Genomic DNA, 142701 nt, shown 5'->3' on the forward strand with positions numbered 1-142701 from the left:
TCAAGATTTTCATTAAACAGGTACTTCTTTACCTTTCTGTATGGGCCCTAGTCTGCCGGTGTTGTTCAAGCTCCTTTGAAAACTGCAGCTGCTCTCCTGGAATCCGTGAAATCACGTTCGGGGTCGTACCAATTGTTGGTTTGTGTTTGTTGTTCTCGCGTCCAGGAGGAAGTTAAAATAAGAGACAATGGAGTCTCTGAAAAGGTTCAAATTGGTACTTTAATTAAGTAACGTGGTTTCAAAACAAACAGAGCGATAAGGGACAACAGCTGTGGTCTGGAAGATGCGGCGGAGAAAAGAGAGGGATCACGTTCTCTCCCAGCCTGTATCTCTTTCTTGGCTCCTCCTTTCAATGGCGGCTGTGACGTCTGTGTCCGATGTCCCGCGTAACAGAGGGTTTAGACGTTGTGTGTTCATTATATAACTCCACACGCCTTTTCTCCTCATACACTGGCCGTTTCTCAATCTCGAGGATACTGACTTCCAAGCCAATATTTCAAGGATGCTACGTCGCCGAAGTACTATTCCAATCTCCAGCATACTTGGAATTCCACCGAGGCCGCGTCCTTGGTTTGGGGGAAATTTCGAGGCAGCACATGGGTAGACTTCGCGTCCTTAAAATCCCCAAAATGCTTTGCGCACGGACCAATTTCAAAAAACCTTGCGGAGAATGGCTGAACCGACGCAGCACACATTTAAATGTAAGTATGTAGTGGCGTAGAACATGTGTTGGTAAATATGTTACTTTGTTACATTTGTTATCACCAAAAATATGTTCTGTGAAAGTAAAGCAAGTTCATAATTAGATAGACATCGTGAAGTATTTATTTTCGGAGACTGGCACACTTGTTAGCCTGTTCCATTCTTCTTCATTTTCCGAAGCCGTGGCTTGGAAGCATACTTGCTTCGTTTCTGAAGGAAGTGACTTGGAAGTACGCGACTACCAAGCCAGCATCCTTGAGATTGAGAAACGGCCACTCATTCATGACTTTTTATTTAATGCATTTAAACGGCTGTAATCGTTGTCAACGTAAAACCGGATGTGGTCACTGTTGACAACGGCAACACCTTTCAATAGAGCTTTTGAAATTAAACTTAACCGGAAATGTTTTCAGAATAAAACTGTTTTAAGCTTACTGTGTGTTTAAAGGACACCTATCATGCTATATTTAAATGATATATTGTAGGGCCATACCTATATAAGGTATATTTATACGTTTCTGTTTTCAAAATACCAAACAGATCATGCATTTTAGCCATGCCTCATTTCGCTCTATTTGCTGTTCTCCAGTCCTGTTTTTGCAGGGGGCTGATTCTGTGAGCTGCAGCTGACCACGCCCCCCTGCAGGAGAGGGGAGTGTGCTCTGATCAAGTCAGAAGAGGGGGAGAAAAATAGATCTCCGTCCTCCGTGTTTTATTATATTATTCTATAGAGTCGTTATTCATTTGTTTTAAAGCTCAATAAATAACAAAGAAGACCTTTGACCGGCACTTTTCTAATTTTGTCCGGAAGATTTAAACTTTAACGGACATCTTGACCGGCGAACTGAAACTCTGCCGCACGGTCCCCTCGTTCCTTGGAAGAGGCGGAGAGGTGAGTGTTTGTCATCTGCTGGTGGACTAACCGGAGAGAATTACAGTGCTTGCCTCGACGGGGAGGGATTGCATTGAATTACAGCAGCGGGAGCAAACACTTGCCTTGGGGGGGGAGAAAAAGAGCCACAGCGGAGAATAAACAGAAGGGCAACCATGGCAACCATGCGCGGGAAGTCTTCTTCGCTGCTTTTGTGGCAGACTACAGCGCCACTTACAGGCCTGGCATATGTACTAGAGCGTCTCCAGCGCTTTCGAGCGGCAATGGCCGGCCGTGGCCCAACCCCACATTCCCCTGATAGGTGGAGAGTTGGCCCAATAGCCATAGCGCCACCGTCCTGACGTCAGGATAGTGTTCAAATCTGGATCAGTTTTTATCAGATCCGTTGCAGCCCCTTTTTTAGAGGTTTGGGTATGGAGGAGGGTTTTGTTTTCTGCAACTTTGTGAGTTCCCGGAATACCGGGGACACATATTCATGTATAAAAGACGTACAAAATTGCATTTTGCATGATAGGTCCCCTTAAGCTAAATTACGTCATTCAATATTGATTTTAATTTCTTACAACAGCCAACTTATGCCTATAAACATTCAGACACCATGGCACTTCGAGCATCCAGCCAAGTAGCTTTTTTTACGATGTGACGGAAAGGCACAGAAATGCCACGAAGAAACACAATACTCCATTTTGGTGTCCAATGACCTTTTCAGACACGCATACAGATGCCGTGACGTGTTGGTGCGGAGTGTAATAGGAACCGGAGGGCTTGGCAGAAAGAATTCACCCAGGGTCATGGTGAAATGTGTTGTGCTCACATAGATGTACATGTAAAAAAAAAGGGTGGCATTGGCCACTAAGTGATAGTATCTTGCAGAAAAACATCTTCCAATAAATCCTGACACCTAGTGGCCTCATGGAAACATTTAGTAGTCTAAGGCAGGGATTCCCAAACTTTGATATGCCATGGACCCCCATATAGCATTATCCTCTGGCGGGGACCCCCCTGTTGCAATCTTTTTTTTTTTAAATGATGAGTACATTATGATGGAAAATATGAAAAATCAATCATATAGCTCAATACATTTTTTTAATACATATTTGTATTAATAATTAATAATCAGTTATTCTTCTAAAAAATGTTTGTATTTATCTTTTGTTTGTCATTCATTATATTGATTGTGTTTTCTGTTATAAACATTCTTAACACAATATTAAACAGTAATATCAACAGTAAACATATTTTTAAAGCATTTTTAAAGTGATTTCTGTCTTTATAATATTATATAATTTTGAACAGTATATGAACAATTAACATATATTTTTAGCATTTTTGAAAGCTTATGCCTCAATAATATTATTGTATTGTATTAGTAATATTAACAATAAACATATTTATATTCATATATATAAACATCAATATTTGCTACATCTGTGCTCTCATCCAGCTGCAGAGCGAAATATTCACAAGCTCTCACTTGCTCCAAAAGCTGAGCAGATACTCAGTTTCACTCTCAGTAGCGGCAGCTCGATTCTGATTGGCTTGAAGGGCGGTCGCGAGATTTAAAAACAATAAAATAAAATATTAATAAATAAAAAATATTAAAAGATTGGCATCAAAGGAGGACACATAGATTGATAGATATGCAGTTATTAATAACATCTAAAAAAAAAAAAAGATTCCCCTTTCCCTCAAACTTTGTGTGGCACCCCCTGGCGGCCCCCGGGGGGTCGGGGCCCCCACTTTGAAAAACACTGGTCTAAGCCACCATGAGAGTGGTGCCTTCAGTGGGCTTAATTTAAATGCTAATCGGGCCTTTTTCTCTCCAAATACAAACACCAGAAAATAGCAGATATTATTCAGAAATTGTTCTCTTTATTAAAAAATAAAGACACCCACGTGCTGTATTGTAGTAGTGAAAGCATACGAAAGAAGACAAAAAAGGTGACAGAAAAAAAACACATGTAGACCAAAACCCTGAGAAATGTATTACAATAATTCGTTTTGTACCATGTATATAAAATGTCTATCAATTTCATTCTGATCGTTTTTTTTATGAAACTACACAAAATGTGTCATAATTGTGTAGTAATGTGATCTGATGTGAGTCCTGCTGTATGAAGCTTGTTTACCTGATCGCACAGTGTGATTCTAGGCAGAATTCTTTGCCTTCTTGTGATGACCTGCCTTAGCTTTTATGTTCTTCACAGTATCAATTTTTTCCTTCTTAATTTTTGTTTTCTTGCCTGCTACCGTCAGTTCCTCTTCATCATTTTCCTCTTTCTTCGGCCGCTTCATATGTAGCGTTTCTTTCAGATTTTGGAACTTTTTGAGGTCAGCGCAGAACAACACCTAAAACAAATAAAATACTTAGTGGATATATATCAGACGGATGAAAAGATACAAGACAGAAATTCACAGAGAGACAACACTCACCGAATGTGCCCAACCAGCATAAGGACCCCACAGTTTTCTGAAAAAATCCCCTGTGCAAAAATATTACATATAAACAGAGTTTTCAATAAAAAAATAACCATTACTATGATGATAATGAGTGTGGCACTACAAATATTCTAACGAAGTACATGACTATCTACCGTACCAATATCTCTATGAAGTTTATCTGTGATAGTCTTCTGTCCGTTGCCAGATCCATAGTTGTAGTCACGTTTAGCAATCTGCCACACGTGAGTGTCTATGGGCACGGCCTCTGCCTTATCCAGGGACATCAGACAAACACAGTCTGCCACCTGAAGGAGAAACATTGCCTTAATTGTATCGAAATAACAAAAAAATATGAACTAAAAGATTATTTGTATTGCAGTACGCTACTCTACCTTGGTGCCGACACCAGGAAGGGTGCGCAAAGCATCACGGGCCTGCAGATATGGGGCACTGCGCAAACCTTCAAGCCACTGGATCCCATGAGAGTCTAAAATCTGCTTAGCGCTCTGCTGAAGGAACCGAGCCCTGTACCCAAAACCAAGATCCCTGAGCCGTGCCTCTACGCTGGTGTCTGCCAATTACAGAAAACAACACAAGCATTAGACCGATTATCGGCCTGGCCGATTATCGAGGCCGATATTCCGCATTTTACAGATTATCGGTATCGGCCTTTTTTTAATCAAATTGCCGATACAACTTTGGCTTTGATGTGGCCGTTTCTCTTCTCTTCACCACTGTTCACCAGCGCCATATAGACTGATTCTATCTATATGGCGCTGCTGTTCATGAGCAATGTCCCTCCCACAGCGCTATCTGATAGGCTATTACTGAAGTGTCAATCAACACTGAAGATTCTCCGGGCTGAAGCCATCCATAGAGGCGGGACCTTCTCAGATTACAGGCAGGTGCGAAGAACGCAGACACAGGCCGTTTCTCAATCGCGAGGAAACTGGCTTCCAAGCCACTATTTCAAGGATACTACGTCATCGAGTGCTGCCGAAGGACTGTTCCAATCTCCAGCATACTTGGAATTCCACAGAGGCAGCGTCCTTGGTTTGGGGGTAATTTCGAGGCTTCACATGGGTAGACTTCGCGTCCTTCAAATCCCCACAATGCTTTGCGCACAGACCAATTTCCCCAAATCTGTGGTGGAAAAAGTAAGGCGGGGCCTCTTATATGACGCACACCTGCACACTTGCTAGCCTGTTCCACTCTTCGTTTTCCGAATGCCAGGAAGGATTCTTGCCAAGCTTCTGAAGGAAGTGACTCTGAAAACATGTGCAACCAAGCAAGCATCCTCGCGATTGAGAAACGGCCACAGACAGAGGCAAGCAGAGCATTACATTACATTACATTTAGCTGACGCTTTTATCCAAAGCGACTTACAATAAGTGCGTTCGACCAACGAAATACAAACTTGAAGAAAACAGAATCATATAAGTACATCAGGTTTCATAGAGCTAAAACATTTCAAGTGCTACTCAACTGGCTTTAGATAAGCCAGTCCTTTATTAGTATATAAGTGCATTGTTAATAATTATATCGCTCGAAGTGGAGTCGAAAGAGATGAGTTTTCAGTCTGCGCTGGAAGATGTGTAAGCTTTCTGCTGTCCTGATTTCCATGGGGAGCTCATTCCACCATTTTGGAGCAAGGATAGCAAACCCACGTGTTTTTGATGATGGGAACTTGGGTCCCCATCGCAGTGCGGGTGCAGCGAGCTGTTTGGCCGATGCAGAGCGAAGTGCACGTGCTGGGGTGTACAGTTTAACCATGTCCTGGATGTAGGAAGGGCCAGATCCATTCGCAGCATGGTACGCAAGTACCAGTGTCTTGAAGTGGATTCTAGCAGTTACTGGAAGCCAGTGAAGGGAGAGGAGGAGCGGCGTGGTGTGGGAGAATTTAGGAAGGTTGAAGAACAGACGAGCAGCTGCATTCTGGATGAGCTGCAGAGGTTGGATGGCACATGCAGGTAGACTAGCCAGGAGGGAGTTGCAGTAGTCTAGGCGTGAGATGACGAGAGCCTGGACCAGAACCTGCGCCGCTTTCTGGGTCAGCTGGGGACGTATCCTCCTGATGTTGTAAAGAGTGTATCTGCAGCAGCGGGTTGTTGCAGCGATGTTTGCAGAGCCTTACATGTGTTTCGAAGGCAAATCAGTTGAAAGCCGAAGTTCAATAAAAATCCCAATCCCCTATGCTGAAGTTGCAAAAAAACCACGGTCTTATGACAATGTAAGTATTCAGCTAAATGGAATATAGAGGCATTAGTAGGAAGAAATAAACACAAACAATATAGTAACACATTTGGCATAACGTCTAATTTATATACCACCCAGTAATCAACCATAGTACATCTTATTCATCTTCATGCATGCAACAGAGGCTGTTTGGTAGTGAAAAACATGTTAAATGTGGGGGTTGCATTGATGCTGTTTGTGAGGACATGTTTGTCTATTCTGCAACATGACTGAAGTTGAAAATATTGTGGCAATGCAAGAATAAAAATCAAACCTCCTCTTTGGATGTTCTACCATTGAACCAAAAATAATATAACAAAATTGAAGGGACAAATTATCTGAATATCATATCACACAGGGGCATAGGACTGTAGGGAAATATAATAATAGAGTACCTGCGAGCGCAGACAGGGAAGGAAAGTTGTGGTAAGAGGTTTGATCCAGTTGGCACAGCGGTGCGCCCAGAGACTGACACAGCCTCTCCACCATGCCCTGGATACGAGTGATGTGGTTGTTGGAGGTGCAAATGAAGGAAAACAGGCATTCTGTTGGGTCCTGACGCAGCATCCTTATACCTGGGGAGAGAAAAACAATAGGTGTTAAGATAATTTATTTTTTCTTACTCAAAACACAACCACTGATAAAGAAAATAATATTTATCTCTATATTTTTAGGTGAACTTGGCTTGAAATACGGGTACTGATTTTAATATTATTTACATTTGTGTTAGAATTATCAAGTGTTTTTATTTCCATATTACTTTCCATTCATTATTGCAATCTAACCCAGTTTTTTTGTTTGTTCTATATCTTTTTTACTTTGTGTAGTACATGCTGTGCTGCATCTCTTGAATTAAGAATGCTTTACAAAACTGTATTATTACATTACTTCCTTTGCTAAACAAATACTGTCTCTGTAAAGGCCTTCTGTGTAATAAGTGTATAATGCATGCACGGATTGCAAGCACTCTGACCTGTGAAGGTGTCTGCAATGTGCTTAAAGTGGTGGTCTGCTGCTCCCCATTCCTTGTAAAGGTCCCCCAGCTTCACATTCAGCTGGAAATAATCCCTCAGCATCTCTTCCTCCTCCTTGGTGTCCTGATGCACTGGAGTCACAGCCACTGGATGCACTGAAGTCACAGCCACTGGCTCCTCTTCCTCCTTCTTCACAGCTTCTTTGAATCTGTTGTCTGACTTGTTTTCCAGCTGAAGAGAAACACCAGCTCCCTTCTTCCTGCCACTTGTCTCCCCTTGCCTGTCTAGGCTTTGGTAAATGTGGTACCAAAGAGTGTCATCTGTCTGAGTCAGAGTCCAAACCCTTCCTCCTATCACTCCTGTCCAGTGGCCTTCTGCAGTTTCTCTCCACCTGTGGATAGAAATGAGTTAAAGAGCATCTTGCAGGTTGTTTTTTGTTTCTACATTTATGCTTAAACTTGCTTGAAAATTACAATTAAAAAAGTGAATATAGGATTTGATATGTTTTACGAGACATAAGGGCAGGAATTCAGAGGGAAAGGAGCAATTTTGAGCTCTGCTCTTAAAAACGGCTTTTTTTTAAGGTCAGACGTCAAACGCGTCATATTACATCACAAAGGGTAAACATCTCCGCTCTCTGACCGCGGGTATAGTTAGTAGTTGCGTTGAGATGAGCGGTTGTGTTTTAGTGAGCTGGTATTTTTCGGTAGTTTTACATTGTATTTCACCATTTGTAATCATGGTGCAGTATTGTGTTTGTGCAGGTTGCACAAATACCAGCCTCTCAGGACATCGAGTCCACAGCTTCCCTCATGGGAAAAGGACCGGAGCCAGCGTTCGTTCCTGGGTGCCTTGTGCATCCACCTCCCTGCAGCACATACTCTCCACAGCTTTATCAGGAAACCGTATTACATTTCTCTCCCCCCCCCTTCGTTGCTCTCTCTCTCTCTCTCCCCTCCGGTACACGGCACCGTAAGACATAGTGTGGAGTTGCATTAGGTAACACTGTGGTGGCTGTACTGCTCCAGCTGTCTCCTTTGTGTTTGTTTGTTTCCCCCTGTCTGTGTTGTTTGTGTGTGCGTGGTGGCTGTCACTCCTGGCTCCCGGCTCAACCTCCACTCACCTGCTGCCATCAGCTGTGCACCCTCCCCGACTACACACCTGCTTTCCATCAAGCCATTTACAACGGCATATCAACGGAGGCTCCACAACCTTTCTCCGCCAGATCGTCAAGTATCAGCCGTATCTCGCGTCTCCCCTCCGGTACACAGCACCGTAGTGTGGAGTTGCATTAGGTAACACGAGATACGGCTGATGCTTGCACATTAGTTTCTGTTATGGATCAGTATCAACAGTCCTGCCAGTAACGTTACTATATTATCAATGCTACTTTAGTTATAGCCTGATATATGATAGCTAACTTCACAATGTTGTGATGTGGCGTTAGCTACATAATGTTAGCTAACGATAGCAGCCCAGTTTTCCACTGGTTCTCCTCACACCGCAGCTCAATTTCTCTCCGATGGCCGTTATTTCTTCTAATCCTTGGATGCTCCTGGTCTCTTGGACGCCCAGCAGGCTCATAATTATAAGGTTGTGGTCCGTCATATGCATTTGAATATTCATGTTCAACTTCTTCTGTTTCTTCTGTGTCGAAACTAGCATTGGGATCCATGTTTATTAATACGTTACACCGGCTGCTCTCCCCCTTGTTTCCCCCGTGTTACGTCACACGCGGGAGGTCACGTGCCGAGGCTTTTTTATGCGGAAGGGAAAATTGCTAACAAAAACGACGCCAGATGTCACTTCAGTGTATATTTTTTTGAAAATCTAGTGTATTCATCATTTTCCTACACATTTATTCAAAGGTGTCTTTAACCTGGAAGTTGCTCTTTAATACAAAGATACACACGAGGATTTCAACTGTATTAGGTCTGTCCAGCAAGTCTCATGTTAATCATGATGCTGACAGACTACATCTGAGGTAGACAAAACTTACCGGAAAGATTGTCCGCATGCAAGAGTAAGATCCAGACGCAGCTCTGACTTTGCACAGGCCAGAGATCTCCACAACTTCGTCCCCGATGACAGCACTGTATGTTTAGCCATACCTGTTGTTGTGATGCTAACAGTTAGCGTGATGACTGTTCAGAGGTAAACACAACTGAACACAAACCTACCATAATGTCCGAGCATTACAAAACCAGTTAACTGTTATTCAGTATATGTGCCTGCTCGAAAGTAAGACTACACCTTAGTGTAAACTAATTGTAAGCGGAGCTACAACTTCATTCATGACTTCATTGCGCGGTTAATGTTTGGTGTTTACAAAAATCAGGATAAACTTTCGCGGAGTTGTCTCTGCGAGCGTCGATCCTGTTGGACAACAAAAACCTTACACCGCGTTACAAAGGCCAAGATGCTCATATTTCAGTGCAGTTTTTGCGTTTACGTGCTTGTATTCTCTAAAACAAGAGCTTATCTGACATAAATAAGAGGATTGGGTACTTGTGGGTTATCTGTCGCCACTTTTGTTTTGTTTTGTTAGACTATCTAAATACGCACTTGTTTTGTTTTGAAAGACTCTCCAAATAACCATAACCCTAACACCTAGGATTAATGTTTGTTCTTTTGAGAAATGAAAAAGTTCGTGTGGAGGAGTCTGAAGGAACATGAATGGGAAACGGGTCTGACAACTGTGAATTAATTAATTTCAGTGATAGTATCTGTGCTCAATTTTAAGATGAATTTCTTTAACTTAATTGTATATGAAAATTGTCTAAAATTCTGTTAAAATTCCTGCTTATGTCCGAAAACATAACTTTCCAAGAATAAAAGGAGTGGGACTGAACTGACTGAAATGACCAACTGATGCAACATTTCACAGATCTCGTTAGCCTCTCCTACACTGCTGTCAACACAACTGCTGATTGGCTCTCTCGTTCATAGTGGGCGGCAAAATCAATTGAGCTCATTCCCAATTGGTCAAGGCTATCCGTGCTGCGGTTTCCTATTGGCTAATATTTGTGTTCGTCATTTTTACTTTGAGGTGTACAGGAAGTTTCCCCCTCCCTGGCTCTGTCTCTCCGAGAAGGAAAGTCTTGTGTTGCTGCAGCGTGTCAGATCGGTTCTGATCCAACCGGTTAATAAGGTGGAAAAATGGCGGATACTTTAGCACTTTTCACTTCAATAGGTCTCAGCGAGCAGAAAGCGAAAGAAACCCTAAAAAATGAAGCGCTGAGTTCCGCTCTGAAGGAGGCAATTATTCAGGTATGACTGTAATAGGGGAACTGGATTTCCTGGAGAGACAGCTGTGAAATGACACTTGCATTTATTTTTAAGCTAACTCGTAGTATCTACCCTTTTTATCATATGTCGTTTGAAGCTGCTCTATTTAATGGTTTAGAGTTACCTACCATTGTGCACGTGTCTCATAACTTTTGAGTAGTAGTAGTAGGTCATTTTTCTTTCATTTTCACATTCTTCAGGTTGTAGGCAGACACTCCTCCCAGGGTCAAGATAACACAGGCCATCTACTGGTCATTCCCACTTTTTGAAGGATTAAACTAATCATTCTGATCTTTTTCTTTTTGTTTACAATAGGCCCATCGTGTCCGTGGGGCATCAGGAGTTGACAAAGCCATGGGTACACTGCTGTACAGTATGGCATCTCGCCTTAAAGACCCTAAACGCGTGGGATTTCTTTCAGACTGTATAGTTCAGAGCAAAATCTGCACAGAGCTGCAGCTAGCAGGTACATTCTGTAAAGTTGACGCAAGCTGACTGGTCAACAAAATGTAAACATGCAACATTAATCACCTCAAAAGGATTGTCATTTTTTCAGACTGATCCCTAAAACAAAATAATAATTGTAGAAGTTAATTGCTTTGGATTTATTAACCACTGTGCCTTCCTGCTTCATACATTTTTCTTTTTTTACAGCTGCACTGGAATTTGTTAAGAGTCACCCTCAGGACCCCATCAACCAGAAGGAGTTTGAAGACATATGTGGAGTAGGCGTGTTCATAACACCTGAGCAGATTGAAGAAGCAGTAAGTCCATGAGCTCCAATACCCCAAAGTCTTTTTACTTGCTTTTCTGAGGGTGGTGTGTTCACTGACAGTGTGATCTTGTGCAGGTTGAGTCTGTGATCAAGAAGCACAAGGAAAAGCTGTTAGTGGAGAGGTTCCACTTCAACATGGGACTGCTAATGGGTATGATGTCATATTTGCGTAGTTATGTTTGGACAACATTAAAGCTTTACAAACGGATAGAATATCTCACCAAGCATTTTTGTGTTGCAGGAGAGGCACGTTCTGCCCTAAAATGGGCTGATGGAAAGGTCATCAAAAATGAAGTTGACTTGCAGGTGTGTTTTAAAAAGAAAATATTGTTAGAGGTAGTTTTTTATTGTGATTCTTGATTTGCTTCTGAGGTTTGGTGATTCTCACTGTATACTGGAACTTAATACGACTTTTGTCCTGAAGGTCCTACACCTCTTAGGACCCAAGACTGAGGCTGACCTGGAGAAGAAAGCTAAGGTAACACACATAAGAACATTTCTGTGACAACAGTTCAGCATTAATGGAAATGTTCTTACTTATTTTCTTTCTGCATCGAACTCAGTCAGATACATAACCTACATGTTGAATCACTGCTAAATTAACACAGCACTTCCCTTTTGTGCGGACTAAACAAACTTGATACAACAGAGATTATATTTGCTTTATTTGCCCTAGTATTATGATTTTAATACCTTTTGGGTGGAGCCAGTCTAGTTGTTTCTTCTTGTTCCCAGTCTTTATGAAAGCAAATCATTTTATATTCCAGAATGTCTTATTATACTATTAGTCACTGCTTGTACTCTTTGGATTTAATCTTAGGTTAATATCTAACTGTTTTGCAGCCTCAGAAGGCTAAAGTCACAGAGAATGATGTAAAGGCGAAGAAGGAGGAAGGGGCGGTGAATGGTAGGTGGCTAGTAATGTAGATTGCTGTTTGAAGTGACATTTACAGTATTCTTTGTTTGTGTTTGGCAGTTTGTTTGTTTTTAACTGTGCTTGTTGTTTTTTTAGCTGAGGTGAAGACTGGGGAGGTGAAGTCACTTATGGAGCAGCTCCGAGGAGAGTCACTGAAGTTCCATAAAACAGGTGAGAAGAAACCACCTGAACAATCAGAAGCAGAAGCATCTCTGCTACACTCCGTGAAGAGCACATTTAGGGATTTACTTACCCAGTATGTTGATCACCCCTGCTTTTCATCATACAGGAGAGAACTATAAAAGTGAGGGCTATGTGGTCACACCAAAAACAATGGACTTGCTTAAAGCGCACATGGAAATCACTGGTGGACAGGTACAAACTTTACATGTCTTGCTGTGGAGATCAACACCCATACTTTAAAATGGTGTATATTGATTTTTCTCCTTTCCTTTTATAAATTCCTTTAGATACGTACTCGTTTCCCTCCTGAGCCAAATGGTATCCTTCACATTGGGCATGCCAAAGCCATCAATTTTAATTTCGGTTATGCAAAGGTACGTCTTTATTTCCTATTGTAACCACCACGTAATATTGTGAAGCAGTTTCGTTTAAAATAAGTATTTTTCATTAGGCAAACAATGGAATTTGTTTCTTGAGATATGATGACACAAATCCAGAAAAGGAGGAGGAAAAATACTTCACTGCTATCAGAGACATGGTGGAGTGGCTTGGTGAGTTGGATGCAACGTTTTGTGATTTAAAGTTTCTATTACACTCTACATTCCTAAAAGTTTCTTATTAATATTATTGTATGGCACAGGATATGAACCTCATGCGGTCACACATGCATCCGACAACTTTCAGGAACTCTACGACCTCGCTGTGGATCTCATTCGCAGGTGATTGTATAGACTTTGTGTATATGTTGTTAAATGTGCACTAGCTGGTTAATGATGTTGTATTTGTTTATTTGTCTTCATTCAGAGGTCATGCCTACATTTGCCACCAGAAAGGGGAGGAACTAAAGGGCCATAACGCTCCTGCATCACCCTGGAGAGATCGACCCACAGAGGAGTCGCTGGTGTTGTTTGAGAGGATGAAGAAGGGGCTGTTTGCTGAGGGAGAGGCTACGCTCAGGATGAAGATCGTCATGGAGGACGGGAAGATGGATCCCGTGGCATACCGAATCAAATACAAGGCGCATCATCGCACAGGAGACAAGTGGTACGAGAACGGTTGTACTTTTACATTGAGATTTTATTTAAATATGTGTTTTCTCACAACAGGCTTTGTTTTTATTTACATGTTCCTTGTGTTTTTCTGCAGGTGCATCTACCCAACTTACGATTACACCCACTGTCTATGTGACTCTATTGAAAATATCACACACTCACTCTGTACCAAAGAGTTCCAGGCCAGGTATACATTAATGCTCTGTCGTAGCTAAACTATGAAAGCATCTTTTTTGGAACATAAATGCATTGTTATGTTTACGGTCCTTTTTGTTTGTGATAGGCGTTCATCATATTTCTGGCTGTGTAACGCTTTGGATGTGTACTGCCCTGTCCAGTGGGAATATGGACGCCTAAACCTCACATACACTGTTGTGTCGAAGAGGAAAATCATCAAACTGGTAGAGACTGGCGTTGTCAGGTAACATTTATATTTCTTAATTACTTTTAAGAATAATCTGCCTTGTAATAAATGGGATGCAGAAACAGAAACACAGAAACATCAGATTTCTTTATGGGGAATTAGATGCCTTTTATCTTTTTTTTTCACGTTACAAATAATCGGTTTGGTAACTGTAGAAGACATTTCTTCTAATTACAGTAACTGGGACGACCCTAGACTCTTCACTCTGACTGCGCTCAGGAGAAGAGGTTTCCCACCAGAGGCGATTAACAACTTCTGTGCCCGGGTATGCAGAATGGACTGAAGGATCATTTGTTGGGTGGAGGAACTAGTAATGAAATGCATGAGAACGGTGCGGTAATGATATGTTACATCTGTTCTGCAGGTTGGAGTCACAGTTGCTCAGACTACGACAGAGCCCCACCTTCTGGAGTCGTGCGTGAGGGACGTACTGAACGAACAGGCACCCAGAGTCATGGCTGTGCTGGAGCCACTCAAAGTCACCATTACTAACCTCGCTAAGAACGCAAAGGTTTATAAATGAATTACTAATACAGACAGTGCACGCTAAACAGCACCCTAAGGACTTGTTATATTATGTCCTTTGCATATTTACTATCTTTGGTGCTGAATATTCCTGCGGTTGTCTTCTGTCTCAGTCAGACGTGCGAGTGCCAGACTTTCCTGCCAACGAGGCCAGGGGCAGCCACACGGTGCCTTTTACACGCACGATCTACATTGAACAGAGTGACTTCAGAGAGGTCAGAGAGAAAACCCCAAATGATCCCTACAGTTTAGTTTGCAGACTTTCTTTGTGCAACTTTTGAATTGCGGACAGAAGTTGATGATGGACTCCTCCTTTTTGCAGGTGATGGAGAAGGGCTACAAGCGTCTGACCCCAGACCAGCCTGTAGGTCTGAGGCATGCTGGGTATGTCATCTCTGTCCAGAAAATCATCAAGGTAAGATTCTAGATATGCTGAGGTTTGGTCCAATTTGTTTATTCTGGTTGAAATATAGCTCATAGTAGGGTATGAACAAAGAAGTTGAAAATACTTTACTTTAACTGTTGTGTTTTGAAAGTTAGAAATATGCTTGATTTGAATATAGTTATGCAAAGTACTTGATAATTAATGTAAACCGAATATTTTTAAACAATGAACGGGTCAATAAAAGTTGGTTTTGTGCAGTCCAACTTGATCTGGGCATTTTACATTCTTAGCAGTGTTTGCTTCAATTCAAGTTTATCTAGCCCAATATCACAAATCATATATATTGTCTCAGAGGGCTTCACAAATCAACAAACACAATTGACAATGTAAAAGCAATGTGAAACAATGTAAAAACAACAAACATATCTTACAAGATAAATGTGAAAATACCAATGAAAAAGGTACATGACACAAATACAGTTAGAGTACAATAATTAAAATTCTATAAAACGAAGGGTCCATGAGGATGTTTACTCTGTTGATGTCTTTACTTCCTGGTCCACATCCTCATAACATCTCAAGCTGACTTCACCTTTATTTCCCAGGATGCTCAGGGTAAAGTGGTTGAACTGGAGGTGAACTGCTGCAGTTCTGACACTGCAGAGAAACCAAAGGCCTTCATCCACTGGGTCAGCCAGCCATTAGTGTGTGAAGTGCGCCTCTACGAAAGACTGTAAGTCACAAAAACAGCTTACTGCCAATCGCAACCAATATTCCATTTTCAAAACTCGCTAAACCAAACTTCTTGTTGTCTTTGTAGATTCCTGCACAAATATCCAGAGGATCCGTCTGAAGTGCCCAATGGCTTCCTGACTGATATCAACCCTGTGAGTGCACTCCTTTGACATAATGCCTGTTTAAATCAACAGATGTTTTAATGAGTATAGAAGTGATGTTTAAGGTTTTTCCTCCTCTTGTCCTTTAGCTTTCCCTGCATACTATCAGCAGTGCCTTAGTAGATACTTCAGTGAAGGGAGCAAAGGTTTTGGACAAATTCCAGTTTGAGAGAGTTGGCTACTTCTCCCTGGACCCCGACAGCACAGCAGATAAGGTACAGCAAGAACAAAAAGACTACAGCTGTATGTAGCTCTATTCAATAATGTATTTAGACATTTAGAAACATATTGGCAATGTTGTCTCTTTCTCCCTGCAGCTCGTCTTCAACAGAACAGTCACCCTCAAAGAAGACCCTGGGAAAATCTGATTGACTGAGAACAAGCCACACTTCCTGCTTCTCATGAGCCCACTGATACATGTCCACATTGTTTGCATCCTTTAATGTGTAACAACAGCAAGGGGACAGCTTAGGCTGAGATTGACTCAAATCAGATATTGTATGCCGATATCCCTAAACTGAAGTTTTTTTTTTTTTTCTAAAAACAAAAATTATGTTTCTTGATTGTCAGCTGTGAAAACAACTTTCTGCAGTGTCACTCAGTCAATGTCAGAATCCATTTGAACTCTTTCTACAATAGCTGCAATAATATGTTTTCTTACAGTGTTTGTTCTTTGATGAATGTATGCATCTTTGACCATTGTTCAAAAAAGACCTGATGTTCTTTAGGTTAATATTGCCTCTAAGCTGGTGTTACACAGAAGAGATGCTCACAATAGCGTACATGACTTCCTTGCAAAGATGGTATAACACTGCCAAACCATCATGTTTTTTTTAAAGACTCAGGGGGTAACATGTGTCCTTTTGACAGGAGAAAATAATAAATAATACCAAAATTACCTGCAATGTCTCTGATCTTCTGAAGTTTCCAAAAATTATTTTCACATCAGTAATAATTTAGATATTAAATCTAAAGGTAGAACACAGCTAAAGGTAATGTGTGTGCACTGTCACTGAGGATTTCAGTAAGAAAAGTCTGAGAAACAGTAAAATAAATTAAAGTAATCTTTATTGCCAAGTCGATTTGAACATATAATAACAAATGTTGCTGCATTGGTGCCATATCATCAGACAATTAAATAAAAATATAGCAAGTATTGCAACAAAATCAAGAAACATAACTATTGAATATACGAAAAGTACAATACAATGTGTACAATAAATCGAATCTAAAATGAAAGAGCTTTACAGTTTCCAGAAGGGGTATTCTTTTGCAAACGCAAAGCACGCTGAAATGTAATGCGTGGGAATTAACCCTGAACTGCCCAAGGCTCACTTACCACCAGTCAAACATTCAGCGCATCTCTTTGGGACAACCTTAAAAGATTGAGAATCCAGTGAACCACTAGGAGCGTCTGTCTGGCATAACCGGGTTTTAAGGTGGTCTGACATCTACCTGATCTCGAGAGCTACTTTGCCTGTGTGTATCGCCTTTAACGGACTATACTGTCAACACCAGTTATCGCGATATCATCTGGTGGAAACACCGCGATAGCTCGACAGAGCTCCAACTCGCTTTCCGATTGGTCTGAGGGAAGTGTTGTAAAATGGCGCCCTGTGAAATATGAGTGGTTAATAAAAAGAAAAAATATAGTCAGCGATCTTACGAAAATAAAGATAAATAAATAACACAGCAGCCACAGGGGGATGTCAGTATACGTGTCCCTGTAAGAAGAGTGCAGTTTTTTGAGGACAGAGTAGGACGGGTGGGCGGCTCGAGTCTTTGAGGAAGAGAGGTAACGCGCCTGCTAATGTTAGCATGCTAGCTTTGGTAATAACATGTAGTCGGTGGAACGTTACAGACAGCAGACTAACCCCAGTGCCTTCTGGTTTTGCTCCACCTGCTACGGAGACATTGTGTTGTTGATTGTGCTCATGCTCGCATTATTACACAAACAGCTGTGGCGTGTTATGTTTTGCAAACAACACATGGCTAGTTAGCCATGTCTGATCTAGTTTGTTGTGTAGCTTCAGTAGGATGCATGTCATTCTAATTTCATTGCACAACTTGCATGTTTTCATTATGCAGCAGTTTCCTTCACTGCTTTTGAATACTGCATCGGATTTGGAAAGTGGCCGCGCTTTTGTCCCTGCTCGCACACAGTCAGATAGATTTAACCCTTTCGTATTACCCTCTGTCAGTGGTGCCACTTTGCAGTGATCTGTAGCTCTGTTTGTAAACACTGTACAGTGTAAACTGCACAGCATCACCCGTTTTTTGTTACATCAATAACTAAGTAGCTGTCTTCTTAACTTTCAAATGTATTTAAGTTGTGTTATTGAATTCATGGTCAATTTCTTTTGATACAGACATAGAGCGTTGCTATGCCTACAGCTAATTAAAAGCACTTATTTCCTGTCATCCTGCCAATAAAGGAAGACACTGTCAGCAGCAATGAATAACTCCCTTGATGGTACGGGCTCCTATGAGGAGCTTGTGAGGCAAAAAGCTCGGAGCATCCCTCAGCATCGCATGAAGGAGTTCCTGGAGTCCTTGGCTAGCAAAGGCCCAGATGCCCTGCAAGAGTTCACCCAGCAAGGCGGAGATGCTACGGCCACCACCACGACTATGGTCTACCAACAAGAGCCCAACTGCATCTACACAGACAGCACGGAGGTGGCAGGGTCATTGTTGGAGCTGGCTTGTCCGGTAAATTAGCGCACTAAATGGACACAAATCAATCTGTTAGCTATATCCATGAATCACTGCTCTCTGACAATGACTGTCCTGTCATGCAGGTTCAGGTTCATGTCCAGCCGCAGCAGCAACAGATACAGGAGTCTCAGCAGCAATCTGTACAGCAGAATACAGAGCAACAGATTGTGCAGGTTGGTACTTTTTATTATACCTTTGTGCTGTGTTAATTACTTGTTCCACTTAATCCTCTACTAACATTATTTTATTATCACTATTTTCTTCAGGTGCAGATCCAGGGTCAGCAGCAAGGTCAGATGCTTGGCCAGGTCCTTCAAATGCCCTCTGGCTCCCATCAACAGCTTCAAGGTGTGACAACGGCACAGCTGATTCAGCCTGGGGAACTCACAGAGGAGCAGCACCAACAGGTACACATAAGCGCACACGATCACAGTCAGCACCATAAGTCACTTTCAAATGTTGCAAATGGCCAGTTTGAATTTAGTTACCATCTATCATTTCTCTTTCTTGTGTTTTAGCTGCAAGCCCAGTTAATAGCAGCTGTTGCAGGAGGTCAACAGATACAAATCCAGACATTGGGAACTCTCTCTCCGACCCAGCAGCAGGACAATGTTGAGAGGAGGGTACTGGGTACAACCGTTGCCACATCACAGGGAGCAGGGGTCCTCCAGCCAGCCAAGAAGCGCAAGGTCGACATGCCCATCACTGTGTCCTATGCCCTGCCTGGTCAGCAAGTAGCCACAGTGCTGGCTATCCCTCAGGGACAGGGCCAGCAACAGAGTTACGTGTCCCTGCGGCCGGACCTCCTCACTGTGGACAGCTCCCACCTTTACAGTGCTACAGGCACTATCACTAGTCCCACAGGCGAGACCTGGACAATCCCTGTTTATTCTGCTCCTGCTGGAGCGGGAGGCCGTGAGCAGGTCACCCATATTGCCATCCCCCAGGAAGCCTATGGAACAGTGCAGGTTTCAGGGCCAAACACTACGACAATGACAACAATGCCAACACAAGTTACTGTTGAAAATGACAAGCTGAAAAGTCAGACAATTCAGGCCGTTTCCAGCATTACAAGCTCGGGAGGAATGGGAGGCCAGGAAGAAGTGGTGCACACTCTGTCTGCAAACACGCTGTTCCCTACCCAGCTGATGAACGGAAACATCCACATCCCAGTGGCAGTACAGGGCTACTCCAACGCGACACAGTCCCTCATCTGGGATCCACAGCAGCAGGTGCTGCACACCCAGGGGCTGTCGGGGCACGATGGACAGCAGCTTCAGGTACTAACACAGGTGTTATGTTGGACTATTTTGGCCAAATACACATATTGACTTTTGTTGATTGTTTGCACGAGGTAAGAGTGTTGGTGTGTTTGTGTCTCTGCAGGGTCACACAGTGATAACAGAGGTAGATGGCCAGCACCAGGTACAGGTGCAGGAGCTGCTGCTGCCCGCAACCCTGAAGCCAGAGGAGGGGCTGGAGGTGTGGCGGATATGGGCTCAGAGGAAAAACGTAGAGTTGGAAAAATCCGACACAAACAAATTGGCTCCAATTGGCCGTAAGTACATTTTGACATTGTTTGTTGTAATGTTAAGACATTGATGTGTGTGCATTGCCATTATCTTTTTCCTGTAAATCCTGATTTGTGTATTTTGTGTTTTAGGACGCCAAGCACTGCGTTTCCAGGAGGACTTGGTGTCGAGTGCAGTAGCTGAACTCTGCATGGGTCTCTCCTGCATGACAACAGAGGCTCGGGGGCTGGAAGAAGAGACTTATGGGGCTGATGTTCTCTACTATGTATTTCTGTGCATACAAAAAGTAAGTTCACTATGCCCCACAATCACACACAATAGGCGCTTTCACACCGGAGTACTTTTCCCCGTACTTTTCCCTTTTAGTTCCGATAGTTCCTGGGATTTTGCGTTCACACCAAAAAGAGAACTTACTTCATGAGAACTATTCCCCCTTTTTCAGTCCCTGCTAGAGAGCAGGTACTTTCCTGGGGAAAAAAAAGTTCAAATTTCTGATTGGCTGGGCGAATTGCAAACCACGCCCCGTAAAACTCTGAAAAGTTTTGTGAAGCCGGCATTGTATTTGTTAGCATTAGCATTATTAGCATTAGCCCAGCGCACCAACGGAGAGAGAATAACTTATGGCAACACAAAAAAAAACATGGGAGTGGTGGAGTGATGAGGTGTAGACGTTCTGGCGATTTACTCAGAAGGCTTCAGTAGAAGCTGCTGGGAGTCCCAGCAGCTTCTACTGAAGTCAGTCCATGGATCTATAATAAGAACTGGATACAGCGTCGGAGGCGGGGTCTCGTTCTTTCCTATGAGAGCTGCTCATTGGCGCATGAGGACAAAATGGCCCAACTTTTGAGAGAGCGAAACGTCACAGATTACCCATCATGCCTAGCTGTCAGAGCTAAAGAACCCGTATGCGCGCTCACAGAGCATGCGCCCCTTAAGCCGAGCTCCCACTATCAGCTCAGTAGAATGAATGGAGACAGAAAATAAATCTAGATTCGGCTTTTAGTGCATTTTACAACTTTAAGGACCGAATGATTCTAATAAGAGCTATCAAATAGTTCATACTGGGTAGTTTATTTAGTTTAAAAAAAAGTATCCGCAGATTTACAGACGTCTCTTTCCCAATGTTAGGCAATGGGGAAAAGTCTTTCTGGGCCCAGTGATGTCAGGGACTGATACGGAAATTGTAGTACCGCCGTTTGGGCACAACGAATATTTTCATCAGAGTCCGGCGCACTTCCCGGGGGCTTGAGCCAGTCCCCAACTCCGGGGACTTCCGGCCGGGGACTTCGGGTGGCAGTATACGCCGTGAAGTTGTTTGCGGCCTGCCAGTAAACCCAAAGCAGAAGAAGAAGAAGTGACGTCAGCGGCTTCATTTGCGTAATCTTCCCTCAGGGACTTATTCTGGTGTGAACGCGATCTGCTCTTTAGTTCCATGGGGTAACTAAGTGCTGGGAACTAAGTACGGCAAAGTACTTGGTGTGAAAGCGGCTATACACACTCATCCATTCAACATCCATTTAATAATTGTGGGTTCTTGATTTTTATGGAGTAACACTGTTTGACCACATCTTTATTTTCCCCTGCAGTATCTGTTTGATAATGGCCGTGTGGACGACGTTTTCTCCGATCAGTATTACACACGCTTCGCTCACAGTCTGCACCAGATCTTAGAGCCTTGGAGATCATCTATCCACCCGCTAGGTGAGAACAAAGAGTGTTATGCACATTTTTCTTGCATTTACAAAGCCTGTTTTTTGGTAATCATATCAAATAATATTATCTCAGATAATATGCACAGAGACAAAACACAAACCTAGCTTGTTAGGGGTGTCACCAATCACAATTTTTATATTGGTTTCTGATGTTTTTGGCACAAAACATTTACCAAGAAGTGTAATGCTTTTCTCAATGAAATTCAAATAATTAGATAATTTCTTGGCGGGTCTTCACAATCTAACTTTACCTCCTGCCAGGTTACATTATTCCCAGTCATGTGACGGAGGAGATGCTGTGGGAATGTAAACAGCTGGGAGCTCATTCTCCCTGGACGTTGCTCACGACTCTTATGTTCTTTAACACCAAGTAAGTTTCTTCCATCCTCACACATTAATCATACTGTTAAATTGACATCCAGTTATATTGTCCATTATATACCTCATAGAGCAAACCTTCATTTTAAGACAAGTAATTCTCAATCTACATATAAGCAAAATACAAATCTGCACAAGACACTCGTTGTCATTCCATACACTTTGGGATACCAATGAACACACACTGGCCAAATCAGTTAATGTATATACATTATATTTTCTCCAGGTATTTTCACCTAAGGACGGTGGAACAGCATCTAAAAGTGGCCTTTTCTAAGGTGCTGAGACACACCAGGAAAATTCCCAACAGCCCAAAAGACAAGAGCACCAGCATCCGATACCTAAAGTCAACAGAGAGGTTCATAGGACAGAAAGGTAAACTTTCACACAATTGAATTTGTGATTGAACCCCATGTTAGAATGGATTACAATTTGTATATTGCTTTTGTATTTGTCTCTGTTCAGTCACAGATGACATGTACTCGGAGCAGCTGGAGGACCCAGAGAACCCGCTGCGATGCCCCATCAAGCTCTATGATTTCTACCTCTTCAAATGGTAAAAATATAAAAGTGTTTATCAGTAAATTGAACTGTATATTATGTGTTTGGAGGTGTACATTTGTTTTTATGTAATGATACAGGAATCAAACATTTCATCGCTTGTTCAACTGTATTCATCTAAAAAAAAACTAGTCATTCTTCTTAGTGCTGCCACGTAGTGTTTTCACTCTGGCCAAGGTTAAAGTTATCAGTCTACGATGAAAGCCAGAGTTTCTGCTGCTAAATGATGTATTTGTTATTGACATGGGTTGTAAAGCACACGTTGCACTCAAGAGTTCAAGTGGTTTGAAATTGTGAAAACCTTGTTGCTAAGCAACTGACAAAAACATAGATGTTTTATAATAACTTCATTTTTCTCCTCTTAAACGGTGAAGGATTTTTTATGTTTTCTGCCTCAACAATTTTCAGAAGAATAAGCAAACAAAATGATCTAGCCTTAGCTGCCAGTGTCCTTCACCACCTCTTAACAGAAAGAAATGTCTGAAAGTCGATCAATCCTTGAACAATGCGTAAAAGGTTCAACAGCTATTTTGATTATTTCTTGCCATTCACGTTTTATTTTTTTATGTTTCACATCATTGTATATATTTTTGGGGTTTGGACTGAGTCGGACAAAAAATGCAACTGAAGACTTAATCTGGGCCTCTTAGAATCAGTCAGCAATTTTTCAGTTTTTGACTTGGTGTATATCACTTGATTAATATAGAATTAGTCGCAGTCCTGATGGCAATAGGACAAACGAAACAGTCTCAAACACTACAAGTAGGCCTGTCACGATAAATAATTTTGTTGGACGATACATTTTCCTGGAAATTATTGCGATAAACGATAATATTGTCGGCACGGTTGTAAGACCATTTTAGACCACTGATATAATGATAATATATAATAATAATTCAAGTACGTCCTTTCAAACATAACTTTTTATTGAACATTCAACATAGATATCTATATATATTTATATATATGAGCACACATTGTCTCACAAGCAAAAAAACCCTCCTTAAAACAACAGTCAAGTGTACAGTCCACTGTCCATACAAAGACCCAGCTGCCTCAACAGGCCATATCCAAATCTGTATTTCAAAGTTTTCGAGCAAGAAAAAACAACATGTTTGCATTGTCAGGCAAATGCATCTTTGATTGTAAACTGTCAGGAAGGTGGGGGCTCTCCATCTCCAGCTGCCGTGTTTGCTCCCAGCTGGGAAAATGGAATGGGGTGGTTGTGTTTCAGGTGCAGTTTAAGGTTGGTCATATTGCTAGCTTGTGTTGCTACCTTTTTAAAACAAATGTGACATAACGGCTCATTCAAGTCCGTAGGTTCGCCTCGTTGATTTGGCTTAAATCCAAAAATATTCCCACACCGGAGATGTGGAATTAGCTTTTGCAACCAATTCCATTTAACTTCAAATTCCCCTCGAGTAAGTCACACGTTGTCTCCTGCTTGTCTCTATATTATGCATTTTGTCCTGACCTGGCTGTGTGTGTGCCCCGCCCCTCGCGCCGCGCCTGACCGGCAGCCTGGCTAAAATGCTGGTCATATCCTTATGTAAACAAACACACATGTAAACGGCAATTTATCGAGGTCCAAAAAGTTATCGAGTTCCTTTTCTATTTATCGTACGATAAGTCAATTCATTGCTTATCACGTCAGGCCTAACTACAAGATCAAAAGCAAAACCATCATGAAAGCACACCTTTTTCAAGAGCCTCTCTATTTAACTGGCAGACAAATCTGATATGTTTGTGAATCAAGGTGTGCTCATGCTCTGTTCCCTGTGTCTCTGTCAGTCCGCAGAGTGCTAAAGGTCGCAACGACACCTTCTACCTGACTCCTGAGCCCGTGGTGGCTCCCAACAGCCCCATCTGGTACTCCACTCAACCAATCCCAAAAGAACAGCTGGAGCAGATGCTCGCCCGCATCACTGTCCTTCGGGAAATCCAGGAAGCCATTAACTTGTCTGAGAGTGTGCACTAGTTTGAGACTTATAAATGGACTAAACTCTTTCCTTTCTCTTCACCCAGCCTTTGACTGCTCATTATCAGTAGTTTTGTACTCTCAAACCCTCCTATGGTCTTAAGGGGTGGCATGTTTATAGTCATATGTTTCAGTGTATCATACATTCACGGACTGTACATACAACAGCTGATCATTTGTTTTATTGAGGCAATCTCTCGACCTTACCCCATTTCTTTTCTTTTTGTTTTGCCAAAGGATGTAGTGTCCGATCTTTTAATTGGACCTAAACTCCAATTTACATTTTATTTTAACTGTTGGTTCTTTTAACCAATTGTAATTCCATGTTGTATTTTAATCTGTAGTATATGTCCTATATATTTTCACTGGGGTTGGCCTACGCTATGCTGCTCTACATTGAAACCCTGCTTTGTTGCTCTTCTTTCCCTCATCTGCCTTTGTCACAGTTAGGTGTCCCAGTGAATACCTCAGTGGTATTAGCACTGCATTATGTAGCCAAACATAGGCTAAAGGGATTTTTTTAAATTGTGTGAATAATCCTTTTTTTTTTTATATTTCACTCATCTGTCTCGAGCTCAGTTCACAATACAGCAAACTCTGAAGATCACTCGCTTTTTAGTAATTGTTGCGTGCTGTTGGACTAGCTTAGGAGCATTGAATCACTTCAGCAAACAGACTTTATTGCAATACAGTCTCGCCACTTGCCCTGCAGCTATTAGCACTTGCCACACGGTGGAGACGTAGAGGAAGGGCGAAGGATGTGACTTCTCCTGGATCCGCCTTTCTCTCTCCTGTCCATCACAAACTCCAAAACGTACCCGAGGAGGGATCTATTGTATCATACATGTTTATTAACCGACAAATGAAAGACTCTAAAAAGAAAAAGAAGAGGCTTAGCCCTTTTATGTTCTATAATGTATAATGCTCATATAGCTCCTTAATGTACTGTAATGGGTTTCAGTCTTCTAAGGAGAAGGACAGTGCCTGTGTGTTTTTGAAACATGACCTTTTTTGTACAGCCACCATGTGTCTGCCTTTTTAGCAAGTCCGCTATACATTATGCATTCTTGAGTACTTATGTGTGATGTGAAATAATGCACAATGATTTCAAAAGAGGAAACTAAATAAAGTAATCCCGCAGCATCACTTGATCAATAATGGAGACAAAGATATAAAAACAGTGAATTGTTCAGCTAGCTGTAAACCCTGAGGATCTAACTGTGTGCACAGGGAACAGCTTGATCATTGTGCTCTTGTGTTCTTGTGAATCTCCTGCTAATTCATTCACAGAACAGGTTTGACCTGTCTGGCATGTTACGCCCTTAATATTTACTTCTGGTCGCGAAAAAAAAGAAGTGCTGCGTCTTTGGTTTCTTTACCAGCATGTATGTGCATGTTGTCAGGCCGGTTTTCCACCTGCAGGGCTTGGTGTCACAAGCACAACAAGCTTTATTTCTGCTGTCCACTTCCTTCTGAGGAGCTGTATGAGGGCATGCATACCGCTGTTGTTTTTTTAACCCTTAGTCTTGTTTGTGTCTGTAGTATCGGCTGTACAGTTTGTGAGTTCAGAAGGCGTTTGATCCTGGATTAAACAATGAAGAGGAAGGCAGTAACCTCCTCAGTAGGTTCCCAGGGTTTAAGATCTGTTGCATTGCGGTCTGTGGTTGGTCTGATGGAGCTGTCTGTCGGTGATGATGATGTCTCCTCCCACCGCTGCTCCCCCTTCCTGAGGAACTGTGTTGGTTAATATTTGAACTGGCTCCCTGAATTTGTGGCCTGCTGGGGAAGAAAAATAACCATAATTAAAATGTCATCTTATATCACAATGACTAATTATGCTGCCTGTGCTGAAATTTGATTTGGCTGGTGTGTTGGTGCTCATAGGGAGCTTATTTCTGTATTCTCACCGTGCTGAGCTCCCTCCACTGAGCCAGTGCAGCAGACACTGATGAATAAATATGTACTGCTCCTGAGTTCACACAAAGGAATGAACAGGTAATGAGAAACTTGTGAGAACCAAACAGTAGAGCAAACTGTTAATGAGAATGGAGGAGGGGAGGGGGTTACCTTGGTTGGTGATTGGCTAATGGTTACACAAGCCAAAACATTGTTATGACATAAAGTGGCCAAAATCTGATCAGCTCATTTTCAGACAGGTTTTTATATCAACTTTCAGAATCTCTTAACGCAGAGGGAACACATATTTATGTATAAAAGACATGAAAAAGTGGATTTTGCATAATAGCTGACCTTTAACTATCTGCAAAATGTACAGAACTTTGTGATGGTTTGTGGCTGCTAATGCTTTGATACTTATACTTAGGTAACATTTTGAACTTTGTTGCGGTTACTTTTACTTATTTGAACACTGCAGGTGAGTAAACCACTGGATCACGACTGCACCGACCTGATTTTGGACCATCCACATTCGATGTAGCCTTAGGTCCTCCACAGCAGCCCGGACATCAGGTTTGATGCCCCTCGCACACAGCTGCATCAGCCACAACAGCGTCACAAATGTCCCTGAGCGCCCAACACCTGCACTGAAACACCATAATGCAGGATTTAACTTCGACATCATCTTAGATCCATCTGATTAACATGGTTGGTCAGTTATTAAATACAAATGACATGGCTATTTTTGTAGTTTGTAATACTGGCATTTAATAGCAAGATTATCTGATCTGAAATATATTGAGTCACTTTTGGTTTATTTTAAAAATAAATTGTTGACAATATTGCACTTTATACTGAAAAATGGACACGAAAAATTGAGATCTCTTTTCTCTCTTTAAACATCTCAAAATGGTTTCCATGCAAATGAAATACATTTAGCATATTCAGCATTTACAGTTTATCATTTCACTATTAACTTTTTTTGTAATCCAATAACATAATCCACATTATATGTAATCCATTGCTGCCAACCCTGGTTATTGATAAACCTCTGAAAGCTCTACATGGTAGACTGAGCAGGGCACAGATTTTAAATAAGTCAGTAATAAGTTTCCTAACGAAGAGGGTGATGGGCTGAAGGTCTCACCTGCAGTGCACCACGGCCGGTCCCAGACATGGAATCGCTTCCATTTGCTGCCGCACATACTCAGTGAAGGCACAGAGAGAGGATGAGTCTTTAGGGATGCCCCGGTCCGGCCAGGCTGGGTAGTAGTAGTGTGTGATTAGCCTGTCAGTTGGACAATATCTCTGAAACACAAACACTTTCCTTCAACCCAAACACAAAGGCTTCTCCTTCTTCTTTGATTGATCACTGGTGTGGTCAGTGCACACACAAGTCCACAGCAGCACTTGAAAAGGTACCAAAGGAGATAATGGATGTTTGTTTTGCTCACCTGTCTGAGGTTAATGGTGGTGACAAAATAATCTGGACCCTGTTTACGGATCACTGTTGTCACTTGGATCAGTCCATGATAAACTGTCCCTTTTTGCAGAGACCAATACTTATCACACAGCACCTGCAAACATAGAAATAAAGGTAATTTCAAACCACTAATTCAACAAGGTCCTTTTTTAAAGACTTGTAAGCTTACTGATAGTAGGTGTACAAAAGGAGTTATTTAGTATTTAAGAAACTCGCTTATTCACTTTCTTGCCCACAGTTAGGTGAGAAGACTGAAACCCCTCACATTTCTTTACGGGAAATATGGAGCTTTAAGAAGTTTAGCTATAAAGACTGTAAAGAGGGAAGAACAACTAGCCTAGCTCTGTAAACAAGATTTAAAAAGCACAACCTACCAGCAACCTCAAAAGCTCACAAATGAAGTGTTTTGTATATTTGAAATGACTTAAACTCTGGAAACAGGTTAGCTTAGTCTTTATGCTAAGCCAACTACTTCCTCCGCTGTAGCTTCATATATTACCGTGGGCTATAGAAAATTCCTTTAAAATAAGGAATATATATTTCATCTGAGGAGTCAGATGTTGGACACACACACACACACACACACACAGAGAGAGAGAAAGGGTCTTTCTCACTATGTCCTTGTGTTTCAGAGCTGTCACCATAACGATTATCCTGACGTTCTGCTCCCACACCATCCTCCAGAAGTCAGCCATGGTGTTGTTCAAAGGACCCTGGGTGCAGATAAAGTCTCTTTCTGAACCTCCTCCCTGAAAACAGACACACATGCATTAACAGATGCAGACAGATGTGAAGGCAGACTTACAGACAGTCTCAGAGGTGGTAACGCAGGAGGACAGAGTAATGAAATGACAGAGAAGGTGAATGGATTCTTACAGGGACAAAGTTTGCGTTGATGTAGTCAGTGTGTGGTTGGGAGTTTTGGACTGACAGCCTCACGCGACAATGGTCATCTATAACCAGATGGAGAACAGAAAAAATAAGAAAAAGTCTCACACACTATAACAAATAGATGATGTAATCTGTTGTAGTGTGATAATGTAGTTACTTACATGGCAATATGTAGGGGTATCTGTTCTTTTCTCTGTTTGCCTCTGAGTCCCCTGCTGTAATGGGAAGTTCTTTGCCAACTAAATCTAGCTCCTTCAAAAAGTCAAGGACATCAGAACAAATGACAAATATAATAACTTTACAAATCAGAAATCTGATGCAAGGTCAATTTTTTTAACTCACCTCAAACTCCTGTTTAAAGCCTTTGTTGTCATTGGCTGCATGTGCCTGGCATCGCAAACTAAACTCCTGCACAATTTGCGCTCTTGAGAAAGTTTGCACCCTGTGAAATATAATTGTCTGATATTTAACCATTTTAAGGGCATTTATAGACAATATGAAGTAACCGGCATAGAAAAAGTAGACCTAATAAAACTAATTGTAGAAGTGCGGTCTGTTTTTTTTTAAAGACATCTTTAGTGATAAGCCTAACGGCTCTAAGACAAACTTGCATAATGTTTTGGTCTATTCATGGGAATCAGCCACACACTCAAAGTTCCAACAAAAAATGGTCACCTTACCTCATGTCTTCTTTTGCTGTCAACCTCGTACTTTCATTCGAAATTTAGCTGGACCTCCAGTTGCTGAAAGGTGCCAGTGTGATTTCAGTGTTGATAGAAAAATACCAATTCCTGTCAATTCAAGTAAAATGTTCTTTTAATTGGACATCAATAAATGTATTGGCAATTTATAAAGCAAATTGTAACTGAATAGCTCAGAACATTGTGTCAACCTCTTGTTTTCCCCTCCCCCTTTATGTTAAATATTTTCCTCCTGAGCAGAGTTATGTGAAAACAGAGGAACACACAGAGAAGCTGTATCACACATGTGAGGAAGTTAGTTGCCTTCATAAATGTATTTGTATCCATGCATACCTCATGTAACTACACTTTCTTTATACTGGTTCAAAACCAAAAAGTTTTACATTGAATCTAATCTACAAATGTCTCCTCTTTTGTATAGTAGAAAGGCATACCTGACAAGCACAACCCACATGGAACCCACACGGAACAATTAGTAAAACTGACCCGACAAGATAGAAAACCTGCTCCAACGAGTCCTCAATACACAACACAGAGTCCAAGCTTCAGTATGAGGGTTTCAGGATTACCTTTCCAAAGGGGCCGCTGGTAAATGGTTTAAACCTGAAGAGAAACAGGACAGTAATACACTGCTCCAAGTCATCTTAAGGTTGTCTGGTTTTAATAATACTCAACCCTTTCCCTCTTTCTCCCTCAGGGCAGGGGAGGAGGAAGTTGAGTGGCGACAGTGGGTGGAGAGAGAAACACTAAACCTCTGGGAGGGATGGCAGTACATGATGTTATTAGATACTCTTAGCACTGACCAAATGTAAAGTAACTCTAACTGAGGCTCTGAGAATTAAACTCATGTTTATTCACACTTAAGGTGTTTACTAATACAGTAGACATTTGTGTCTTGTTTAACACACAGCTGACACAATGCATCAGTCTGTTGTCTACACAAAATGGGATAAAATGGCACAAAGCTATAAATGAAATATTTTTCATAGATTATTGTTCAATTGTGTCTTATTCTCAGTCTAGATTATCAGCACTTGACGATTGAAGGTTAGAACACCTGCCTTGTCGATTAGTGAGTTCGTTGTGACACTCCAATGCTTTTTTAATTTAAAAATCATTGTGGTTTTGTTTAAATTTTTATAAGTCTAATTCCGTAGGAGCATGTCATCATGGACATTCGAATAGACTTGCAAACATGTTAGATTTTACAAAACAAATATCTTGAAAAGGAAAATGTAGCATGCATGTCCCTCCTTGAGAGCTTTGAAAGGCGCCCATAAATAAAATGCATTATTATCATGAATAAACAAATTCAGGCAGTGTCTAATCACAAAAGCGACAGGTTTAATCATTTAAATGACAAGAAAATACTGTATTGTGTGATTAGTGTTAAATTGAATATGTAGTCTAATTCATGTGTTATTTATTATTATATGATAATCCAAGGGCAAATTGTCTAGCTTGTGACAGAGGTAAATAATTCTGAAAAATGTTTTACTATAGCAGCAGTATTATTGGTGTCTAATTTGTGAGATAAGGAAATTCCCCTATAGCCTGCTATATTTTTCACAACACAGATATTCATATAACATTACATGTTACTTGTTAGACGCGTTTATCCAAAGTCCACATACGCAATACTGTGGACTGTGAAGTGTCTTTCCCAGGGACACAACGACATGCTGACTGCAGTGGGGTTTGAACCTGTGACCCCCTGATCCGAACACCTACACATAACCCACTGCGCCACATGCCTCCCTCATGTTTTCACAATAAACCACACTTGGAAATAATCTGCATAATGAGTACTTTTACTTTTGGTAGTTTAAGTACATTTTGATGCTAATGCTTTTAAACTTTTCTTGAGTAACATTTTGAATGCTGGACTTTTACTAGTATCTAGGGGCGGTTCTAGGGGGGGCCAACATTGACTTTGGACCCCCCTGAAAAAAAATAAAATAAAACAGTTTATGATTAAACGATTTATTGGCTGACGGAATAGGCGGAACTCACAATATTTGTCATTCTAGTCGGACCCATTAGACCAGGGGTCTCCGCGTAATTTCCACTGGGGACAGGGGGGACATGTCGAAATCCTGTTTCCCCCACTTTACAAATATGTTTAACGCAAGCCGTCATCGCCACGGATGAGCACACAGCATCTGTGAGCGAGTGAGACAGAGAGAGCGAGAGAGCTAGAGAGAGCATACCTTTATCTATTTAATATATTTGTAAAAAATAAAGTAAGAAATCATTCCAATGTGTACTATAAGACAGTAAAAAAAAAAACAGTTTAAAAGGGGAGTGATTAGTCAAATATGCATTAATAAAAAGAAAGAATGCTAACTAAACTATAGGTAACATTAGGTAAGAATACAAAAGTTTAAATGATTTGTTATTGGTTGTGATCGTATTCTAAAGATGTTTGGATTATTGAAAAGTATACAGCTCCCTTTCATATAAGTGTTGAGAACTATATCCAGAAATTCATTTTGTGCTCAGAGTGCACCAGATTGATGCATTTAACTTCAACATTTGAAAAAAAAGGATACGATAAGTCAATTTATCGATTATCGCGACAGGACTAGTATTGCATTGTTTTCTTATGCGCAATTACTTCATAATGTCTTTGTCTTTTTCGTCCTGCATTTATTGTGCCCCCCTCAGAAAATAACTGGCCCCAGCCTGGCCCCCCGACTCAAATTGGTCTAGAACCGCCACTGCTTGTAACAGAGTATTCCTCCACACTGGTACTTCTACTTTTACTCAAGTACAAGATCTGAGTAGCCTACTTTTTCCACCTCTGCTTGTTACAGAATATTTTTACAATTTAGGATTGCTCCTTTAACTTAAAGGTGGGGTAGGTAAGTTTGAGAAACCGGCTCGAAATACACTTTTTGTTATATTCCATGGAATGCTCTTAACATCCCGATAGCAATGAATATCTTAAGTGCTTTGACAAAAAATCCATTAAAAAATGTAATCTGTGGAAGCCGTAGTGCTGTAGTGGAGCTAATGCCTGATCACAATTCTACCGGAGATAAAGTTAAATTCTGCTGTGATAAAACCCCATCCTGTTCTAAACCACATCAAGTATTATTTCTGAAACAGTATGGAGCTCAAATGCGTTTTCTCTTGCGGGTTTATCACAAGGTGAGTTCCTTTTTTCATTTCCTGCTTTTTAAACACATATGGTCTACAGCAGGGGTTCCCAACCTTTATTGTGCCAAGGACCGGCAGATACATTAAAAAAAATTTGCGGACCGGTTGTCAATTTTAACTGATTTGAATATTTACTCACCAGCAGGTGGCAACAGAGGCTAATTGTATTTAACAGCCTGAAGAAATACCAATATGCATCCAAAACATATTAACAATGTTTAAAACCTGGCTACAAAAATTAGGACCGCTTTACAAATATTAATATAATATATAATATAATATAGCCTAATATAGGTGGCAGGGCCGGCCCTGACCAATTTGCTGCCCGAGGCAAGATTTTAGCTGGCGCATCAAAGAATCAATCTGGTGCCCTTTGAGAGCAACATTTGGAGATCTATGGATACATCTCTCAATAAGAAACAGAACTGTAAACAGACTTTCTTTTTCTTGATGGATATTTTACAAATCTCTCCCCTTTCAAACTGTATTCTTGTTTATTAATAACAACTTTTTTTAAGGTCATATAGTATTTTATATCTGTTTTTCATCTATTCTCTTATTTTTTATAGCTATAATGATCATATAAAGGTGTGCCTTTGCCTCACTGAGCTGAGGTTATCCGAGCCGCTCAGTCTTTCAGGAGAGAGCTCTCTAAAGCTCTCCCCCCCACGGACGCTTGCACAGTAAATTCCAATGTTAATAAAAGCACACAGAAGCTGTATATGTTTTTTGGGAGTTTGATTTATTTTAAATTAAGACAAATACAAAATTAAAACCTATAATTGCACACTAAAACCATTATTTCCAAAAAAGAACAATTTCACATAAACGTCTGGTTTTTACTGGGGCTGGGGCAGTTCAATTCGATTTCTTTTGGGGGGGGGGGGTGTGCTATAGTTTATGGGCGCTGTATGCAATATATGCGTAGTTCTGTTAGTATAAGATAATAAGATGTACTTTGTTGATCCAAAATTGCGAAATTGTGTTTTAAAAATGTAAATTAATTTTTTCTTTTACATTTCTAACTTTTTTTATTTTTCTTTCTCCCCAAATTTCGGCGCCCCCTATGGGTTGATGCGCCCTTAGCCTTCGCCTATACTGCCTATGCCGAGGGCCGGCCCTGATAGGTGGCAACAGTGGCTAATTGTATGTAACAGCATGAACAAATAATAGAACAATATGCATCCAAAACATATTAACACAGTTTAAAACCAGGATACAATTAAAACAAATTAGGACCACTGTACACATATTGATATAACTGAAATGTCCGTGAGACCCCTGGGCTTGTTTGCCAGCAATAATAACTTCATACCGGGACGTTCGTTCCGGTGCACTCCGACAGCATTTAGCACTACATCGAGATTAAGATTAAACAAACTTATTTTGAGAACACCCACATACCTATGGAGTTGGCCAGATGTGTGTAAATTACTGTTCATGGTAATTTGAAAACAAATGCCGTTGTTGGATACACACAAACACACCGAAAATAGACACACACTAGGGCTGTACCCGAATATTCGACTATTCGAATATTCGTTCGTTGGCCAACTATTCGGGTTTCAATTTCATTATTCGTATATTCGTTTTTTGATTTTTTTTTTTCTAAATGTATGTTATAATAAAGGCGAATTGCCATATTCTTATACTATATTTATACTTTTGAATTGCACTGTTAAAATTCGGAAATATATACAATCTCAGCCTGTGCTCCTGACATCGCGTTCACTCACAGTCACGAACGCAAACGGCACGCTTCACCTCGCTTCACCTCGTTTAACCCACAAAATGCCGAAGACTTCAGCTGTGTGGGACCATTTTAGATTGGACGACGGTAAGAAGAATATGTGCCAAATATGCGATAAGAAACTGGCCTACCACGGTGGCACAACAACTCTGAAAAGTCACCTGGATGCTGTAAGTAGTAGCCTAGTTTAGCTTAGCTGTTGTCAAGTTGCCATGAGGAAGCTGCTTTATCCGCCGTTTAAACAGTAACGTTACACATGATAAAAACGTGCACTTACTTTGCCTGGAAAATAGTTGGAAGCAAGCAACCGAATTCTTTTTTTATATTAGTTTTTCAATTTTATCCGAATAATGAAAATAATAGGAGTAATGTGGGAACATCTGGGGCTAAGGCAATTATTGGCATAAAGTTGAGTAGCTCAGCGTAATAATAACTTGTGTCCATAGGTGCATCCCCACGCATCCCAGCCATCAACATCCTCAACAATACAGCAGACCCTACAGTTACCCTACAGAGGACACATTTAGTTTTAATGTTTGCGAGTACTGAGACAATAAATAAATATAAATCGTAATAGTATGCTCTTTCTGCGCTTCTGCTTAACAGCGTGTTGTCAGGTGTCTCGGATTCGGAGCGTTTTATGAAACCTTTTTGAAAAAAAAATATTTATTTGAAAAAAAAAAATTTGATTTTTTTTTTTGAAAAAATAAATAAAAATGTCTCCGCACCGAGTATTCGAATATTCGCTGCTGATTACTATCGAATATCCGGAGCCCGAAATATGGTATTCGGGACAGCCCTAACACACACACAGCGGAGCTGAGCAGAGCACATACACACACACATCATGCGCCTTTGTGACCGGACATTTCCTTCATACAACGAGTAATAGGGGGAATAATCGGGCCGTTCGATGTGTGTGTGTTGTGTAGGTGTGTGTGGTTGAAACGTAGCAGCCTGCAGTGGGGAACGCAAGAAATCATACCCTCGTGGGGGCGCGCTCATGTGATTGGCTTAGACTGGAGGAGACATCTGATTGGCTATAGATGAGAGAAATTACAAGTACGAATCGGGTGAGCGTCAGGGGAGTCTCAAAAAACCCACACACTAATGCACAGCGATCCATGCACAGAAAGCGGTTTGGGTTTGCAGGTTCAGAGGTTTTAAACGGAAAACAAATATGTGTGGATCAAAAATACATGTAAAACTTTTTTCTGTGTTTGGATTTTATTTACATATGAAACGGAACACATTTGTGTGTGCATTGAAAACATAAGTGTGAATCCTTTTGCATGTGTGTATTATGAGATTGTTCTGAGCCCATAACTTTCTGTCGGTCCACCATCTGAAATTACGTAATATAGGCAGCAAATCTGTATCCGCTCATTGTCCCCGTTTTTAAAAGATTTGGATACGGAGGAAAAGAGAAAGGGTTTTATTTTTCTGACGCTGCGTGAGTTCCCCGACCGGGGACGCATAATATTTATGTATAAAAGACATCAAAAAGCTATAGGCCCTGACTGCAGCACGCGGAATGGGGCGTGGTCAGATGTGTGCGAGGCTGGACTTCCAATGAGAGGGGTGTATGGATATCCTAATGAGACAAACAGCATCATCTGCTGGACAACTACAAGAAGTACAAATACAAATCTGCACTCGACTAAATATAATTTAAAAACTAAATATAAAACCTTCATACTAATTAAATGCATGAATGTATTTAAATATACCTTTTTATACCACATGTGCAATGTGGTATAAAAAGTCATATTTTCTATATTAGTGTATTTAAGTTCATTATTTAATATTTGTTTAAATTGATTATTCATTTTGTCAGTTCTGTGCATACTCATATCTAGTCCATATATTTCAAATGATACATTGCACTGCACTTCATAGAATGATAGAAAAATAATTTATTATTTACAACATTTATCATATAACAGAACAATCATTAAGATAACAGAACCGAAAAAGCAAATACAGTAAATATAAAAACCAAACCAAGTATATAAAAAAAAAATCTATACAACAGTGAAAGTCTTTGCTGATGCAAACATTCAACCGCGCTCTTCAAAACAGGCATGAACCTTAAGGTTTTCTTTATCAATGCACTGCTCAAAAAACATTAAATAGTCCGACTCTAATTTGAACCTGAAAATAAATGGGTCCATCCTGTCTTCCCAGCTGTCTTCGTCCCTCAGGTTGCTGGCTTCACCAAGATTATGGAGAGCTGCTTCTCTGTCCAGTGGGGCCATGGAAATCATTTGTGGCAGGATGACTTTATCTCCCATTTTCTTTGCAGAGCACCACTGAGATGCCGCCATAGCACTACTTATAAAGAGGTGCTTCTCCTACAGGAAGAAGAGAAATAGTTTATGCATTGCTACTACACTGTACATTTACTATTCTTATATTGCTGCTGCTGATTTGCAACAAGATGCTTTGAATGTGTAATTATGACGCACACAAACTTGCACATGCAACACTATCTAAATCAGTGGTACAAAATATTTTCAGCCATTTTCTACCAGTCGCTGCAGAAGAACAGAAGGAAGTGCTGTGAATTTCATGTAAGGTATAACAGATAGCATATCACATACTCCATCCTCCTCTTCAGAGCTGGAAAGAAGTTATTCTGCAGCCGTCTTTGCCAGTGGGTCCTTTTTCTGGAAGACACCAGATGAAAGGAATTACCACTGCATGGTAAAACAGTTGTACTTGCATCATGACACATTGCCCCCTTGAATAAGACGTGGAAGCAACAAACTGTATGGCTGTGGAGCACATCCATGGAGATTTTAAGTAGTAAATTACAGTCTACATAACCATCCAAAGTCGCTGCAGAGTGCCATTTCCTTTACGACTTTACTTCTTTTGGGTGGGTCATCATGATTACTTACCCTGGGACTGTCTTCGCAGTCTTTTGGTTTATCTTCTGCCTTCGAATCTATCAGTGACAACAAGTGATATGGGAATTGTTAACAAACATAACTGGTTTATTGTTTAATTTCATTATTTTTTTTTTGCCCTCATAAAAAAATATAATAAAAGATTCAAGATGACACATGCACAAAATGTGTCACGGTAAGAATACTTACGTCACGGGGAAGTTGTCAATGAGTAGCATGCACCACCATCTCCTTAAATGCTCCATGTCCAACTGTGCAAAAACAGATGCATATTAAAATGAAAAGGGAACACCACAAGGACTGATCAAAAGTGTATCTCTGTGGCCTACCTCACTGAAATCAAAAGCTGACTCCATCACAAAGTAGAGGGCATACTGTTCAAGAGTAAAAAAAACATTACACACTAATTGCAAAACTGTAAAGAAAAGATTGATAAATTCATCAGATGAGCCATACCATGAGCACAAACACCCCACAGTTGTTGGAGGCCCGTTGTCTTGGTATGCCCTATTTCATGAAGAAGGTGAGATTATATACATTATATACACATATACACACACACACAGTGTAGGAATCCAGGAATCAAACTCAATTAGTGTGCATCATAATTACTCATTTGAATGTCGTTTGCACAGAATTCTCTCCAGGGTCCAGGTGACACAAGCAGAGCAACTTGTCTAATGGGGGATAACACACAGCTGTTTAGACAAGGACATTCAAGAAAATTGAAAACTGGAACATATAACTGGTTGAATATTGTCAAACTGGTGGAACCACCAACTTTTGAACACTGCAGAACTGCAAAACCACCAACTGTGGAATAATGCCTAACAGGTTGGCCAAGAGCTTGATTTTAAGGAAACAAACAGAAAAGAAAGCTTATAAATGGGTGGTAACAGAACATTCCCATTTTAAATGTTTTATGCTCAGTTTCAGTCCAATCTTTTGTTCAATAACATGTCAATGTATGCTTGAGGTCATCTTTTAAATGTAAAACTGAACACAGAGCCATAGACAAAAATAATACAAATATAAGAACAGAACCTTAAAACTGAACATAATTTCTGTGCTTAAAAACCTCAATGTTTCCATTTGGCTTTCATCACGGAAGCCAGTGCCATTTAGGGAATCTAAAAAAAAGATCTCCCTTTCTTGTGACTTCATTATCTACAAAATAGTTACCACAGCAAATAGAACACACAATTACAAAATTTGAGCTGAAATACTTATCTTAATTTTGAAATTAAAGTAACAGTATAAGAAGATGTTATACTTTATTGATGAAATTAGTAATATTTTGTGTTTAGCTTGAAATACAGTTAAGTTAATTCATATCACTGACACATATTGTCCAATGCCCTGGGCGCCAGGAACCAGAATCCACCGGAAATCGTCTGCTTTATCCTTGTGAGAGATGGTAAAATGAATAGTTTACATTCAGTGAGTCTCATATGATTCCAGAAAATATAATAATGATAATACGCATAAGTACCGGGAGATGCTGTTCAGGATTCTGCAACATAGGTATAAACCAAGTGTGAACGACATAGCTGTTTGCCGAGAACACTTTGATGCCCTGTAAGACAGTTGTTATTTCAGTCTAGAAAAGATTATAAACAGAAGGGGATACATTTATATTGGAAAAGGTACTGTATGCAACTTCACTACCTGGTCATTGGCCAGCTTCTCTATGACCTTGAGGCAGCTGTTTAGGATCTGTAAAAGAAGAGGAAAATGGCAACATTGCCTACATTTGTACTGACAAAATAAGCACACTGTCTATGCATTATTTCCATATTTACCATCCCTTCAACATCCTGTGGTCGTCCCAAAGTCCAAAAGTCAGTGCGTGTAAGGATCTGGTTGTTTACATAGGCAAGGCTTTCATCTGGGCTTCCTCTGCTGTCCAATACCTGTGAAAGCTGACAGATAGACACATTTAGAAAATTATTTTTAAAATCTCCATGGTGTGTTCTAGATTCAAACAGTCTATTCACCATATTTTCCTGTGTTTGAGTCAGCTTCTGTCCCCAACAGGACTGGTGGGCCTTTACTGTATGAAGAGTCAGTTGTGGGGTCGTCGTCTCTTTGCTTTGATGCCTCCGGGCCGCCCAGCTCCGGGCGCATTACCGCCATCTACTGAGGTGTAATGTGGACCCACAAGGCGGGGTCGGACATCCAACCCCGCCTTTTATCCGACCCCGCCCCATTCCGCGTTCCACGGCGAGGACCTTCTCAAAGTGCATTTTGCATGATAGGTCCCCTTTAAGTAAAACATCTGATCTGAGTCGTATTTCCACCCCTGCTTTAGGTGTCCATCATAGGTTTTAACCAGGTTTTAACCATGGTTTTAACAGACAGAATGTAAGACTGCGCCTGCGTGTGCCCAGGAGTTACGCTTCATTCCAGTTTCGTTTTTGATAATGCCTTTTATGACTGTAGTCTGAATCTGATTGGTGGCTGGAGTAAAAGGAAGTAAAACACATGTTGCGTTACTTTCCAGCGGAAGCCAGAGACACTGCAGCTCGTTTGACAACAATGTGAGATTTTCAACTACAAGGTAAAGCTTTCCAACTTGTCAACAAGGTGAGACAGGCTAATAAACCTCGAAGGGAAAGAAAAATGTAAATATTTCACTTTCCAGATGTAACGAAGAGATCAGTATGTGATAGTTAAGACGCGCTTCCTGGTTTATCGGACCTTCTACAGAGAATAACATTTGGCGTGTCATTCATACAGATCAATCCACGACAGACAGAAATGGACCATGCACGACCACAGGACACACAGCAGACACAGCAGAGCAAGGTAAATACACAGTGTCCTGAAATTCGTCCTGTGCTCACAGACTGCACACGGCCGGGTAACCCCCCTCGCCAAGATAAATCTACTTTCGCTTTCAATACATCAAAAATAAAGCTCATGAACTTTACTTAGCTTTCATTTGACTATAATTGCATTCACTGCTAACTGCACTATGACAAAGTGTGATTGTATGTGTGGTTTAGGAACACATTACTCTCCTGATATTTGGTTTACAAAAGGCAGCTGAAAGTATGTTTCCCTTTATTAATTTAAAGATCCAGTATACTGTTTACAAGCCCTGTGTACTTCCTCTAAGCACATTTCAATCTTCCAAAGAAATCAAACGTCTCAGCCTTAATATCTTTATTAATAATCTGCACATATTGTACATCTATTGGGTGTTTCATCTGTGAAATGTCTAAAAAAAAGTGTGGACATTTCCCATCATGTAATCCTACAGAACAAACCAAGATTATTTTCAATATACTGTCACATAAAATTACACATTTACACATTTTAGAGGTGTGAAGAAGAAGCCTTCATCACAATTGGCATAGGGGCATGGTAAAAGGCACACTGAGGGAAACACATTAATAACTTAGCTGGACATTGATAAAATAAAACCCAAGTCCTTTTTTGTTCAAAACAGATTTATTGGAAGTCATATACAAGTAACCTGCTTACCCTCTCCTTCAAGGTTGTGAAGGCCAAACAGAGCAACAGAAAAGAAGCAGCCTTAAGTAGAGGCTCAATCATTGGGAACACCTGTGCTCAATTGGAGCACACCATGTAGTGCATGGGCACGGGTGGCACTTTTCTTGAGAGTTTAAACATTTTATTGTTTGGGGCTTCTGTGGTCAGAGATATGGAATATGTTGGCCTGTTTGATTTGTTGTGTTTGGGTAATTTGCCTTGCATTTTAAATGTGTTTTTAGATGAGAAAGACATTGGTTAGGGGTATAAATAGTGGATTGTCCTAGGGGGAGGAGCTTTACCCCTGGTCACGAGTGTTTTGAGAGTTAGTCTGATTGTGGCAGGAGAGCAGAGAAGAGAGGTCCCAGTCCTATGTCCTCGACCTGTACAGATATATTGAGGTTTGGTTTTCTTTATCTAAATCCTTGTGACTTTGTGTTTTTCAGCATTGTTGGCTGTTAATAAAAGCACCTAAGGACCATTTGTTTGTGACTCTAGCCAGCTTATTTAATCCCTAGTTTTTTCCATCAACATTTTTGTAACAAGAGGCTAGAACATGGGAGTGTTTTTGCTTAAAAAATGCTTAAATTATTAATAGATGACCAAAAATAGTTGGCAATCATTTTCTAATGACTTAATTTTGTCCGTTTAGTAATACTCAGACACAAGCTGTACTGCAACACCATAATAACTGTGATTAACATATTTTATTTCCTCAGGGCTCCATGTTGCGACCAAGGGAACACGGTGATGAATCGGCCGACAAGAGGCCTTCTGATGGCTCTGCTTCTCCCTCTCTGGTACATCATGTTCTCACATGTCTCATGAAACCCTTTTAGACTCGTTTTAGTTCCACGGTGTGATAAATAGTTTTACATCTGTATAAACAGGATAAGAAGAGGCTGATCAGAAGAGTGAGGAGTCCATCCAGACCGAGAGCGTGGCTGTCTAATTCTTACAAACCAAAATTTGGGGCGCGAGTCCAAAGACGGTAAGACTGACTGCTTGAGTACAGCACATTTGTATTTCGTTTTCCTCCCAAACATTCATTTACTTTTTGCATTTTTTCCCCCTCTCAATTTATGCAATTTTTAAAGGGAGGACCACTTCTACAAACCTGGCTTTGCAAACCAGAAGTACCAACACTTAAACCACCGGGGTAACTTTCACCGGAGGGGTCATTTCCATCCTAAACTTCACCAAGCCTCACCGAGGGACAGGGAACGGGAGGAGAAGGAGCGGTATGAGCCGAGAGAAAGCGGTGAAGGCGGTTCACCTTCAAAACAAAACAGTAAGTTGGTGCAGCAAACATCTGTGAAAACCACATGAATACACCGATTATACAATGTTCACTATTGGACCAACATGTGTTTATTTATAGTTTGGATTCTACTCTTTGGTCTACAATTAAAGTCAATATAGATTGTACAACATACAATCATATTTAAGACATTGCAGAGGATACACTTTCCCTGTTACAATATAAAAACTCCCCTGTGCACAAAGGGAGGTTTATAAACAAATGGTTGTCAGAGAGGGGTTAGGACGAACTGAAAGACCTCCCTACGAGCGAACATCTCTGGCAATGCATGTGAAGGCCTCAGCTCTTCTTTATACTCCTTGTAGCTTGTAATGACAAAGGCCTCATTGACCCTGAGTCAGGTACATAATCACTGCGAGACATGGACTTGAGACAACTGGGATTTTACAGGTGCAAAAGGGTTTGATTAAAGTACAATTATAAGAACTGCTGTTGTAAAACTGCTTTATTTTAGAGTACGATTCTCAGTGTTGTTGGGCAATGTGTGAGGCAACAGGACTATATTACTGATGAAAGGTCAAACCAGGCTATTGCACAGATTGTGTCCTTGTACTTTGATCTTGACACTAAAGACGGTCCCACTGAGCCACAAATATGTCTTGTCGTTTGTTGTTGTCCATCAACATTTAGTGTTTTAATTAAGGGTTTTGCATGATTGGGACCATTTACACTTAGCACGACAGAAAATACCCAGATTTCCCAAATTGTGAAACTACTCTAAACAACTAACTACTAGAAGTAATGCCTATGTTTTTGGGATAAGCTGTTGAGGATAATTCTCGCCATTACAATATAAAGCACTGCATACATCCTGAGCATAAACAGATATTTATATCCTGTACATTAACATTAGAGGACGCCCTGCCTGTCACACACACTGGTATAGTGGCTAAACACATACACACATATAAAACAGTTTAAACATACACATTTAAAAAGATTAGCCTTAAACAAAAAAACTACAACAAATGTTGAAAATGTTTGTTTTTGTTGTCATCCCTCGTACACGAATATACACTATTGAAACATGTACGTCACAAGCTGTACAGTTTCACTGTGCACTTTATTAAATGACCATCAGGTGGCAGTATAAGCAGGCAGGCAGGCAGGCACACAAATGCACATTTCCATGGACACTTTGCATTACAAATATTTGGAGGGCATTTGCTCATGGTTGGTAGGTAGTCACAGTGATGGCAACAAACCAGTGTTATATAATGCTGACCAATAAGAAGCTGTTCCTGTTCTAAATAGATGGATTATGTTGTGATGTAGTAGTCCATGCTTTATTCATTATATGTCCCAGGATGTAAACAGTGTAATTTAGTCGTAGGTTTATTAGATACTTGAGAATTACTACTTGACTCATTTGTCAGTGGGAGTCTGGAAGTAAACAGTAGGGGCTCAACAATTGTTACAACCATGTTCCCTTGGGTTTCAACACAAACTGTGAATGTTTTTGTTGATCTTTTCGTCATTACAAAGTGGTTGTTTTTAAGGACTGAGCTGTTGGTACTGTATGTTTTTATCTTTTCTTGCACCCAGGCACTGTATCCGTGCGCACACTGCAGCACTGTGGAGGTGTGTGTTTGTGTATGTGTGAGTGTGGAACAGGTTTTTTGTGTGCCTGAGTGATGGTGCGATGATGGTGACTCATCGCTGATTTGTGTGTATGAGCGCGAGAGGGAGAGACTAGCCAGCAGTATGTAATGAGCCATAACAAAACTATTTCTTCACATAGGAATACTGCATTCCATTAATACAACATTTCCTAATATCAGCAGGTTTTGCTTGAATATGTATCGATTGTTAGACCGTGATACTTCACGACAAAACAAAAACATCACAGGAGGATAGAGAGAAAAACAAGGGCTTTAACATCAATGGTGGTCTAAAGATACACGTATAAATGCTGTAGGGTCTTATAGGCATGGGTATGAGAAAAAGAAGGCCATCTCTCCTTTCTCTTGCTGTGTTGTGTTTACCCTGTGGTTTGTCTGTTTTCCAGCAAGCAGATCGTTCTTACCCAGACCCAGCTCCAGCAGGGACAAGGACCCGCAGTTTGTAAGTTCACGAGAAGAAAATAAATCTGCTCTGCTTTTCTCTTCACTGGTTTACCATTTTGCAAAAAGAAATAGTGGTCCACCATTTTTTACAATTGGAATTCTAAAAATATTTTCCATTTAAGAATTGATGTAATATAGTGCTGCACTGTCTGAACCGTGTTGTGATATAATATATGAAAGCTTTAATTAAAAATAAATATGTTTTTGAAAGGGATTTTCTGTCTTGTGAAATGAACAACCTGATGAGAAAAAAAGGGCTGCACCCTGTGATCGTTATTGATTCATCTGCTGATTTATTTATTTGGTCCTCTCCCAAGACGTCTACACTGAGAAATTGCTTTTTCTAATGTCTGTTTTTGTCGAGTGATATTCAGTTTAAAATTCCATTAAATAGTGTAGTGGGTACACCATCTTTCTTGATCAGATAGCCTCATTAAAAAAGCAAATTGCTTAAGAAGTCATTTACATATTTAACTTTTGACTACATATGCAGTCAGAACAAATTGTGCATTTTATAATAACTTGTTACAAGTCACCATGTGGAACTTCACTTTAGTCATCTTGTGGCCATTAGCAGCTCAGTCATCATCACTTCATCATAATGTTTTTTGGCCAGCTGTCCGATTACTACGATCCAACTCCTGTCTCTTTTTCTTCTTCAGGTTTATCCGAGCGAGAGGAGCCAAAGCCGAGAGAGCAAAGAAAGAGAACGCAGCAGAGAGAGGGAGCTCCCTTCAACTGCGAGCCATACGGCGACACGAGACAGAGCCATCCAACACAAGAGGAGGGAGATAGATGAGGTAGAGGAGTGTCATTTCATAAACACACACCTTGGAAGAAGGGTTATAAACAGATCGAGGAAGAGGGGAGATAAGAGAAGCTGGGATTAAAGAGTGACAAAGAAAATATGTTAGAGCCGACAGGAGACAAGACAAGACGATTTGTTTCCTGTAGTCTAAGCATTCATTTTGAAATGTTATTATCGTCTTCACTTTTCTGAGAACTGACAAAAAACGTCTTCTCATTATTACGGTGTTTTAGTTTTCTAATTGAGCAAAAACACAACATGATTGTTTTTTTATGTAGTCTCACATGCATCATAAAAGGCTCCGACACGTGCCTTAATGCGGTCCTCAATGTGACGGGCATCACATAATGCTCTGCTCATTGCCGGTGTGTTTGTGAGAGCGAGAGAGAAAGAGTGTGTGTGTTTCCACCCACTTGATGGAAAAGATAGTGTCTTGCTTTTTCATATCTCCATGGTTGCAGGATTATAAAGGTATTTGAGAAAAGCTGGTCAGGCAACAGGTAGCCGATGCAAAAATGTCCACAAAGCTCAGCCTCCAGGCACACAGTTCTTTGAATGTTACTGCAGATTGTTCATGCATTCGGTGGTAATTGGAGATGCATGACTCGACTTCTCACTTCGCTCATTTGTTGTGCTCTCTTCCTTCCTTCCGCTCCAACACTTTGTCACTCTTCAACCATTTATCTAATTTGCCCTAAAACCATGAGTGTGTGTCTTGCAGGTGTATTATCAGGAATGTGAAATGTTTGGCCTTGTGGCAAAGATGCTGATCGCCAAGGATCCGACGCTGGAGCAGTCCATTCAGTCGGCGCTGCAGGAGAACCTCAGGGACATCGGCAAGCGCTGTGTGGAGGGCATGGAGAAATTCATCGAGGAGTACGACTCCAAGGAGCTGCCTCTCTAATCAGAGTCACAGACGTCCCATCATTTATCCTATTGTTGAGAATCTTCTATCGTGTGATTGAACGCTGCTCTTGCAGTTTGTTTTTGTGTTTGCTTGCAGAACTTTAATATGTTTGTACATTGTTGTATGCTGTCTAGCCTTATGGTGAGCAGCACTGGTAAACTGTGATAATAATTCGGACCTTTGATTTTATGTTTGATAATTATAGTGAAAGAATACACTGGTTGTATCACTTAAATTGTGCTTGTAAAGAAGTCAAAACATTTATTTTGACATTTAAAACTTGTTTTTCAAAATAGTAAATTGTATTTACATTATAATAAACATGTGGTTTGAAAATACTTTCAATGATTTATTCATGGAAATATGTGAAACACAATATCAAGTCATAATAGGAAATACATTAATGGGTCAGAAGCTAACATTGTAGTTTAAGTATTACTAGAATTCCTTTGGATGCTTTTGCTTAAGCTGGATGGATAAAGAATGGCCCATATTGGATTGTTATAAATGTCAGCTGATAAATAAGGAATTGCAGCACAGAAATGCCAAATGTATTTTTGAAGTTACTTAGGAACACTCCAAACGGACAAGTTATATTTCCACATGTAAAATGTTCTGCTCTTTTCATCTTGAATTCTTAAAATTGTCACTCAAAGATTCTACACTTAAAGTTCAGTTTACTCACCATGATAATGCCTTCTCAGTCTGTAAAAATGGCTTCAATATTTCATCTGTGAATCTGAAAGAGCTTTGTCGAGTCTAAAGAAAACCCTCATGTAATTGACGTCATTGCAGCTCAGGCCTGGTGACTACAAATCTATAACAAAGTTTGTTACAAACTGGTGCTGTGGAGAGAAAGGTTGGTGTTAACCAGACATAGAGGGTCAAATGAGAGATGGTATCCAGTTGCATTATGGGAATTATAGGATCAAGTATTTTTGAGCCTGACACATAACAAGTAGGATGTTATTTGCGAGTACTCCTTCAAATGAACAGATTTAGCTATCCATATGGTGAAGTTATGGTGTGTATCTGTTGGGCTCTGGTTTGATCACTGGCTAACAGTACAATAACATACTAGTGGCATGGTGGGTACAACGTTTTGGTCTAGACTAATATCCCAAAATTAATATCTGGATTGCCATGAAATGTGGTACAGACATCCATAGCGGATCTTAGAAAAGGAAACTCCCTTGAAATGTTTAAAAACGTTTTTAATATGGCTTTTAATTTGGGTTAACTTTCAATTGTCACTAGTATCATTGTTCACGTTTTACTGTATTTTATTATCTGTTTTGCTTTTATTTTACATTTTTAATCTTGTTTTTTAAATTGTTTTATTTTAACATATCACTGTAGATGTTTTATCTTGTTCTGTATTAATTTTAATATTGTTGTTATGTTTTCTGTAAAGCACTTTGGGCTGCTTTGTGCATGAAAGGTGCTATACAAATAAAGTTTATTATTATTATTATTATATTAACCAGAGGATTAATCATAATACACTTGATTAGTATTCCTCTAACTGTCAACAGGTCAAAATGTCTCCATTATTTTGTTTAGGACCAAATCCTCATCAGCCTCAGCTATACTTTTTTTGATAGTGCTTGTCTGCACCTGCGAGCAGCTCCTACGTTTCCCTGGAACATTGAATTGTGGGACAAAAGGCCTTTTTTTTAACAGCAGACATCTTGGCATGTCACAGCAGGGAAAGCAGTAGGTGTGATTGATCAAATTAATCACAACAGCTGCAATCCATTCAGGTGAGCCAGTTTCAGCTTGCAGGTATTGTATGCTGCCTCGTATGGACAACTGATGGAACTGAGCCATGGTGTTGATTGGTCTACTCCTGCTACGGTGAGTCAAAATGGCTGCCTTTAATTTGTCTTCAATTCACAAAGTAATAGTGACTCTTCTCAGTTGAAGCACCTGCTATAAATAATATGCATCACGGATATGGGGCACAGCCAATGTGTCACTCCAGCCGACCAATGAGAACAATTTATAGGTACAACTTGCTGGTTGTTCATTGAAGTACACTTTATTTTCATTATGAAACAACAACAGCAAATCAACATGCAAGTCTCCCTATCTCTACATCATGTTATACAAATAATGATTCTTTAGTTACAAAATATATAAATATTTAAGACCATATGTACAGAACATTTACATTACTACATCCATTAATTTATTAAGTTTATTACTGTATATACATTAAACAGCTTTTATTTCTGTAATATTCTCATATTATTATTTGCATTTTTATGATTATAAGCATTATTTTTAATTATTATTATTATTATAATTCTTAATCATCTAAGGGTAACTCTCAAAAAAACAAAGCATGTTGCAGAAGAGAAAACGGGACCATACCTGACGTTACTGTGCCTAAATGTTCAAGGATCAGAGGCCGTGTGGCGCTCTGTCCTTGGTAAAGCATGGAGAGCCGGCTATGTAGAGCACAAAGTTCAACAGACTATTTGTACAAGGTGATAACAGGGCTAGCGAGCTAACACTATATTCCAGCAGCATTTGGATCCCACTGAGGTAAACAATGACATAGCTTGGAATCTAGCACGTAACTTTCACTATCCCAACACAATTTCTCGTTTGTCCACATAGAATACGTTTTTCTGCCCAGGGATTGTTGGATCTCTGAGCTGCGACAGTCAGATCGCTGCACTCCCACCATCTTTACTTCCCTTTTTCAAACTGTGAAGGAAATGTCCGATCTCTCTGTACCAGGGATTCATGCAGGGACGGGCCCGGAGATCGTGTTATTTACTTTGACCACATTATATTTAGTAGTCAAATTCATCAGTGCTTGCTGGTACCATCAGAGGAGTTGATCTCTATCATTGTAAACATTTCTGTTGTGTAAGCCAGCTGAGCTTCCTCTTATGATTAGATCATCCTGTGTAGGTGTACACAAACACTACCCGGTGTAGAGTTGTGTAAGCTCACATGCACACAAAACTGGCCTTTTCTCTCTTCCAACCACACACACACACACACACACACACACACACACACACACACACACACACACACACACACACACACACACACACACACACACACACACACACACACACACACACACACACACACACACACACACACACACACACACACACACACACACACACACACACACACACACACACACACACACACACACACACACACAATTCACTCTCGCTGACAACTGTCTCACTCTCACCTTCCCACTCTCTCTGTTTCACCTTCTTTGTTGCTTTAACCATCTCCTTACCTCTCATTCTCTCATCTCTTTCACTCTCCTGCTCATCCCTCACCATCCCCTTGCCCTATATCTAAGAAAGTATGCAGTTTTTGCTCTTCCTCCTTTGGCGGTTGTGCATCTGGCCATGAATCGGCCCGTGCACAGGTCCGTGGTGGGGAGCTATCCCAGAGGGACTGTAACGATGGCGCAGCTCCTCGTTGTTGAGGTAGCAAAGCTGCACGGGCCGAGGAATTGGTTCCCCCAGGAAATAACCTTCATCTGCCTCAGACTCTGAGGAAGAGGAGCAGCTGGAGCACCATGGGTCAGCAGCCTCCATGTGACCGTCGCCCCAGCACTGACCACCCAGCCCCGGGGGTTGCCAGCCAGCATTCTGCAGGGTGAGATCAGAGGTGGTGCGGGGGCAGGGTCGTTGGGGCTGCTGTCTGTACCCGCCGGGCTCCAGACCGAATAACTCCCGAGCGGCGTTACCAGCGGGGAAGCGATCGTAATCCTCCTGGACGCGGCGGTAGGGCAGCTCCACCATCTGAGAAGGACGGTCTGCCACCAGGTGCAGTGCGTTGTCAGAGCGGGAGCGACGGGAGCGTTTGTGATGGCGGCTACTGCGGTGCTGCCCGTTGCCGTGATTTCCACGGTGGTGTTTGCGGCGTCTTGGTTGTGGCTGCTGCTGCTGTTGCTGCGTCACAGGTTCCTGCCCGTTGATGCGTCTGCGGGGCATTCTGTCGCTCATTGGAGCCATCCGCAGGTTTCCACTGCTGCCCATCACCCCAACGCGACCTTTGCCATCGAATCCCAGCGGCTGTGGGCCATCCCAGTATTGCAGCGGGTAGCCGACCCTCAGCGGACCGTACATGTTGCTGTTGTAGGGCCGGGAGGAGGACAGAGACTCTGTGCTGTGGAACTGGACTGAGGAGCTGAGGGTGCCCATGTGGCTCTTTTCAGACACGTTCACACCCGAGTCTTTACTCAGGTCGGGCATGGAGAACCTCGACAAATGCTCCTGGCGCTTAGTGACCCCGTCCAGAGAGTTACCTGCTAAAAGCATAAATCATATGTCACCTTACTATATAATTCAGCATTTAATCTCATTGAAACATACTGGATCATGTACATCAATTTACCTGTAGCATTGGACATAGTGAAGGAGTCCATGGATCCACGAGGAGTCTGTTCTAGAGGAGTGAGGGGCTCGTTGAAGCTCATGGCGTTGATAGGGTTCCTCCTGGTCAGAGGGGGTCTGCCGTCTCTCTGGAATCCATGCAGGCTGATGCTCCTCTTGTCAGAAAATCCCTGATTCTGGCTGGGCATCTCGTTGAAACTCATCTGGGTGCGAAGCTTGTTGGGCCTGAACTCATCCTGGCTGTGGTGGGTCCAGTTCTCGTTAAAGGAGTGGCCCCTCAAAGCAGCCATGGGAGTCCTCTTGGCATTGCCTTGTTCCTTCCCCCAGGAGTCAGGCCTTTTCCCTGGATTGGAAGCAGTCTGAGCTGGAGGATGAGCATTTGCGTTTGGATTGTAGCCCTGCCTGGGGTTACACTGAGCCAGCAGATGTATAGGTGCGGGTGTAGGTGTGGGTTCTAGCTGGGGCCCCTCATACACGGCAGGGACGTAGGGGTCATCGCGGCTCATCCACACCTGGTTAAGGCTCGGGGCACGGCTTGGAGTGCGGCTGGGCGTGCGGTTAGGGGTCCTGCTCGGGGTCTGGCTAGATGAGAGGCTTAAACGGTCCATCTGGCCGGAGAGGGGTTCAATTTCAGCAGACAGACGGTCGGGCATGGGGGGGGGAGCTGACTGGCGGGGCTCGGCACTCCGCTCGGCATTCCTGCGCTCATTTTTGCCAATCTTGGTGCTGTGGCGGGATTCACGGGAACGGGCGCTTTGGAAGGCAGAGTCGGAGGAGTCAGACTCATCTGGATCCTGATTGGTTCAAATGAAACACATAAGTACAATTATTACCTGCTAATATCTAGACATTAAGAATAGATTGTTTGGGCTTTACAGAAGATATAGGCAGAAGGGATGTTCATAATGGTCACAAGTGATGATTGAGAGGCATTATCTTTCAAATGTTTTTAACCTTTAATGTATGTTTAAATGATCCAATAATATATAATCCCATGTCCTGTCTTTGGTGACCCACCTGTCCAGCGCTGCAGGATCGTGAGCAGAAGATCTGCCCCTGCTTTGGCAGAAAGGGGCGACCCAGCAGAGAACGCTTGCAACGGGCACAACAAAAGCACTCCTCGGTGGCGTGCCAGTGCTGCCCATCATAAGTCATCTGGCCTTGGTCAATGCCTTTGGTAAGATGTAAAAACAAATATCATTTTATAAGATAACATACCAGAAGTAGGTTTATTAGTAAACGCACAAGCAATCCAGCTTTAACTGATATAAAATGGTAATGTGATGGCAGCTTCTCCAATAATACTGAAAATGTTATTCTACAAAGCCTGAGCGGCTAATGAACCGCGGACTACAGCCTGATATTAGCCAGTATGTTGAGCTAATTTGAGTGAGATTTGCAATGTAGTGCTGAAATGGACTTGAAAAAAAAAAAGTATAAACAGAGGTTTTTTTCTTCTAAAGGAAAACATTTCTGTGCCCATACACATGAATGCTCGATTTGAAGATAGCATGAATACATTTCAGCAGCCGTGCTCCCCAAGTAATCATCTTTCACAGCTTCCATCTGGATACTGCATGGGAGCATCCACTCTTTCACTGTTGAGCTTGGGATTATAATAACCATCAACATCTCACTGCCCTGACTCCGCCTCCTCACAGCTGTGGCACACAGCCTTACAAAGCGGATAACACCCACACTTACAATAAATGGCTGTTTGAGGTTTTCTATGATGTTAGAGTAGGGAAATAAGTGTCAATGTGTTTTGTTAACAGCTCATACATGTTAAGAGAAATAAACACGTGCTGTACCTATGTGTTCTCCACATGCGTCACAGTACTCTGCATAAAGGGACTCGAAGCAGTTGCAGCAGTGTGGCCGTCCGTCCTTCATGATGTAGCGCTGGCCGCCGAGGGTGGTCTCACACTCGTAGCAACGGAAGTGCTTCATGTGCCAGTGCCTGCCCTCCGCCTCAGTGCATTCATCAGCAAAGATAATCTGCATAACAAAGACAGCAAGAGACTCGATTACATTCAATGATAATAAATCAATATTCTGGCTCTAAACTAGTTTTACACATATTAAAAAAAAAAGACTTTTAATGCTGCTATAAAAAGCAAAATCATCTCGATGATGATGATGATGATGATGATGATGTTGTTGTCTGGCGTACCTTAGGGCACCATCTTTGGCTTATTATAATTTTTATAATCTTTTTAGATGGCAACTCAAACTTAACATGCCACATATTGCCTTCACAGTGCTATTCCACCAAACTATTATAATATTCCAAACCTGTTAGATTATATTATTTGGATAAGTTAAGAATTTGAGAAAAACTGTATTATTGGGTAGAGCAGAGCAGTTTTTTTCTTTATTTAAGCTGTTTATAAACTCACCACCCATCAGAATCATCTTTTGACACTTTGAAGGGTTCAAATATCGCTAAACTAATATTAGGGATCCAATCATCCAATAACAATCTAGACATTACTCCTACATTTATTTTTTGAAGGTAATTCTTCAATCCAATATTATTGTTAATAAAAAAATCGAATTTCCTTTCCATATCTCCAGCTGGCATAAACCTTGTGTGTTATCAGATAAACATGATGTGTCTGTCATACAGAACTATAAGGAAAATAACATAATTTGTACAAAAAATTCATGAAATGGAAATCATTATCAATATTATTATCATCCCGGGCCAGCTGGCCAAACATATGGTTACTTTCAGAGACATGCCAAGGGTACTAAGGTCTTTTCACTCCAGATCAATTTCAATCACATCCAAGTCTCTGAGCTATGAACCATTCAGCCATGTCCAGCCCTGAAGGCTCCAGGCCCAGACAGCGCACCTCATCACAGGCGGTGCAGCGGGGTTTCAGCCTCTCCGCGTGGTGTCGGCCGCAGAAGATCTTGCCATCCTGGTAGAAGTAGATGAGATCCACCAACAACTCCTCACACATGCTGCAGACAAAGCAATGAGGGTGCCAGACTTTGCTGTGCCCTGCCCTCGCAGCAAAGACCACCATGTCGCCTCCGTTTATTTGACCACCGCACTGTAGGAGAGGAGACAGGGAGAGAGGATAGGATAGGAGACAAGAGAGATAGGAGAAGAGTTAAGGTAAAGAAAGGAAGGGGAAGTAGAAGACGAAAGAAAATTAGTTTCGATGATAAGAGAGGAAAGAAAAGAAGAGAAAAGTAGATGGAGGAATTAGGAGAGAAGAGGGAAAGAGAAGAAAGACAATTTGACAAAGTAAGGAAAGGAGAGAAGAGGGGAAAGGTTAAAAAGAAAAGGGATAAAGAAGGAGTGAGAGAAGAAGCAGAGAAAAAGATGAATACAAAATGTATGATTTTGATTTGATGAGACATTTAAAAGCAACCAAGGTAAAGAAAACCAAGAGTGTCATTAAAAGAAATATGCTGAATTTTACAGAAAGAAATAGAAATGCAATTTCTTGAGACAGAAATAAGTATTCAAAGTTTTTGGGATGTTCTGGTATCTTCAATTAGTAAATTGGAAGACAAAAGGGCAAAAGGCAGGATGACTAGTTTTTTTACCTTGTCACAGATGGCGCCACTGATGGTGAGGGGGAAAGGACGGATGTTGCCTCTGCCCAAGTTGTCCTTCTTCCGCTGGTTGCTGAAGATCTTTAGTTCCCGTTTCTCCTCCTCGTCTAACGCGTTACAGTAACGCACCTGAACAACAACGTTCATCATCAGGAATCCTCATAACATCAAGAAAACTTCTGGAAGTCATTTCAAAGGTAAACATGTCAACAAAGATAGGAATTTTCTGTTTTGTTAAAAACGTTTTACCTCATTGTCATGGGGAGGCAACTGGTGCAGCAGCTGTTTGATGCGATATTTCTCTCCAGGGCTGTTTATATAGGGAACCTTTTCTTCGGGTAAGGAGTTATAGTACTGATGCACCTGAAACCAACAAGAACAAACATGTGCTGATCAAATATCAAACCTGAACTCACTGATGATTTGAGAACATCGGAGCGCAGAAACCATCTGTAAAAAGAAATGTATGTATGTATGTATGTATGTATGTATGTATGTATGTATGTATGTATGTATGTATGTATGTATGTATGTATGTATGTATGTATGTATGTGTATAATGCCTTAATAAGATATTCTAGGGGACTTGCTAGTGACATTAGCATTCATTTGAAGTTGTGTTTCTTATGATGAATGTTAGTCTAATCTCATATCTGTTTTGTTTTCTACTTTGTAGTTATTTCACTTGAAATAGCTGATAAAAGCATTAGTGAACCAAAACAGGTATAGGTGGCTGAAAAATCCAAACAAAGAGCTGAATGATTCTCACAAAGACATATTTCAGTACTCATATGATCCATTATTACATTAAAAATGATTGACTAGAGTCATGATAAGAACCTGACTTTCACATTTTTAACTAAGTCATTATGTTTTCTATTATGTACAGTAAAAGGTAGGCTAATATAGCGCCTTCGCAGCAGCCTCCCCCTCACTCTGGAACTCCCTCCCCAGCCACGTCAGATCCGCCAACACTCTCACATCATTCAAACAATCCCTCAAAACTCACCTTTTCACTCTTGCCTTCAACTCCTAATCAACTAAACCCTTGCCCTTATTCCTCCTAGCTTAGCACTTTCTACTTTTGTTGTTATTTTTGTTTTACTTGCTTGTAAGCGCTTTGAGCACCAGGAAAAGCGCTTTATAAATGTAATGTATTATTATTATTATTATATAATATAATTAAGCAATAGCTCACGACAGGCCGTGGTATATGTTCATTATATCACAGCTAAGGGCCGTGGTTCGGCCCGATGCGAAGTGGAGTGTCGAAAACTGCAGGCAGTTTGCTTTTCAGCCCAACTGAATTCCTTTTTTTCTCTGGCGCGGAGGGATACTGACTTGTTGCAAAAAGTAACTTACAATTCTACCCGTGGTGTACGCTTAGTATAAGAACCAATCAGATTGCTTGATTTGACTTGTCCGTTTTATAATACTGTATAATTGTACACAATCTACATGATTTTATTAATAAATGGAGACAGACCTGTGTAAATTGATCTGAAATTGCTTTTAAATGAATCCTGGTATTCATGCATTCATTTTTGCTTTGCCCTTCGCCCTTGGAAATTAGTGTCTGGTTTTTAAAGTGTGGCCCAATGTGCTCTGTGCTGCAGCTGCTGCAGACACAACCTTGAACAGCATCAGGTGCTTTACATTTTTCATCAGCTAATATTCACATTGCTTAAAGGAAAACTCCATGCTGGCAGTGCAATTAGAAATCAGGATGCAGCATGACTTGTTATCCGTGGCCTGAACCTCCTTTTGTTAGCAGGGGAAATAGAGAAAGCCTTGATTGGGTTTGAGAAGTAAACACTCAAAGAAAGGAAGGCAATCTTGTCACTTGTGTCTGATTTTCAGCAAAACAGCACTGCAAACAAAGTGGTTTAGTGTTCAGTGCAGTGTAAAGATCAATTTTGCTGACGTTGTTGTGATCCAATTTACATAATAATCGGGGTGGAGAGCGCGAGGGAGAGGAAGAGCATCTGAGTGCTGCCCCTCAGATTCTATATGGCCCAACCATTTTTATATATATATTTTTTTTAAATACTATGTGCATGCCTTTTTATATATTAGTGTTCTATTGTATTCATCTTTATCTACGTATACTTGTTGTAACAACGTAAATGTCCCTTTCCTGGGACGAATAAAAGAAACCTGATTCTGTTTCTGATGTTATACGTCTACACCAGTGACCATCAACTGGTGGCCCGCGGGCCACATCCGGCCCGCACGGCGGGTGTGACTGTGGCGTTGGCGGAGTGGTTAGTGCGTTCACCCCCCACTAATTTTTTTTTACAACGCCTCGTGAGTAATGTAGTACCGGAGTCCAACAGGGGGGCAGCAGCTGCAGGACAGTAGGCTGCGTACTGCGTAGCCTTCCCTGCCCTGAAGAAGAAGGGATCCTTGGTTAGCGTGAAGAGTCTGCTAAATGCGCTCCGCAGTAGCCCCGCTGCGAGGCTCCAGCGAGCTGACAGTACATGAAGCGTGCTCCACTAGCACCCAGGGCCGTCCCTCCCTACACCTTGCGGAGGGTGCCTCAACTGAGCCGGAAATGCGGCGCACCTATGCGCTTATGCGGCGCAATTAGTGTGGCGCGGCACGGTTTCGCCGCTACGAGGCTCCACTAGCAACCCTCAACCCCCCCAAACATGTGAATCTTATATAGGGCTGCTCCCCCTGTGTTAACACATTTTTGTATTTATTAAATGTTGGTTTTGATTACATTTCATAGCAATTATCTAGAGTCCAATGAGTTATCTTTATTCTGCTTATTTTGTCTGGCCAACAATCAAAAATCCAAAAGTATTTAAGTAGAAGAGTAACAAAAATAGAAAGTACTCCTAATTGAAAAGATCAAGTGAATTTGTGCTTAGAAACTTACTTCAGGTTAATCAGCTATCCACATTTTTGCTACTTAGTTGAATGTTTACTGATGTTTTGGTAAATTGACAAATAGTTTCCGCTCAGTTTGAAATGATAGAAAGCCCTGTATCACCAAATATTGTATTCTACAGCTCTTGATGTCACCATCTGTCTGTATGTCCTGTTTTATTTTTTAAAGTGTTCACCCATTGTTTCATATCTGTCATTACTTCCTGTCTCTGTGTTTTCCCTCCTGTTTAATTACCTGATTCTGTCCACCTGGTGCCCTTGTGTTTTTCCTTCCCTCCCCAGCTGTGTCTTGTCTTGTCCTTGTGATTAGTCTTGCATGTATTTAAGTTCTGGTTCCCTATTAGTTGCCATCAGATCCTTGTTTGTCATTTATGGAAGAGGTCTGTTCATATTGTTTTTGCCAGGCCCTACTTTATCTAAATCACATGCCATTAAAGGTATCTCTGACTTTTACTTTTGTGTCCTGTATTTGTGTCCACCCTGCTCTGCTTGAACCTGACACTTATGTTAACTTTTAGTTTAATTGAGAAGTATAAATACATTATTAAAATAATATAAAATATTATCTTTAACTATTTTAGTTTTTGTTGGAAAATGGATCCTAGAGAGTCAGTAGTAAATTGTCCAGTCAAGTAATGTCAGTTACAAGCGCATGTTTATGTCACAAAATGTAATACGTTCTGACAGCTCAAAGAACAGCACTGCTTGAGATAATTCTTTTCTTTTAAAGTCTGTGTCACACTAATGAAATCGCGCGGAGGGGAAACCCGAAGTGACAGGCTTTAAAATCATTATGTTTAAGTGCATTGAAAAAGCAACAGGCAGCTGCAATTGCCTGCACCCCCTGTTGGCTGAGAGAGAATGCAGCCTCTTTCAGCATCCCGTCAAGATGGCTGACTGGAGAAAATGACTGTTATCAGGGCGGCCTGTCATCTGTTAACAGAGCCCTAAGAATGCTGCCCTTACTATATAAAGACAGAGGTGTTTAAAGCCAATAACGCTGCACAGAACTGTGTTTATCTAATGTTAAAAAAAAATGACTACGAAATATCTTCCTCTTGATGTGCACAATTGATTACATTAGCTTGGTCATGCATGCAATTAAAAGGCATTTAAACTGCAAATGAGTCCAGACAGGAAATTGTGAAACCTGGATGCATAAACACATTGCCACACATTTCCAATTAAATTCATCCAAACATTCACTGACTCAAATTGCTTCCATTCCTCTGGGTTTAGGTTTGCACGGATACACTAAAATACAGAAGAAATCGAGGCTAAGCATACCAAATCCATTAAATGGGAAAATAACAATATGGCAACAGTTCTAAAGTGATAATTTCCTCTCATAGTTTTGTGAGAAATCATGTGAAATTAGCTTTTTTGTTTAGGGGGGGAAGGACTCCAAATAACCCTATGTTTTTGAATAACGTTTTGATTGATATGTGATTACATATTTTGATAGATGAAAATGTGAATTGATCTCATGGTTGTCATTCTGGCTGAGTGTGATCTTGGTTCCTACACAGTCAGCTTGAACACTGACAGATGAAAAATGTCCTTACAGTTATTCTTCCATGAAGCGCCTGACAGCTGAGTCTCATTGATTTGTATGTCGGCCCTGCCCTTCCCTCCTCCACCCTTCAACACTAATGGACTACGACAAATAAAACACCATGAAGGGGATTTAAAAACGGTAATGATACATTGTCTTGTTTTCAGATCAGTGAATTTTCCATTTTGGAAAATGCCACAGATACTTTATGTTCCAAGGGAGTCATTTTGAAAGATTTGCTTTAGTTTGATACGGTCTGGCTATGCTGAGAAAAAATATTTCTTTGCTAATGCAGCACTTAGGAGCGACAGGGAGGGAGGTGTGTACTGGGCAAGTTAAATATATTGTGTACCTGCTCAGGACTGAGGCCGGGGGGGACCCAGGCATATTCCTCCAGTGCACATCCAGAGTCATCATCAGAGGTGGAGTTCCTCTGGAAGTCGTACATCAGCTTGGTGATGGTCTTTTCCATCTCCAGAGACATGGCTGTCACAACATGCTCCTCTACACAAACCGCTTCAGTGGACACAGGTATTCCTGTTGAGGAAACAGAGGAGACACTGAGAAAGAGTCGGAGAAAAGGCTTCAAATAAAAACAGGATAGGAGAGTGAGCACAAAGAGAAAAAAACGGGGAGGTAGCAAAGTCTTCCTCTTATCAGAATTCCAGACTATATGTGGCATGTGTAGATTTAGATTAACCTGTGGATAAACATTAGGTGCAGCAGAGCAAAATAAAATATATCTGTGAAACATGCTTCCCTGTATAGCATATTAAAAACCAAAAACACATCAGTTGTTCAGACCTATACAATGCATTCAAGGTGCTTTAGGGCTGTAGTTGGGCACAGGAGGCTTTAAGGTACATGTTAATTTCAGCAGGTTAACACTCATCTTAGTTCAATGTATGTGTATGCAGAGTAGCATTTAACAAAAAGTACAGCTGAGGCTGATGGGAATGTTGTTAGTCTTGCAGCTATCTGGTTATAAAAACCAGACAATCCATCCAATAGTTATACATCCTGCTGGTGGAGGAAAAGTTGGGAGATCATCAAAGTTGTTAAGATTTATCCTCTGTTGACCACAAATATTTGTACAAAATGTCCTGATTTAATATCTAACTGTAACATCTTACAGTCAAATGGAAATGGAGAAGTTTGTGGAAATCATAATTTTGGATTTTTACAAACTTTCATGACAATCTTCCTAAAGAAATGTTAATCTGGACCAAAACGATGGACCGGCTGACAGTCTGCAATGCTATCCCTAAATCAACAAAAATCTGTAAAAACAATTACTTATGTAGTTCCAGGGTATTTTGTATCTATATTGCAGACACCGCTGTGTGAATTCACTGCCTTTATTGAATGAATAGATTAGAGATTCAAATCAATCTTATCCTCCTCCTTCTTTCTGTCTGAGAGAACAGCTGCACACATTACTGACACATGAATAATTAACAGGTGCAGGTATCGCCTCCACCACCAAAATACAAAAATGATATGCAACTAATTTGACAGACGACGAGTATATTTAATGATCCAGCACCAAGAGCAAGCACGAGTTCTGTTTACATTTCATGGCTTATTGATTTATAAACTGATGAAGGGAGAGATATTAGAGTCAATTAGTGCCAAGTGGAAGGTTTCTGACAATGTTAAAAACGTACAGAAATATGTAAAATCCATTGTGTTTAATAAGCTTGTTGATGTTGTTACTGAGAAGATGCAATCTGATCAATGTGGAGATGCCAGCACAAAAAAATGATGTGTTTCTGCAGGTCATGTATCAAGGTCATAGCAGTTAACTGACAGAAACAACACGGCATGGTGGTCGGTGAGAAAGTGTGAACGTTCCCTGATATTTCCGATTCAAAACAATTGCACAACACAGGTCTTTTCAAGCAGTTTCAGACAGCAACACCATTTCCCGCAGATTAGAAAATCACAAGAAAAACAGAGCGTAAGCAGTAGCCAAGGAACAGCAGACATTTCCACAGCCTGAGCCAGTGAGTCAGCCTCCATCCAAGCAGAGCTGAGTACTGTTTATCTCTCTAAGATGGGTGCTGCTGATTTCTTTGTGAGGATGGATCACAGGTATGTAACCTTCAGCCTGTAGCCTGGCCCGAGGCTGTTATTCATTAGTGCACAGAGGCTGAGGGAGAGAGGGCCTGCTGGGAAACCTGCAGCCTGTTGCGCCAGCTAGACATCAGATAAAATGCGACCTAAGTTGGCTAAATTAAATCACATCAGTGAGCTGCTGACCAGGGGTGGTTCTAGGGGGGGGGGGCCCTCCTAACACTGACTTTGGACCCCCCTGTGGCCCCCCTGAAAATGAAAAAAAAAAAAAAAAAGTTTATGATGAAATGATTTGTTGGCTGACGGAATAGGCGTAGCTAACGCTATTTGTCATTCTAGTCGGAACCATTAGAGCAGGGGTCTCCAACACGTTGATCGCAAGCTACCGGGAGCTCGCAAGCCCTCAATAAGTAGCTCGCCAAGCAAATCCGAAATGTAAAAAATACACCCAAAAAAAAGGGAATGTAATTAAAAGAATCTACCCCATGCATAAACGAAACCTCAATCATAGCGAACTCTATCTACTCACTACAACTCTATATCTATCGAACATTCCTCCTCCCCCCACCCCCCACAATGAATATCGACCAATCACGTTCTTGCAACAGTTTAAAATGGGAGTGATTAGTAAAATATGCATAAATAAAAAGAAAGAATGCTAACTATAGGTAACATAAGATAAGAATAAACAAGTTTAAATTATTTGTTATTGGTTGGGATCATAAAATGTTTGGATTATTGAAAAGTGTACAGCTCCCTTTCATATGAGTGTTGAGAGCTGTATCCATAAATTCATTTTGTGCTCAAAGTGCACCAGATTGATGCTTTTCACTTCAAATTTTAAAACAAAATGTTCCTGGGGGTGCATGCCCCCGGACCCCCCTAGAGGATGTGAGGTCCACCCCCAAATAAAGCAGGTTAAAATAATTAAATTGCATACATTTTCTTTTAATAAATACTGAAAACGGGTCCCACATCCCCAAACAGCACACAAAGTATAATGTTAAAATGTGCTAAAGATATACACTGCAAAAAATAAAAAAAGAGGAGTAAAAGTAGCTCCCTACTTGTTTTATTTTTTGAAAGTAGCTCTCATCCTAAAAAAGGTTGGAGACCCCTGCATTAGAGCGTAAAAACTGTAACTATAAGTATCTGAAATAAATATCTGTAATGAAACAAATACCAATAACTGTATTGCATTGTTTTCTTATGCGCAATTACTTCATACTGTCTTTGTCTTTTTCGTCCTGCATTTATTGTGCCCCCCTCAGAAAATAACTAGCCCTAGCCTGGCCCCCCCAGTATTATTGGTCTGGAACCGCCACTGCTGCTGACTAAAATGTAAACTACATTCCCGCATTAATATTTTGTTTCTTACCATCTACTGGGGCACTAGCCTTTTAATTGTATAGCTATTATAGTGATACATTTCACTTCACGTTAGCATTATTACATTCAAAGGAATATCAATATATTTTGTGTATATTTGAATACACTTGTTAGATGAGAAGATTAATAACACTTATGTCCTTATGTTAAAACTACAGTCAGCAGCCGGTTAGCTTAGCTTAGCATTAAGGCTGAAGACAAGGGTCATATGTAACAACATTTGCCTATAAGCTCCTCTAAAGCTTACTAATTACCATGTTATATGTTTATGTTTAATCAATACCATGACTAAGTTGCTAAAAAAACAAACATATGTGATGTAAGTATAAGTAAATAGTCACTGAAGTAAGGGACACAGTTAGAAGTGTTCTTGGTGAAAGCCATGTTTTGACCCACCCATCAACCCTGAACTCATCCCTATGTGTAACTTAAGTAGCACTTCATCTGGGAATCCAGCATCAAATGACACCCAAAAATAAGAAAAGTATGATAACAAAACAACAAAATTGACTCAAGAAATTGGCATTTGTTCATACACCATTTGGTAATACCAGAATAGAAACACATAGACGTCATCAAAAGATGACAAATCTGACTTCCAGCTGTTCTATAATTAACTTATTTACATCTTGTATGTAGGAACGCTAGCCACAAACTACAGTAAAAACTGGGTTCTGTTCAAATAATAAGATAAGTGTACAGAGCTCACGATGAGAGGCTCTTGTGTTCACAGGCACAGCTGCTGTCTGTTGAAAAATGGCTCCAATCTGTATAAGCAAACTGCTCTTCATGCAACAATGTTTTGTTTTCTATGTTCATCAGTGTTGAATACACAAGATTCAATGTTTGCACATGACAGCTTTGGAGATGTTGTTCGAGGGAGTTAGGCGAATTGTTTTCCTGCTGCTTCCAGGGTTTGTGCTAAGCTACGCCAATCCTGTCATGGATCTGCTTCTGACCCCAGAGAGGATCTCATCTTCTTCCTCCAGATAAAAGAGACTGTATTTTACATGTCAGAATATTCTGCTAAATAAATAAGGTTTGTCTGTTTAAGATCGATGATGGCAAGGTTTTTAATTTACTTTGTGATAGCAGGAAACCACAAGTGAAATGGATAACAATAATGATGCGCAGGCCATTGTTGTGCATGCTGACTCTGTAACATGTCTAACTTGGCCACTTAAATGAAATAAAGCCATGATTAATCTCAATAGTCATGCCTTTGTTTACCTTGTTTGACAAAATGTCTGCCATGAAAAAGGTTTCTTCACTACAATCTTTTTGGGTTAAAAATGATGTGTGATATTATATGGAATATGGGGAATGAGCGGCCATGCTAAAAATAAAGTAGCCAATTACTTGTGTTGTAAAATAGACTAACCCTCTGTGTCTCTATTAGTAAAGCCACTGTGAAGAAATTCATTTCACACATATTGTTAGATGTAGGGGATGACAGCGTCCCTGTGTGCACCAGTGCCTCGATTAATGGTCCCTTCACACCCCACTTATTAAGATGTTCTCTGTGCATTGTTAAACAAAGACACAGCTTTAGTGTCAAACTGTTTCAATTTAATGACTCGTCTTTACACCCTAACTTTTGACTGAATGCACATTGAGCTGGTACAGAAGGCTGCTGATGAGTGTGTGACTTTTTGACGTAATACTCACTCGCCAGGCCGACTGGTTAGTCATAACTCACTCCTCTGTTCTTCCCCAGCAACACGAGCAGAGAGGAGAGACAACTTGTGAACTTCTGTTTCCTGGAGGAGGCATACTTTCGGGTAATTCTTGCTTTAGAGAGAAGAAGTGGTCTATATTTTGTTTTGCTTTTTTTTGTTGTTGTTTACTCTTCTGGAAGTTAACCCTTATTTATGGTAAACATAACTTTACTAATCTGTACTGTTGATTTTGCTGACTGCACTGCCTACTTTAAGGTTAAATGTAAGTCACATCAGACTTTATTGTTGTTAATAGCCTAATATTTAATGTAAACAGTTTTAAAATAATTGTATTAACAGAGAAAGAAGGAGGATTACTGGAGAAACCACTTGAAAAAGATCGCTAAATGATTTCATTAAATCACTTCAGCAGAATGTGAGATATGGAAAGGCAGTATGGCAATTTTAAATCAGGGGGACATGAATATTACAGATCCAGGATAAAACTGACAGAGGGGCCGGACTCAACAGGATTTTTCATTGTGATTTTTTCTCTGCTACTTCAGGACCACAGACAGTGCCATGGATTTATCAATACACACTTAGGCTACTAATATTCCAGTGCCATGGTCGGGGCCAAAGATTATCACTAGCACACACCCCAGTCAGATAAAGGATCAATGAGTCAGGCACAAGACTAAAATATTAATCTATATAACCTACCCCTGCACTCTCTCTGCTAGTCTGGGATGAAGTGGGAGGTGGCATGTTAACAAGGGGCCTTCATCATGGTTATTTTGATAACAGGGGGATTGTTTGCGTCCTCCATCTCACCACTTCAGTGATGGTTTCGGGGAAGCATCAGGGTCTGCAATTAATATTGTGTAAAGGTCTACAGCAGAAGTGGGCAATCATGTGCCCTGCAGGACCAAGATTGCTCATTCTCTTCCCAACAGATCAATACACTTTCCAATGAATCACCAGGGAGACTGAAAGGCTGCACACTCCCTGCCATTTGGTGAAATGTAGTCTATAATCATTACAAACATCTTATAATCAATTTTTCCTTTAAATGACAATGAAATCCTTATGAGCTTGGTTGATATCAGATCCATTTTGTGGCTCAGATACCTAAAAGCGAAAAACTTTTTCTCAAAATGTTGTCGCACTGATCGACTGAACAACAGGCCCCTGGTGTCAAAGGGAGATAGAGGATTTCTCTTTTTCACTTTCGCACAAAGCGGCTGGTGAAGCCCCCGGTTAGCTGTGCGTACAGTGGCACTTGTCCTTGTATTGTAGGTCTCTTGGTGGCCTCCTTCACTAGTCTCCTTGTTGTACAGCCAATCAGAGGACAGCCTGCTCTGGACAGATTCACTGCAGTGCCATACTCCATTTCTGTCAAAAGGGAGTTTTGAAATAGCCTTCAGTCCGTTGGAGTCCTGATAGTGACGAGGGAAATGCATGACCTTTTAGATATACACGTTCCTAGTTCTTATTAATCTAACTAGCTTTTAAAAAGTATATGTTGATGGCACTTTAGGCAGGCAAAGTAAAAGTGTCTGTTTCCACTCTAAACACCCACACACAAGTACAGTAATCTCCATTTAACTAATAATGTGACTTCTAAAGCAAAGTGCCTGTGATAACTTCTATTAAATAAAAGAGGTCAAACATGTATTTAGATTTTTCTATGGAATTGATAAAGAGATCTGTTTTCTCTTTGAATGTAAAAAATAGAAACTTCTGAAAGACGGGGCCTGCTGAATTTATAATTAGGCTCTTTAGCTGCTGAGTACTTTGCTTTTAGGTCAGTGTGATTAATGAATCTGTGCCTAATTGACACCTCTCAAATAATCACAGTCAAGAATCAAGTGTTTAGCTAGGCAGTTTAGATTTTACTTTATTATAATGTATTTGATAAAAACATATTAGTTATTTGATTTGACAGTGACGATTGCTGTTTTAACAGCACTAGAGGACTCCCTGAGCCTCGGTGAGGCAGCAGTCAGCCGACGGAAGGTTGGAAAAATGCTGCAAGTTGCCGTGGCAACAGATTGTGGTGCAAAGTCTTGAATAACATACGAGTGTCTGAATAAATATATGATTATATTGATTTAACAATAAGAATACAAGCAGAGAGAAACCATTAATATGTTTTTCTTTCAAAAAACCCTCTTTGTTGGGAAGCATGACTTTTTAGTGTTGTTTTTATTACAAACCAGAGTTATATAATATTTTTGCTCTAGGCATATCATGCTTTAAAGATCATAAGTGATCCCTGCATTTTTTCTTAATTTGCTTCTCCTTCAGTTAGATCCAATTAACAGTGTCTTAATTTACACATAAATTAGCTGAGATTAATCAACGTCTCTGAGCCAGAGGAGAGAAGATATTGGGTAATTGGGTGATGTTGAGAACAAAGAGAAGAGGCTCTGCGTATAAAACTCACAATAGTGAGAAAATAGTCTTGAACACATACGGTATCTGGAAACAGAAGGAGAGAGAGAGAGAAACAGAAACAATAGATGGGCTGTGTATGCAGTGTTAAGAGCAACGCTTTTTCTTTTTCACGTGTCATGCTTCACCCACCTCCCTCCTTCCTCCTCCCATCCTCATGTGCCTCTGACAGGCTCTGTGTGGGTGTGCATGAGAGAAAGAGAAAGAGAGGGAGTGATGGAGAGAGAAAGCTCTTATTTATGTAAAAGCTGACATGAGAGGAGGTGCTCGGCTGAAGCACAGAGCCTGACCAAGGCTCTATTAACTCTTCACGGTGAGAGCATCACCCATCAAATCTACAGTGTTTAACTGACAGCAAATATAATGCAAAGCTGACTTTCAATGTCCTTATCTATTACCACCATACAGAGAATCAGCAGGGATTTAAATAAATCCTCTGGTTTACAGAATGGTTTTCAATTTTTCCAATAACCCCCTAAAATAAAACACAAAAAAGGAGATATTAGCTTATACTTTGAGTTAATACTGTGGGCTTTTAATGTGCATTTCTTATCAACGACAAACATTAAAGGCTTCTATCAGAAAAAAAACCTGGTAAAGAGTTTTACATTTAATATACTCCCTCCTGCGCCCTCTGTAACACACAAAAGCCGAACAAAGGAGGATACTAATCGTTTCAACAGGTTCTTGGTTGTCAGCTAATCTCAGTGCTGTATGAAGACAATTATTTCACTGTAAACAAACACTGTGTGGAATTATTATTCTAACACACAGTAATTAATCATCCTTCGCCTGATGTGGGCTCTGCTGCAGGAATGTGTCAAACACAGTCGATCAGGATTCATGAATGCTGTTAACTATTTACTATGTTCACGAAAAACAACAAGCATAAGAGTCTATTATTTGTTACTCACTCCTTTGTATTCGTAACAGCAGCTCTTTAATGCTTTCAACATCCTCATAGACAGCACATCTGATGAAATATTAATGCCAGTGTACAGTGGGAGGTTTGAAGAATCTTATTACGGTAGATACATTAGCTGCTCGCTCTGTTTCTATGTGTGTTTTGTAGTGGTTAAACACACGCTCCTAATGTTAAAGAAGTGGTAGCAGTTTAGTTTAAACACAGGCTCCCTTTGCAAAATCTGTAAAACATGAAACACTTCAACAATATGCCCCCGGGAGGATTGTGGCAGGCAAATAACATAATGCGACAGAGTAAATAAAGGTCAGTCATTGAAAACATTAAAATGCTAATGTTTCAGTGGGTTTAGCAGGCTTTAGTATGGTGTAGCTTAATCGGAGCATAAAAAGACTGAAAAGTGTAGGTTTTTGTTGTCCTCTAGTGCAGTGTTTCTCAAACTTTTTCATACCAAAGACCACTCAACCAATAAAAAAACACTCGCGGACCACCTAACTCCACAAATATCCAAAAAACACATCGTTTTTTACAAATCGCCTGAAAATGGTACAAACAAGTGGCCACATGTGTGATGAAGGTGTTTAACTGGGCTATATCATGCAATTGAATGTGAAACTTAAGCTCTCTCCATTGCGGAGATATTCCCGCGAGAGTGCGGAAAACTTAAATGTATTTATTTATTTCAAATGTGAAATTTTACCAATATACTCACGGACCACTAGGGGGCGCTCACGGATCACCAGTGGTCCGCGGACCACACTTTGAGAAGCACTGCTCTAATGGACTGTACCACGTGTTTCCCATCTTTTGCCTATTCACGTATCCATCTAACAAAACAAAAACATCTATCTAGTTTGACGTGCTTCCCTTTCTTTCCCTGTTATATGATTAACACTGAGCCTTTTGTGCCACTGATATTCCTCAAATCATTTTAAAAGCACTTTGAGTTGTAATTATCCGAGTGCCTCTCACAGCTTTAAAAACCCTTGCGTTTTCAAGTAGGGCAAGAGGATTTGGATATTTATCAGATTACAGTTTTGCTTGTACAAAAACAAAGACGTTGATAGAACTGATATGCTTTGATATCTATTTATTAATATTTCTTTCATCAACAGATAGTTGTTTCCTCTGTGTTGGCTTCAAGTGCTGCACTATGAAACCAATTTGTTGGCTCATCTCATTGCTCGCTAACATAATCGACTGATATAATCAATTTTACAGGACAGCAGATGGATGAAATCTGTTATCATCCTCTTTACCTCAACCAGCGTCCTGATGCAAATAGCTTTCAAATGGCTCAGCAGGTACAGTTTTGATCGACTTTCTGGGCCGAAATGTAGTGTGAAAAATCTTAAGGTAAAACGATGTGATGTCCTTTGACAAACATTTGAATGTGTTTTCACAGAAGTGACACAACAAAGGGCAAGTGGGCAGGGTTGAAACAGTAACCTACTGCTCCACTAACGCTGTGCTCCCTACTGGACTTACAACAGCTCCAAATGTCAACCCATGACCTTTTCGCCCTCCCCAGATGATCTCAGTGATCCCTGAATTAATAATAAATGGTTATAGTCACACACACACCAAACACACACACCTCTCTTGCCTGAAACTTCGAGCAGTGTCTATCCCTTTCTCTCATAACGAGAAAATGATCTCACTCGGTCGGGAACGAGTGTGGCGGAAAACCTGTATACAGGATAATGGCCATGGAGCTGGTCGCCATGGAGTCAGGCTGGTTGAGTAAATACAGTAACCCCTGCCCCAGATATACACCGTGTAATGAAAGAGAAAATAACAGCATGGCAACTGAGTGAGAGGCTTGACAGGAAATATGTTATTCGTTAATCTAAATGCAGGAATATACATACAGGAGATGACAAAGTTGGTGTATAAAGGTGGAAGATACAATAGAAGACTATAAATAAGCAATTTTGTTGACAGATTGCTTCTCACCGAACAATATATTTTAAAATACAATCTTTCAGGCAAGTTTAGTGTCCTTCATTCCTCCATTTTGTTTCTTAATCCGCACAGAAGGGGAGGTGTATGTGTGTGTTTGTGTGTTCAATGGCTCTCTGAGGTCTGCATGGAAAATCATTATCAAGGACTCTCGTGAAAACAGGCAAAATGCAGTCCGATCTCGTCTACGGATAAAAGCCAGGAATCAACGTTCTTTCTGTAAAAGCCGAGATTCGGATTTTAACATTGGTTGGTTGTAATTGGCTGTCAATACGGCATCAAATCCAGAATGATGTAACCCCATTTCAATAACAAACGGTTCTCATGTAGCGCCAATCAGCTCATAATCCAGTTATGAGGATTAAATTCTTACCGCAGCTTATTTGGATCAGAACTAACAAGAAATTAATTGAAAGGGGGATGACCCTATAGGAATAGAGCTACGCAGTTCAGCTGGCAGAACAGACTGAGAAAAGCTCAAAGTGGGTGACAGTGCTGGTGAAATAATTGGGAACATAACACACACTCCAATTGGCTGTCAGCATTACTCACGCCGCATCAATAACTGGAAGGACATTATTTTCACATCCTGAAGTTGTAGATCACAAAACTGTGGGGCAAATTAAAAAAAAAGATTAAAACAAACCAATTAAAGCACACACGCGAACACACACACACACACACACACACACACACACACACACACACACACACACACACACACACACACACGCACACGCACACGCACACGCACACGCACACGCACACACACACACAACCTGATGTGCTAATCGCTGGAGGTGTGTTCCTGAAATCCAAAGTAAGACTCTCTTACCTAGAGATGTACAACATTTCACAAGGACCTGGAAAGCTGTAATTAAAGGGTGACACATTTCTGCTCCTCTCCCACTGTGTGGGATGGCCTGAAATAGAATTGCAGGGTTTCAACAGGCAGATCTGCACTCTGCAAGGGCACCATCCTGCATCTCAGCCAGGGAAACAGATACTGCCTGTGTTCAGGCTCCCCATCTCTGTGGGAATGTTACCAAATGATATGACAGACAGGCGTGACCAGGTATGATGACAGGCCACTAAGGGAGATCCTGAAGGGCCACACACACACACACAGATCAGTTTCCAGTCCGAGTCATATGACCAGTGCGATCAGTGCAGCTGTGCATGGACTCCCTCGACGCCTGGTGATACCCAAACTGAAGCTAATTCCTGTTGTGCGGTGCCATTTACATCCTTTGCCTGAGGGTGTAATCTTTAATATGGGCCCATTATTATTCCACAGAGCCTTGTGTTGGGGGGTTCAAGTGTGCTATATCTGTGCAGGCATGTGTTTACTTGTGTGTGCATGTGCACGTGTGGTAATGTGCCCGTGTGAGTTTGCATGAGAGAGGGAGAGCAGGAGAGTCTGTTGCTATGCATTTCTACACGTCCTCCCACTGGTCTCTTCACATGTAACATCATGGCAGAGAGGAACACATTATAGTTGAGCCACTTTCCTTTGATGCAACAACACTTTAGCAGTAAGAGCCCTAAAAGCCTCAGCATAGCGTTATAGGTCGGGCACATCCCTGGGCCGCCTGGGCCGAGGGAAAAGGAGACCCTGTACCTCAGGCAGTTACAGCGGTTATCCAGCTCCATATTAGACGATGACTCCCACCCTCTGCACTCAGAATTCAAGCTTCTTCCTTCGGGCCGGAGGTTACTTGTCCCAAGGAGTAGAACGAAGTGGTATAAAAAGTTTTATCCCAGCAGCTATTGCACAAATTAACACATAATAGGAGCGTCACACAGATGCCTATTTTTGTTTATTTATTTAATTGTGAACTTTGAATGTCCATGTTTGTACTAGTGTTTTCCTTCTTAAAATATGTTTTAAATATTTTGAGATTTGGTTGAGCAGGGTATACTTGTACTTTTACTAGTCCTTTTATTAGAGATGTGTCTGTTGTTTGTGTTTGTTTTTAGTGTCAGGATGGAACCCTTGTCTTTTTCTCTGCAAACAGAATCTAAATACGGGTACAAATAAATAACCTGAACCTGAACCTGAAGGGCTTTAACCCCTATATATTGCTTGTTGGCTCACCAGATTGCCAAAATGGATTCTCTTGGAAGGCACTGCTGTGTTTTTCATGGTTGAATGAGAGCATTAGGTTATCTTACAGTTCAACCTGATTGAAGAGTTAGGCTATAAGGGTTATTATGCAACCTTTGAGTTATATCAAAATAAAAAACAAGGTGTATTTTAAAATATACAAATGTCCTCCTTTAGTAACATGTAGGGCTTCCACAAAGAAACCAAACAATAATGTCACTTTTTTTGCTTTCATCCTCATACTCCTTTACAACACATGACCCAATTTAGAACAAAGAGGCAAAACAAAGAAGATTTTTAAATAACGCCACCTGACCTCCTCCCTTTGTTCTTGTCATAATAACTCAGGCCGCTAGAGAGATTTGTCACTGGAACCTTAACAAAAAAAAGCTGATGTAATTTGGTTCATTAAAAAAAGAAAATGCTCCCTGCATTGTGTGTTTCTCTTTTTTTGTTGGCAAGTTAAATGACATCTTGCCGAATAAGTTGAGCAATGACAATGGCACACATGCTGCATGACCCACGAACTGCTACAGTGATACATTATAGAAGAGGTAATTTATTTTGGGCTAAGTAGAGAAAGCCTTTTTCTTTTCCGGCAGCTATGACTGATAACAACTTGGCTTCAATGTGACAGCACTGTGTGAATTTCACAATATCAGCACTCTCTACAGAAATAACGCTATGAATCTCAATGTCTTCCTATAATCTTTCTTTTACTGGCAGCAAACCTGGAGCAATTTTTTTATCTTGTTTTTTTTTAAGACCAACACAGAAGGGCTGACAAATATGCGGATGCTGCCTCATGGGAAGCATTTTACTGCTCTTCATGCATTTGTAAAGTGGTGTGCATATAAAAGTAGTTTACAGAGCCTTATCCATCGCTGCCCCCACCCTCTGGAACTCCCTTCCACAACACATCGGAGACTGCACCGACCCCCCCACTTTCAAAACACTGACCAAAACACACCTCTTCAGACTGGCTTTTAATTTGTGAATTATGCTGTGCTGCTGTTTTAATATATATATATATATTTTTTCTATTTTATCATGTTTTATCAAACCACTGTAAAGCGTCTTTGAGCAACTGGAAAAGCGCTTTGAAATGAAATGTATTATTATTATTATTATTATTATTATTATTAGTTTTGTTTTCAGTCTGGAGATGAGTCTCCCTGTTCTTGTGCCCTTTTGTCAATGGAACCATGACGGGGAAGCGTGAGTGCTATACCGGCAAATTGAAAACAAACAGAAGATGGACCCAAGAGGTTTGAACTGGTCTGAGAGTTATTTTAAACATTAATTTGCCAACACAAGTTCATACATTATTGTGATGTGAACAGAAGCACAGGGAAGAGCCCAAATGTGCACTGTGGTGCTTCTCTGGGGGAAATAATCTGACTTCTCGAATTGAAAATCCACCACCAACATTTATTTGCTACTAAAACCACCAGTGTACAGAAAAGGAATCCAATACTGACTTTGTAAAGTTTGTTACAATGTAAAAGTATGTATCGGAGCAGAGAGAGTAGCCAAAGAAGGCATGATTCATCTAACACCCTCCATCATTGTTGTAGCCCTTTTTTGAAAACCAGCGTTTTTGTGCAGTGACGCAATCAAAAATAGAGATGTAATGACTCACGCCATAGTGTTCCAAAGCGAACAAAAACATATAAATTGACAATGGTGTTACAAAAAGGGCCGACAATGAGATCTCAATAGATCAAGTCACAGCCAGACAAATATTCAGAGAGGAACAAATCTGTGTGTGTTCATGTATTTGTTGCTCGGAAGCTGCTGCAGGTATTATCACTGAATCTGTGAATCACTTACACCTCCATGCCTTGAAAACTGGAATTACAGGCTGGGAGGGAAATTATATTGGACAGCTACCGGTAAGAGTATGATTACATATAGATCAGTGGGCGCCACCATTATCTCTAATAGAGCCTGTTTTTTTATCTAGCCTCTGCCCTCAGTCACACTGCTAAAAGATGCTGCAGAAAAGTTCACCGACACAAACACTGGCTTGTCTCTGTGGCTGAATGAAGAATGGCATAAATAGATCGCAATGACAATGCAACAGGTGACAAAGAAAGACACATTTTGGTCTGTGTGCAGAGGTGATTATTACCATTAGCCTAAAAGCCATTCAGATAACAGCTCAAAGCTGCAGACTTTATCACAAAACAAAATTAACTAATGAGAAAAAACTGGTGGCCATTAGCTGGTAAGTCTTTGCAGCTGAAGGGCAACGACAAGACGTCGCACCTAAATGGGTTACAGCACAGCAACAATGTGTGTGTGTGTGTGTGTGTGTGTGTGTGTGTGTGTGTGTGTGTGTGTGTGTGTGTGTGTGAGAGAGCTGTGGGCTGAGCCGAGGTGGGATAAGAGGAACAATTATGATATCCACTCATTCTGTGATAAGAGATGATTGGAAGAAATAAATATATTAGGAAGCTTAATAGAGGGTAGATAGCTGAATACGATTTGGTGAAAGAAAAGACAGAAAGCAAGACGGACATTATGTAAAGGAACAGAAAAAGGATAACAAGGATAACAATGGAGGTTATGAGACTAAAGGTTTGTTCCCGACTGAAGTATAAATGCCGACCAATCAGTGGCGAGGCCGACCGGGTTTCCATTTAGGGTGTCTAGGTTTCTGGGTCACAGAGTTTATACTTTTAATACAATGTAGTGTTAGAGATGCTAATTATACATGTTGAGGTGGACAAGTTAGCTTCTGACATTTAAGGGTTAGAGTAATTTAAAAAAAAAAAGGAAAGATCAAACATTGTATCCAGTAACCTGGTAATAGATCATTAGTGAACTTAGGTTATTTCTAAAAGATTATTTTCTGCAATTCTTATGTAATTTCTCCTCATGTAACTTACTTATTTATCTGCGTTTCACTACATTTAATTAATAACTGAAGTAAGTTCATTTGCAGATTCAGGTCAACAACATTATGATATTATTTATGATTAATATAACACTTTAATGAACCCTGAGGGAAATCAACAAGCTAATGATGGATGAGTAAAATCATTTGCAATAACTCCTTAACCAGCTGCAACATTAAATTGATGCACATTAAGGTATTCATTTTAATTATCTGATAATATAATACATATCATTATGCAATAGGCAACTCTGCATAATAAGTACTTTTACATTAGGTGGTTTGAATATTTTCTGACGTCAGTACTTTTGTACAATTTGTATTTGTAGGATAATCTGGGGTACTGCTAATTTACTTAAGTAAGAGATCTGAAAACTTATTCCATTACTGGGTGCCAGTAACAACTTCCTTTAGCAGTTAAAAGCACAATAACCCAAATAAGACAACTAATGAATTCCCACGAGAAGTTTAATAAAGTATCCTGAGCTCATTGAGATTCATTAGCCCTTAATTGGTCTTTAACAATGAAGCTCTTGCCCAAATGCAATAAATCTAGTTTAACATCAGCTCAGTGAAGCCTTTAAGACTGAGCTCAAAATGGAAAGCTCTGTATATATTGTTGGATTAATAAGTGCTATTAAATAACACCTGTTAAAAGAGCAAGAGGTACTTAGCTTTTCCAAAACCATTATTGGATGATTTAGGGCTTGCCTGAGCGACTCTCTGCGTAAGCCATGCATGACACTGTCGCCCAAGAGAGGGGGGGAGTCCCGCTGTTGGGAAAATCGTTAGCTTAAAACCTCAAATTCAATTATCTCCTTGTTACTGGATCTCCCACGATGCTCCTCTGGAAGACTTTGAGTTCAAAATAATTCCTATAACTCCTCCACTTTTGTAAAGTCAGGCATCGGGATCAGGCATCGACGAAACAACACAATCAGAAAACATTAGCCGGGAGCAGCGAGAGTAAACACATTCAAATCAAGCTTAAAATAAACAAAGGTCTCCACTTCAAATCAAACCGTAACATCTCTAGTGTGAAGTACTCATATGCTTTTCTTAAGTAAATGAGCAATAAAACAGTGTAGGAATAATCCCACTAAGTAGAGGTAGTCAAGTATAATCAGCTAAATGTATTTGAAGTGTAAAAAGTAAGTAAGGAATTTGTTCTTCAAGAAAATGGCTACCTATAATGGGACATTATCAGATTGTTAATACTGATGCAACAATATGAAAGCCTTGTTTTTTTTTTAGATGTAAGTCAAGGTGGAGCTGTTTTTCCACCACCTCATTTCGAGTTAAGTTGTTTACTCCAGAGCTTCCTAACCTCTAAGGGTCAAAAGATAAATCCGAGGTTGTGATATGATTAATGGCGTAGGGAGGAGAAAGTTACCTTTTGTATTCTGTTTTTCAAAGTTTCTAATCTATGCTGTTTTGTTAAAGATTGGATTTGAATTCTCAAACAATTATTCATTTGATGCATTCTGAGAAAAATCACTCTTTGGTTGAACTGTTGAAAAGGTCCCAAGGCAAAAATGTTGGGAATTACCGGTTTAATGTGCTGTTTTAAAAAGATGTGTGACATATAATAATAAATAATAATAATAAATGTATTTTGTAAGTGCTTTTACAGGTGCTCAAAGTCGCTTTACAGAGGTAGTACAAAAAGAGAAGGACAACAATTAAATATAGTAAATCACATTAAAATCAAGCAATAATCACACATTAAAAGCCAGTTTGAAGAGGTGAGTTTTTGAAAGATTTGTGAAGGTGATGAGGTCAGTGCAGTCTCTGATGAAATATACCTTTCATCAGGCATATACCTAAAGTGGTCTAATAAATGCAGTATAGTAAAAACTACAATAATTCCCTCTGACCTGTATTAAATAAATAAAAAGGGAAAGTAATGGAAATGTGCCTGACCGGCTTAAATCCACTAACCTTAAAACTGAAATCAGAATACAGTTACAGAGCAGAGATATGTGTGCATAATACAGATTCAGGCTTTGTAGGCTGTGAGCATCTCGGTCTACTTTTGGTTTCCAGGAAGCCCTGAGGAGCAGCTGAGCCCAGCAGTGCTGTTGGTGCGCCATGGGCTGAATGAACGGATTAACAGTGATCTTATTCTGCTTGATGAGGGGGGGGGGGGGGGGGGGTTCACAAAGGAGCTGTAATAGTTAGCATCTTTGCTCCCATCATATTCTCATCTTATCAGAACCGTTTAGAGTGACGCAGAGCTCATGAGTGGAAAGCAAAGATTTCGGTCCGTGAAGTGATTTCACTGCAGCCTCGCGGGATGACATATTTAATGGATCAGGCAGACAGTTGACTTTTTCATCTCTGGGGCGCAGGGATCATTTACATCTACAAACACAACACAAGTTGCCTTGTTAAAACTTTAGCGATTAAATCGACTTAAATTATGTATTATGCCTCTAACTCTTTCCTTAAAAGCGATGGCAATTTTTCGGGGGTGATTGTAGTTATTTTTTAGCACAGCTCTTGGGACAGTATTGTTGGTCTGGTGGTCCACAACTTTGGTCCAGAGAGAAACATCTCCACATCTTCTGGAGGGATCAGCATGACAAACTGTAAAGAAACACCAACGTCATTTATCATGTTTGCTTATCTGACTTGTCTTCTTAGTGTCATCAGAAGGCTACCAGTGCTTTTGAGGGAAATGTCTTAAAGGTCCCATGTAATGCTTTTCCGGTTATTACCCGTCCCCTTGTGTGTAATGAAGGTTTTTATGCATGTAAACGGTCTGCAGAGTCAAAACCCTCAAAGTACACCCTGTAGCGAGTAAAACTCTAACACAGAAAAGACCTCCCCAAAACGCCTCGCTGGAGATACGTCACTGTCCATTTGATTCTTCCTGGTACGCATGATGTCAACCGTACCCGGAACGAAATGGACCAATCTGTGGAGCCGTTACGTTACGTCCGTGGAGCCGTTACGTTAAGCCCCCGCTGATTGGTCCAAATTGACCAATCCACGGACTACCTCACACACACACTCAGTGCAAGCAGCTCTGCTGATCTCTCCTCCCTGGCTGCAGGCTGATAACAGACAGTTGGGATCGCGGCGAAATTCTCTCTGCAGACCCATTCTCACAGCGTTTATCAACCTTTTTCTTACTCGATATCAAGCCACACTTATTGTTTTTACTTCGGCTGTGACTTTGTGTGTGCTCAGGGTGAGTTTGGCTGTGTTTGGCTGTCGCTAAACAAGGAAACCACACCTCCACGGAGCTCGGCGCGATTCACAACGTGAACCAACCAATCAGAGAACACTGTGCTCACAGGGAGGGTGGGGGCTGGAGCTATTGGAGCTCCAACGAGCCGTTAAAGGCAGAGAGTGAAATTCAGTGAATACACATAGTTTACAGAGATGCTGTATGAGAAACCAATGTGAGTTTGGAAAATTGCACAACATAAATCTATTCTAGTAGACCTCAACAATGGAATTATGATCAGTGGAAATGACCATGACATGGGACCTTTAAAACTACTTAATGTAATATTCGTTTTGCGGGGATTTATAACAAAATGATTGCCAATCTATGAGCATGTCATCATGCTGACGTCAACATTTAGCTAAAAGCAAGTTCAGCAAGTTGTTCTTCTCTCTTTGAATTCAACTTGATGGTATCTTGAACGGTTATCAACTAAACACTTTTTTTCCGTCAATAATGTCAGCATTAAAAAGCTTCTTGAATCTGACAACTATAACTAGGTACAATTTTACCTTCTTGTCTGAAAGGGAAATTAATCCTATCCAACTCTTGTTATTCCTCATCCCCCTACATGAACAGTTTATTGAATCGCTTTATTCGCCATACCAAGATGGAAAATCCATTCACATATGAGAAAAAATGCACTTCACACTTTTTCCATTTATTCTGAATTGAGTTGAAGAGGGCTGCAGATTAAGTCATTTGAGAAGAAAAATGAAGCTGTAAAAAAGATAAATTGGATATTTGAAAAAGAAAAAGGTTTATATTATGATGCGAATAGAAACAATATAGTCTACTGTAAAATAAATCCCTTTATTGCTGTCATTTTAAGAATTGTCTATCTCTATAGTATAGCTGAGTGACTGCATGATAGAGAATCTTGTAGATGACACATATAGAGAAGCCCCCTGCTGGGTTTGGATCCAGAACTTCGGGGTATTTTTTCTTTTTTTCAGCTGCTTAATGTTGCATCCCTGTCCTTTCCTTCTGCCTTCACGAAAACCATCTCAATTGGTAAAATGCCTTTTTGGAGGTGACAAAGGGAAAGAAGCCTTCCAGAACTTGTAGCTTGGAGCGAGGATTAAACGCATCCGATCGAATTTTGCAAGAGATTTAGGTCTTTATTTTCTTTATTCTTTATCGTTCCCTCAATTTATCGAATGAACTTATATTTAGTGGCATGTAATTGCTAATTGCGCATTAGCTAATGATCAGTCGGGACTTTTTTTGTAACATTTTAAATGATTTAAAGGAAACCTTCTGCAGCTAAAATATTGTTGGACTGTGCATGCTTGATTTATTAATCAGTTGTAAGGCCAAGACATTTCATTTAACAGTTGGGTAGTGCAGCTGATCTCATTGGCTTTATCATCAAAGGATCATCCAAAGGAGGGTAAAGCCAACAAAAGACTGGGATATAAATGTGCTCGGGTATATGTTGGATTATAGGCTACTGGGTACTATTACAGATCTTGTTTTCACACCCAGTATGTCTGTTAACGAAATGACGTCACAGTAAAATGATACTTGTTGAACGATGTCCTATTTGGCAGATGGAATTGCTACTTCCTCTATCCATTTATATCATCCCTGTCACAGATGAAAGGGCCCTGTTATTTGTATGAGGGAAAGGGAAAATAGGTCACGAGAAAAGAGTTAAGATGCAGTACTTCAGTCAGTATGACACAAAAGCACTTATTTTGTACTTTTCCCAATTTCAGCTTGTAAATATGAATGTTAGATGGATATAGCAAATCAAACTTTTCCTACTTAAATAGAGAACATGTCATTTATAATCTTAAGTGCATGCCTTTCTTGTATATTTTCGTATTCTATTTGCAAGAAGTTGGTTGTGTGTACATGTAAATGGCTGATGCAGTACTTCTGTGTGTGCGTACACGTTTTGTTGAGTAGGAAAATGCTATTTCAGAAGCCCAGTAATGATGCCATTAGTATGAAGATAGAGTGAAGCTAAACCTTGGGGCCACAGCAGAACCACAGATGAATCCTCTAGAGTTAAGCTTCCTCATATCAGTCAGTGAGGCCAAACCACAACCAAAATTGACACCAACATCACCAGCAGCAGGTTTTACCTCATCCTGTCTCTCTGCCCTGGAAACCATCCATACACCTGCAGCCTCAGTTTGTCCCCGTCCCTCTCATATCCTCTCTGGGTGTAACTTTTAATTTAGGGGAATCAGTCCTCTGACTAAGCATAAACCGCATATTGTTCTCTTAGTGATCCCTATCGTAAACCAGTCAGCACTTTCTAGCATACACGGAGATTGGTAGGAAACTGCTGAGGCGCACAGTGCCACGGCGCTAGACACACGCTCTGTGGTGAATCTGGTTTAAAGCTAGAACTTAATAAATATCTATGCCTCTGTATCCTCCTTCTCTACTTTACAGGTCACCGTTTGATCTATAAAAAGTGGGTTTGGGGGCCATTTTGAACTGACGGCCTCACAACTGTCAGGGGGAATGAGCAGAAAGCGAGCAGAGGAGCAGATGGCAGGAAGAGTGTGTCCAGATGGGCATTTTTGGCCAGAACAGCGAGGTTAGCGCAGAATCATCCTGACACTAAGTGGCGAGGAAACTTTAAAGAACCAAGATGAGTCAGAACGTTGGTGTTGATGAGTCCTGAATAGTGTTGCAGAAAAGACCACGACTCTGCTTTGGGAACGATTACAGAAGTTGGCTATGATCGAGTCAGTGGGCTCAGCACTACAATAAGCTTTAATGAGCAAGTTAATGATTGGTTTATTCTTACCAATTAGGGGCTTTAATATGGCGCTGGGGAGAACATTATTCATCTGACAGCAGCAAGCCGCAGGGAATCATCCAGGATCCACTTCAAGAGGAGCTTGATTGTGGGATAGACCAGTTGCAGTCTAAATATTCACCTCTCACTCCAAGAGAAATCAAATCAAGCCGATTGCTTTCTCAAGCGTTATTTGGAGCTTGATTTTCCTGATTTTCTCTGTGTATTTTTACCTAAGACTGCTTCTTTTGGCTTGTGTGCAGCAAAAGTATACTTTTCGCTTGTCCACAGCCTAGATTACAAAGAAGAAGTTATCTGCATTCATTTGTTTTGGCAACATCTTTAAGCTATTTTCAAAACCATCATTACCCCCAATCCACTGACAGAATAGTTTGGTTAAAAGACAGGACCAACTTATTGGAAAAATCAATCAAGGTGGTTACTGAGTGCAGAAAGAGTAAAGTCAATAAAGGAAGAAACCCTCAATAGTCATTATTCTGTTCACAGTAGAAAAGGAGAACGCTCTCCCTACAGGAGCAGTGAGTACCACGGCTAACATTATTGAATATTCCGCAGTAGTACTAATTGTTTCTCTCTCACATCATCTGAAGCAATAGTACTATAACATATATGTGAGGTGGTTTTTCTTTTAGCTGCCTCATCCTCACTCTTGAGCTAATCATGTGTGTTGTCTAGGTGTAGATTGTAAGGCCAAAGCTTTTTTTTGTATACAAGCCGCAGGTTTTATTGAGTAACTTGTTTTATGGCTTCATTGCCTCCACCAAAAAGGTTATGTTTTCAGTTTGTCCGTTTGCAGGCAATATCACGGAAAAACTAGTGGCCCAATTTCCATGAAACTGGGTCGAAGGGTACATGGGTCAAGAAATAATCCATTAAAAGTATGAATCACGGGGCAGTTACACAATTATCTTACACTTATGGAAGTGGCCTTCGCAGAGGTCTGCTCTCTCAGTGCTCTTTGAGTTCAACCTTATTCCAGTCCGATTCAGATTTCTTACCAAACAAGGATAAGGGTGGCAATATTCTGCCTTTGTATTATTGTCATTAAATCCCTTTAAACAATATGTGTCATTCTGTCTCTCTCCAACTTCCCCATCTCCAAAAGCAACTGATTCCTACAAAATAGGTCACCAATATATACTTTTAATTTTCAATAAGTCTAAAAAATATCAAACATGGCCACTATAGTTTTAGGAAAATGTTACAGAATTCAAAAAGGAGTAAATGGGTTATGAGTTGTTTTCTAAGCAGCATGATGGTGCATTATTATATAGGGATAGTCGTGGTCTAATGGATAGTGAGGTGGGCTGATGATTGGAAGGTTGTGAGTTCAAATCCTGCCTGGAACACCACCATTAGTGTGACCTTGAGTAAGGCATTTTGCCCTTAGTTACTCCAGGGAGAATGTCCCTGTAATTGGTAATTGGATAAAAACGTCAGCTAAATGAAATGTAATTAAAATAAACCCCACTGACCGTGTAGATGTTAATGCACGAACACAAAATCCTTTATGCCGGTCACTTTTACAAAGTAAAAACCTAATCTGCAAGACTTATCCTTGAACAGTTTTCACTGTTATCCATTGTAGGAGGAGCTCAATGTGTGGCCAAGGATCCTGTGGTCTTTGCTGGGATGTATTGAAACACTGAAGCCAGCTAGACACTGTTAAGCTCTGCTTTACCTTATTATTATGCCTGGTTTTGCCTCTTTATTATCATGGTAAATCAGGTTTGTGCTGTAGCCAACAGAATACCTGCTGCTGTTCGCCCTTTTACAGTAGATCTTCCTTAGACACTTTTATTTTGCCTGTTGAGATTCAAAGACATTCTTTACTGCTGCTATCTATTTTGTAGCTTTATTCAATTTATAGGGCTGTGTCACACACTCTGAAGACAAATCAGCTTCTTAATCTTCCCTTTTTCATCTTGTGGCTCTTGACGGTGTGTGACAGTGGGGCTAGACAATAGTTTAAAACATTGTGTTATCTACATGATATGGAAGGTATTACTACAATGGATTTTAAACAAATCACCTCACCACCTTAATGTTCTATACAATTCTAAGATGATTGTCATTAACAATGTTTTCTAACTAATTAACTGAAATGTGATTAGTTTATGGTATTATTTCACACACAGTAAGGTTCTGCTTACTCAAAGTGATTCTCCACTGCTGTCTCCTCTGATATATATTTAGTGGATTTGTTTACTGGACAAAAGTGTTTTTTATGCTGCATGTAGTCTTTGCAGTGTCACCTGCACCTTTGTAAGGAGCACCTGGTTGGCCCAAAAGCTAATTTCAATTTTGACTCTGCATTTCATCCATGCAATAAAAACATCTTTATTTTTTTTATTATCCTAAGAATCCCATTAGCTTTTCACAGGATTAGCTTATCCAATGAACAATCATTATTTTTGCTGGCGTCTACAGAAATGTACTTATTAAACTTTCAGTCTAAAATGTCTTTATCCTCATTTTTAAAGTGTCAGATTTATCTTCTATAAACTTACCTTTGTTGTTTAGTTATGGGTGTGATAAACCACCAAGTAAGGCTGCAGTCATATTTATGTTATCAACGTGCCTGACATCACAGTTGTTATCATCCGTGAACCCCCATTCAGACTTCACAAATTCACAAACACACAAAACACCTGAACATCCGGTGCCAAAGGGGTACCTGGGACAGCGTCCTAAAAAACTACTAGGGTGAGCCACTCAGGTCTCAGTGTGATGCTGGAATGCCCGATCGGCTGTTCTCGTATTGTGAAAACGCTGCTTATTGTTTTTTTCTTAGATGACAGTGTATGCCCTTTGTTCTGGCTGTGTCTTGTGACGGGTCTGCAGTGTGCTGTGTGAGCCTAGGCTGCGTCACCACTGACTGTAATGGCTGAACACTGCAGGGTGGAGAAACCCCTGCAGCCTGCATACATTTACACCTTTTTGTTCTATCGAACTGAAAATAATCAAATAATCTGAGACATTTACTTTTGAATAGGATGAAGTCGAATTGTGCTTTAAGCAGGTTAATAAATGTATTGATTGGAATCACTAGTTCCTGCTCTTCACCCCTACAAAAACTGTTAATTGTCAGATAACATTAGCTGCAAGAAACTTTTTGCAATAGTTAATTTGTGTGAGGTAGCAGTCTGTACAAACACTCATGATATCAGTACAATGAAAACACTTTAAAAGCTTGATTTTCAGGGAGCCGACACATTAGACATCGCTGGTCTTCCCCATTACCTCCTGAGTAGAAACAAATTCCCATTTTAATTTAATCAGGCACCGTGGGATGAGCTCATGGGGACCTTCTTAGAATCGACTGCGGTGCAACACACAGGTTTCATTTCCTGTTCGGGAGCCTTTTATAGAGGCAGTGTTTTAAGCTACTGTACAAACTCCATCACCATGGCAACCAGAGCAATCCCAAACAGGCAACAAAATGGATAAAAACGACAACACAAAACCAAAAAGACACTTTTGATTAATTCCTCTGTAATAACGGAAGCAAATCTTTTATCTTACGCTTTTTTTTTTTGAGTGGGAGGTCGACTGTGAGAAACGGTTACGCAGGGGGTGATTTATCCAAGATTTCTCTTTTCAATTCCACTTATTCCTTTCAATCCTGTCCGCCATCACTATTATTCTCCTTCATCAACCTTACGCAAGAGAAAGGTCATAGCATATCTATTATTGAATGACTCGGTCACGGATTATTACATTATTAATCACCTCAGAGTAGTCTCTAAACACACACAGTGAGCCTCGGACCCCGTGTGTCAAATATGTTTAAGCAAAGATGGGCCCGTAATCTCTAAGGATCAACCCAACGCTTAATTAGTAGACCAGTCAAGAGGCAGACAATTACGTCAGAATTATAAATAATGTCTTCGAAATTGAGCACAGTAAACCTCTTGACAAAACCTCCCTTCGCTATGTGGTTTGTCAGCGGGCAGCGGAGAGATTCCCCGTGTTCGGACCAATTGAACATGAATGGAAATTCAACTCTAAATAGAAAACATGTCCTTTGTGGGAACAGAACAAACTGCCTTTGTGTTGCTGATATGATTGTATAACATCTGACTGAGCCACCTGAACTGTCAACATATCGGGGGCCATAAAAGCAGCACAGAGGCAGAAATGTACTGTGAAAGCACCGCATGGGGCAGAGCAGCAAGAGCTCTGAGACACCCGCCCACCCTTCCTGAATCAGCCGTTTCTGTGGCGACCAGAGCGGAGGGGGGGGGGGGGGGGAGGGGGGGAGGTGCACGTTGAAAGTGAAGAAACAAACATTTGAAATCCAGTGGGAGAAACATGAAGGGATGGATGGATGGATGGATGGATGGATGGGGGGACGGATATATTGAAGGATGGGTGATAAAGGGCTGTGGCAGGGTCAATGGGGATCTGGGGATGATTCCTCAACATCACAGCCACTGACAGACTGACAGTCAGAGGCAAACAACAGCAGCATCCTCAGACAGAGACCAACCGGAGGGGATTTTTAAAACTCTCAATGGCAGCCCAGATCACGGTCATGGCTCAGGGATTTAAACTAGACAGTGACAATGTCTCTCTGTGAAATCTCATTCGGCCATATGGTCCTATTCAAAGCCTCGTATTTCTCTGTCCTGTATGTAAGCAAATCGCACAGGCTTGAAATAATTCATGCCAGATTAAGACTTTGTTCCCAGGCAAACTTCAAAAAGAAGTGAAGCTGAATCAACAAGTGGTGCCCCGGCAGGAACAATTCTGGACAGACCTGCTGATTCCCTGCGGAAAACACTCATGAGCTGCCATTACACACTCACTCAGTACATTTTCAGGATGCAACAGTACAAGCGACAAGTGTCACACACTAACATGGAGGAGGAGAAGGTGCTGAAATCGGCAAAGTCGGATTCATGTGATAGATGAGAGGACAGCTGCGTATCAGAATAAAGATAAAGCTGAATCGGATGAATGGAAAAGCAATTAGTTATCAAATCAAAATAAATGTGATTAATTAAACCATTTGTATACATGCTGTCAAAAGGTAGATATATGGGAAGCAAAATGTTCCTCATACCAAATGTACACATTGTCCTTTGACCATGATAATTCAGAAAAAAATGAACCTTGCAGAATCTTGCTTATTAGAGAGATCTATGATAAGATGTCAGCTCTATTTTGGAAATCAATCCACTATGGTGAAGACCTTGTTATGTAACGGATTAGCCTTTAATTTAGGAATATTGGTATAGTCTTATGCCACAGTGATCGCATCCTGTCAATGCAACAACAATTAGGGATGGATGCAGTAGTTCTCTTGCGCAGTTGAGACAAAAGGCTCACACTGAGCTCAAGAAAAACAGTGTAAATCTGACATGTAAAGAGCCGCAGATTTTGCTTTGCCCACACACACACACACACTACACACTGAAATATATGCCCAATCTGCATTCCTTCAAATACCTTATTCTGCCTAAAGCGCAGCACCTGAGATGGCACTGTCTTCATCGTGTTTTTGTTTTTTTCCAACTGTTTCCAAACAAGATGAGATAACACAAGCAGAGCTGAAACGGTTCCCACTCCACCCACTTTCTCTTTTAGGTACACATGGATATACACAAGGGAAAGCAGGGATGAAATCAGACAGATCCTCTCCTATCAGAGACTTTTTTACCCCCTGAATCCCTGTGGTCTTTTCCCCTCGTCAGTCAATGAGGTCTTCAAGCCTTCACACAAACTAACGCACATGCAAAACATGCGTGTACAAAAAAACGCCCCCACTCGCCACATCCCTATGCACGCGCAACTGAAAATCAATATGCCTGATTTCTTAAAAACTTTCAATCAATCCATCTTTGTTAAATCAATAAATCATTAATATTTGTAACATCACAATGATATCTAAGTGTCAAGTCAAACGCTAATGAGAGGAGTGCATTATGACGCTGCTGAGACTCACCTGTTTGTGTGGCTGGTGTCAGAGTCCTGGTGGGTGAGGTGGAGGTTTGCAGGGATGGAGTCGCTCACAGTGGACACATACCAGAGGACTGACTCTGCTCACAGCGCTCTCCTCCTTCCTCCAAGTCTCAGAGACAAACACCAGCTCTGCCTCTGCCGCCTCTCCCTCTCTGCCTTTCACACGTACTGTAGCAGCAGCGCAGGGAAGGCTGGGGGCTGCAGCCTCTGTGATCAGCACAAGTCTATCTCTCTTTCCCTCCCTCTCTCTCCTCCAGGCTCCGTGTCTCTCCTTAAGTCTGGCTACAGGCAGCAGTATCGGCTGCGGAAAAAGGCAGGAACACAGTGGGAAAGTGGTTAAAGATTGAGTTGACTCCTTCTGTAAGTATTTATGTTGTGTGTTAATGTGTGAGGACCAGCTTGCTCTGACAACAACAACCCACACAAGCCTACAAGCTTTTGGAGAAAGCTTTACTCCCGCCTCCTGCTCCCCCTTTTTTCACCACCACCTTAACCAACCCACCCATCCACCCACCCTCTCCTTGCCAGCCCCACACCAGCTTGTTGAAGTGAGTCATCAGCTATCGGCCAATCGTACGGCGGCACACAGCCTCCGATTAGAATAACATGAGTATTTATGCATGCCTGTTTTGAGGAGATGAAAATGAAATGGAGAATTGCCTGAGAGGACTTGTCATACTTTGCTCTTGGGGAGATCATGTGATAAAGAGATTCAAAAAAAAATTATAAACAATTCTGTCACAGCAAACCATTACTCCACAATGTTCTCCCTTATTATTTCATATTATATTTAGAAAGCATTGCCTACAAAGCATACAGCATGAATATATCCGTATACATGTGATGATAAATGCACAGTATACATCACTGCATCACTTTTGAGTTGTGACTCACTCTGCTATATGATTCATGTGATCAAGGCTGTAGCCACATTGGAGTACAATAAGGTCTGACCTGCGGTAATTTCCCTGGGAAAATGAAGGTAGAGTAGAGTACTAAAATAGAGCAGAAAGTCGCTGCTCTACTACAGCACTGTACGATCTGTAACTACGCACTGACCTGCGCCTCATACGCTGCCTGCCATGATAAGTGCCCTTCTGTGTAGTGAGGTGGGAGGAGGTATTTTGGGCGTTCAGCGTTCCAGAAGTTATTTTTTTTTCAAGATATTTGTTGGAGCAAGGCTTGGATGGACATAAAGCTCCTCGGGATGAATCACCAGTACAAACAATGAGCAATTGTGCTGATGAAAACTCAAAATGAAAAAGAGTATACAAATCCTGAGGATATAAGGCAACTGCAATTCCCAAGGAGCATTGTGGTAAGAAACAAAATCACAAATCTCAAACATCAGAGACTGTCCTCCAAAGACAAACACCAGAACCAGATGTTTGAGCTGTTAATGTGTTACTTTAAAAAGGTACCCAGTGGAGTTTTTTCATCTGTAGATTTCTCTTTTAGTATTTCATATTACTCTGCTGACGTATTTTTGGTGTGAATTTGCCAAGAAAGCAGCAAAGCGCCAGATCTCAAGGGTAAGCACAATGTAAATGTTACTTTTGCTTGTTTACAATCAATCTGCACAGGCAGCTTAACCAAGCAGTTCTTCTTTTGAATCTGACAACAAAGATTACTAATGCAAAATCTTCTGATTTGAATTCAGTAAATTATCTTTCTAAACCTAACCAAGTAGATTGAGGGCTAAACCTGACCCAACCTCAACCATAGTGAAACATTAGGAAACAGACCCAAAAAAAACCCAGATCAAAAACACTGATAAGGCTTGTTTTAAAGAGAATACCCCACAATGTATTCTGTCATTCAGTGTGTTTCTTACATTCAGTGCAGGGCCGGCCCTGACCAATTTGCTGCCCTAGGCAAGATTTTAGCTGGCGCCCCCCCCCCCCCCCAAAATGCAGACACTCACTATGACTCGCGCATGCGTGCACGGTTGTGGCATGACCTCCAAAACAGAAAGATATGGACACAAGCTGTGTGCAAAATGTATTTAGTATCCTATCCATTTGAATATGATTTAAGTGAGAGGTGGACCTAACCTCCTCTTGGGGGGTCCGGGGGGATGCTCCCCCGGGAAGATTTTTTTTTTTATATTGAAGTTAAAAGCATCAATCTGGTGCACTTTGAGAGCAACATTAAGAGATCTATGGCTACATCTCTCAACATCCATATGAAACAGAACTGTAAGCAGACTTTCTTTTTCTGCATGGATATTTTACAAATCACTCCCCTTTCAAACTGTATTCTTGTTTATTAATAACAACTTTTTTTTACTGTCATATAGTATTTTATACTATATTATATTATTTTTTTATAACTATCAACTTTTTTTTGGGGGGGGGGGGCGCGTCGTGGCCGTGACAGACCTCACCTTTACCTCACCTACCTCTATTACTGTAAGCTAACCATTAATAAAAAATGTTAAATTTGCTATAATTTGGTTTGATGGAAAGGATGTATGTCTCAATAATGTCTTATCAGACATGTGAAACTAGACAGAACATCCTGAACTCTTGACCTATGCACATTATGCATTTTAGAAGGTGCAAGCAAAGCATAAAAATTCCAAACACAATTCTAGGAAGGCGTTGTGTTTTTTGACACCTTGACAACGGTTACAACGGTTGACGAAGAAAATGAACACAGGATGCAGACGGACTACGTAAAGATTTGAACCAACAAATCTTAGAGAAAAGCTGTCCCTATTGTCTCTGTTAATAAATTAAAGTATAAAGTTTGCATATTTGAAATTAAATGTTTCAAGAAAAACCTTGTCTAAGCATGACTTTGACAATGTGTTCTGCTTTCATGAACATTTTTCATATTCCCTCTTGTTAAAAATGTATATTATTACTATAAATCTTTATTTGTTTTATTTTAACTTTACATTTTTAATTGTTCATTAAGTAAAAGTTGAACATATTTGACCTCCTTCTCCCTCAAAGATAGAAAAGGGGAAACCACCTCAGGCAGAGGGGGAGGAGGGAAGACACTATATATAGAATGCATATTGGGAGGTGTGTGGCGCAGTGGACTAGTGCTAGTGCTTGGTGTTCGGATCAGGGGAGCAAACCCTGCAGTCAGCAGTGGGTTCACCCCAAATTGCTCCTGTGGGGATTGCTCACAGTATTTATTGAGTATGTAAGTCGCTTTGGATAAAAATGTCTAACAAGTAACATGTCATGTAATGTAATAAAAGATGATGTCTGAAGAGAAACGAGAGACCTTTAGAGCTTGGGGGACTTTTTGGAAGATTGATTTTGGTTCTTGGCTCTTGGGCCCTGGGCCAGGGCTTGGGCTATTTTAGACCGCTCTCGAGGATTCACTTGTGAACCTGTTGCTTTTGTACTTGGACCTTGTTTCTTTGTAAACCTTTTGTATCATTCTTTTGTTATTTTTTGGATTCTTGTAAATCCTCTATTTTTGTTAAAAACTTAATAAAACCGGTTTGTACATTGCACATTTCGACCCAACTCCTGGCCTCTCTGGTGGTCTCTGAAGGTATCTGCTTGGTCTTAGAGTGAGGTAAGAACACCATTCCTTGGAAAAGGTTGACATTAGTTGATAATTTGGATTTGAAATTGTTTAAGGGGAATCGAAACCCTGCTAAGGTTAAACTATAGTTTCATATTGGTTACTGTGGTTGATATGACATATGCTCTGCTGATGTGGTAATGTCACTGCTGTGATATTAATGTTTGACTCTGGCTGTGTTTGATATTACATTTGCATTGTTTTAATTGGTATAACTGGGGATCAAAAGTGGGGGTTAGGGATTGTGGGTCCTGAAGCTGCCCTAATTACCAGGGAGTCTCCCAACGACATGGGGTTTCTCCTCCAGGGGCAGTTTAGATACTGCTCTGGGGTTATACCAGCCCACCAACACCTACACTACACTACACACTCCGTTTTGCTATCCTGGTGGTCGGACATCCGACGCTTTAGTGCCTGAAATAAGTGATACGACGGGCAGCTGGTGTTAGAGGCCATGCTGTAAGTGCCCCGCTAAACAGATTACGGTGATCTTGCATGTAGATTCTTGGGGGTTTAGGACGGCCGTTTACCGGAGCCTTATCAGCACCGGAGCTCGGTATCGGAGACGACCTAGATATTAACGTTGGTTGAATCGAAGCTAGATTCCTTTTCACTATCCACACACTTCAGCGGACATTTGGTATCTCTCCTTGATGAGAGAGAGATGATCTACTGAGGCTTGCACTTTCAGAGTCTCTTTGCAATCTGTCTGGTCTTCGGGAGGCTGGATTGAGGTCAGAGGCCATTCGGAAAACTCATTGGTTGGGATGTGTATGCTGGGAAATACCTCAAAAGCTGAAAGTCAGCACTTTAAAAACCATTTTGGAGTGTACAGCCACAACAAAGAGAAACATATCAATGTCCCCAATTCTTTCCAACTGTGCTTTAAATTTCAGATTGACATAGTTTACATAATAAATAACTTTACCAAATCTTTGCAACTTTTTACTTTTCAAGCTTCTAGTCTTGAAGTGTGACACAGACTGAATTGACGTAAAAATGTAAAAACATCCTTGGGACCTGATTCTGTGCAACTTCATTCTTTAATATATTGACTGCGAGAGAATGATACATTTTGAAAACTGCAGTATAAATATCAACATAACATCCATTTGCCAATGAAAATCCACCTTCAAAACTGTTTATTGTTCCCCTCTGGCTGATTTTCTTTTCTTACAACAGCCCCTCCAAGCCATTATAAAGTACTGAAGATTATTAATAGATGTTTAATTTGAAATCTTCAATCACTGTTATTCGTCTTGATCGACATGCCGCCCGCTGAATTAATAGGTTATTTTTTTAAGGGTCACACTGGAAATCAATTGTGAACAGCACTTACTGTATGTCCGAGACAAGATTTTATTTGGTACGAGACTCACAGAGAATCAGATAAGATGGGGCATATCTGGGAATTGTGGGGCACATAACGCAATAAACGTAACTCAATAACAGTCACAAGAAATGGTTAAGAAGACTGTAGACTGCGGTGGTCTAATGCCAGAGTCACACATATAAATTAATTTCTGTCATCTCCGTGCAAGCAGGGGATATGATTTGAGCCAAAGGGCTTGCAGGTGAGGAAACGAGTTGAAAGGACGGATGGTGAAGGAAAAGGATCAATAGCTGATTGCCTGCGAGGAAAAGGAGAAGCGTGTGAGAAAAAAAACTGAGCCTTTTCCATGAGACTCAAAGGAACGCCGCAGTGAAGCTGTTAAAATCATTTCCTTGCCACACATTCCTGTTGCAGCCCAAAAATAGACTACGCCATCAGATGATGATTATACAGCTGAGCCACACTCACTCTGAACATCCTATGTTTTCTGCTCAAACTTCCATTATCTGGAAAATTGCACAATACAAATCTATTCTAGTAGACCTCAACAATGGAATTATGATCAGTGGAAATGGCCATGACATGGGACCTTTAAGGTGTGTAACAGACTTATAGCGCACATGTCTTACAGCTCTTTATTTCAGAAGTATAATAAAGAAGTGCATGGCCCTATGAAAGACAATGAGGAGGGAAATGTTGTGCTTTGCAACTTCTCTCATAGCACCTTGTGAAGCAGCTCCGTCAAACAGAAAGGGAGAGATGGCAAGCCGACCGTTATGTTCGGCATGTCAGAGACTGGAAATGATCAACAGCAATGTGAAGACATTACTCATCCTAATCAACTGCCTAATATTAATGTTTCTCTGAAGTATAGTGGAACACCTTTTTGAAAGTAAAGGTGTTAAAGAGATTTCATACTAATGAAAGGAAGCTAATTTTTCCAGATCACCGTGCTTCATTTAAGCAGGTAGCCTTTTCCAATAAAACCGTTATTCACAATCATGCATTCATTAGGTACCATTGTACACCTTCAATAGCACATCATATCACTTGGCTGTGCTGGTAACAAATTGCATTCTTAAACGCATCATTGGGCGATTTATACTGGGTTCTTTTGCAAGACAGTAATACTTTAGTCTGTCAAAAAGGAGGCAATTCACCTGTCATGTAAAGAAAGGCGGAAATATTAGTGTCAGTGAAACTGGGCGTAAAGGTGATGGCCTGTCAGGCAAAAAAGAAACAGTAAAAAGGTTAAATCCGATCCACAAGAGATTCTGACCATTATCTGTTTGTCAATGTACTCACAACCCAACTGGGACTTGTCTCTCTCATTTTGTGTTCGTATGTTTTCACCCGCAACACCACTCCTCTCCTGGACTGCCCTGAGGACCTCCACATCTGATACCAGCATACTGATGTTAAATGCTCTGAACCGGGGAGAGCAGTGTCCTGCCATACTCCAATTTAAGTAGCAAAGGATGTCTTTGCTCTGGGGGACTGTGAGTAAAACAAATGGGATTTTGGTCTCCTCCATCACTGTGAAGTGTAAAGGTAAGACACAGCTGTCAGGCCTCAACCCTGAAGGTTTTGCTCTTAAAGAGGGGTAATATTGTATATCTGTAGGTAAGATTCAGCTCCAGAGGGACCATTTTTTACGCTTCAATAGACTAATGACCCACTGGGTGAGCAGTGATACGGAGGTGAAGAGGTCAATGGAGAAGGGAGATAATGAGGATGACAGTGATGTGTTGCCTCTATTAGAGTCTTTGTCATCCGTCTTGCCCTTTGATTTGATCACACAACCATTTCTACAGCCTGATAAACAACACTCTCATTCATCACTGTCACTGCGACAAGGAGGCCCGACACCCCGACGCGCTCCAAAGCAGAAGCATAGTTATACAACATAACAATGAGTGACTTATTTCATAACAAATATGTAGAATATCTAAATATTTCCAAATAAATACAAAGAAAAAAAGTATAATTTTGATTGGAAAAATGTCCCCCCTGCCTTACTGCACTGCCCCCATGTGGCTTATGCAGGTTTAAATCACCCGAACAGTTGGTAAACATATACTTAGACTGTTAGTCAAATACAACGTTAGTTATGACCAGTGTTGGGCAAGTTACTTCCAAAATGTAATATATTACATATGACTTATTACTCTCTTTTGAAAGTAATAAGTTACATTACAATATTACTGTCTCTGAAATGTAATGAGTTACACTACTTTAGTTACTTTTGAGTTACTTTCACCAAAATAACCGCAAAATAATAGCTAGGTATTTTAAATGCTAAAATGTAGTTTAGTGCAGCTCATTATGCATCCAGTGAAGGGCAATGTGGTATATAGCATAACAACTGTGTAGGCCCTTAAGGCTACTAACAACTTGTATTACAGGGCTTAGTTGAATACTCCATTCTGATTGTAAATTCTTAACATGTGACACGTTGTTAATACAGCAGTACAGACCGCTGTCAAGGACTATAATGAAGGTTAACATATTGTAAATCAAGGCAAATATTATTTAAACCATGCTCATGTTTTGAAATGGCAAACATTGAAAGGCAAAAGTATTATTAAAACCATGTAGCCTACTACATCATCACCTTGGTCCCATCATATACGCTGGGAAGAGAATATTTACTGCTCTTGAAAACTGGTATCACATCATCATGTGAGGTTGACTTTGTGACCTGGAGAACATTTCAGCTGCAACATCAGCTCGTTGATAATAAGCTTGGGATATGAGATATTTTTGTAGCCATTCGTGGTGAAGGCATCTGTGCTATTGTATGCATTATTTTTTGACCCAACATTTCTAAAGGCATGTCAGAATATGGTACTATTTTCACATGAATATTCTAGCCATTGTCTATTTTTATACCACAAGCTGCAAAATGACCGCCTTACCCCACTGTACAGGCGGGTAGTTGTTTAGATATACCTGGCACCTGTGGGCCGCAGAGGGGCGGCGTATTTTCGGGCGACGAAGACTGCTGCTCCGGGGCTGGTGAGTCAGGCGGGAGTAAGCTAGTGTCCACAACGGAGGGTAACGTGATGTCCCCATCTGACCTGTTGCTACTGTCTGCAGTAGATGCAGTGTTGCTGGCGTTTAGTGATGGTTGCTTTAACCATTTTCGTATAAATGATTATCCACAGATCAGATGTGTGTCACTGCTGTGGAAGCACTTTGGAAATGATGCACGCGCAGCGGAGCAGGTCACGCTTACCTGACACAATTTGTTGTTTGTATTTTTCGCCACGTTCTCTTTTTTGAATGGTTGCATAACGTTCAACTTCCCCGAAGATCTCGACGCGAAGCCTGAAGGGTAAACACCAGGTTTACTAATCTACCCGCACAATTTGTCCGGTGTCGGAATTTCTCGCTATGTTAGTACATTCTTAAAAAACAAAACACCATTTAATTTCGGGTTAAAATGTGTTGTAACTGCGTTACTGAGCATTGTAACGGGTAATATATTACCCACATTTCATTAGTAATGCGTTACATTACTTCGTTACAGCAAAAAGTAATATATTACTGTAACTCCGTTACTTTTGTAACGCGTTACACCCAACACTGGTTATGACAACAACTGTTTCTTACAAAGCTCCCATGAACCAAGGTGGGGTGTCAAGGTTTTGGTGTAGCGGTCGCACGAGATATAGCAACTTCATTATTCATCATGACACACTGGCATAGCAATTATTTAACCTACACAATATATGGCAAAGGAGCGGCTATAAAACGGTGATTAAAAAAATTCTGAGCACTACAGTACAAACCCTCCAAAACGTACAACTGTATCTATTTTTTCTTCTTCTTATTTGACCAATTTGGTCTGATAACACATAGAAATCCAAAAGTGGTGTTTCGTCTTTTGCTGCTGTTACACTCATGTTTGGGTCCACACAGCATGAAAACTTTGACAGAAAATACCCTCTGTGAAACTGCAACTATTCAGCTGAGAGTAGATACAATTCACACTATTGTTCAAAAGGGTGAAAGAACTGCCATCCCCTTCAAAGAAATCACAACAAACGCAAAGGCAGACATGAAAAATACTTATGTCCTCTGGGTGAAAACACATTTTGCTGCAGAAGATTGGCCTGAGACACATGTTGTGTTCAGTTTTGTTAGGTGCTGCTTTTTATAGTTGACCTTCTCCATCCAAACAAAACATCACCATTTCCATATAGCACTATTTCGAGAATCCAAAGTGTGAATATTTACAAGACATAGCAAGACTGTGAGGGAGTGATTATGTCCCAGTGTCCCTTTTCCAATTATGATGCCTGCTGACAAAGGTCTGTGTTTTTTTCTCCCATGGAAATATAGACCTCTTCGCTCGAAATCTAATAAAGATACAACCAAACTGTGTTATTATATTTTATACTATCTGAGACCCAATTGTTGTTGTCGTTTTACCAGTTTGTTACATTTGAACTGTATGAATTTATTAAAGTAAATTGCCATGAGTAGATGATGAAAATATTTTAAGCGTCCCCTATTTTCACCCAGACTGCTGGTAGTACGTGCCTTTGAATAGTAGTTACTGCTGAAAACTAAGGCACTGAAATGAGCAGATTTAGAAGAATTAAGACAAAGCATTTTTTCTTTTTATTATCCTTCTGTACTTTTCATGGTTAAGTAAAGAAAACACATAAGACCATGTGCAGTTTTTTACTTTGTTTTGTATTAGATTTAAAGCTTTTCTGTATCTTTTCTTAATGATGGAGCCTCAATAGTTAACACTCGGTCATAACTCTTTAAACCTCTAAGAGCTCTCAGGAGATGAGCCATTGATTCCTTGGTGGCTCAATGCACAACTGCACAGCCACAATAGGGGAGAGGGAGAGTCATGCAGCAAAGATAATCCCCTTTCATGGGCTAGAAAAAGCATCTGGATCACAACATACAATTCAAAAAGAAGATTTAGGTAGAATTAGATGGCTGCTTGTGCTAAAGCTCAGTATGCATAGCGCATCAACACAAAATATGGCTAACATGCAAATTAACAAAAAAGGTCAGACTTTAACCATTTTCAATCTATTCCCATCCATCTTGTCCACATATTCTTATGTCCCTTTAAAGCCCCTGACTGATAAACAGCCCTCCACCAGATTGACTCCATGTCATAATGTTGAGAAGAAGCTGTCAACCAGCAGACATTTTTATATGTTATCTTTCTTTATAGCAACTCCCTGCTTACTGAGCTGTTATTTTCTTCCCTCAGAAGGGAACAGTCTACTGAGAGACAGTCACACCACATTCACACAAAACTCTGCAGTAGAACCTGCACATGCAGTTTGCAATGTGCTGTGTTTATAAGTCCTAGTATTTATAAACCAGTAGCTCTTTTATGTCAGACTTCAGCTTTTTAATTAGAGCAAAAAGAGAAACCTTTGTGTAAAGATCTCTCATTCAAGGAGGATGAAATTAAAATGAAAAGGACAGGAATGATTGACGAGTGCTTTGGCTGTTTTTCTTTGAGAAGACATCTTTGTATCCTGTGCTGCTTTTGCCGCATCTACAGTAACATGGTTCAGTCTAATCAAATCAAATCAAGTTTTATTTATAAAGCACATTTAAAAGCAATTTATGGACGAGCCAAAGTGATTCACTTTACTACAATCACAATAAAAGACAATCATTTACAACAGAAATATAAAAAACAAAAACACAGGGAATAGTCAGGTGTCATACTCCGCTCTGACTAGAAGGCCAGAGAGAAGAAGTGTGTCTTCAGTGATGATTTAAAAACCCCTAGTGTCTGGGCCGACCTCACATGGAGGGGCAGAGTGTTCCAGAGCCTGGGGCCAGCTGCTGCGAAGGCTAGGTGCCCTCAGGTTTTGAGCCTGGTCTTGGGTACTATCAGCAACAGCTGGTCCGCCGACCTTAAAGCTCTGGCATGTGTGTAGCGATGGAGGAGTTTGGCTATAGGCCGGAGCCAGCCCATTTAGGGATTTGAAAACAAATAAAAGGATTTTAAAATCATTTCGGAACCAAATTGGAAGCCAGTGCAGTGAGGCCAGAATTGGGGTAATGTAGTCACGCTTTTTGTGGCCAGTCAGAAGACGTGCAGCTGCGTTTTGGACTAGCTGCAGGCGGTTTATTGAGGCCTGGTCCATACCCACATACAGAGCGTTGCAATAGTCCAGTCTCGAGGTAACAAAGGCATTAATAACCCTTTCTAAGTCTTTACAAGATAAAAACGACTTGGTCTTGGCCAATAGTCTTATTTAAAAAAAGCAGGATCTGACTACGGTGCTGACCTGCTTGTCAAATTTAAAAGTGCTAGTGAAGGTCACTCCAAGGTTCATGACAGAGGGGAGGATGTTTTCATTGAGAGAGCCCAGAATATCAACCGGAGAGGCTGGGGGTTGGGGAACTCGACGCTCATGAACTATCAGCCGGAGGGACGGGGGGAGCCTCGCTGCGGGGAAGCAGTGTGTGGACCTGTTAACGAAACTTACACAATTACCACATTTAAATAATTTGTTTAAATGGCATAATAAAAAGGACAATTGTCTGTTCTGTGATTCTCCAGAACACACATGTTATGATATTAGGGTCATGCAGAGTGAAATGAGATCGCTGTCCCTTTAAGAGAGAGAGAGAGGGATGTGGCTTGTGCATGTGTGTGTGGATGGCAGAGCGACAGTGAGGGAACGTGTGTATGTTTCTGGAAGTGAAACGAGGAAGCAGAAAAACAGAGGTCTGTGATGTATTTTGTGAAACAGAAGAACAGCTAAATAAATGCAATGGCCTCCCAAGAAAAGCTCGCCTCTCTCCAGTCATTTAAGCTAAAGTGGGTTATTGAACCTGAAGCTTGTTGCCTTTGCCCTCCTCGACTACGGTCTGGGAGCCGACAGGAAAGTTCAACACACAGATGGCCAGTCCGCCCCTTTGTAGCATATTATTTCGAAGAGCAGATCGCCACTGGGCTTTCAACTAAAGACACATCCAAGCAAAAACTGCGGCATTTGTACAGCTCCTTATGGGTAGGCCTACTGCAATTTGTGAAGTGCTTTCCTCTGTGGTGAAACGATCAGCACTGCACCACGGAGGAAAGCGGCAGACCCCTGGTCTACAGTGTCAAAGGCAGCTGTCAGGTCTAACAGCACTGGGCTACCTGAGTCGGCGGCTAGGAGCAGATCATTAAAAACTCTTAAAAGGGCTGTTCTCATTCACAACACTCCGTTCGATATCTCACTATGGGATGCGCCTCAACGCGTATGCAAACAGAAGCATCAATCTCATTACGCCAATCCTGATTGACTGGTGATCTTGACGTCTACGTCAGGGAATCCACCCACCCTTTAAGTAGCTTGCGCTACGTCGCAGCGTCATTCAAACACCTCTTCTCGCTTCAGAGCACATCTCGAATATCAGTAGCCGGGCTAGCTTAACGGTCCACAGACTGAACCCAAGCTAACATTAGGTCGACTGGCGCTTGCCGGTTACTTTTTTGCTTTGTAGAAGAATTGAACAAATATTAATACACCAGTTAATATTGTAATCCGCCCCGCCGTTTTTTCTTTCGAAATTACGGTAAGGTTTGATTTTTTTTCTTCAAACAGTAACATACCTGTTGCTAGTTTATCCCTCCGCGCCAACCCCACGGCGAGCAAGGACGGACTCTTCTCTCCCTCACACCAGAGGAGACGGAGATAAGAAAGATATTAACACACCAGTTAATATTTTTTTTAAAGAAAAATCTACCCCGTCGTTTTTTTCCTTTCGGAATAACGATAAGGTTGGATTTTTTTTTTCGGTAACATACCTGTTACTTGCTTGTCGCTCCGCGCCGACACCCCGGCAAACGAGGATGGACCCTTCTCTCCCTCACACCAGAGGAGTCGGAGGCTCGGAGGCTCGGCTATGCGGGTTTAAGATCTCGGGCACGGACTCACACCAGGTCTGCTCGTCCTGCCTTGGGCTGGAACGCGCCCAGGAAGCTATCGATACCCCCGGTTCGTGCGGGCATTGTGCCCGCTTCACCATCAAGAGCCTCCGCCGACGGCTAGCTAGCCTGTCGGGACAGGACCCCTTGATGTCCATTGATTCGCCGGCCGGCAATCGGGACATGGTGGCGACCGCCGCGGAGATTGAGCCCCGCGCTGTGTAAGGCTGGGGCCCGGTGGCGGCAAGAGCCGCGAGAGCGGAGCCCCGTGCTGTGTCAAGCTGGGGCTCCCAACTGGACCTCACCGTGGTTCCACCCACGGAGGATGTCCTAGAGCTGGATTATATGGAGGAGGATGAAGAGGATGCCTCTGAGTTTCTCTTATCCGACTCGGATGAGCACAAAGATGACATCTTTGTTTCATCTGCCCAGGCTGCCAAGCCGGAGGCGATGTCCGCTCCCCCGGGCGAAAGCACACCAGCTTCGCCCTGCCTCAGTATGGACTTGCAGGCCGTGTGCCAACGCACTGCGTCCAGGCTGGACATCCCCTGGCCTGAAGTGGCCAAGGAGACCTCCAGATCTCGCTATGAGGAAAGAACTTGCCCCAAGCAGCGAGGATGAAGAGGCAGCTTCTCCCAGTCTTTCCAGAGATGCTGGACGAGGTGTCGGTCTTGTGGAAAGACCGCCCTTTCAGCAACAAGGCCCCAATCCAGGGTGCCTCCTCTTTGGACTGTGACGGCATGGAGCAGCTCGGCCTGCTCCGCATGCCGCCCATGGAGCCGCTGGTGGCAGCCCACCTCCAACCGCGGCTAGCTTCGGCACCGAGCTGGAACCCCACGCTACCGGCAAAGGCAGACCGCTTCCAGTCAGCAATGAACGAACGAGCCTATAAAGCCGCAGCTTTGTCCGCCAGGGCGCTCAACGTCTCCTCGCTGCTGACCGCCTACCAGGCGGAGCTCTGCGAGGACATGACGAACAAACCTGAGCCTGCCGTGTTGGAGGAAATCGCAGCGATCACGGACATTTGCCTCCGGGTGCAGCGCTGTGCAGTCCAAGCTACGGGCAAAGCACTGGGGATAATGGTGGTACAGGAGAGAGCCAGGTGGCTTAACCTGACGAACCTTCCAGACCGGGAAAAAGAGGACGTCTTGGACATGCCTATTGTTGCCGAGGGCATATTTGGCTCCGCTCTAGCTTCGATTTAGCAGCGGTGTGAATCCAAAAAGAAGGAGGATGAGGCTCTCCAGCTTTGTCTTCCCCGAAGGGTCCAGCCGCCGCCTTCAACGGCCCCGCTGCAGTCCTTCGCTCAGGCTCACGTCCTGCCCGTTTCAAGATCCCGAAACAGCAGAGGCCACAGCCCGCCCCGGGTCTCCAGCCCAGACACGAGGCGAGGACGAGCTGGCCAAGAAAGTCTCCGGTTCCGGCAGCAGCCGCTCAGGCACAGCCGGTCCAGACTTTCAGCCACTAGACGAGGAAGAAGAAAAGGGCGGCCTGACAGCCTCCTCTCCTCTCCTCGATAAAAGAGCTGGAAGTTCCCTGTTCTCCAGCTCCAGAACACGTTCCAGTGTTAGATGCTCATGTGTTTCTGGGGTGCAACCATGCCCCCATCTTCCCGCTGCCTCGAGTGATGTCAGAACGTCATCCTCAAGTTCGCGCCATGAGGGAAATGGACTTAACATCAAAGACAGCAAGCTCCGCTGCTCGTTTAAGTCACACAAACACATGTCATCACTATTGTTTCTTAATAAATCATTTTCCACTGTCGTTTCCAGGCTTAAAGCCAAGGGCGCAGTCAATAAAAATGAAAAGAAAAACAATAAAAACAATAAACAGTCTGACGTCTACTCACCTTCTAAGAGTGGCTGCTGCCTCTCTCAGAAGGTGGACGATGGATGGGGCTGTGAAGGCATCACCGCCACGCGCATGCGCAGTGTCGCAGGGGTTGTCAACCTGGGGTACCACCGTGTTCAGACACTTGAGGGCCCCATAACACAACAAATAAAGACACAGAGGGCAGACGACAGGGATGTGACATCTCCACTCGCTTTGAGAAGCGAAAAGTGGGGGATGCTCACAGATTTTGCGTGGGTTTTCAAGACAATAGCACGGGGTTAGAGACTCCAATTCGCTGTCACCCCCCCTCACTATTCGGGCATTCTGCATTCGCAAGCCCGGGGAGAGTCGGCCCGTATTCTGGAGCAAGAGATTCTCTCGCTACTAGAAAAGGAGGCTATATCTATAATACCCTCCGAACAGAGTCAGAGCGGCTTTTATTTATAGTGAGTCAGCTGTGGGTGCGTTACGGCCGGGCCGCGGTGGATCTGTTCGCATCAAAAGAAAACGCTCAATGTCAGCTGTTCTTTTCAACGCGCGATTTAAACGCACCGTTAGGCGTGGACGCGCTCGCGCACGTTTGGCCTCCGGTCCTTCTGTACGCGTTCCCATCCCTGGCTCTGATACCCCCAACTCTGGCCAGAGTGAGAGAACAACGCCACACACTGATCCTGATAGCTCCACACTGGCCTGCAATGTACTGGCTGGCGGAGATATATCAGCTGCTGTGCGGGCAGCCGTGGCAGCTCCCGCTACGCAGGGACATACTGTCTCAGGCGTGGGGGACGATTTTTCACCCACACCCAGAGCGCTTGGCACTATGGGCCTGGCCCGTGAGTGGTATAACCTGAATACAGTGGGACTCCTTCAGAAGGCGATAAACACTATTCAGAGTGCAAGAGCTTCCTCCACCAGGTGCCTCTATGACTGTAAGTGGAGGGTGTTTGAGGAGTGGTGCCTTCAAAAGGGACACATCTCTTTTCAATGTCCTGTCGGGGTGATTCTATCATTTCTACAGGACCTGATTGATAAACACAGAGCTTTCTCTACGATCAAAGTGTACCTGGCTGCTATTGCTGCATGCCATGTGGGCTTTGAGGGAAAGACGGCTAGCCACCATCCCTTGGTCTGCCGTTTTATGAAAGTGGCTCGCAGGCTCCTCCCTGTTTTCAGGTCACTGGTGCCCTTATGGGACTTGGCAGTGGTTTTGGATGGGCTCACTCGACCTCCATTTGAACCCCTGGAAGAAGCTGACATGAAACACCTGTCACTGAAGACAGTGTTGTTACTGGCTTGGCATCTGCCAAGCGAGTCAGTGACATTCATGCGCCCTCTGTACATCCTTCATGCACTCAGTTTGCGCCGGGGCAAAGGAGAGTGTTGCTGAAGCCCAACCCTGCCTTTGTACCTAAGGTGGTTGGCTCATCTACCCCCATTGACATTGAGGCATTTCCTCCGCCACTGTGTTCCTCTGAGGAACAGCGGCCGAATTTGCTGTGCCCAGTCCGTGCTTTACGCACCTATATGGACAGGTCAAAAGAGTTTCTATGCAATGACCAACTCTTTGTATCCTGGGCTAACCCTCATAAGGGCAAGCCCGTTACCAGGCAACGGCTCTCCCACTGGATTGTGGAAGCGATTGCTCTGGCTTATACGAGTCAGGGTTTGCAGGCACCAACAGGCCTGCGTGCTCATTCTACTCGTGGACTGGCTACATCCTGGGCTTTGTTCAAGGGTGTTTCCATTCAAGACATTTGTGCAGCAGGGTTCTACCTGTTAAGTTCTGGTTGTTTTGGTGATTTTCGAGATAAGCATGTCTAGCAATACGGGAGTTTCAATATCCCATAGTGAGACATCGAACAGAGTGTTATGAATGAGAACTATAGGTTACTTACGTAACCCCAGTTCTCAGAGTAACATGAAGTGAGATGTCTCACCAGACGGCCCTTCTTGCTAAGGCGAAGCGAGAAGAGGTGCTTATTTTGAATGACGCTGCGATGTAGCGCAAGCTACTTAAAGGGTGGGTGGATTCCCTGACGTAGACGTCAAGATCACCAGCCAATCAGGATTGGCGTAATGAGATTGATGCTTCTGTTTGCATACGCGTTGAGGCGCATCCCATAGTGAGACATCTTACTTCATGTTACTCTGAGAACTGGGGTTACGTAAGTAACCTATAGTTTCAGTACTGTACATAGGTTTGAAGCCAGACTGAAACTTTTCATGGATGCCATGCATGGTTAAGAACGACTGCAGCTGGACATAGACTACTCGCTCCAGGGCTTTCGATAAAAAAGGTAGCTGGGAGATGGGCCTAAAATTTGGGAGAATGGAGGGGTCGAGATTTTTCTTTGGCTGCATCACAGGGATTAATGATAGAGTTGAGGACATTAAAAAGAACCTGAGGTTTATCGCTGTTTTTGGAGATTAACAGAGAAATGTGCTCTGTTTTGGCTGCTTTGACTGCCGTCTGGTAGTCGGAAAGGCAAGCACGAAGGATTTCTAGGGAAACATGGAGTTTATCCATTTTCTCTCTGCACGCCTGCAGGTGCGTCTGAGAGCACGAGTACAGTCATTGAGCCACGGCTCTGAGAGAACTTTGGCGCGTCTAACCTTAAAAATTTAATTTAATTTATTTATTTATAGAAGGACCATGCATACAAAAACATTAATCTCAGCAAAGAGAAGAGATGCAATATGCCAGATTATAGCTAATAGCTAATTTCCATCTGTGGTCCTCAGACAGGTTCATAACAATCAATAAAAATAATAACATTGCATGATCTCTATCAGTCAAACAATTTTAAAACCTGATTTAAGTACTGCTCAATAAATTAATACATAGTACACTTACATGATCTCGGTCACTCAAATAATTACAAAGCCTGATTTAAATACAGGTTACGAACATAATACTTAGTACACTTCAAATACACTTAAATAAAATAAAATATCTAAGATATGAAAATACAGTTCAAATAAAAATAAAAAAATAAAAAACTCAGATTACAGTGTAATTAATGTTGGCATGACTGGTTGCTTAATATCATTTTTTTTGCACCATGGGAAAAGGAGTTAAAATCAGTACAGATTTTGAGTTCAACTGGAAGAGTATTCCAGTGCTTGATGGCCGTAAACGAAAATGCTGATTGTCCAAAGGCAGTGCGCCTCAGAGGGATGGTTAGATCTGCATTTGATGAAGATCTGGAGTTTCTGCAACTCTGCTCATGGCGAAACTGAAAAAAGCCCCTCAACGGTGGTGTTGTAGAATTGTGAATGATTCTGAATACCAATCGAACTCGGGAAAATAGAACAAGACTATCAAAACTGAAAAGTTTGTATTTGGACAGTATATTGCAATGATGGTGTTGTAATGACTTTCTATCCATAACTTTTAAGGCTTGTTTATAAAGAACCTCAGGTGGTCTCATAGCAGTCTTAGTTGCTTGGGACCAGCAGGTTATATAGTAGTGAAAATGTGATAGTATCATGGCATGCAAAAAGGTTTTCGATGCTTCTGTGGTTAATGAGTTCCTAATATGTTTAAATTTGAAAATGTTATATTTCAGCTTTCTAGTCATGCTTCTAATATGGCTTTCAAAAGTCAAATTGGCATCCAAGAACCCTCCCAAGTATTTGAACTCATTGACATTTTCAATTATTTTACCATTCACACGAAGCTGTGGATGCGTGGTTGTTTTTTTCTTACTCGTGAAATACATTGTCACTGTTTAGTTAGTGTTTAAAGTAAGACACGAGTCATTTAATCATTGAGCAACTTTGTGCAGCGTCGACGAGAGCTTAGAGGCAACCTGTTCAGCATCTTTCCCATGAGTGTAAACCACTGTGTCGACAGCATACATCTGGACGTCAACATCCTCACATACAGATGGGAGATCATTAATATATATGCTGAACAACAGCGGTCCAAGAATTGAGCCTTGTGGCACTCCGATTGAGCATGGCTTAATTTCTGACAGTGTATCATTTATACGGAAACATTGAGAACGACCAACTAAATAAGACCTGATCCATTGTATTGTGCTAACTGACAGGTTGAAATTGTTGAGTTTTGATAAAAGTTTGGTATGGTTTATTGTGTCAAATGCTTTTCGCAGGTCAAGGAACACTGCTCCAACTATCCCTCCTTTGTCTAACTTAGCCTTGATTCCTTCCACTAAATAGCAGCATGCAGTCTCAGTAGAATAATTGGTCCTAAAACCAAACTGCGTAGGATGGAGTAGGTTGTTGTAGCTTAGGTGTGATACCAGCTGCTCCGTGACTACTTTTTCAACTACTTTGGACACAACAGGTAGAATGCTGATGGGTCTATAGTTGCCTACTTCTTTCTTGTCGCCACATTTAAAAATTGGTGTTACAATAGCAGTTTTAAGAGCTGAAAAGGAGCAACAGAATCCAATATTAGGGTACATGTCGAGTCAAATGTGGAGATAAGCTCATCAGCACTAAAAGCACAGTTCACCTCTAATTTACAGATCAGGGAAGCATTAAAAACATCAGAAAAATGTGAGGCAGTCAAGGGGTTAATCGAACGCAGACGACGAGCAGGGGCACGTGATTCGACTCCTGCGGAAGGGATCGAAGTTGTAAACAGAACCGGTAAATGGTCTGAGACACGCGTTGATGCACACATTTCCTCCACAGGGACAGACAGTCCAAACGATAATCCTAAGTCCAAAGTGTGTCGCCAATTTATAGTTTCTTTAACATCCAGTGTATAAAAAAGATAAATGCACTGAATGTACATGGATCTATGTTATTAACAGGAATCAGAAATGATTATCAAGCTCCTAATCATCTTTGCAACATACATTACAAGGTCTGTGTACATAAATCCCATAGCATTTAGCACTTAATGCATTACATCAAAAGCGTGGCGCTCAGAGAAAGAGCCTACTGGAACTGCCACATCCACTTTGGGTGGAAGTAATTAGATAAGACACTTAATGACAACATGTTGACTAGATGAGATGGGAACCACATGGGCACAGTGTGCAGTCTGCCCTCTAATCCCACCTATCTGTTACCATTTCACAAGATACAAGGGGCTATTAGATGTGTCTTGGCCTCCCGCTCTCATCTCTGGCCACAAAAGCAAGTAGTAGACCTCATAAAAGCAAAGCTATAAAGCCTCAATGCAAAACTTTAAATTAAAAAAAATTGGCCAACAAACTGCAAAAACCGCACTAGAATAACTATAAACCTCTAAGTGATGCTGAATAAATCTCTGTGCTGCAAACTACAGTAAAAAAGAAATTCACATATGGGGATCAGATTGCTTATTTTATCATACAGCCATTTTCCTATTCAAGGAGGGCAGTAAATCACCTCTAATTGGATCTCATGCAGCATGTGTTTAGAGACTGCAACTCCAACCCCCAAAATCCCCACGGTGAAAAAAACAATGCAGTGAAAGAATAATATGGCCTTTATACAACTTAAGTATGTCTGTATGTTTAGTCAATTTTCAGCTATTAGGATACTAATGAAGCATGCTGAATTGATGAAACATATGAAAACCTATGTTTTCTATACTGCACTGCATGAACGGATGTGGCACATAAAAGATAAACAGATCAGGGAAATCATTTCTTTATGAGGAGTTATGAAACTCAAATCATTTGCATTTCTATTTCTGTCTGCTCTCAGCAAGTGTCCATGACTGTCATGGATTAAGGGCTTCAAATGTAACCTCATCAAGCAGAGGGGCAGGTCACCCATAATATTGTTAGCTCCAGAGTGAAAGGGTCGTATGATAATGTTGAAAGGGAAAAGCTCAGTCCCATTCCCTCAATCATTTATCTTTTTCATTGAATTTTCTATTTTGGGAATGTATTTACACAGGCAGGATTAACCACATTCTCGTATCCTCCTGTGGGCGTGTTAGGGTATAATTAGCAAATTATTGATTACATTAGCTGAAAAAACAACTTTCATCCAGATCCAAATGCTTTTTATGGAAATAAAACATACTGAACACCAGAAAAAAGAATTGAGCTTGCATCCTCAAGATAGGGGGTCAAAATCATCAATCAGAAGTAAATGGAATACCGACAGATCAAGGAGGCCACCCACATTCAATGTTATGTTATTATCTCCCTCTTTGTGGCACCCTTCCAGAAAGCCAAGTTAACTCCAGAGAGACTGCCAGATGTGGTTAAAAGCCACAGAAAAAGCAAGACAAATATCTGGTTAAGACTACTATGTTATACTTCCACACTCAAATTAATAAACACAAATAAGGTTGTGATAATCGCATCAGCACAGCAACAGAAACAAGTTTAAGAAGGCTACATTATGTGTGATGGATGAGATTAAGGATTTACCAAGGCACACCCAAATGGCATCGCCCGGCGGGGACTTTATGTGGCCGAAATCGAGCGCCCCCTCATTACCGTGTGTGTAACAGGGCACACGCAGGTAAACCCGTTTGGAAAAGAAGGGACCGTGTTTTTTCCAAAACAGCGTGAAAGTAAGGGCTATAAAACTTTATGAAAGGCAAAATGGGGAACACGAAGTTTTTAAAATTAAGCAATCGGATTGTTCCTGCATCGGCGTGAAAGGAGGAATAGAAAAGTAAGTTCAAACTTTACCGTGTTTGGAGTAGATCTGCTCGGATACGTTTTTTTACAGCATTTACCTTGTTCTGCAGACATTTCCATATTTCTCAAATAAACTTTTATTCAGCTTGAACCATAGTATATTTATGGGCAAATGTATAATTTATCAGTCCAGTTAACATGAATTGTAATATTTATTATGCATCCATAATTTTAACCTGCTTCCAAAGTTGTTAGCATGGTTGTTAGCTAAGCAAAGATGATAGCCGGATGTGACATAGTTGAGTGCACGTCATCAAAACGAAAGTGCGTAATTTATCCACAATTTAAGTATTTTTCAATTAATTTTATTTTCCACTCTCCATTCCATTTTCATGTTTACCTTATAACACTAAACTGCCACTTATTTCTTCAAAACGTTTGAAGTGTTGCAAAAATAACCTGCTGTAGTTTTCAATGTCTTATGAACAATCATGTACAAGACAAACCGGTACCACTTTACAATAAGACTACCCTTATAAAGGACTCATAAAGGGTTTATAATTAGGTTATTAATTAGGTTGTAAACACTTTATGAATCCTTAAGAACCATTTATAAACCAGTTCTAACATAGTTTTCATATATCATCGCAGACTCACAATTTGGCAAGATGACTAAGCCTTATATTGGCTACTTAGCTTATTTCGTCTTCTTCATCAGCCAATATCCTTGGTATCTGTTGTTCACTGAGTTGAATCTCCCCCCATCCATCTTGATGTTTCTTGGCATCTCTTTATGACCATTTATTTATGAGTTACTAACATTTATAACTGCCAAAAGGGAGCCTTATTGTAAGTTATAAAATACATTCCCATTTATTAATGAGTTACTACCATTTCTAATAAGGCTTAGCAGTACAGATAAATGTGGGCTCACTATTTGGCAAGCAACCGGTCACAGTTGCTCTGTTTATCTCATATCTTATAAAGGCTTATTAATGATTTATAAAGTGTTCACAACCTAATTAATAAATTAATTACAAACTATTTGTAAACCCTTTATAAGGATAGTCTTATTATAAAGCGGTACAGACTAACCTATACATCCTCAATGTAAAAACAGTGCAAGATTGACATCAGACAACAATCTTTATTGTTATTTTATTCAGAATAACCCTTTCTGATGACATCAAGTTAAATATTGGCAACTTTTTATAACAAAAATATCTTACAAATTAAGGTGCCGTACATTTTAGCAACCAGACATTCAAACTGACTCAATATTATATGTAGTCTATGGTTCAAACTGTGTTGAACTACTATCGCAGTTAAGGAGGAATACGTTTCTTTGCGTCTCTCCTACATTGAAATACCTTTATTGGCAAATCTTAACAATTATGTTTGACCAGGTACCTTTAAATGCTGAAGAGTGACTAAAGAGAATCAAATTATCTTTATTTTTCTCTCATACTCATCAGCATCTCTGAGAATCAGTTTTGAGTGCTTGAAAAAAAACTTTTAGTGAAGCCGTTGAAATGTTTTATTTTGTGCGAGTTGACATCAAAGGACTGTACTAGCACTAATGCCCAGGCGGCTTCAAATTGTAGGGAATGGCTTAAGTGGAGATAAATCCTTTCAGATAAATACTCCAGAGACCAAAATTGTAGAGTAAATAAGTAAAAACATTAAGCAAAGAAGAATGTGTCATTTAAAGTGACATAACTTGTAGAGTTGCATCATTCTAAAGGTTTTTGTACTCTTTTCTTGAACTCTTCACATAATCAAATGAACTCTATCATATGGCTGTGATTGATGAAGGAACAAATTGCTTGTGGTGCTGAGTTTGATGTTCTTAATGATTTATCACAGTGCCTTTGCTGTGTTCCCTTGCCAAACCATTTTGCTGTCTTTTTTTCTATCATATTTGCTGGAACAAAACAAACATAGTGCACAAACCCGCCGTTGGTTGTTGCATGTCTGTTGAAAGCCAGGATAAGGCCAGAGCAAGGCTTGAATCAAAGCTGTGGTACTGGAAAGTGCTCATATTGTGTGTGTCTTGAATATTAAACTGGGCAGACTGGTACTCAGTAAGACACTGAGCTTAGCAGACATGAGCAGACGGTTTGGCCATGATCTGTAAGACATTGTTAGTTTACCAGACAGTGAGGAGCTCTGTCTCCTGGAGGAGCACAGAGCTTTGGGAGGGTGGTGCGCCAGAAGCTTCCTAGACAAGCAACAAACAAAGCAGAAAATACAGATATTAAACTGTGCCGCAGTAGAAACACAAGAAAGCAGGGATAAAGGACAGCAGTACCTAACCACTCTGTGAATGTGAATAACGACACTTACGTAACCGAGTACTCTACACGTTAGCATTTGGGTTATGCACTTCTATTCCAAGCCTTTGCGGGGATTACTGATGATCATATTTTTGGCAACATCATCTAATAGGAATGATCTAATATGGGCCGTGTCATTAAGTAAACGGAAAGGATGAGAAAGAAGTAAAACCAATGTGCGGGTAAGTAATATGTGAAAAGAAAGATACATGCAGTATACATTGCAATGTGTGTACATTGTGTCTAATATAGCAGGCTCAAATCTTTTAACAGGGGTTGAACATAATCATGAGGAACGACACAAGATGCTGTGCAGCTTTCAATTATGATAAGGTAGTCTTTCAGTCCACATGGATGCACAAATGCACACAAAGACACAGGCAGACGCACCGTCACATAAACAATAAATATTCATCTGATCCAGTTATGCTCAACAACCATACGTAAATACATGAAACATGTAAACTACATCCTTCCTTGTTAGAAAAATTAGCATCTCCTAAAGGCAGAGCTGGTGATTCAAACGTGTGTGTCAATCTGTGTATATACGCTACTCACTTTCATTTTCTGGTGCAATGTTAATCTGTCTATTGTTTAATGCTGGATTAAAAACTAAATTTGTATTCCTAAATGTTTGTCCAACAGCCTACTGACTGACTAAATGTAACATCAGTTTTATTTTCCTATTTTGTCATTATGTTTGATTCTAATATTCAGATGTGTCCGTTTTCAACATGCATTAATAATTCAGGATTGCTTGCGTGAAAGGGAACTGGACCATTTATAGCTACAAATGGATTTCTATTTTGTTTGGTGGGGAAAAAAGGATGCTCCTCTCGGCATTCAAGCAGCAGAACATGCAAAGCGGAACACAACTCAGCACACATATCACGTTGATGGCTTGATGGTATATACATTATGCACAAGCCAAGAGATGCCAGTGAATGTATGACAAATAAGAAACTGAAGCATAGGGCAGAAGGCTGGGGTAGAGGACAGGTAACCAGCAGCTGTGAGTGGCAGGTATATAGAGAAAACTGCATCACCAGACACGGCAGCAGTAATGACCAGCAGTGTGATCCTGCCAGGTTGTTAAAACCAGCAAGTGTGCTTGATTGTGGTCGGACTGTAAGTAGCATTTCATTTAATTGTTTACCAGTCGAAGATATATTTCTTTGGGATCTAAAATGCAAACTTACAGATAGTATGTCTTGTATATTGTCCGGCTCAGTCATTAGGGGCTTGGACTGGGAGCTGTAGGGTCGCCGGTTCAAGTCCCCGAACAGATGTAAAATATGGAAGTGTGGACTACTTGGAGAGGTCCCAGTTCACCTCCTGGGCCCTGCCGTGGTGCCCTTGAGCACCCCCCCACTCCTATTGCTCCCCGGGCGCTGTACAATAGCTGCCCACTGCTCCTACTACTAGGATGGGTTAAATGCAGAGAACAAATGTCACTGTGTGTGCTAGGGCTGCTCGGTTATGGCAAAAATCATAATCTCGATTATTTGGGTCAATAATTGATATCACGATTATTAAAAATGATTATCCATTTACTTTGAAAACATCCATTTATGGTTCTTTTCATAATCGTTGCAAGCCAAAATCGTAATTGCGATACAAATACGATTAATTGAGCAGCCCTAGTGTGTGCTGTGCTGTGTGCTCTGCATGTGTGACCATTAAAGAGGGTTCAATCCCTCCAATTCTATATATTGTAAACCTCATACTGGCACATTTGTGATTTTGGGAAATTATTGTAGTCATATTTCAGAAAGTAAGTAAAAATATTTACGTTTTTCCAAAGCTTTTGACAAATAAACGATGTTTCTTTTTTTAGACCCTATTGGAATTCTAGTATTGTTTTTGCATTTGTTTAAAGAAGATCTATGAGGCTCGACATGGTAAACTCACCCATCATGCCAGATAGTCCCCCTGCAGCCTGTCTCTCATGTACTGTAGGAACAATAGCAACCTTAAGTGGAGTGTGGGAGATTGAGGGAAACCAAACAATGTCTGATTTCAATTAAAGGCACAATGATTTTTCTAAAAAACAATGTATGGGCTCCTACAAAAACAACCCTCCCAACCATAAAGGAATACTTCAGCCCCCAGCAATTGTGAAGCCATGATGACGTTTTGATTATTCAATTAAATGGGGGCAACTTTTAGCAACTGCAAAGAATAAAGTGATCATGCGTCTAGATAAATGATAATTGGATTTACTGCACACCTACCTTTTGAGAGTTTCTAAACTGATGTTTACATATTGTTTTACTGTTGTTAAGCATGACTTCACTTTCCTTCAACTCATCAAGACTTTTATCCTGACCACATTAATAATCAGCTATAATAAAAGATACTACAACCCTACAGAGTCGATAGCATGGCTGCAGGTTAGGTCTTGTTATCCAGCAACTGGAAGGTGCTGAGTGTGTCCAACAGGTGCGTGGTGCCTGAGAGTGCAGCTGGAAAGTAACACTTTAAAAGATCTATAAAATCTGCTCTATTTATAGCATGTTTTGATCTCCATGGATTGATGTGCTTCCTCACCTACATAAGACGGTTAATGAAAAAAAAGTTGCTCAAAGGCAAGTTCCCTGTGGTCCAGTTGCTATGCCAGTTATCATACCCCCCCCCCATGTAATTCAATAAACAGGCCTGAGGCCTTCTGCTTCTACAGGGAACTCTGTTTAACTCTCACACCTCTATCAGACTGTAGCTGAAGATCCTCAAATATATCCTCAGACCTTCCAGCTGTCAGAGCTAGCTGGCGTGATCACAGTGAGTTGGCAAAACTTAAATTCCTCTTGTCGACAAAAAAGGATCTGATAGTTTTTACTGCTATCTCTGATATTGAGTCAACGAGGAGGATACACTTTTATTTTTCACATTTACTTACAAAACATGCTCATACTTTAGGCCAATGTAATGGTACGTCTTCAGAGGAGTCGAATCAGGTTGCCAAGCAGATGGGTTTTAAAGCCTTTGTAGCCTATTCCCATCACACCCCTCAGGAGCCCAATCCATCATCTGCTGATCTGTCTGTGAGTCTGCACCAGTCCCTCCCTCTCATTAAGGAAATGAAAGCCTTAATTGGAAATTGTGTTAATTCTCTGACATGTTTGAAACCCTATCTCCCCTTCACTTTTACTAAATTGGAGACACACTTGACAAATTTGGGGCGGCAGCTCCACTGATGCATATCTGATGTTTTCATCTTCGCCCACTTTCAACAATAGACGCCTCATTATGAGCCTAATGATTAATGCCCAAAAAAACTTGGAAGCATGCTGGTTCACCAAAACGAATCTGTGTTGTAAAACTGGACCCGAGTAGTGGCTCGTTGCTCTAACAGTCGCACAGGCATAACAAGATGATTTAGATGACTAGTACAGTGGCATAATAGATGCTTCATTCATGTAGGACACAAACACGATTAATATGAATGTATCTACACAGGTGAGCATGTGCCAGCTTCAAACACCCCAACTGTTTTACATATTATTAATGCCCTTTGACTTGTCAAAGCCCTTCTTCTTTTGACCTGTGATGTTTACAAATTAAACATGAAACAGCGTCCTCGTGCTTTGAGCTGTGTTTCTCTTGTTTAGGCTACAGAATGAATAAACAGTGAAAACAGAGAAGAGCTAGATGCACCCTTGCCACTAGAAAAGCACCTAAGGGCTACAATACACTCAGGCAACAAATTCGATAGGTGTGTTTTCAGCATGTGAACGGTCAGGCTGGATGTAAAACGAATGTGTTTTTTACATTGAGCACACAGGACACCACATGATGTGGGTATTGCCTCTACTATGATCCTGTCTTAACAATATATTAGAAATAAAAATCAACTTATGCATAAAAGGAGTTAAATAATAACATGTACAACTATTTGTGTGCATCGTGCATTTGGAGGCAGTGAGATACCAGTGGCTGATGGCAGTCATAGATGCATCTGTTCTAATAATGGACTCTAATTATAGTAAAAAAGATGATTAAAATGAAAAGAAGCTTAGTTTAAGAGCAGTACTGCTGTCAGGATTTGGGGTGTGTTTTCAGTCTTGGAGGCAATATCTTTTTGGATACACAAGACTCCAGCTCTGCCAGATCACTGCTGTATGCTGGATCTGTTTTGTGCAGTGTTTATCAATCAATGGACGGTTTTGAACCAAGCTTTCCTGTAGAGCTAGACCAGAATATAAGTGGATGTTATGCTCACTAAATAACACATTTAAGGGATAAAGGGCGTCATTAAACCATCATTTTCATCCACGATTAATATACCGGCAGTTTTCTTGATAAAAAAAAAAAAAAGATAAGGTGAAATATTGCTATCGGAATTGTTTTCCCTGAGCCCGCATGACTCAAAACAAAAAAAAACGTTCCTTTTTATTGAAAAATCTGAAAGGACTGAGTCGCTCAGCCTCAAAGGTGGGACACCTTTTCTGAGCTTTGATGCGCTTGGCTTTTTTTATCAGTGGAACACCAAATGCTAGCTGGATCAATCACATAATGTACTGGGATTTAGCCCTTTTTCGGATTGTTGGAAAAGCAGTTATGGGTGTTGACTGAGAATCAGCTCCAATTAGTAGCTTGGGATGGGTTCTAAGCCCAACCTGGCTGATTTTGGCACAGGTTTAATGACTAATCTGGCATGGGTTGGGCAATCAGGAGTACTGGATTCAACTAAATTGCGGTTAATTGGCTACATGTGCGCACCACATTAGAAAGATTCAGGTTGAACATTGAAAGTGGCTCTTCAACAGAGCAACAAAAGTGAGGGAGACAAAACATTTGTCCGTACAAGCCTAACAAGAAGACAAAAGCCAACATGCTGGGATCGATTCTGACCGGGGTGCTTGTCTCACTATCTATCATGTTCTAGTTTACTTCCCCAAAGTCTGTGTGGCTGTTTAGCATATGAATATTGAGATATGATAAAAGGAGTTTAGAGAGGGCTGATAAATATGTGCGGCTTTGAAGCGGTTGTTTTGTGATCGTGTGCAGATGAGAGCGTGGGAGGTGGTGTGTGTGTGTGTGTGTGTGTGTGTGTGTGTGTGTGTGTGTGTGTGTGTGTGTGTGTGTGTGTGTGTGTGTGTGTGTGTGTGTGTGTGTGTGTGTGTGTGTGTGTGTGTGTGTGTGTGTGTGTGTGTGTGTGTGTGTGTGTGTGTGTGTGTGTGTGTGTGTGTGTGTGTCTGGAAGTGCTGATGAGGGTGACATTTGTGCACACAGTGAGAGCTTTCACCGCCAGATTTGGTGCTTCTTTCTCTAAACCCTAAACCATCAATCGAGAAGAGGTAAGAACTCTGCAGTTTAGTCTACCACATAGTCAGCGCTAAGGTGATGAATCCATGATGTATGTGCAGAGTGCTGAAATCATTTAATGTGTGCCGAGAGCGGTGTCTTCACTTTGACACACACACACACACACACACACACACACACACACACACACACACACACACACACACACACACACACACACACACACACACACACACACACACACACACACACACACACACTACAGGATTTCAGCACTCTGCACATACACCGTGGATTCATCACCTTAGCAACCAGTCGATTGAAAGATGATGAATCATGCCAAAGACTGCTAATTTCTTTGCAGTTGTCAAACATGAACAATGGGTGGTTAAAAGGAGTCGCAGAACCGTCACCACAGACAGAATGTTATATATATATATATATGGGTTTGTGTGTGTGTGAACTTGAAAGAAAACCACAAAAAGAGGAAGAAGGAAGAAAATACAAACCAAGGCCAACTGGAGGATAGTCTGAGGAGGAAAGGCGATTTGGACATGTACTGTAATGCTCTTTGTTTATACTTCTGACTGACCAGAAGTAAATAATGTGAGCTCTTCATCAGCATGCCAGATGTGCTTTCTTTTAAAACACAACGAGGCTAGGCATTTTTCAAATAAATAAGCAGAAATTATGTTATTCACACTTTTTTGTAAGAGGTCTATTACAGGAAGATTGCAGCTGCTGTATATGTGATAGGACATCAGGGATCAAGAGGAATGTATAAATGCAAAAACACCCATTCCAACCGAAATCTGCTTCAGACACCTGTCAACCAGTGTGACAAACAGCCCCCCTGATCATTTCAGGTGAGAGTGGATGGTGTCAAAGCAGTGTATGATTTCCTGCAGGTCTCCATTAAATGGAGCTACAACACATCTGACCTCATCTTCTTTGCACTTGAAAGTGACAGCATGGGTCCGGATGCAATTCCTGACAAATAGGTCTTTGATAAGAGAAGAAGGGTTTCTATCTGCGAGTAATGTCTGCTGAGAGAGCTGACAAATTTCCACCATTACAGCAGTGAGGCTATAAAAGACATGTATTATGTAAAGAAAAAACATGGACAAGCTTCAGCTTCTGATGCCGTCGGGTTGAAGAGAGGCACTGCAGTCACAAATAATGTGAATCATTTAAAAGATACAGCCTCAAATACTGGTGCCTGAAATAGTGCAAATAAGATGCAAATATTGCTTCAGTAGATAGCTGTAGAATCCACAACAATACTGAATGTGAACATTTTATGTCGAGCAGTATCGTGAAGCTTAACAGCTCCCTCTGCTGGCCAACATCCTGAAAGCATGTGCTGCATCAGACAGTTGGACAACGGCCTTTTCTCAATGGAGCTTTGATTTTGCTCTCCTGTTTTCATCTTTGAAGTGCAAGGAAAGGAGATTCTTTGTTCTATGATGTTTAGTAAGATGTATATTATAATGATCTACTCTATCCGCTGGCTTGTTGATTTTCTTATGTGAAGTGTGTGATTAACAATCCATGATCATCAGCAGAGCACCAGATGATTACTGAAATTAATACCAAAACTATGAGTCCACAATTACAGAATAATTATCAATACAAAGTGATTATAATATTATATATTTGGACCTGTAATCCTTTTTTATCAATCACTCAGTCATGGCCTCAGTATTTTTACTTACTCACTATATCGCCCCAATAGTTTTATGTAACCTTCATAAAATGTGCTGCCAATTCCACAAACCATTTTGTAGCAAAATTATTGAGCAACATCATGAACTGAATTGAAAGCAATGTTTATGTCATTGTCTTTGTCTTTTGTGTATTGACTTCACCTATCAGTCCTATTTTTAATATTTCATATTACCAATAGAAATATGAAGAAAAGAAACCAATCAAAATGCCACAGTTTCTGGATGTGTCCTATTAAGTGAGCGACAATATTGTTTTGTATTTATTGTGTACGACAAGAAAAAGCATTAAATCCGGACGTTTGAGAAGCTGGAAGTAGGAAAATATGTTTGTGAATCATTGCAGCTTTAACAGATTTATAAATAATGAAAATCATATTCAGTTGCAGTCCTTAACCGAATGGTATCAAAGATTATTTTAAGATTTGCACGTGACGGATGGAGAACTCAAAAGTCATCTTGACAACCTCGGGACAGCTGATGTTATTTTTGCTGTTAAGGGTCTGATGATGTCTAACCCTCAATGTGAAATGTATGTGGGAGCTGGTGGTGTGGAAGGTGCCATGTCGTGGTCGCAGTGTTCCCTCATCTCTATGGGTCACTCAGCAAGAGAGTTCCTGTGGGCAGAGTGAGAGAGCATCACACTCTGCCCACACACTTGTCCTTGAAAAACTACAGTCATCTTCATATGCAAAGAAAAAAAAAAAAGCTGAAGTCAGAAATTATAGCTGTGGCTGTTAACACAAGTTGTGTTTGTAATATAAAATGTTACTGTTAAGACCACTCTGCGTCTAAATGTAGCTAGGTTTGATAACCACAGAACTAATGATGGAAATATTTTAACTTTAACGCTCCTCAGACACGCTGAGGACTTTTGACACCTACATTTTCTGAAATCCATGTGACATATTGAGGTTTCCTTCCAAATGTATTACACATTTAACCACATTTCGAGGGAAATTGGCTGAAAATATTGCAAATAAATCTTGTTTTTTTCCCCCACAACCATTATGCAATTATAAGATTGAAATTATTCCAGTTCTCCAGTATGAAAACCAGCAGATGAACCTTTTATGGTTAAAAGCGATGGACAAAACGTTTTTGGGAGCTTTTTCCCTTTTATAATATATATTAAAACTGAAGATAGCTACGACGAGTGGAGAGAAAGGGCATGACATAGAGCAAAGGGTCGTGAGTCCAATACAAACCCGGCTGCTGTGGTCAGGTTGATAACATTTCTAACAAAGCTTCCTTCGCACCATGTCTATTCCACACTATTAGCACACCTCAAGGCAGTAACAGTAAATCTCCTGTGCTTCCATGTGTCTCTCTGGGGAGAAAGTCATACACTATTCATAAGGGCCGAATCGTTATGTATTATTTATTAGAGAGGTCCTTGTCTGAGGCTTTTATAAACTCAGGGTGGATACCTTTTAGACACTATTTGTTTTTAGTTTAAAACATAAACTTGTAAAACATACTCCATTACAAGTTGGTCATGCTATTAATGATAACTTAATTAAAAGTTCATAACTATTATCAGATAAATGTATGTAAAGTATTACATGTATACGTACTGTCTCATTAACTTAGTTTAGTGTTACTGAGGAGCCAAAGTCCAGGAATGTTGTGAACCGTTGTGTTAATCTTGTTAACCCCTGAATTGTAAATGAGAAGACTCATGAAGTGGCACATTTCTTTTCTCCAATTATACCATCCGTTATACCATCATAATTTAGTAACGCTAATTCTATATTGTATATATTTTTGGTATGTTGCTGTACTTTACAGTATTGTTTCTCTGCTGATAGGAGTAATATGTTTCAGTTGTAGGATTCATCTTTGAGAACCAGGTTGTAAAATGATCCTCGCACTTACTTTGGCTTCCAGTAGAGGGCAGCAAAACACCTATAAATGTGCCACAGGGGAGCAGAGGCTCTTCAGCTCAACAACAGCTCTGTCCTGAACTACTCCTGGCTCTGTAAATCCTTTGCAGCATGTGGATAAACAAGTGGTGTCGAGTTTCTACCTCTCACGTATCTTCTACTGGCCCTTGTCTGTGTTGTTCTTTATATACATCTTTCCTACAGTTTGATGGCTTTAGTTTAACTTATGTATTGTATTGCCCAATATTGAGGTATTGCTTTTTTTAGAACACACATATCACTATTCCGTGTCATTTATCGATCAATATATCCATGATATATTACAATTCTAGTGAAAATACAACTACCAAAACCTCCCAAAGAGCATAGTGCACCTAAAACCTGATTTATTTTCTCATATTGGCTGGAATTACTTTACTGGAATCAAGAATTCACCGTCCTATGAGCAGCTGTATGTGAGACTTGACTCATTACATTGAAGGGTTTCCATTACATATTTGTGTCAGTATGGCGGTATGTACAGTGGGGCAAAAAAGTATTTAGTCAGCCACCAATTGTGCAAGTTCTCCCACTTAAAAAGATGAGAGAGGCCTGTAATTTTCATCCTAGGTACACTTCAACTATGAGAGACTAAAATGGGGAAAGAATCCAGGAAATCATATTGTAGAATTTTTAATGAATGAATTGGTAAATTCCTTGGTAAAATAAGTATTTGGTCACCAATAAACAAATAAGATTTCTGGCTCTCACAGACCTGTAACTTCTTCTTTAAGAGCCTCCTCTGTCCTCCACTTGTTAACTGTATTAATGGCACCTGTTTGAACTCATTATCAGTATAAAAGACACCTGTCCACAACCTCAAACAGTCACACTCCAAACTCCACTATGGCCAAGACCAAAGAGCTGTCGAAGGACACCAGAAACAAAATTGTAGACCTGCACCAGGCTGGGAAGACTGAATCTGCAATAGGTAAGCAGCTTGGTGTGAAGAAATCAACTGTGGGAGCAATTATTAGAAAATGGAAGACATACAAGACCACTGATAATCTCCCTCGATCTGGGGCTCCACGCAAGATCTCACCCCGTGGGGTCAAAATGATCACAAGAACGGTGAGCAAAAATCCCAGAACCACAGAGGGGGACCTAGTCAATGACCTGCAGAGAGCTGGGACCAAAGTAACAAAGGCTACCATCAGTAAAACACTACGCTGCCAGGGACTCAAATCCTGCAGTGCCAGACGTGTCCCCCTGCTTAAGGCAGTACATGTCCAGGCCCGTCTGAAGTTTGCAAAAGAGCATTTAGATGATCCAGAAGAGGATTGGGAGAATGTCAGATGAAACCAAAATAGAACTTTTTGGTAAAAACTCAACTTGGCGTGTTTGGAGGAGAAAGAATGCTGAGTTGCATCCAAAGAACACCATACCTACTGTGAAACATGGGGGTGGAAACATCATGCTTTGGGGCCGTCTTTCTGCAAAGGGACCAGGACGTGTAAATCCGTGTAAAGGAAAGAATGAATGGGGCCATGTATCGTGAGATTTTGAGTGACAACCTCCTTCCATCAGCAAGGGCATTGAAGATGAAACGTGGCTGGGTCTTTCAGCATGACAATGATCCCAAACACACCGCCCGGGCAACGAAGGAGTGGCTTCGTAAGAAGCATTTCAAGGTCCTCGAGTGGCCTAGCCAGTCTCCAGATCTCAACCCCATAGAAAATCTTTGGAGGGAGTTGAAAGTCTGTGTTGCCCAGCGACAGCCCCAAAACATCACTGCTCTAGAGGAGATCTGCATGGAGGAATGGGCCAAAATACCAGCAACAGTGTGTGAAAACCTTGTGAAGACTTACAGAAAACGTTTGACCTCTGTCATTGCCAACAAAGGGTATAACCCTTTTGACCGCGGCATATTGACCAAATACTTATTTTCCACCATAATTTGCAAATAAATTCTTTAAAAATCAGACAATGTGATTTTCTGGATTTTTTTTTTTCTCATTTTGTCTCTCATAGTTGAGGTATACCTGGGATGAAAATTACAGGCCTCTCATCTTTTTAAGTGGGAGAACTTGAACAATTTTTGGCTGACTAAATACTTTTTTGCCCCACTCTATGTGATGGCCAAAACATCAAGAGGTAACTTTAGAAAGAGAAAATGCAAGCCATTTACTGAAAATGCTTCAACGTGGCTTAAACGTGACTTTCTATGGTCACTTACACCATATCAGGCCGTCAAAGAGAACCAGCTGCTTCTTCATAAATACTTTAACTAAGTCATGGATTGTTAAAGCTTTATTTTGACGTGCAACCAATACAAAATATTTAAAAGAACAGATCAAATCTAAAGAAGGCAACAACCCACTGAGCAATAGTGACGCTCTGCAACATTAAATCCATTACAGGCCTGTGAAAGTAGCACACCCCTAAGCCCCAAATCTCTTTATACAACACCCAGTAGGAAAGTACTAAGCTCTTTACCGATAGCTAAGATGCGCCAGCACTCAGCAACACTAGTGCCTCTGCTTTCTATTCAGTGCAGTACAAATTGAATACAGGTGACCATATATTTGAAGACATTTTTGAGGTTATCGTTTGCTGCTATCATGGCCAGGACACTACTGTGCAAGAATACTGAAATTGAAATCTCTGTAAAGAATATCTGTGGTTAAACATGGCTTGTATTGCAGCTAAAACGTTGGCCTGAAATGCAATTCAAATTTTAGAAATATCTACAGAATGATAATGATAAGAAGGATACAAATGTACTGTATCACACTATTTGGCATATGACAGTACATCAAGATGTTGGACTGGAAACAAAACAAGCAAATAAACAACATCACTGTGGGTTTTCAGAAATTGTAAAAGTCCTTTGACCCTATTTAAAAAAATATTTCTTCTAAAACCAAAAGATAATTTATCCAAAAATGATACAAAAAATGGCAAAATTATTATTAATTTAAAAAAGTGTAACAGTACTAAACAGCTCTTTGTCATTAGTAAAAAATCTTGTTTGTTTTTCAGAAGATATATGAGGGATTTTTGTGTTTCATATAGACTAGAGTTCATACTTTTTTAATGCACCTGTGATATTTAAAAATCTATGATCGCCTACATCTGGACTTTTTCGCTTTGGGAGTTGGGAGCGTCTGAAGGAAATTCATGCAAATATGGAGAAACCCTGACTGTTTTATGTGCCCAGAAAAAGTAGCCCTAAATAGCATCTTTTAAAAAAAAAGTGCACATGAAAAGGTTACTTTTTAAGCATGAGGTACTTAAAAAAGCAGTTATCAATATCTCCATAATATGCATGAGCAGGTGTAACCTTGATATCTTGATGAGTTGTCAGATATGTTTGCAGTGGCTGCTGGATTAGATATTAACTTTGGCCTAAATCACGTTATGCTGACAGACATACAAATGGATAATCCAAGGTGTGCCTTTAAAAGCCAGACCTTGGCCACCAGGATCCACATGTAGCAGGGTCCTCTCCATCCAAGAAACAAAACTGAAGGGCTGATTGAAACCGCAAGCCGCAAACATGAACGGGACAGAGGGACCATATTTTTACATCCCTATGGTTAACACCACTGGCGTTGTCAGGAGTCCTTATGAATACCCTCAGTACTACCTTGTCAACCCAGCAGCTTACGCCGCCCTGGGTGCCTACATGTTCTTCCTCATCCTTGTTGGCTTCCCCATCAACTTCCTCACTCTGTTTGTCACCATCCAACACAAGAAGCTGCGTACCCCTCTAAACTACATCCTGCTGAACCTTGCTGTGGCTGACCTCTTCATGGTGTTTGGAGGATTCACCACCACCATGTACAGCTCTATGCACGGCTACTTCGTCCTAGGACGCCTCGGCTGCAATATTGAAGGATTCTTTGCTACCCTTGGTGGCCAGATTGGCCTCTGGTCACTGGTTGTCCTGGCTATTGAAAGGTGGATCGTTGTCTGCAAGCCCATCAGTAGCTTCCGCTTCGGGGAGGATCACGCAATCATGGGTTTGGGCTTCGCTTGGGTGATGGCTTTTGCTTGTGCTGTGCCCCCTCTTGTCGGCTGGTCTCGTTACATCCCTGAGGGCATGCAGTGCTCATGTGGAATCGACTACTACACACGTGTAGAAGGATTCAACAATGAGTCCTTTGTTGTCTACATGTTTGTCTGCCACTTCCTGGTCCCAATGGTTATCATTTCTTTCTGCTACGGCCGTCTACTCTGTGCTGTCAAAGAGGCTGCTGCTGCCCAGCAGGAGTCTGAGACCACCCAGAGGGCTGAGAGGGAAGTCAGCCGGATGGTAGTAATAATGGTCGTTGCCTTCCTGGTGTCTTGGGTTCCCTATGCCAGTGTGGCCTGGTGGATCTTCTGCAATCAAGGAGCTGAGTTCGGACCACTCTTCATGACCATCCCGGCCTTCTTTGCCAAGAGTTCTTCCGTCTACAACCCAATGATCTACATCTGCATGAACAAGCAGTTCCGCCACTGCATGGTCACCACCTTGTGCTGCGGTAAAAATCCATTTGAGGAGGAGGATGGAGCGTCCTCTACTAAGACCGAGGCTTCGTCTGTATCCACGAGCTCGGTGTCTCCTGCATAAAAGGGCCGTTGACACAGGCTCCATGATCCAATATCCAAGAAGAAGACTTCTGCTCCCCTGGTAAAACGACTGAAGCCTAACGTCTACAGAAATAACTCCTTTTTGTATTTTTACAAATGTGTTGGTTCAACCTAAAGACAGTTGCAGGAAAGGTCTGGCCATAACAGAGTTGTTCTGTATTTGCAGAATATCCAACTTAAAAATGTATTTTTTCCAAGAGGAAAGGGAAAAAATCTTTTACAGTTGGATCATATGATACTGGCTTATTTTTAAATGTAGACGCATGTTACCAAGGCAATGTAAAATAAAACGCACTTTGCAAATGACTCATTCTGTTGCATGTTTTATTTAAAATGTGGGGGGCAAAAGAGCTTTTATAGTACAACTAGTGCTCTTCTGATACAGAGCTTTTCGGTGCGGATATTTGGGAAATAGAAAAATTGAGAATAGCGTTTTTAATTTCTTTTGTAGCGGCATCTGCATTGCTACTCCTGGTGTTATTTCAATCACAGGGCACCTTGAATTTAAGAATTGGCCTACCTAAGGAATTATGACATTATTAATCAAGGATGATTATAGATGTGACACCAACTTTGTAGTTAACCTTTATTTAATGTGATTAATATTCGTCATTAGATTAGGATTATCGGATAACAGTATTATCAAGAGACACCTTGATGCAAAGGTTATGGAATGGAAACAATGACTTACCGGTACTTATAAACTTACAATGTATTTATTCACAGGGGGAGTATAATATAGGATATAATGCTTTACATTAATAAACTCTTAAAATGTTCTAAGAGCTGTCAGTGATTCAGTTTATAGTGTAATAAACCATTTGTTACATTTTTGTATTTTGCTTACTAATGCAAAATACTTGAACTGTGCTACCAGTTATGATTGCTAACAAATAGTTAAAATTAAAGGTGACCTATCATGCAATATGCACTTTTGTACGTCTTTTATACATGAATATGTGTCCCCGGTGTTCCAGGGAACTCACCAAGTGTCAGAAAACACAACCCTCTCTATTTTCCTCCATACCCAAATCTCTTAAAAAGGGGTTGCAACGGATCTGATAGAGACTGATCCAGATTTGAACACTTCTGTGACGTCACAGAAGTGGCGCTACGGCTATTGGGCCAACTCCACCAATCAGGAGGAGACAGCCACGGACATTGCCGTTCAAAAGCGCTGGAGACGCTGTAGTACATAGGCCAGGCCTGTAGATGGTGCTGTTCTCACAGAATCAGCCCATGCAAAGACAGTGTTAAATTGAGCAAAATGAGGAATGGCCAAAATGCATGATCTGTTTGGTATTTTGAAAAATAAAAAGTATAAATATGCCTTATATAGGTATGGTCCTACACTATACAGTATTATTCAAATATAGCATGATAGGTCCACTTTAAATTTGTCCTCTGTGCTGTATACTGTAGTGTGTATTACATTATGTAGTCAAAGTTCTTAGGCAGGCAGCTAATAAGTGCCCTCTAGGGGGACTTAGAGAAAAGTGTTACTGAAGGATCAGTTGTTGGAAGAATCCTTGGAAAAGTTGTACATTTCTCAATCAGTTTTCAGAATAAAGAGGAAAACCTATTTAGAGTATTAGATATGCATATTAACAACAAGTTTTCCTGTTGTATTAGATGTGCATATTAGATAGATATTGCGGTTAGTTTATGAATGAGACCCACTTGAGATCTGCACAGGTTCATGGCTTCAATATTTCACAGATGTAGCGTTAAATTGTACCACTAAGATGAAAGACGTTAACTCGTGTGATGACGTGATTTCTCCCACTCAGTTCCTGGTTGTGCAGTATGCCAGACTCGAGCAAAACAAACCCTAAGATCTCTCCAGTAATGACCTTCATGTGTACTGTAGCTATAGCAACCATTTTACCAGTGGAGCTTTCATGGAATTCAGATATACCTCAGAGCAGTCTGAAGTAAAGCTTAATGGAGAGAAAAAATCAATCACTTGCTGCTTAAATCTAGAACTAAAAAAGAAAAAAGACATGCTCTAACATTTTAATGAAGTTAATTAAAGAGTATTGGATGGATGACAACTTATACTTTACTGTTCTCCCAATCAAAATACCATTCGAAACCAGTTGTAATATTAGTATGGTTCGGAACAGTGTTCATTAATCTGTCAATTTGTACTATCATTATTATTACACTGCACCATTTGAAGTAATGAAGTATCAGTGGAATGATTAGTGTTATTGCAACAATGACTACTATCGTAACAATAACAAAATAATACCTCCAGGAGTGTAAGGAGGGAGACAATGTTGTAGACAAGAAAAGCCATGCGGTTGACAGCCCATACTTTAACATCTTTAAATGTTTTACATTTCCGTGTTACTATTTTGATTTAAGTTTGAACCGTTGTAAAGTCATTATTAAATGTAGTACATTCTCCTCCAGTGTCGGTCTTCAATAAAAGAAAGTCTCTAAAGCTGCATATTAAAACGTAGTGTGACCAGGAGTGACACACCAGAGTGATTTGATCAAAAAGATTGATCAAACTCTCCAGAGTGTCTCCAGAGACATTACTGAAAAACGGTTGTGCAGAAATATGAAATCCTTTTGAATTTGTATGGAAAACTTTATTTGATAATAAAAATAGCATTCACAGACTTCTTTTGATAGCTACATATACATTGTAATCCATCTCAAGGAAAGAAGCTGGATAAGTCCACATCTACTTGTACTTAGACTAATGTTATGTATAGCTTCATGGGTCAAATAAAGCTATGAACAATGTAGTATTTATATATGCATAGTTTTATAAAAAAGATTGGCCCATATACATGTACTGCTTTTATCAACACAGAGACAGCATTATGTCCGGAGCACATTGCAAGAAATAATGCTTGAAGAACACAGACTGCATACAAGTGCTTTATAATACAAAGGCAGGCTAACCATCGAGAGAGATTCAAACCATCAAACAGTTTCTGATTGACCAAATACAGTCTTTTAAAATGTCTTTACATACCTGATCCAGAGTAAATTAACATATTTCCCATAAATCATCAGGTCCATTTCAGAGATATAAACACAATATCACATTCCTCACTGCTGAGGTTTTTCATAAATGTCTCTTTTGTACAAGAAAAAGGCAACATTTTAATCCTTGACAGGTTCCTAATAGTTACACTGGAAAATTCTTTACAGGTGATGGCCAACAGGTTAACTTCTTAAATGTATTTCCTTTTTTTCTACTTTTTTGTTAATACAGTACCATGGCGACAACAGTGATCAAACAATGCATTTGTTGTGGTTTATCCAATATATTTTAGTTTTTTTTTAATGAAACATAAAACGGAGAATACACACAAACACGTTATAAAGCAGCAGTCAGACTCCAGTGGCGTGACAGCATGGCTCAGCATGGCAGATTGGTTGTCTCCTGTACCGCGACTCCATATTTACCAACACAAGAAACCACATCAGCTCTTTGTGTCAGGACCCAGGAGGTGGTCGGTGCGCAGTGTGGTTACCATGGGGACAGGGCTAACACTTACTGTGGGAGTACAGTGCATGTTTGTTATCGATTATTCTCGCTCAGACCTATCAGATAAAGTGGTTAAACTACACTTAAATTTACACATGCATCTTGCAAAGGATTAATTTACACATTTGTGTTTTAATTTTTTTTGGCATATTTGAAAAATCATATTTTATGGCAGCTTCAAGCTGGTATTGTGGCAAAATGCAGACTCATTAAGTACAATTTATTTTATTTTTTTGTAACAAATTTAGATTTTTCCACAACAATCTACCAAAACCGTTTTGCCTGTATTTAAAAGTGAGTCGGGTTACTCCCCTGCTACATCAGTTCAAACTGGGAAACAATGTGAGTATTCATTTTTATTTTAAAATCCTCCTCCAAGGGATCAATTATTAACAACATTGCCAATTTTGTCTGATCTCTATTCTTAATTTTAGAAGTGTATGTGTGTGAGTATTTAGGCAAAGGAGGGTGAGCTGCCACACATTTCAGGGATGCAACACAAGTAAGGGTACAGCATGCTTTTCCAGGTACAGTGTGCACTTCTACCTTGGTCCTCAAAAAATTGAGCTTGCTCAATATATGTGCCAAATTAAAAATAAATAGTGAGCAAATGACACAGTCATATATTAATTATATAATTATCACTCTAGTTTCACCATCAGATCTTAAATTTAGATTTTTGCCTGAAGTCCAACGTGACTTTCACTTGTGAACCATCAGTGTCTTGTGCTATAGTTTGTTCAGTAAAGCAATTCAGGAATGGAACAGACATCTAAAAACAAGTTGAAAACAAGCTTAGTAGTTAGAAGATACCACAACTGGAAGCATGTTTCATACCTCTGAGGGAACAAATATTTAGATTCAGCAATGCCTACAAAAAGCAATATCACTGATTTCATATGCAGGCACATACAATACCTTTATTATAGTACAACAACCTCTGTTATGTTCAAAATAACTATAACAATGACGAAACAACCAGTATGAACTGATAATAGGATTGTACTCCTGCTGTTTTATGAATCTCTGGGTAGGATCACAAGTAGTTAAGTTAATCAAATCATTCAAATAAATCGGTCAACCAAATGAAGCACAAGAGTTAGTATCCTCAGAAGTCCAATTCCAGTGTATGGTACATAGTTTGCACAGATAGAGGAGAGAGTGGCGAGGGGGGTCTCTGCTCTAGATGCTGAGGTCTTTGGGGGTTTCTTTGTACAGCCTTCTCTTGGGCTCAGGGAGCTGGTTTGGGCTGCGGCCTGCTGCGTTATTGTTATGGCCCGTGTTGTTGTAGGCAGCATTGTTGTGTGCAGCGTTGTTCTTCATCATGCCGTAGTAATCCTTCAGTCTGGGTGCTGCTGCATAGTTCAGCTCCTCCCGGCTGTAGTTGCTGTCAGGGGAAGAGTCCCGCTCAACTCGGTATCGTCGCTCCGGTGTCCCGTTCATCGGAAACCTCTCCTGCCTGCTCTCTGGCGAAGAGTCTCTCAGGAGGTTGCCGTTCTTTGTGGCTCTCTCACATGTACGACCCCTGGAAAGAGAGAAGGAATCCCCGTTGTTGTTGGTCCGCTCTGGGGTGGTGGCCTCCTTGACTTGTCTAGGCGTCTGCGGGTCCTTGAGGAGCCTCCGCTCGTAGAACTTGCGTTCAGGGGTGGCTGCAAGGAACCCGCCATCGTCGTACTCCCTCTCAGGTGTGCGGTCGCGATGTGCCCGCTCTGCCCTGCGGTCCATGGACTTGGCCCGCCGGCGATCTGGAGAAGGGGCACGCTTTGATGTTGGAGAGCGGTCAAGGGACCCGCGACGTTGCCGGGACCTCCCGTCCAAAGTAGAGCTGCTGTTTGAGAGCTCTCGCCCCCTCAGTTTCTGGGCAGCTGCAGCCTTTTTCCCCGAGCTGTCTTTCCTCAGAGTCTTCAGGAGTTTAGAGATGCCGCTCTCTGAATCGGATTTCTTGACCTTGCGGCCTCGGCTCTTCTTGTCGTCACTGCTAATGCTGTGACCATCTTCTGGAGACGGCTGTCTGGGGGAACTTTGACTGTGATTGTTATTCCAGGTGTGATGATGGTGGGGATTAAATTGCCGGCCTTGGTAGTCCATCTGATCTGACCCAGCCCTGTCCCTTGCTCGGCCACACGCAGCCTCCTCCTGGCGTGATGGTTTGTGAAGGTCTGGTGGATAACTGGACTCCAATGAGGTGTGATATCGGCTGTTAGGCGGCAGCGTTCTCACTTCCGGAGTGTTTTGTGCCCCGGGTGTGGGAGGGTGCCCGTCACTGCTGCCGTCTGCAGGAGAGGAGAAACAAAGAGGAGCTTGTTGACTAGAAATACCTTATTAGATGAATGAGGTTGAGGAATACTTGTACATCAACATTTGACATGTATTGTATTCAGCCGACATGGCTTTCCTTGTTGGTTCATGTGTGCTCTCGCATTGACATGACAGCCAATCAATGCAGAGATTTATGGATGTCATGCATACATGTGCTCTTTCTTATACTGAGTATATATCCCATGAAACAATCAGGCTTATCTAAATTGATCTATAAACATAAAATGCATTGAAGTGATGAATCACTTCAATATGATTTCTCTATAGGGCTGCGGAGACACAAGGTGATGTCAGCAACAACAGCAGGTGCAACACATCGGCAAGTGTAGGGCAGGGGTTATCAATGGCACAGCAGACACCTAGGAAATCATTCAAAACAAAAATGGTGCATCATCGGGAGGAACAAACTCAAAGCAAAAAAAAGAGTGTGTTGGTTGCAGGTCTGCCAAATTAGAGACGGGTTGCTATGGTAGCAGCATGGGAGGTGGCATTAAATTAGTCCCAGAAAAAAATAATCTGGTGTGGGGCTGGGGAAGGGTTTGTGTGTGTACAGATTTAAGTTAAATTAAGGTTGAATTCAGGCATGACACGACATAAAGCATGCACACTGTCAACACACCTGCGCGCAAACACACACAGAGTGGGATTCAGGTAGGTATGAGCTGGAAGGAAGGGTGGATCAAATCGAAAGGAAAAAGATGACAGGGCGAGTGAGTTGGGACAGACTTTTGGCTACAAACCGTGGTCTGATTTTGGCCCATTAGGTAGAAACAGGGCTCTCCCATCTTGTCATTCCTCATTGTACCAACAGCGAGATGAGGAGCCATCATCGCTGGAGAGGAGGAAGAGCCCAGCAACAAGAGACAGAGAGAAAGGAGGATATAGAGAGGAGAAACAAATAAAACAGACAAGAGGCTGTTTTACAGTGCATCTTGATCAAGAGAAGAAAGGGTTTGTAGTGAAAGACAAAGAAACATAACTCTTTATACTGTATCACAAATCCATCTGAGAGAAGGAAAGCATCAGAATATTAAACCCCAGAAAAGAATGCTGACCAATACAACGATATGACTCAAACAGTGAGAGGAATAATCCATCAGCCGGGCATACAGCTCTATGGAGAGAATATTACTTTAGCTGTAAGACATCTCTACTGCAGATACTACAGAGTATACATCACTGAACAAGCTTTAGCGGCAGCCATATCTGCATTGATCGATAACATGTGACGGCTCAATATTGTGCTCAAACTGACAGGTCACATTAAATCCATAGTTCATAAAGTGCCTTTCTGTTAAATGTTTATATATACAGTAATGCAATTCTTGAAAATCAATGTTTTTCTTTTTGAAAGCCAGTATTTGTCCCTCCGATAAGAGGCTTTATTTTAGTCTGCGGTGTGCACAGCTTGAACAATAATAAGATTTCAAGGCTGACATAAGCGGTGTTATTTACAGACACACATTTCAACCCGTTAACCTACCATATTCAGGTACAGATCCATCTCCCCGTTTGAGGACGAGGCGTGCTCGCCGACCACCGTTCTTGATCAGTTCAATGGCACGTGAATGCTTCATGTTCTTTGTGCTCTCACCATTAATCTCCAGAATCTCATCTCCTACCTAAAAGGGAAAGGCCAAGTTATTATCATAGCTATTTAATGGATGAGTAGATTCATAGAAGAGAGAAACGAGAGTTATAAACTAAGTAGCGACACATGCGGATTTGAATGGTTGCATACCCTCATTTTTCCATTTCTGACAGCAGCCCCATCCTCTGCTAGTCTCAAGACATACAGGTCCATGCTGTACTCCCGCCCTCCTCTCAGGCTGAAGCCAAAACCTTTACCGTCCCGCTCAAGGTCCACAGAGTAGAACTCGGCATCCTATGAGACAGAAAAGGAGAGATAAGTCACAGGGAGACTGGAGCGGGGTGACTAATCCATGGGAGTCAAAAGGTGAGTCCACACTTCAGGACTAATCAAGCCATAGCCCACAAAGACTCACAAAATGTCAATGGCAGTACAACACACTGGAATGAATGAATAATGAATGCCACATGAGTCTGTGAGCAGACTACAGATCACTTAGCAAGGGCATCACAAGGGCTGGGCCTACACCTTACCATACTCCGGAAAAGAAGTGAGATCTGTTCCAAAATCAGATTTATATACAATGAAACTTCTCTCTCATGGGAATAGATACTGTATGTTTTTTTGTTTTTTTTAATACGCAAAAGGTCAATTGAAAGAAAAAAGGACGGACAAGCTAAAGATAATATCATGCAAGTAGAACATCTGAGACATGTAGGGAACAGTTAGTGAAGATGTAATATTTCATAATATGGTTATTTCTGTTTCTATATGTAAAAGACATCCTTACTTAGACATCAATGAAATAAGATGTGAGTTCAAATGTAAATAACCAGTAGGATGCTAAAGGCATAGTAAGGGAAACTTAATTTTGAACCTTAATACCCAGTTTGACGCAGAACCCTAAAGGCTTACTACCTTGTCATTATGTTAAGACTGTCATTAAAGAGCGCTGCTCAACACTGCTCCATAAATAACTGCAGAGTGCCTTGTTAAGATGCTGCATTCCTTAAAGTGTATAGGATGGCATTCATTGATACTTTGTTATATTGTGAAATAAAAGAGTAGGAAGATCAACACTTTTTTTAGTATTAGGAGCCGCGGGACTTTTAATATTACCTGTTTGTAGATTCAGGGCCTTTTTATCTTCTTGCAAAAACACTGGTTATTTATTTAGCTTTCCTCTGTTCATTTTTATATTTGTACCTGACTGACCGTTGGTAATGAAAACATCTATTCTTACCTGTGCTGTCTGAGTTTGTATGGGTGGAGGTAGAGGAGCTCCTTTCGACTTTGAGTTATTCCTTTTGAAAAAGAGAAACACATTAATACACATTGTCCTGTATCAAATAATACTTTCAACAAAGATGTATCTCCACCTACCTGGACTCTGTGGTCTGTTGAGGTGTGTGTGTGGTGGTGATGGTAGCTATCTTCTCAGCGTTAGTCAGCAGAGAAGCATTGGAAGATTCTGCAAAGAAGCACGCACAAATTAAAGAAGAAAAACATTTGAACTAAAATGAAGTGACTGCTTTTGTTAAATGCATTTGCCCAGCGGCTGTGTTTTCAAAAGACACTCTGGAAAACAAAATGTTACTGTTCAGAAGAGTCGACTGAACAGCCCACAGGCTACTCTATTCAGCCTGATGCTAACTGCCTGTGATGTTGTCATATTTGCTCATGGACAGCACTGGCCCCAACCTCAGAGAAGAAACAGCAATAAATAGGGAAAAAGACCCTCATGACTTCCTTACGGCATCATTTATAGTTACATCTTATAACAAGCAAGAAAACTGCTCCACACATTAGTATCCACTGACATTGGCAGGAGTACAGCACTGTCTATGTTTGGCTAGAAAATCAGCGGGACACATTTGTTTCATGTTCCTTGACTCACTCTCTCCTCATTACTCCAAGAAAATATGACTTCCTCAGGGCCACCACGCTTTCTCTTTGAGCTGAACAGTTTGCTGTACACATCGTTCTTGATATTTGAAATGAGAATAAGATGGACCAATAAATGCCATCTTTCACATTTTACTTGGCCATACCATGTTTTTTCTATTAGGACACATCGCATCCTGCATAAGCACACACAAGCAAGTTAGTGAACATGTGTGCGGGGGAGTTTGTTCACATGTCTCTCTCTCCGGTCTTAATTGAGCTTCACTTTCTGTGTCTGTGGAGGCTATTACAGTGCACTGTAAGCCAGTAACAAGCACCCTGACACTTGTTACAGCACTAGACAGATTTCACCCAACATATTGAGCTTAAGGTTGCTGATTCTGATATTATGCAGTTCTATTGACTTTCCTAAGCTAAATATATTGACATATACAGGAAGCCCTTGATGACGTTTGAGCAGTGCTTAAGTCCTTTCATACTGACAAAATATTGTAGCAGTGAAGTCAATAAAAGAAAAAGCATGAATATAGAGAAGACTTGTAGATGCGCTTCAGTTGTTTCTGGGGGCAACTTCACCTTCTTCCTACTCTGTGACCCACTCTCCCAGATACCAGGGTTCACACCCTGATGAAAAGTGCTCTTGCCTGTGAAAAGCAGCGGTGCCCTTTCCTTCCCACTACTTCCATGAATAAGTCACATAATGCTGCATTATGGAACAGCCATGTGAGGCTCGAAGCCAAAAGCCTTACCATCACCCGGAATGATCCTGAGCGACACTGTGTGTCCGGCTTCCTTGATCAGGTTGACGATGTCCGAGTGTGACTTGTTGGTGATGGAGCAGCAGTTCACAGACAATATCCGGTCCCCGACTTTCAGCTTCCCACAGCGGTCCGCCGGGCTGCCCTCGATTATGCGTCCTATTTTGTGGGGCATGGCCACACAAGCATTTCCAGCTTTTATGTAAACATGCATGTTTGTTTGCGTGTAAGTTTTTTGTGTTAGAAAGAGTGTGTGATGATGATGATTTGATTGATTGTGTTTATTGGTTGTATTGATTTCAGAAAAAAGGAAAAGACAGAAAGAAAACAAGGAGAAAGAGACAAACGGAAAAGTTAATTATCCAAATCACCACGTTCCAATTCAGTCTCAGAAAACATGAAGGATCAGTACTCATGCGGAAAACTAGATCCCATAGAAAGACGGGATAAATCTGTATGTCATATACAAATTAATGGGCTCAGTGGGAGAATTCAGGATCTCTCTTCTGCCCGTATTATCTGACGTATAAATCAATGGGCTGTGAATCATAAGTCAGGGTCCATGGTGGCTAAATCTAGACAGCCTATCAATACACTGGTAGCATCATGACTACACCTCCCCGCCAAGGCTCAATAAGCACACCATTGCTGCTGCAGTGGAGCTGTTCTGGTTATTGAGCTGTGGCATCTTAACCAGCTCAAAAAAAATGATGGAGATTCCCCAGGATTAACTCTGATGTGAGATGTGCAGCCTATAGCTCACATATGGCGCTAGTCATGTGGTCAACTGCAAGAAATACATCTGCACCTGAGTGACAGTGTTCAATACTGCACATCTTGTTTACACAGGTCTGAACAGTCCCTGAGGATCTCCAGTTCTTCTCTCTCTCCCGTTATCTCTCCTCCTCCCTGTGCTCCCATCTTCCATCCAGAATCTTTACATCACCTCAGTTTGCAGCTACCCTCCCCTCAGTCTTGATTGAAAAATGCGTTTGTATCCTGTCACTCTATCTTAATAATGAGATGTGGGATATTGCAGGGTGTGCCAAGTAGCCAGGATTTAATGCTCAATCTTCTAAACACAACCCCAACCCCAGGTCATAGCAGGAAGGGATGAGAGGGGGGATGGGCCCTGCTGGACTGGAAGAAAAATGGTTTATGTATCCATGATCTAGGGGAGATTGAACCAGCTGAAACTGCTGTGTTCATCTTGAGACTGACAAATCATGATGGAAGAATCTTCAGAGCCATGTTGTGTTTTTTTTTTTTAGTAATACAAATTCCTCTGTCAGATTTCAGCTTGAGTGCCACATGGTTTGAATCCATTAGGAGAGTGTGTGCAGGAGAGAGATCCAAGATCAGCACATGAAAGCCCTTAATCCATTCATCTCGTCGTCCCAAGAGAAATAGTGATGGAGCATGGGAGTGCAGTGAAGCAAAAGCAAAAACTGGAATCTCATAAGGACTAGAAGACGTTTAGACAAGGTTGTTGACTTGCACTCTCTCTGGTGTCACTATAAATAACATATTCATTCTTGCATTTTGCAGAGTAACAACATTAGCCCATGGGATCAATGATTTTTCTCTGGGCAGTCAGTGTTGCTAACGTCTCATCCATTCTTGCGATGTGCTTCTGACACACCACAGTACATCATCATAATGGCTTACGATACAAGGGCATGACATTGCTATCGGACATTCATCATTCAGAGGTTAATACCACATTTGTTTCAGGAGGACATCGGCAATTCCTCATCAATTCCTGACCAACTTTATTTCTGTTGTTTTATTGTGACGCGTAAATGGTACAGACAGCTACGGAGTGTGCTGAGTAGACTTCCATTAGATGCTGAATGAATCGGTGAGGGCAGCTGTGAGGCATGAGTCTGTGATGATGGTGTTTTGATAAAGCTGCAGCCGGCCTGATCCGGAGGGAGCGCGTTCCACACATGAGGAGATTTCTTTATCTCCAAGCTCATCATAGTAGGTTTGTGACCTCGGCCTGTGGCATTAAGCTCACTCCTGTCACATGCCAGTTGCCTGCTATTAATAAACTGGAGTAAATTCAATTTCTTTTTAATATTGTGGTTCTGCCACAAGATGGCATCAATCATTTCACTCAGTGGTTCATATACTTGTGGACGTGGTTTTTTGCTATAGCTTTGCATAAGGCTGTTCATGCTCTGACTCTGGAGATACAATTCTTCATGTTCTGCATGTCTACAAAAGGCTCAGAAAGCGTTGAATTTGGTTTTGATTTCAAAAGGGAAAACATTTTAACTTGAATTGAGTGAAATCAAAGACTATTTTATCTCACTTGTCTTACTGTATGTTATTGGATGTTTGGTATCTGATTGTCTGGAGACATTAGCACCTATACTGTAAAAGTGTGATTTTTCGGAAGCGCATCCTCAAAATAGTTAAGTGTTCTTTTCCAAAAATACATTTTAATTTAATAATCTGTCATCTTAAATGGTTTTCTGATTTGATTGATTAAGGTTGAGTTATTTATTTATTTGTAAATAAACTGCATGGAAGTACTGAAAAGATAATATGATGATAACATGTATATCACCTGTACTGGTCTACTCTCTCACTTTCATACTTTTGACAGTGCAATTGTGAAATGGATGTTTGGTTGCTTACTTGGTGTTATTAAAAACATTCTGAATGATCTTGGCGCACTCTGCAAAACACTGCAAGGGTATAATTTAACACATTTAAAGTCTGAAAGTATTTTTGTTATTGCTTTATAGAACCCTAAGGGATGTTGCTGCTTTATAGTTGTTTGTTCATGCTGCTCACAGTCTGAGAGTAAATTCATCACAGACAGAAATAAGGATCTTCAGGAAAAACTCTTTTCACGTAACGTGCACCAATACAGATTACAAATGCCCAAACAATCTAATCGTTGAGTCGGATCAAAGTCTAAATTGTCTGGCTATAGTAAAGAAAATGAATTTGAATGTCAAACTTAATTCAAGTTGCTGTCAATCTCAATTAGCTCCAGCTCAGCGTGTCTCACTTACCGAATGTGGTGCCGGCGTCGGGCCTGGATACAGACGACACGATGACAAAACCGAAGCCCTCGTTCTCTCCGCGCTGGATCTCCACGTCATACGGCTGCAGGGAGGCAGGTACCACCGCACTCCCGCTGCCCCCTCCACCCCCGCTGCCTATGCCGCTGGTGGATCCGCTGCCAGAGCTGACGGTGTTCAGAGAGTTCTGGCTTCCCTGGGGGGTCCGCTTGCCCTCCGTCAGGCTGGGTGCTTGGGTGCTGCTGTGGTGGGAGGAGGCCGGCGACGGGGGAACTTCACCTTCCCCTTTTGACACTGGGGATGGGGGGGGGGGGAAGAAATCCAACTAGTTAGAAAAATATTACTTGAACACTTCATTAACGTATTTGTCAGAAATCTTGTTCTGCAAGCAGAGGAAGCAGTGTCTTTATGTTTATAGATAAGATAAGATAATCCCCGTGGGGAAATTCAGTAGTTTAACAGCAACAGGGTAAATTGAAAAACAGGATAGCACAGATTAATAAAACGAAGGATACAATCAAAGATAACAATTAAATGATAACATAACTATAAGATAAGAAATGAATTAAAAATGAACATGTATACATATTTTGTCATGTGTACATATTATTTACATGTGTGTGTGAAAACAATGTGTATTTTATGTCCAGTAATCGTGTCACATGATTGACCCCTCGTTGCGCATCCTGATGGCTACTTAATATGCATGTGAGCCTGCATGCTACAGGTACGATTAAACATTGCTCTATGTTAAACTCTCATCACCTCCAAATCCCTGTGACTTGCGTCTGACAGTGAGGTTGACATGGCCCTGTTTGGCGGCTTGCTGCATCAGCTGCACCACGAGCTGGTGAGACTTGCCCACCACCGCCGTGCCGTCCACACAGATGAGCTCGTCCCCCGACCGCAGGCGCCCGTCCTCATCTGCTGCCCCGTACTTCACTATGTGCCCTATGTAGATCTGGAAGAGGAAAACACACGCGATGCATGTTGTGAAGGATTTCTTAAGCAACAACGTAATTCATGTTGTCTATAAAGGTGAATATGGGTCACTGTAGGTTCAAACAAATAACCAATATGGGATGGGAGAAAAATATTTAGAGAAAAAACACTACATTATTAGGGTCATGCATTTAAAACCAAAACATTGATATTCTCTGATAAAAACATTTGCAATTCTTTTTGACAGAGTGGTGTGAATCAAGGAGCTTTTATAGTTATGATACTGATCCATGGCTTATTAAGAGTCATTATGCTGCAGTTCATTCAATTGATTTGATCTGACTTATCTTCTTCTGATGTTAAATTAGTCAGTTAAACCCAGCAGCGGTTCTGAGTCTACTCATGCATTACTTCAAGGTATTTGTAACTGACAGAGAACCAAAGAAGGCCAAAGCAGCCTTTTGGGACCATGGAGAAGCCTGTGTGCTTTAGGCATTGTGTGGGCGTGAACACGGGCTCTGACAGAAACAAGCACATAACTACCATGCAACACCTTTTGGCACTAGCAACAAGTACTAACTCCTGTGGGGTAGTCTTGAAGCCTGCTGCCATTTTATTTCCCTCTCTTCCTCAATATCTGCCTTCCTGTTTCCCTCTTAGTTGCTCCTTTTAAGACAAATATATGGCGCACAACCAGAGGGATTGTGGGTAAGGCCTTTGCTTCTCCTAACAAGCCGTCTGTATGATCCTCAAGAGAGCGAGCTCCAGTTAGACAGAGAGAAAGGACTTTCTGCTGCTGTGGTTTGAAGGCAGACTCGGCACAGAAAAAGGAGGAAGAGGAGAAAACCAACGAAGCAGGGAACCTCTTATCGAAATAGGAAGCATACAAAGCAAAAGAGATATTTATAAATAATGATCAGCAATATTGAGGATGGGGTGTGTGTACATTTGAAACATTTTTAATCTTCAGCTCTTGTTTAAACCATTAGTGGTAAAGTGGAGGGGATACTTACAGGCTCTCCGGGCTCATTTCCTCCCAGGATACGGAAACCGAAGCCTGTGTCTTTCCGCCAAAGGAAAATGTCCTGCTCCTGGCAATCTGGCACTGAAATACACAAGACCAACAGTTAGGGGACCCCATGGAGTTCAACCACCAAATCTGCCAAAGACCTGCTGCTTCTGCTCAGCGTTGACTGATTAGCATCTATAAAGGCTAATCACTAACGCTTGTTGCTCTAAATCCATTTGTTTTGCCTCTGATTTTGTGTCCATCCAGTTGTGTTATCGCTGATCAACAAGGTGTTGGTTTCTCTATTAGCGTCAGAATGAGAGCAGGCAGGGTCAACAGCTGCTCCTTCCCTCGCCTCAACACAACAAAGATAAAACTCCTTCTGCTCGCGTTTATAGACCCCAAATTAGGCTGCAAAGTCTCATGCTGTGAACTCATAATACTCACGGCCTGCGCTCTGAAAGCACACTCAATAGCGATCCCTATTATTAACCCAAATGTATAACTGAACCTTTCTTACACACATGGATACGTAGCTTCACTTTAACCAATTTCTCTCCTTTTCACCATCAAACGCTCTTACATGCATAACCCCCCTCCCAGTGCATTTGCATCTCACTGTGGACAGAGCAGACTGTGGAGGAGGACACAGGCAATTTGGTGTCTGTCTGTTCAACCCACAGGGCCATTCGGCACAGGAGGCACCGACCGTTCGTTCCTGCTGTCGACACGGCTGCCACGCAAGGCCAGTAGAGAATGCATCAGCTTCAGCTCTCCAGTTCCCCTGAACACTGTGCGTGGATTGAACTGCTACAGTTAAGTTTACAGTACAGGAAATAACCCTCAACTGTCAACTGTTAAGTAGTGAACAAAGTGCAAACTGACAGTGCAGCTTTCTGCCAAATCAAGCGACAGATGACAATGGGAAGCAGAATTTCCCAAAGCTCACCTTTCAGTCACATTGTACTGGCACTGAAATATTTCTTCACATTTGCACTCAATGGATGCATGGAATCACAAATCACTCTTGCACGTGTACTGTATGTGGCAGCATGCACATGGAAATACAGACAGAGAAATTTAGTCTCTCTGTCTTTCTTTGTCTCCCTTTCTTGTTTCACAGCGTCTCCCCCGCCGACTCAGAAAGGGGCTACAGCTCCTTCAGGGGTTATCAAACAGATACACCAATCAGCCGCAGCTTAAAGCAGCCCTCTGTGGGCCCAGTTAATATTTAATCAGCAGCAGTCCTAGATTCTACAGGCAGCCATGATTGTTAACCAACACTGCAAAGTGACTGCAACAATCACGATGTGCTAACACAGCACACATATAGACATCAAGACAAAGATATATTTGTTTGTGTTTTTGGAAACACAGAGATGTATCCGATACAGACCTTGTATCCTTTTTTTTTTTTTTTTAAATATCACTACAAGTACAAGGGATCTGAAAGATGTAATTCAGAACAGTCGGTGAACCCGTTATTTGGGAAGATCCTTCCTCTTTCTCCTACGCTCTTCTCTCAGAAAGAGAAAATAAGTGGTTTGATACCCTTACAGTGTTTCCCTATGAATAATGCAGGAGTAGGCCATGACTGCAAATGATATTGAGGAGTCTTACAGAGAGGCTGCCTACTTTCTAGTGTTCCAGTTTTGGATATTCTGTTTTTCTAGTGACTAAAAAAGGGCACAAGACAAGCTTTTTGGCTGCTGATAATGTAAATGTGATCCGTTTTTCTATGTGCATTTAAAAAAAAAGGTAAAGTGTGTCTTGTCCCTTTACTGGGTTTTTTAACGTGACTATTATTTTCAGTCGAGAGAAAGCCAGCACGACACACAATGCAAGCACTTGTGTGTTTTCAAGGACACTTTTCTCTTGGAGGCACCTTTTGTCACACAATCATTTGTGACTCAGTAAGCAAACAAATTGTTTAGTAAACAAAAAGGGCACACAAACACACAAAGGCAGAGATGTGCCCTGTGGTGGTCACAATGTATACACAGCTGTGATTCTTTTAGTCTGTGCCACTTCTCCACAATGGAAAGAAACAGATGTATTTAGCACTCCAAGCACAACCACCTCAATTAAAGTCTCTTCAATCTTTCAAAATCAAAAAGGTTCATCCAATCAGTGAACATTATACTTTTTAAAGTTTCCTCACAGCAATGATCTGTTTAAATCATATTTTCCTGACCTCCATATCTAATCTGAAAATCATACAGTAACCATTAACAGTGCTTAACTCAGTCATTTAAAAAATACCTTAATAAAAAGGCAGAAGACAATAACAACAGTACACATGGCAGAGACCAGAACAAATGCAAAAGATATGGAATGAATCCACATTTTGACCATCTTTGAAGAGAGTTGATAAGAGGATCAATACCAATTCAACGTATCGCTGCTAAGGTAACAGGACAAAAAAGCTTAGTCTGAAGACAACGAAACTCTCCCACCGGCAGCTTTACAGCCAGAAACAGTCTGCACCAACAGTCCTGTTATGGCAGATTGTGTTTTTTTACCAGAGTCTGGTTGGCAGACTGAAGGCAGAGCCGGGCTATCAGTTTTCCTCTGGTTTCATTTTGTATGCTAAGTTAACATGCTGCTCGCTTTAGTTTTCATATATACAGTTGAAATACGATAGTTATATGTATCTTCCTTCTTATCCAACACTTTGGCAAAAGTTCCTTTTTAAATCCTTACATAAAAGCATATCTTGAAAGAAACTGTGTGGTATTAGCTTCAGCTCTTTAGGCAGGTCATTACACCATTGATAGCTTTTTCTTGAAACTAAGCCCTTTAACATCTCCTGCCAGTTAATCTCCGGCTATATTCACACTTATAGAAGGTTAAAAGGTCCGTAATGTTGCTAGGGGATAAACTTCGCTGAGCTTTTAAACTACAAAGTCAGCAAACCTTAACATTTCAAAAAATCTGAATTGGATTCTACTCACGTCGGCTCTCGTACATGCTCCTGGACTGCGCCCAGATTTTAAAGGGGTCTGGCTTCTTCTGGAGGGTGAGGGTGCCATCTGCGGGGTCTTGAGGGGGCAGGCCTGGCAGAGGCTGGGTGGGGGCCGCTGGAGTGGGAACCACAGCCTCACTGGGCATGGCAGAGGGTGGGTGGCCTGGAGAATCGGTGTGGGCGCTGCGATGGCTGCACACGCTGTGCTGGGAGCTGCTCTGGCTGTCTTTCCTCTCTAGCTGGTGCTGGGTGGACAGACAACAGAGTGAGAGGTGTATGTGTGTAAGGTTCGGGGGTGGATGTATGCAGAAAATGGAGGTAGAGGGCAGAAAGAGGAGAAAAGAATTGAGAGTGAGAAGAGACAAGGGCGAGATATACAAGGGAAGGAGATGAGTGAGAAAAAGTGTTGATGGAGGACAAAGAGAAAGCATCCAAGGTCATCTTTTCAACACATTGCAGTAGAATTTATCTCACTCTTGGAGGGAGGAGAAATTACTTGGTTGGTTTCCATGGTTGCGAGAAAAAGACAGATTTATATGTTTAAGAATTTCAATTAACGAAGAAGACTAGTTTTGGGAATCAAACTATTCATTGTCTGTAAGTCCTTAGCGTTGAAACTGTGTATTAAACCAGTTGAATGTGTAAACATCTCAACAGCTGCTAAGGAGATGGGTATTGTGAACACTTCGTTGCTACTCAGTGAGATTAAAATGTCTTAAAACTATCTGCCTTTTTTTTTTACAGAGGAATACAACATTTAATGATTACAATATTCTGTTTTTTCCTTTTGCATATTTTCATTCATACTGAGCTGAGCTTTTCGTATGAATTGTAAATATAAATGTCATTCCTGTTGTTCAGCATTTTGGCGTCTAATAAGCATCCAGATCTCTTACTCAAACTTGAATTCCTAATACGTTTTTTATTGTGTCACCAAGCAACACGCCGCCAACCCAAAGCCTCTTGCATTGCTTTATCATATGGCAGGTTTTTGTCTAAAACCAGCTTAGAGGCCTGCTTTTAGGGGCCTGCTGATGTGGTCGAAGACACCCTAGTGTTTATATAATCTTTGCATTCTGATTCGGCAACCAGAGAATAAACATATTACCACATTATTACTTGCAGATGCACATTACAAAGTACTCAGCTTTATGACAAATGTTCCTTACTGGGGAAATGCAATTACTGACAAGCCCCAATATGACAACTGTATCATTTTTGATCTGGTATGAATAATAAACCTGTGCATGAAATGGTGGAGAAGTCACGGCACAGTCTCTCAATCATCACACTGTATGAGAGGGTGGGTCAAATGATCCAGTAATGCTTCTTAATGAGGACAACAGCCATGCAAAATTGACTTCTCGTCTGATCTGGTGACTTCCTAATGGGTTGAGACAGCAAAGTCTATCTTGCACATGGGAGTTTACTGTGAGCATTTATTTAGAAATCTGAACTGGAGGCAAAATGGTTGTTCTGGGCTGACATAAAGTCGCATGCAGCGTGACATTTCCCTGACATAACACAGAGAGGGGGAAACTGGCTCACCTCACTGGGAAGCTAATCCAAAGTGACAGCCAGGCAGTGCCACTATTGGATCCACTCGACCCTCTTACTACCCCCACCCCTCTTCCATCCTCCATCCCCCGTGACATGTGACCTGAATAGGTAACACCCACTGCCCTGACTGATACAATTTCAAATTAATCCTAATGCTAATATCCAGCCAGAGACACCATTCAAGGTTTTCTTCTACTCAAGTTGTGGGAGTTGAACCCATCACTGACCTTCGCTGAGACTTGTCCAAAGGAAAC

At 41.1% G+C, this 142701-nt stretch overlaps 9 protein-coding genes across 37 annotated transcripts in view; 4 read left to right on the top strand and 5 right to left on the bottom strand.

Annotated features, from left to right (window-relative positions):
* Nucleotides 1–3444: 3444 nt before the first annotated feature.
* LOC307036257 (N-glycosylase/DNA lyase-like) lies at nucleotides 3445–9609 on the bottom strand. The gene is made up of 7 exons (XM_079676393.1): nucleotides 9245–9609; nucleotides 7245–7636; nucleotides 6667–6846; nucleotides 4429–4607; nucleotides 4194–4341; nucleotides 4028–4077; nucleotides 3445–3943 (listed from the first exon to the last, which is right to left on the bottom strand). The coding sequence occupies exons 1-7, from the start codon at nucleotides 9352–9354 to the stop codon at nucleotides 3743–3745; spliced, it is 1260 nt and encodes a 419-aa protein (XP_079532519.1). The 5' UTR covers nucleotides 9355–9609; the 3' UTR covers nucleotides 3445–3742.
* qars1 (glutaminyl-tRNA synthetase 1) lies at nucleotides 9262–16587 on the top strand. 2 transcript variants are annotated; one of them, XM_079676390.1, is made up of 23 exons: nucleotides 9262–9399; nucleotides 10849–10999; nucleotides 11188–11297; nucleotides 11384–11459; nucleotides 11550–11614; nucleotides 11733–11786; nucleotides 12152–12215; nucleotides 12321–12395; nucleotides 12514–12599; nucleotides 12695–12781; nucleotides 12859–12958; nucleotides 13048–13126; nucleotides 13212–13451; nucleotides 13554–13646; nucleotides 13743–13880; nucleotides 14061–14148; nucleotides 14248–14394; nucleotides 14522–14623; nucleotides 14731–14823; nucleotides 15399–15526; nucleotides 15614–15680; nucleotides 15779–15904; nucleotides 16007–16587. In XM_079676390.1, the coding sequence occupies exons 2-23, from the start codon at nucleotides 10888–10890 to the stop codon at nucleotides 16055–16057; spliced, it is 2181 nt and encodes a 726-aa protein (XP_079532516.1). In that variant the 5' UTR covers nucleotides 9262–9399; nucleotides 10849–10887; the 3' UTR covers nucleotides 16058–16587. The 2 variants fall into 2 exon arrangements, with proteins under 2 accessions (XP_079532516.1, XP_079532515.1); XM_079676389.1 differs by lacking the exon at nucleotides 9262–9399 and adding an exon at nucleotides 10314–10515.
* Nucleotides 16588–16916: 329 nt separating this feature from the next.
* Nucleotides 16917–25711, top strand: LOC307036255 (transcriptional regulator QRICH1-like). Its single transcript, XM_079676391.1, has 12 exons — nucleotides 16917–17484; nucleotides 18125–18398; nucleotides 18488–18577; nucleotides 18671–18811; nucleotides 18923–19684; nucleotides 19791–19962; nucleotides 20068–20222; nucleotides 21523–21637; nucleotides 21910–22018; nucleotides 22253–22401; nucleotides 22492–22582; nucleotides 24379–25711. The coding sequence occupies exons 2-12, from the start codon at nucleotides 18144–18146 to the stop codon at nucleotides 24563–24565; spliced, it is 2226 nt and encodes a 741-aa protein (XP_079532517.1). The 5' UTR covers nucleotides 16917–17484; nucleotides 18125–18143; the 3' UTR covers nucleotides 24566–25711.
* On the bottom strand, nucleotides 25391–30227 carry LOC307036258 (receptor-type tyrosine-protein phosphatase V-like). Of its 5 annotated transcripts, none has more exons than XM_079676398.1 (11): nucleotides 30106–30227; nucleotides 29516–29626; nucleotides 29178–29277; nucleotides 28997–29087; nucleotides 28821–28897; nucleotides 28559–28693; nucleotides 27916–28038; nucleotides 27609–27769; nucleotides 26973–27108; nucleotides 26473–26534; nucleotides 25391–26341 (listed from the first exon to the last, which is right to left on the bottom strand). In XM_079676398.1, the coding sequence occupies exons 2-11, from the start codon at nucleotides 29518–29520 to the stop codon at nucleotides 26131–26133; spliced, it is 1101 nt and encodes a 366-aa protein (XP_079532524.1). In that variant the 5' UTR covers nucleotides 29521–29626; nucleotides 30106–30227; the 3' UTR covers nucleotides 25391–26130. The 5 variants fall into 5 exon arrangements, with proteins under 5 accessions (XP_079532524.1, XP_079532520.1, XP_079532522.1 ...); XM_079676394.1 differs by having other exon boundaries at nucleotides 25391–26344; XM_079676396.1 differs by having other exon boundaries at nucleotides 25391–26344; nucleotides 29516–29578; nucleotides 30106–30183.
* Nucleotides 30228–36347: 6120 nt separating this feature from the next.
* LOC307035182 (uncharacterized protein) lies at nucleotides 36348–39515 on the bottom strand. Of its 5 annotated transcripts, XM_079674241.1 has the most exons (13): nucleotides 39358–39515; nucleotides 39163–39282; nucleotides 39029–39076; nucleotides 38853–38936; nucleotides 38703–38764; nucleotides 38142–38206; nucleotides 37973–38037; nucleotides 37817–37867; nucleotides 37690–37734; nucleotides 37550–37611; nucleotides 37352–37398; nucleotides 37052–37117; nucleotides 36348–36802 (listed from the first exon to the last, which is right to left on the bottom strand). In XM_079674241.1, exons 1-6 carry the CDS (start codon nucleotides 39358–39360, stop codon nucleotides 38188–38190), a joined length of 336 nt encoding a protein of 111 aa, XP_079530367.1. In that variant the 5' UTR covers nucleotides 39361–39515; the 3' UTR covers nucleotides 36348–36802; nucleotides 37052–37117; nucleotides 37352–37398; nucleotides 37550–37611; nucleotides 37690–37734; nucleotides 37817–37867; nucleotides 37973–38037; nucleotides 38142–38187. The 5 variants fall into 5 exon arrangements, with proteins under 5 accessions (XP_079530367.1, XP_079530365.1, XP_079530363.1 ...); XM_079674239.1 differs by having other exon boundaries at nucleotides 37550–37734; XM_079674237.1 differs by having other exon boundaries at nucleotides 37690–37867.
* Nucleotides 39516–39779: 264 nt separating this feature from the next.
* Nucleotides 39780–46298, top strand: LOC307035180 (uncharacterized protein). 3 transcript variants are annotated; one of them, XM_079674233.1, is made up of 8 exons: nucleotides 39780–39920; nucleotides 40100–40168; nucleotides 41578–41658; nucleotides 41749–41849; nucleotides 41956–42149; nucleotides 44188–44243; nucleotides 44908–45045; nucleotides 45775–46298. In XM_079674233.1, exons 2-8 carry the CDS (start codon nucleotides 40121–40123, stop codon nucleotides 45955–45957), a joined length of 801 nt encoding a protein of 266 aa, XP_079530359.1. In that variant the 5' UTR covers nucleotides 39780–39920; nucleotides 40100–40120; the 3' UTR covers nucleotides 45958–46298. The 3 variants fall into 3 exon arrangements, with proteins under 3 accessions (XP_079530359.1, XP_079530360.1, XP_079530361.1); XM_079674234.1 differs by having other exon boundaries at nucleotides 39824–39946; XM_079674235.1 differs by lacking the exons at nucleotides 39780–39920; nucleotides 40100–40168 and adding an exon at nucleotides 41123–41259.
* A 1658-nt stretch (nucleotides 46299–47956) lies between these two features.
* On the bottom strand, nucleotides 47957–86240 carry LOC307036383 (prickle-like protein 2). Of its 2 annotated transcripts, none has more exons than XM_079676639.1 (9): nucleotides 85809–86240; nucleotides 58721–58905; nucleotides 54168–54281; nucleotides 53910–54047; nucleotides 53204–53407; nucleotides 52157–52343; nucleotides 51363–51517; nucleotides 50347–51139; nucleotides 47957–50257 (listed from the first exon to the last, which is right to left on the bottom strand). In XM_079676639.1, the coding sequence occupies exons 2-9, from the start codon at nucleotides 58850–58852 to the stop codon at nucleotides 49299–49301; spliced, it is 2682 nt and encodes an 893-aa protein (XP_079532765.1). In that variant the 5' UTR covers nucleotides 58853–58905; nucleotides 85809–86240; the 3' UTR covers nucleotides 47957–49298. The 2 variants fall into 2 exon arrangements, with proteins under 2 accessions (XP_079532765.1, XP_079532764.1); XM_079676638.1 differs by having other exon boundaries at nucleotides 47958–50260.
* Nucleotides 86241–121770: 35530 nt separating this feature from the next.
* Nucleotides 121771–122829, top strand: LOC307037605 (rhodopsin; the record flags this gene model as incomplete). The annotated part of the gene is made up of 1 exon (XM_079678660.1): nucleotides 121771–122829. The coding sequence occupies one exon, from the start codon at nucleotides 121771–121773 to the stop codon at nucleotides 122827–122829; it is 1059 nt and encodes a 352-aa protein (XP_079534786.1).
* Nucleotides 122830–125427: 2598 nt separating this feature from the next.
* The window catches only part of LOC307036539 (membrane-associated guanylate kinase, WW and PDZ domain-containing protein 1-like), an 84265-nt gene continuing 66991 nt past the window's right edge, over nucleotides 125428–142701 (bottom strand). For 15 of the 17 annotated variants that reach the window (XM_079676951.1, XM_079676965.1, XM_079676964.1 and 12 more), the window contains 10 exons: nucleotides 140877–141132; nucleotides 137927–138018; nucleotides 136737–136932; nucleotides 135963–136265; nucleotides 132925–133128; nucleotides 131654–131741; nucleotides 131514–131574; nucleotides 130421–130564; nucleotides 130163–130301; nucleotides 125428–128633 (listed from right to left, as the gene is read on the bottom strand). In XM_079676951.1, the coding sequence (XP_079533077.1) occupies nucleotides 127543–128633; nucleotides 130163–130301; nucleotides 130421–130564; nucleotides 131514–131574; nucleotides 131654–131741; nucleotides 132925–133128; nucleotides 135963–136265; nucleotides 136737–136932; nucleotides 137927–138018; nucleotides 140877–141132 (2574 nt within the window). In that variant the 3' untranslated portion in view covers nucleotides 125428–127542. Of the gene's footprint in view, nucleotides 128634–129419; nucleotides 129512–130162; nucleotides 130302–130420; nucleotides 130565–131513; nucleotides 131575–131653; nucleotides 131742–132924; nucleotides 133129–135962; nucleotides 136266–136736; nucleotides 136933–137926; nucleotides 138019–140876; nucleotides 141133–142701 lie in introns of all 17 variants that reach the window. The other 2 variants (XM_079676957.1, XM_079676961.1) reach the window with 2 other exon arrangements.

The sequence above is a fragment of the Notothenia rossii genome (genome assembly GCF_949606895.1).
Source record: "Notothenia rossii genome assembly, chromosome: 4".
NCBI lineage: Eukaryota > Metazoa > Chordata > Actinopteri > Perciformes > Nototheniidae > Notothenia > Notothenia rossii.

Excerpts from the sequence above, each read along its gene's own strand:
- qars1 (XM_079676389.1), top strand. The coding sequence starts at position 10,405 with ATGGCGGATACTTTAGCACTTTTCACTTCAATAGGTCTCAGCGAGCAG. Across the intron at positions 11,298-11,383 it reads CTGAGCAGATTGAAGAAGCA|GTTGAGTCTGTGATCAAGAA; the intron begins GTAAGTCCATGA and ends GATCTTGTGCAG. Across the intron at positions 14,624-14,730 it reads AACAGAGTGACTTCAGAGAG|GTGATGGAGAAGGGCTACAA; the intron begins GTCAGAGAGAAA and ends TCCTTTTTGCAG.
- LOC307035180 (XM_079674233.1), top strand. The coding sequence starts at position 40,121 with ATGGACCATGCACGACCACAGGACACACAGCAGACACAGCAGAGCAAG. Across the intron at positions 41,659-41,748 it reads GCTCTGCTTCTCCCTCTCTG|GATAAGAAGAGGCTGATCAG; the intron begins GTACATCATGTT and ends CTGTATAAACAG. Across the intron at positions 44,244-44,907 it reads GGGACAAGGACCCGCAGTTT|GTTTATCCGAGCGAGAGGAG; the intron begins GTAAGTTCACGA and ends TTTCTTCTTCAG.
- LOC307036383 (XM_079676638.1), bottom strand. The coding sequence starts at position 58,852 with ATGTCTCTGGAGATGGAAAAGACCATCACCAAGCTGATGTACGACTTC. Across the intron at positions 54,048-54,167 it reads TGCCTCCCCATGACAATGAG|GTGCGTTACTGTAACGCGTT; the intron begins GTAAAACGTTTT and ends GTTGTTGTTCAG. Across the intron at positions 53,408-53,909 it reads GTGGCGCCATCTGTGACAAG|TGCGGTGGTCAAATAAACGG; the intron begins GTAAAAAAACTA and ends CCTCTCCTACAG.
- LOC307036255 (XM_079676391.1), top strand. The coding sequence starts at position 18,144 with ATGAATAACTCCCTTGATGGTACGGGCTCCTATGAGGAGCTTGTGAGG. Across the intron at positions 18,578-18,670 it reads CAGAGCAACAGATTGTGCAG|GTGCAGATCCAGGGTCAGCA; the intron begins GTTGGTACTTTT and ends TATTTTCTTCAG. Across the intron at positions 19,685-19,790 it reads ACGATGGACAGCAGCTTCAG|GGTCACACAGTGATAACAGA; the intron begins GTACTAACACAG and ends GTGTCTCTGCAG.
- LOC307036257 (XM_079676393.1), bottom strand. The coding sequence starts at position 9,354 with ATGGCTAAACATACAGTGCTGTCATCGGGGACGAAGTTGTGGAGATCT. Across the intron at positions 6,847-7,244 it reads CATTGCAGACACCTTCACAG|GTATAAGGATGCTGCGTCAG; the intron begins GTCAGAGTGCTT and ends TTCTCTCCCCAG. Across the intron at positions 4,342-4,428 it reads TTCCTGGTGTCGGCACCAAG|GTGGCAGACTGTGTTTGTCT; the intron begins GTAGAGTAGCGT and ends TTTCTCCTTCAG.
- LOC307035182 (XM_079674237.1), bottom strand. Across the intron at positions 38,207-38,702 it reads CAGGGCATTGGACAATATGT|CTCTTGGCCAACCTGTTAGG; the intron begins GTCAGTGATATG and ends CTTAAAATCAAG. Across the intron at positions 37,612-37,689 it reads CAGCTTTTGATTTCAGTGAG|TTGGACATGGAGCATTTAAG; the intron begins GTAGGCCACAGA and ends GTTTTTGCACAG.
- LOC307036258 (XM_079676394.1), bottom strand. Across the intron at positions 28,039-28,558 it reads CTCTGAAACACAAGGACATA|GTGCTGTGTGATAAGTATTG; the intron begins GTGAGAAAGACC and ends CTATGTTTGCAG. Across the intron at positions 27,770-27,915 it reads CCACCATTAACCTCAGACAG|AGATATTGTCCAACTGACAG; the intron begins GTGAGCAAAACA and ends TTTGTGTTTCAG.